The sequence below is a fragment of the Podarcis vaucheri genome (genome assembly GCF_965113315.1).
Source record: "Podarcis vaucheri genome assembly, chromosome: 1".
NCBI classification, from domain to species: Eukaryota; Metazoa; Chordata; class Lepidosauria; order Squamata; family Lacertidae; genus Podarcis; species Podarcis vaucheri.
The window spans coordinates 38,208,188-38,352,366 of record NC_138759.1 but is presented as its reverse complement, the minus strand read 5'-3'; the positions used below and the strand labels follow the sequence as shown (position 1 = coordinate 38,352,366).

Here is a 144,179-nt window from a genome sequence, read left to right as displayed (position 1 = left end):
CCTTGCTCCTGCCAACCTAGCAGTTCGAAAGCACGTCAAAGTGCGAGTAGATAAATAGGTACCGCTCTGGTGGGAAGGTAAATGGCGATTCCGTGCGCTGCTCTTGTTTGCCAGAAGTGGCTTTGTCATGCTGGCCACATGACCTGGAAGCTGTCTGCGGACAAATGCCGGCTCCCTCAGCCTATAGAGTGAGATGAGTGCACAACCCCAGAGTCGTCTGCGACTGGACCTAATGGTCAGGAGTACCTTTACCTTTACCCAGCTATTTAGAAAGTTGGTTTGAGTTTTGATCTGTTTTTAGTCTATTGTTATTTTAACTTTTTGAAAGTTTTAAATTATTGTTAATTTTTCTTCATGATAATTTTATAGCTTTATTGCTTTCTTGCAAACCTCTTTAAGGTTTTTTACATTCAAGCTATGCATAAATGACGTGAAACGAATAATTAATAAATAAATAAACAATTAAAAGTGCAGAAAATCTGAAGAGCACCTCACCTTTACATTAAATTAATACAGGGCATAATCTACTGGGGAGCTTTTGAAATAAATGAGAATTTCTCTTCACAGCTCCCCCTCATTCCAACAGAGTTTGTATTATTTTTTAATAATATGATCTTTCATAGACATCTGAAGGCAGCCCTGTTTCAGGAGGCTTTTAATGTTTAATGTTTTGTTTTGTCCCTTTATGCTTTGTCGGAAGCCACCCAGAGTGGCTGAGGCAACAGTCAGACGCGGAGTACAAGAAATATAGAATTACTGCTACTACTATTATTGCGGGAGAATATTGTGATTCACAGCTCAGTATGAGGGGCCTTGGGGGCCAACACCTCCGGAAAAAGAATCCCAACTCAGAGGACCATCCACTACTGACTTATTCAGCAGCCATGCACACATGCCACGGGTTACCCACACAACACGTTATGCATGCACGCACACCATGGGGCACACTGACATCACGCAGCCCCGAGCCCCCTCAGTCAAGGGGGCAAGGTGGTCTGCATGGCTCAGATCATCGATCAGGCCCTTTGCTGCCCTTAATGGCTCCCTCAGGTTCAGGTAGTGGACGTTGAGTGCCATTTAGAGCAGCAACAGCCACCTTACCGGGCCATACATTAAGGGTGCCTCTGGCCATGCTTCCATCATATATGCTGGGGTGGAGAATCTTTTCTAGCCCAAGAGCTGCATCCCCTTGTGGGCAAACATCTGCATGCCAATGGTGGGGACAACCAGAGGCAAAAGGGTGGAGCAATGGATGTTACTCTTACCTTTCCTAGGTAGGCTACATTCCAGCCATGCAGAAATCAGAGGTTTCTACACACACACACCCTACGCATCTCTCCATCCACATAAGCAAGAGACATTATCAGAAGTCAGGGTCATAACCCAGCCAGGAAACAGCATTTCAGGAGCCACTGAGAAGTGTGGCTTGGACCTTAACAGAGTCCCAAAGGCTGGATATAACAGTGGTGGAGCGTTCTCTGCGGCAAAGCAATCCCTGCCTTATGGGGGCAGCGCTGGGCTCTCAGGGTGCCTGGGCTGCTGTGTCCTTCTCAAGCACCCTCCAGCTGGATGCCTCCCCCCAAAACTGTGCCCAGGGCAATGGTCGCCCTAGCCCATGCTATACCTCTCCTCTGGATGTAGAAACCTCAAAGGCCTTAGTTGGCATCCAGGTTTGTGGTTCCCCACCTCTCAGAGATGGATTTAGGGGAGCACGACCTATTTAGTCGCAGTGAGCACGTGTGATGGCCTGGGACTCGGGCTCGGACTCCGAACCGGAGGAGTCTCAGTCCGCACTGAAGATCCTCTGCCTCAGGCGGCATCTGAAGTGAGTCTGGGGCCTGATTCTGAAGAGTCCCAGTCTGCACAGGTTCCCCTGCAACAAGCACCAGTTGGGCCAAGTCAGGGGCCTGAGTCTGCCCTGGCTCCAGATGCGGGGATTAGCTCGTTGCCCTCTGCTGGGCAATCAAGTACAGCTGCTCCACTACCAGTTGGGTCAAGAGAGGCTGAGGCGGCCTCTGGGTCTAGTAACCCACCAACATCTCCCATACTGCAGAGACCCAGGTCTGAGAAAAGGAGACACCTGAGTACTCTCAGGAGGAGTGCTCGCTTTCAGGCAAGACAAGGCTGTCGACCCTCGCCCCAAGTTGTGGGAGCAACATTGCTGCTTGCTGGAACCTGCCTGAGACCCTGTGCCTGACCTAGCCTGGTTTCCTGCCTTGAGACTTGCCTTGGCCCTGTTGGACTGACCCCTCACAGAATCCTTGGATTCGGGACCGCACCTGGACCATGTTGCTCGGGTTAACCCCCGGACCCAGCACAACATGGATCCTCAGGAGGTGCCACAACTATGAGGTAAAATGGAAGGCGAGAGGTGGGAGCACCTAATTTTGGCATCGCATAGGGTGCCAAGGTCTGTCACCACACCTCTGATAAAGACATTATTCCCTTCTGGAAATGGCTAGGTGTGTTTGCAAGTGCTCTGATCTCAACATGCACATAGACACACACACACACCTGCCCTACTCCTGACATCACATATTACACAAGGCAGTGATGGCCATCAGCTTGGGTGGTTTTAAAAGACGATTAGGCAAAATTGCGGAGGAGAAGACATTCAATGGCTTCTAGCCATGATTGCTATGCTCTGCCTTGGAGAATGCTGTTATGCTCACAATTGTTCACAGGCATCTGGCTTGCCACTGAGAACAGGGTCTGGGACTAGATGGGTCATTCTCCTGATCCCATAGGCTCTCCTTAAGATGTCAGGTGTGGGGCAGGTAACTATGGTTTAGGGATAGCCATAGCCTATGGAAAACCATAGTTTGACTTCACAGGCCAAACTGGGATCTTTGTTGGAGGTTCTGCACCCCTGAACTATGCCACAGTTCTATGTTCACAAGTGGCCAGCGAGATGCTTAGAGAAGAAGGCAAGCAGCACATCTGGGAAACCACAGTTCTGCCCCATTATTTACCTCCAACAGAACTACAGATTCTGAACTATTTAAGACCATGGGGACTTAAGAGATCAGACCAAGGAGCCATCTAGCCAAGAATCCTTTTTTGACTGTGGACCATCAGGTGCTTTTTGAGAAGCTTGTAAGGGGAGATAAACGCAACAGCCCTTCTCTGTTGCTCATTTCCAGCACAGAGGTAGACTGCTTCAGAACATGGAGGGTCCATCTAGTTCTAAATGGCTCCCTGCAGCAGATCCATCATCTGTATAACACCCCCTCTCTCCCCAGACTAAATGTTCCTAAGGAAAAGACAATGAATCTTTTTTTTCTTTGATTTCAGATCAACTCTTCCCCCCCCCCCAATTAAAAAATAAAACAGAAGAGCTGGGCAAAGACAGCTTCCATTTTAAGGATATATTCTTGTGGGAGGGGTTGTTTTCCCTCTTGAGTTAGTTCCCCAGGCTTTCTGTCTCTCTCTTTTTAAGGGAAAAATAGTAGCGAGGATTGAAACGAGGAAGCAATCCAACCCCCCCCTCCCCCAAAATGTGTAAAAATAAAAGAGAGGACCATGCTTTGACTAAGCAAATCACTATTATTAAGGCGCTGGCCTCCAAATATTGTTCCTGATCCACTCATTGATCGGGTTCCTCCTTGTCATTATGGGCAACGCCGGTTTCCCAGTCGATCCAGGCTCTTTTGGAATTGGAACCAAGAGCAGCAGCGACAAAAGTCCTAAAACCGAAGGAATGAAAGCGAGTGGGGTTGGAAGGAGGCACTGGTAAGTGGCAGGGCATAATGGCTCCTTTGTGCTTCTCCCCGAGGGATTTGGGCTGGGGAAATGGGCCGACGTCAAATCTGATTGGAAAATTGATAGTCTCCGGAGAATATATTGCCTAAGTCCAAAGGAACCGCTGAGAATGGCTATTCAAGCCCCCTGCTTTGGGATTCCGGATTTGGGGGGGCGTTAATTGGGGGGGACCTCATTGTTTGCAGGTTTTCCTGGAGGGGGGGAGGCGAGCGCCTCTGGAAACGCAGGACACATTTTTTTTAAAATGAAGATCAAATGAAGAGACGAACTAGGAAGGGAAAATCTGAGTCAGGGCTCACTCGCGTAGTGGGGAGGGTTGAGGGATGAAGGGACGAACGCCTCCCCCGCAAAAAAACATGTTGTCCACAGCCACCAGTTCAGTCGCCCCCATTGGTGGAAGCCTCTTTACTGGATGAAAGAGCATTTCTCACACCTTCGGGCCAACCCCAAAATGCATTGTGCTCTCCCCAATTTATATACAGAGAGAGCGCGTTATATTCTTTGGGGAATCTCTTTTACAGAGGCGAGACTCAGAAGCCCTCATAAATGCGAAGGGGGAGAATCCAAGCAGATACATTACCTTTTCCTCGCCACTGTGTAACCTCCACCAGCCCCGAGGCGTCTGAGATTAGCAGAAAGGTGGGGGGCGGTGAATTCTACTTAGGGGTGAGAGCCCCGAGGACGTCTCTGAGTCAGAAACCAAGCACTGCCAAGTGGCCGATGATGACGATGAATTTTCCTTGGCAGCAGCCAAATGGAGATGGAGATGGAGATGGAGATGGTGGGGAGATGGAGATGGAGATGGTGGGGAGATGGAGATGGAGATGATGGAGATGGAGATGGAGATGGAGATGGAGATGGAGATGGAGGGGAGATGGAGATGGAGATGGTGGGGAGATGGAGATGGAGATGATGGAGATGGAGATGGAGATGGAGATGGAGATGGAGATGGAGATGGAGATGGAAGCTCACCGGGTGAAGATTCAGTTTGCAATCCTATACCCACTTACCTGGGAGTGAGTTGCTACTAGACTTAGAACATAAGAAGAGCTTGTTGGGTCAGGCCCATCTTCTCCAGCGCCCTGTTCCCACAGTGGCCAGCCAGATGCCTGTGGGAAATCCACAAGCAGGACCCGCGCACAAGAACTCGCTCCCCTCCGGTGGGTTCCAGCAACTGGCATTCAGAATCATTGCTGCCTCTGATGCGGGGGCAGAGCAGAACCACCAGGTCTGGTAGCCACCGATAGCCCTCTCATCTGTGAATCTGTCTAATCTTCTTTTCAAGCCATCTTGGTTGGTGGCCATCACTGCCTCCTGTGGACGGGAGTTCCACAGGATAACTATGGGCTGCACGAAAACGTACTTTCCTTTATCCATTGATTTATCGAATTTTAAACAGACATACGTAGCGTTCCTCTAGCAATCTATATCACGGTCTGGGAATTAAATTATTCCCAACCCGGTTTGTCGTGAAGGGAGAAGAAACAGTATTACCGTCCCATGGATGGTCTCGTTGTGACTTAAACCTTCCCCTCTCTCTTAGCGCGGAATGGGCTTTTGCAAAAAAACATGCTTCTGCCTTGCTTAGTGCGTGGCCAAGCAAATCCGACCCCTTGCTCCGTCCATCTCAGTACTGTCTACACGGACTTGCAGCGTCTTCTCTCCAGGGTTTCAGACAGGATGCTGGGGGTCGAACCTGGCACTTGGTGCTCCACCACGGAGCTGTCGGCCTTCCCTAGTAAATCCAGAAATTTAATCGGAAGGTCGGAAAGAATGGAAGATGCGTCTAGAAATTGGCAGAACATCTACAAACAATTCCTGGGGACTAGTCACACAATTGCACCCGCCATTTCTGTGTCCATATATCTTATTATTCCGCCCCTAGTGCGCCTCCCTTACTTCCGCGGCAACGCACACGTGTCGCTTCTAATATCAGAGCTGTTGCCCGTCCTCCCATTCCTATGCACGTCGGAATGTGCGCTTGGGCCGGCAGCTCTCAGTGCGCTACCTAGCCTGGTCTGACCAGCTCCTCTGAAGATCAGGATCTAGTTTCTGAAGGCACACCTATGGATCAGGGCACATAAACTGCTCAGAGCAGTTGGAAAGTGAAATCGGAAAGCTAAGGCTGCGTCCCAGTGCTTGCTTACTTAGGAGTAAACTCCCTTGAACCCTCGTCTTTAACACAGGCGGGCTCCGGCTAGTGAAGGTCCTGCGGGTGTCTGGTTATTTTACACGGCCCTGGTTATTTTAAATGGTGGAACTGGGCGACAGGATTAAGTGTGCTGTATTTGTTTTATGAGTCTATGGGGCAGACTTCCAGTCGGCGAAACCCTTATTCAGCAGACCTCTAAGCAATTGGGCTCTTTGGATTGCTCCAATCAGCCTAATGCTCTTTCTCTTTTAACAGAAAAAACTGTGATCTAATGCCCATTGAACAAGCCTTGCCCTCCCATCTGATTCCTGATTAGAAACTGGACGGTCCTGATACACTCCACCCGGCGCTTCTCGCATCCAAGGGAAATTGCGCGCTGCTGGGACAAAGGCCGGTCTACGGTGAAACCCAGCCCAGGGCGTTGCTTGTTCCGTCGGCATAAACAGAACTGACTGCCGTCCACTTTCACTCCATGAAGGGGAAGGAAAGGCGGAGAAGGGGCAATCCGGACCCCTCTCAAGCCTCCAGGGCTTGGCTTGGGAAATATTATTCTGAAGTTTGCCAAACACACACAAAAGGTGGGCTGCTGAAAGATGCTTGGCATACCAGCTGATGACAGTCTCTGCGTTTGGCAGCCATCCCTCGGGGATAATGTCTAAGAGAGTGGCGAGAGAGAGCTGCCCTACGCGCGCGATTGTGTGCAGTCATCACAGTTAGGTAATCTTAGACTCCAGACTTAATGGGCTTAAAGTGGGGGGGAGGGGGTCGCTCTCTACATGGTAATATGTATTACTTCACTGACTTCCGAGTGTGGTTTGGGGACTCTCCTGCTCATTCTGCCAAGTGAATCGGGCCTGACCGAAAGCCCCCCCCCCCCCGACGGCACCACTTGAGAATCAAGGGCTTCCTGCGTGTGTGTGTCTCGAACTTCTCATAAGAACGTCAAAAGAGGCCGCTGGATCAGGCAAGCGGCCCAGCCAGCACCCTGTGTCCTCACCGTGGCCAATCAGCTGCCTGTAGGAAACCCGCAAGCAGGATTCTGGACCTCTCGCCTTCTCCCGGCTTCAGAAGCGTTGCTGCCACCAGCTGTGGAGGCAGAGCCCGGCCACCGTGCTAGTAGCAGCCACCATAGCCTGGCCTGTGCCACTCCCTGAATTTCCTCTCTGATCCTGAGGAAATTCCCTAGCAAGTCGCTCGTGCGACTGAACCAAGGAACATCCCACCCAGGGGTGCCAACTTGAATAAAATATGGGGAGGCACGGGCCCGGTAAGCCCTGCCCCGCATAATCGACCGCGCACACACCATTTGAATGACAATGCCCATCAACTTGGGAGACACCCCTTCAAATATTTTATTGGGGGGGGCGGAGACTCCTTGGCACCTAGGACTTGGCTCCTATATGTCCTACCACCACCTCTGCTTGCAAAAGATGAAATAGGCGGTGGATCCTGGAAATGAGACCCTCAAGATCAGTGGATCCCCTCCGCCCTTCTAGATGGACCCTTGGATGGCGCTGCCGGGCCACCAGCCAACCCTTCCTTCGCGCTGTCGCGGCGCATCTCTTCTGGGCTTCGGATATGAGGGAATGTTTTTGCTCTGCGTCTCTTGTCCCACCCGTCGCACCCGCGTTTTAGCGAAGCCTCGTTAGGCAAGCGTCCACCAGGAGCCTCCTGCGAGACGGCAGCACGTCTGCCAGCGCTGGCCCAGCTCAAATACAGCTGCACGGGCTTTGTCTGGGGCTCGCTGCCTTCTCTCCACACACACACACCAGCTTTTGTGTGCGCGCGCGTTTCGCTCTCCCTCCCTCCGGCCCTAGACAGGCAACGGGTGAGCGCAGCATGATAATGAGCTCTGTCAATTGCCCAGCCGGGAAGCGGGAGGAGGAGGAGGAGGCGCTGCTCTCGCTCTCGGGCTCCGCGCTCGGCTCTGGTTTGCCGTCGACGCGCCCGTCGCAGCTCGCCAACTTCTCTCTCTCTCTCTCTCTCTCTCTCTCTCTCTGCAGCTCGCTCTCCCGCCGCCCCCGACTACACACACAGACCAGCGACGGGAGGGAAAGGGAAGCGGGAGAAGATACGCCACCCCTTTAATTAAGGGTTCCCTCCAGAGAGGGGGACGGCAGCATTGGGGAGAGGGAAGTGATGGCTGTGTTTGCTGCAAGGCACAAACAAATAGGAGTCGGATTCGGAGTGGGGGATCCTGACCGAGGCGTTTACACTGTCAGAATCAACGGGTTGCCCTTACAGAGGAAGCGTTGACACTGTCGGTGGCGTTGGGACGTCCACAGACCCTACAGTTTTAGAGCACATGTTGGGAACTGGGCTCATGAGAGAGCCTCCGTCCAGCAATTTACTCCCCCTCCCCACAAAGCAAAGTTGGTAGATGGGTCCGTCAGCCTGGGAGAGCTGCGTTTTGCTTTGCATTAAAGCAAGACCAGCGAAGTGGATGGGAGTGTCTTTCTCTACGAAGTGTTTAAGTTGACCGGCCTAACCGTGCAGCTGCTTTGAGCTGGCCAAATGTAAACTCGCCGCCTTAACTAAAAGGAGAATGTGAGCATTGGCTGAGCTCCGAGACTTTCTAAATGCATCTTGGAACGAAAAGAGAACAAGTTGTTCTGTTTCTAGGCTCCACCAGAAGCCAACCCCGCTCTACGGATGAGAACTGGGATGTGCACAGGAATGGGATGGAATTTCTTCACTGGTTTTCCCGGGCGGGGGGGGGACCTGGGCTCTTCTGCAAACTTCTGCCTTCATGATACAATGCAAAGCGCCTTTCTTCCACTGAGCCCTTCCCCAAATGCACTACATTTAGGCGGGCTCGAGCCTCTTCCGTTTCAAAATTAAAATTAAGCCTCGGACTACTGATTCTGCCTTTCCAGCCAATGCATTCTAGCACTAACAAGGCACACACGAGACACATACGAAAGTTGTTGAAAATGGACTAGGCTGATTCACCACAGTAGCAGCTTCATTTCCACCGTGTTCCGATGAAGTGAGTGGGTGATCAGGACTGAAGATAGGAGGTGTTCTCCTTTGGAGGTACATTTCGACTCCGGGGGCTGGAGAGACAAACACATCAGCTTTCATTTTAGAAAAGACAAAAGACCACGTCTTTAGGTCTTTTGATCTCAGGGAAATGACGGTAGCCTTCCTTCTGACAGTCTTTTAGATCTGCAAGGGGTTTCGCGCTCCTCCTCATATCATTCCTTCCCCGCCACAACTCTGTGCACCCACATTTCACAGCCTTGAAACTTTCGCTGAAAACTTTACCAAAAAACAAAACAAAACGGGAGATAGTTGTTGCAGAAGAGTTATTGGCTTTTTTCCTTGTTTTGCCCTATGCGGTTTACTTTGCTGCTTTATTTCTTGTTACTTGGTTTCTACCTGTGATTCTCAATTAGCTTGCTCTTGGTCGCCATTCTTTTTTAAGGAATCAGTTGTAAGCCGCCTTGCGACTGGACTAGAGGAAAGGCGGCATATCAACTATCGAGTTATTTATTTATTTATTAAGATGAAAGAAATAACCCCCTTCAGCCCCGCTCTTACTCTCTTTTGTGTGCCTGGATTTGGAAATGTCTCTTGCCAGGGTGGCCTTTTTCTTCCATTACCTCAATTATTGAACCTGGTTTGTCAGCCACAATTGTAAATAAAGCCTTAGGCTGCCATCCAACCCACATTTAACTGGGATGAAGTTTTACTGAAGCCACTTGTGATTAGGCACGCCTAGGATTGTCCCTTAAGTAGAGTTAACTCGCTCCCTTTGCTCGGGTTCCTCGTTCGTTGGACTGGCGCCCGACCAAGGAAATCTTATTGGAATTATCCTGCGACTTTGAATCGAACGATGAGTTCGTTAATCAATTTAAATCGGATATAAGGGAACGAACAATCGTTCTAAAGACAAACTTGTTATTCGTTTTTAGATGGTGTGGATTTGTGGAGCAGCGGGTATTGGCTTAGGAGAGACATGCCCCCTGTTAAAGATAGAAGGTGCTCTTACCAATTACACATTTTTATAAGTACCCGAGATTTCGATTAATCTGGACTAAACTAAATGGACCAAACGTTGCAGCCGCGTACCTTAACCTTGCCTATCCTTTTCCTCCCTTTGCCCTCTTATTCTAATTTGAATTAGAACAACTGTCTCTTGCTCCTTGCAGATAAGAAGCAATCAGAGTAAACTGGGGGGAAGGCGTCTCGCCAGATATTTGTACTACCACCACCCATGGGCGTAGCCAGGATTTTTTTGGGGGGCAGGCCTTTTGTTAGGGGAGCAGAACCTTAGTTTGCTACATATTTTTTATTGATTTTTATTGATGGGGTGCAGTTGCCCCTCCCCGCCTTGGCTACGCCCATGCCATCACCGCCAATCTGACCTTCCTGCTCCGATCCTCTGTGCTGGCTCTGGTCTCCGGAAGTCCCTGCCGGGCCTTTCATACAGCGCTTTACAAACCAGTGTTTAGCGTGTTAGTCCTGGACCCCAACAGATGTGTATTACATCATCGTCTTTTGCTGCTGTTCAATTATTGCATTTGGTATATTATCAGTTTACGTCGTATTTCGCTACGGGGGAAATCGGGGCAAGTCAAACGCCTAAATATGAAGAAAATAAACTATAGCTAAACTAAAAGTCGCATTCCACCCTATCGGGTTAACCACCCAGGGCCAGAGGAGAATGCCAAGAGCGTGTCTGTTATTCTCACCACGAAGCTCAAGTCCGGGCTTTGTCGACCCTCCGGACAAATGACGTTCCGTTTGGTTAGGCGGCAGTCCTTTGTCCCTGTAACTTTTTAGTGGGGAGGGGGTCGTGGAGCAATGCATCCTTTAGGGGGCGCTGATGCGACAGAGGACAGGAAACCTAGTTCTGTGCGGAAAATTGAACATCTTTAGAAGATAGGCTTGGTTTACATTGCTCTGGGAGGTTAAGCAATATTGCCCTGGATTTTGCCTTAAAGTAACCGCACTCCTTGATTGCTCAGCTTTGGGGCCAGGATTCTCTCTCTCTCTCTCTCTCTCTCTCTCTCTCTCACACACACACACACACACACAGAGAGAGAGAGAGAGAGACGCCCTCTTCAGGTGGTTATGTTAAGGCAGGGGTGCCAATGCGGTGCCCTCAAGTACCACTATCATTGACCATCAGCCATGCTTGTTGGGGCTGATGGGAACTGTGGATAGTCCAACGTCTGGAGAACATCACCTTGCCTACTCCTGAGTTAAGAAGAATATGCGAGCGAGTATGCAGTGTGGTCTAGAGGTCAGAGTGTCGGACACCTGAGGAACTGGACTTCAAATCCCATCTCAGCCATTAAAGTCATTGGGTGACCTTGGGCCCGTCACTTACTCTCAGCCTAACCTATCTCACAGGTCTGGTGTGAGGATATAATAATATAATTTTGCCCCAGCCACTTTGAGGACTTCCGACACATATATAAAAAAAAACTTCAAACATTAAAAAAAAACTTTCCATACAGGACTGCCTTCAGATGTCTTCTAAAAGTTGTGTGGTTGTTTATCTCCTTGACATCTGGTGCGAGGCCGTTTCACGGGGGGAGAGGAGAGCTATTTAACCACCTCGCGCGCTTTGGAGAAAAGGTGGGCGATAAATGGAATAAATAAGTAAATATTTCCCCTTGGCCTCAGCCTTGCAGGCGAGTTCTCATTAATTGTGAGCATAATTCCACATAGACAACCTTGGGGTCAGCAGCATCAAGGGAACTAGTGCCTGCCCATCATCAGCGTTCAGATTTTCATGCCTTCCTTCCGACGCAGGCACGCACGCACAGCCATCACCACAAAGGCAATCCTTTTCAAAGAAAGCCCATTCACACATTCAGCCGCCAGTGTCACGTGCCGAATGTGATCAAAGGACGACGCGGGTTGGCATGAAAATGCGCCGGTTCCTGATGACTTGGGAAAAATCTCGGGTCTCTGAGGTGACAGAAAAGTTCCTTTCTGCGGGAGTTAGATTTGTGGCAGGTTCCTGGGCCACACACGCAGTTCGAGACGGAGTCCTTGCTCCCATGATGAATATGCATGTGTGAATGAGCCCACCTCGGGGTGTTGGAGGGCAGCCTGTGGGAAAACATGCCGGATTTCGCTAATATGTGCACCTAATATCCGAACGGGCGGGGGGCGGGCATTGCCTTCAATGGATATGAACTTTGTCCTCGATGAATGTCAGGTGGTGCGACTGGGATGATCCCACGCGGTTGGTGGGTTGATCTTGACTTGACATCCAATTCAGGTTGCAGTTCACTGTCTCTCCCATTCCTAGTCGAGCCAGTGGCGCTACTCTAGAGCAAGTGACATTGGGACAGCGAGAAGCTTTCCTTTCTGCTCTTGCGAGGGAGAAAACTTGGACGGTCCTCTTTTCTTTCCGGAAAAGGAAGAGGGGGGGGCAGAGCCGGGAGCCGCTAGGTTGCCAGGGCTAGAAGCCCCCTGCCAATTTTCTAACCATCTAGGAACCGACATCGTAGGCGAAACAAGGAGCTCGGCGATGGAAAGGCAGAGGCCCACTCGCCTCTCAGCCCACCCAGTTGATAGTCCGCCACTTCGGACAAGCCAGAAAGAAAAATGTTTGGCAAAGTGAAAGGCCGCCGTTGCAGAGCGGAGGAACCCAAAGACAAAGTTTGCAGATAGCTGCGTCCTCCTACCTCCTCCTGAACATTGCCTTAAAACTTCTGGTTGGTCCTGTATGTTGAGCTTGGGACGGGGGCGGCTGTGCCCCCTTTAGAGAGCTGTGTGAGGGGCAAAAATAACCCTCCCTCTTTTTAAAAATGGTAATAATAATAATAATAATAATAATAATAATAATAATAATAATAATTAGTACCCCGTCCATCTGACTGGGTTGCCCCAGCCACTCTGGGCGGCTTCCAGCAAATATAAAAACATAAAAGAACGTCAAACATTAAAAAAAACCAAAAAAACCTTCTCTATACAGAGCTGCCTTCAGATGTGTGATGTCTTCTCATCAACAGAAACACACACACATCCAAGAAAAGCCTATTAGGCAATAATTTAGAATAGCCTGTGTCTTTTCCCAAACTTTTTGGCCTGTTTTATGAAATCATTTTGAACTGAGAAAGAGAGCGAGAGAGAGAGACGCTGAGGGAGCAACTCTCTAGGCTCTACTCGGAAGAAAGTCACACTAAGTCCCATGGGGCTACTCTCAAGTAAGCGTGCATAGGATCGAAGCCCTTGCTCAGTTTTTCTTGGCTTCGTTATACCGAAGAGCGTCAAGCTGACGGAAAGCTTTTCGGCCACTAGATGTCGCTGGTGCAGTTCAAATGAGCCGTGCTTCACCTGCGCTAGCCGAGCACTTGGGGGGGGGGAGTTTTTTCAAAGCTTTGCAGAACATAAGCATTTGATTTGTAACAGATCGCATTATAATTTCCTGAAAAGAAACTTTTTTTATTTCAGGTGTGTGTGTGTGGAGGGATGCTTGTGGCGTGTTTTGAAAGAATTAGACTAGTTTCCTCTCTGCTTCTATGGAAGCTTTGGTTCTGGTTGGTATCCGGGGTCTGATCTCCAGCTTCTCTCTCTTACGGCGCAAACCAATACACGTCCGGCACAAGCCTCAACGGCGCTTACCGCCAGATAAGTGGGTACAGGATTGCAGCCACAAATGAGTAAATTTAATATAAAATAAAAAAAAACCACCATGCGTGGTCTCTTGAAATATTCGCTCCCCTGGTAGGCAGAAAAGAGCGATCCGTGCATCCAGGTCCTTTCCAAAGAAACGCGCGCTACTGTGAACGTAAGAAGAAGGCGAAGACTCCAAAGCTATTGAAACACAACAGGCAAGACCTTCTGCAATTCTCCCCTATGTGAATAAATAATTGGGACCGTGGGGAGTGAAGCTGGAGACCGAGAGCTCAGCAAGCTCGATTCCTTGCCCAAATTTCCGCTGCTTGTGGGTGGGTGGGGACAGCGGGTAGGGTACTCGGGCTCCCTCTAGTCCTAGGAAATGAGGGTTGTGGGGAGGGGGCGCCTGGGAAATCACGTGGGCAGGATGGGAGTTCGAGAAGCCAGGGCTCCCTCCCCCGCCCTCCCTCCCAAAGTGTCCTCCCACCACCACCGACGCCCGCTCTGGCTCCCCCGCCCCTCCTTACCTCCCCACGTTGTTTAGCGTGCCTTGGGACCAAAGGCAAACAGCCGCGAGCCGGTCCTGGGAAAGGCTCCAGTGACGAGGAACATTTTTTTGTTGTGGTGTTAAGTGCTCGGGCATTAGCAGCCCGAACACGTAGAAAAGGGCTAACATCTGCGGTTTAATAAAATGCCGGCAAGAAATTATAGACTTGTTCGTTAAAAACGAGAGCCAAGGGCTTGGCTGATCAGACCCAGCTAGTACGCACAAGCACACAAAAAGGCAGGTTGTCGTTGTTGGGGGTTTTTTTTTGGGGGGGGAATGCTTGTTAACAAGGATGCAAGGATTCGAAGAGACATAAAAGGAAGATGTGTTAGTTTAATGCAACAACCGCGTGGTCTTTTTCCTGATTTCGGTCGATTTGGAACGCTCGACTCTCGAAGTTTTCAGATAAAGGCAAACTGATGACATGGGAGGCTTTTAAAACAGGTCTTGGACAAAGTGTCTAAAACTTTGGGGATCGCTTTCAGATTTGCACAGAAATGTTCTACCTTCCTCCGCCCCAGTTCCTCTTTGTAGAGGTTAATCCACTTTGTCCCGTCCCCCCCCCTCCCGCAAATAAAAATTCGCCCGCAAGCGAATGAAGCTTAGCACCATCAGAGGACATGCAAACCAATGCGACTTTTGCGCGTGTGACTTCAATAAGCCCAGGATCTCAACCGATATGAAAAGAAGTGAAACCTCTAGGGCTAGGCCAACCTAAGGTGTTTTATTTGGAAACGTCAAAGATCTTTGGGGGTTTTTTCCAGAAGAGAAATAGGAATTTGTGTTTTAAAAACACCAGAAACTTTTGCATCCCAGAATTTCGTTAACTTCGAGGGAATCACGCTGAAAGAGCCCATGAAGGAACTTTATCTATAAAACCGTTTAATAACAATAACAATAATAATAATACTATTTGGAAACCCTTCAGAGTTCCAACCCTCCTCTTCTTTTCGCTGAGAAAACCTCAGTTCAGACCAGCTTCCAAATCTTGCAAAATGTGGCTAAAACACTACCTAGTGCTTTTACTTTCCAGATTGCAAATAGAACTGAAGGAGACTCATAGCTACAACCTGGCCCCAAGCGAAATAAAATAATTTTCAAGCTGCTTTTGTTTTTGTTACATTCTGCTCCTATACTGTTTTAGTTCTGTGTTCTTATGCTTCCGAATCGCGGGAAATTAAACCGAGTTGCCGTTTTACGGTCAAACATCTCACACAATGAACTATGGGATTTGTAGTTTTTACAAAGACTCTGGAAAAGGCAGACCTGCCTAAGAATCTTCCCCAAGTTCACCAACCGAACTATAATTCCCAGAGCTCCTTGAGCGGAATCGTGCCCATCAAAGCGGTAGCGTGGATGCGGCTTACGTGCATGTGCACCTGTATACTAGGGGTAACAGGGCTTTGCTAACTCCTCTATGAAATCTGCACTGTATTCGGTCGCCTTTTTAAAATGGGTAAGAACGTCAAGTGCCTGTGTAAAAGAGTGTGATGGCGTGATTTAAAGCATCGACACTCAGGGTTTAACCTCCCTTCCCAGCCAGCAGTCCTACGAGGCGTTAGAACTCCTGAATAAGACCAGAATATCTTTCTCTCCCCCTTCCACCCAAGCAAGTGTTGTTGCTGTCGCTGTTGTTATTAAACTTCGCAGATCCATGCCACAGAAATGGGAGGGGCTTCCTACAATCAGTTCTGTAGATCACGTCAAGTGTTAACAAACCAAGGCAACTCCAAAGCAAATATTGTGATCATTGTTATTTAGGAGCCCAATTTAAGGAGGAATATTAACATGGATGTGGGGTCCTTCTCGGTGATTGGCTGTAAGGGGGAAAGGATAGGGACCTTTCCCTGTAGGTGGCGTCCTTTAGGTAGTGACTAGCCGAAAGGCGCAGAGGTGTAGTCAAATCATTTCCCTTCCAATACACACCAGAGAGAGAGGGAGACAGAGAGAGGGAGAGACAGAGATTTAGTTGTTACAGAAAGGGCGGAAGGGTGGGTGAAAGTCATCGATCGCTCCCCAGCAAAAGTATGTTTCCCCCTCACGTGGTTACAAATAAAAACTGTTTGAATAAATAAGGTTTTTACCCCCTTCTTCATCCTGAACATTTTGTTGTCAAAGTGTTAAATGTTCCCGTCATTTTTATTCAAACACTAACATGATTACGGCCAATTATATATTCACCAGCGTTCCTTAGTTTAGAGTAATTGTACTTGTCACTAATAAAACAGACATAATGGATCGCTCCTGCTCTGGATTTTCAAGCAATTTTCTGTAATTTGATTTGAATTATACTTTGTAGCTTTTTAAAAAATATATATTTTCTAATCCTATTCGCTGGGAAATTGCCGCTCCGTTCCTTTTGGGGGGTGGAAAGGAACGTACACGTCCCTAACATTTATAAATAGAATTCAGCCCTTGGGGGGAATGGGGGGACTAATGCACCCCCTTTAAAAAAAAACCCTCTCCACCCCACACACTGAGATTTCGAAATCCGAAAGAGAAACGCACGAACAGGTTTGTTTTTGTTGGGTTCAAGAAAGGAGAGCGAGTAAAAGGCGCAAACAGAAAATATTACATGCCTAATCATATGGGGTGACTATTGTAATGGGTTTGTTGTTCCTCATATTCTTCAAAACATAAGAACATGTCGAGACAGGCAGTTGAGGGCTTCTTTTTAAATATATATTTATCAAGGGAGAAGGGGTATACACACACACTGCTACAGGAAAATATAACGCCAATTACGTTCCTCGAAGCAATTAAGCTAATTATCTACATACTGTTCCTATGTTCTTTTTGGAGTCGATTACACAGGTAACGACCAACAGTGACTTAACTCTCTGGAGGCGCACAGCCTCGATCCAGAGATCCCAGCCCTATGGCTTTGTCGTGGGCATCCGACGTGCCAGCAAACCAATCCAATGGGCAACTAGGGCATTGTTCCAAGTGGCCTTCTGTGTACTTCAATGGGACTTGCGCGCCCGCCCCCTTTGGCTTGGTCCACTTACAACTATGGACTCTTTAAGTCATGGATTGAGCTAACTATACACCCCCCCGCAAAAAAGCAGATTTTTTTTATTTGTGCCGGGTCCATCCGCTTTGCCCGGCCCTAGGAAGACGAGACGCACCATTAAGGCTGCGATCCTATGCATACTTACCTGGGAGTAAGCGCCTTTGGATGCTATACGGCTTACTTCTGAAAGGACACATGCATGTTTGGATCTCTTTGTATTACAAACAACACACATACCTGGGTTTTCCCGAAGGCTGGCAAGACCCACCTTCGTAGGACTACCCTGAGAACTCTCTAGGTCCTGGATTCTGAGACTCACAGCTTCCAGCCTTCCTGAAGAAGCCGTCCATAAGTGGGCCAGGGCACCGAGGGCAATTCTTTATTGTTTGTGCCCAGGACCTGGGATTCAGAGGTAGACTTCCTCTGTACCTAGAGGTTCACTTCCGCACCCATAAACAATGGCTAGGCCCTTCTGCCACAGATTTCTCCAACCCTTTGTTCAAGCCATCCACGCTTCTGGCCCCTGTATCTTTGTTATACACGCGGGTGGACAAATTACCCTGATGGTCCCTAACATCCACCGTTTTAAGGCGGGGAGGGGGTGGCAGGGGGAGAGAGGTGTCTTCCTGGCAAAGTTTGTATTTTACTACTAAACCATCAGTTTCAGCAGGTGGGAAAGCCCCTCTTCTTCCTCCTCTTCCACTGCGGAAGGATAGAGGCATAACAGGCAATGTACACTGACGTGGACGTCATTAGACACACTGGGCCTTAATGCTGAGTGAGGTTTCTTCCCTTTCTTTACCCAACAGGGAAGTGATGATCTGGGATGGATGATGGGATGATCTGGGATGGAAACCGATTTTGTACCAACCGAGAGGCGGCCGTCGAATTAGACGGCGCACCGACTCTGCCTGCGTCGATGTTCTGGCTACTCTTTCTGGGAAAGAGACGGAGGTTTCCGCATTGGAAACAGAAACACGCATGTAAACGAAGGGTCCATTTTAACCCCAAGTTAACGTCTGAGCAAGGGTCAGGTGGAGCTAGAACCGTGAGAACGACTCCTTCGCTTCGGGTTTTCACTCATAAATTCCTTCCCTTACCAACCATTAGGTTCTAAGTCCTCAGAAAGTGGCTGGAATAATTTTCCCACTTGCTGCTCTGTCCTAGACGCTCCTATACAGAATTCAGTCCCTCTGAATTACGTAATAAAGACCGACTCCCGACTAAATGCAGACTTAAACGGCGTTCCAACGAATGGGGGGAAAAAACACGGCGCTTTGCAAAGCGGAGCGGCGACGCTTTCAGCCTGCATCACAACTCCATCTCCGACGCTTTTGCTCCTCAGCCAATTTAATTTAGGGTAGCGTGTTAGTTAGGAGTTGAGGATCGGGTGCAAATTCTCGTGATGAGGTTTCAACACTTAGAACTAGTCAGGCTGTCTCAGAGTTTTGACATCTACAGCTAACGCACCATTTCTCAAAACAAAGGGAGTCAACGAGGAGGACTCCCCCCCGCACACACACACATACACACATTATTATATATCTCAGTAGGGAAAGCTTAAGCACATACGAGCAGCCTCACTGGAAACAATAGTTCTTACTTCCGAGTAAACATGCACAGGATTGCAATGCGCAATCCTTTTTAAAGTCTTCAGTCATACACCGCCCAACCTTTCTTAGTCCAAAGTTGTGCTAGAACCAGGGAGGCTTATTTTTTTTAAAAAAAAAGTTTTAAGGGTGAGAAATGAGCGAAATGTAAATGATGTTTTAAATGATTTATAGACACAACGCAGAAAGAGAAAAGGGGAGGGAGAGGGAGAAGAAATATCAATACCCCCCAAGGATCGTTTTGTTTTACTTGGGTTTCCCGGGTTACAGGATAATGTGGTCCTGGAGTTGCACTTTGTAGGACGATCTCGAAAATAATAATCAATAATGTCCCTCCCTCAGTGTTTGTGTTGATGTGCGTGAGAGAAACTGTTGTTGTAATTGGCACGCTAAATAAATCCAAATACACAAAGGATTCTGGAGGACTCTGGATCTCTCTTCTCAGGCGTCAGTGCCCGGAAGGAAGGGCAGACTACAGGGACTTTATCCACCACTAGACGTAATGTGTGGCAAAAGAGGGAGGAAAGAAAGTGGAGCGTGGGTGGCGGAGGCGGCGGGGGAGTCTGCAAACTTTCCGTTCTCATCCGTAGGAGGGCAGAAGAACTTCTAGGGCAGACCTTTCCTTTCCTCCCTCCCTCCCGTTCTTGTTTTTTAAGATTTTTTCCCCCTTGCAAATTCCAAAGCAAAACAAATCGCATTTCTCCCACTGAGAGGGCGCGAGAGTGGGATTTTTTAAAATTCCATTTTTAAAGTCACATTCAGAAAAGATCAAGCTTTGTGTGTGGAAGTCTTGCTGGAACCGTCCAAGGAAGGAAAAAAGAAAGACAAAAAATAAAAAAACTACCTGAACGCCCTCTTTGTTCTAAAGTGCCCTGAACAAGTTCGTTTAACTCTTTGGCATCCTCACCACCCCGAGGGTGTTCCCACCCGAAGGCAGCCCAGGCCACCCCGAGGCAGGCCCCCAAGCAGAAGCCCCTGGACGGCTTCAGCCTCCCTCCGTCCATCGCCCGAGGCGCGCAAATCGCCTCCTTCCTCTCTTGGCGTCGCCAACCTAGGGCGCCCAAAAAGGGCTTCAGTGAAAGAAATGAAAGCTGGACGAGTGTTCTGTTGTCTTGTTTATCTGCAAGCATCACGACACTCCGTTGCTTCGGGGCCAGAGCAGCCACAAGCTGAAGGAAAATGGGATCTCCTCTCCCAGTTTTCAAAGCAAGATCAAAACAGGTTAATTCGGAGTTGCTGCACTCCGGAGAGGTGGGGAAAGAACGCATCGCTCTCGAGGTTCTGCTACTTGGCATGGAGAGGCTTAACCCGCTACAGGAGAGGTCCCTAATGGAGCTGTGCGTCCGCCCCGCCATTTTCGCAACAACTTTTCCTGTACTAGTGCGTCGTCACCATCCTCAGCTCCTGACAACGGAAATTCTGCGGAGCAAGAGAACCGACACCAGAGACAAATGTTTAGAACTGGGCCCCAGTGATTTCCATAAAATTAAATCGGTTTTGGTTATGGATGGGGAAGAAAATAGCCACACCTTATGAGTTGTTGTTGTTGCTGTTGTTTAAAGTGAGGCGTCAGTGTTTGCCAACGATGGAAAATTAAAACTTCGTATTTCTCATGCTCCAGAAAAGACGGTTTTAAAAAAAGATTGGGCGAATGCAACTCAGTTAGAGATGCCTCCAGATTTGATGCCTTAAAATTATTGTTATCGTTTTCATTGTTATTATCATGAGACACGGTCATCTAATATTTTGGTCATTTTGGATACCAGAGATTTAAAAGGAAACGTTAAAAACTTTTCCCTGAGTGGGTGTGCATTTGCTGACTAGCCACGGTTTGAAGTACAAACTGAACTTCTTCTTCTTCTTCTTCTTCTTCTTCTTCTTCTTCTTCTTCTTTGGAATAGTTCTCCTTTGTTATGTATATTGCCTCCGGAATCAGTTGGAGGGGGGGCGTTGTGGTTTTTGGGCTTTTTTAGGGTTTTCATAGTGATATCTACCGACCAAAAGTTTGACTGAAATATACTCCATAGAATTCATTTATGGAAAACATTTCACACGATCTATATGACTCTTAGGAGGTGGAGGGCCCAATCCCATAGCAATAACTCGCACACATGGGTTTGCCATCTACTTTTACTGTTCACAGAACAAAAAATAACAATCTTAAAATGAAAGGGATACAGTTGATCGCCTAATCCTGCCATCTGCTCCGAAACAGGATTTGCCGCGCATTCCCTAGAAATCCTCAAGAAGACGCAGAACTGTAAACCAGAGATCCGTGATTCCCATGCCCACAAAACATTTGCCAAAAGAACACTCACCCTGGAGGGCAGATTTGGCTAGATCTCTTGGCATTAAGTGAAATACACACACAGGAATACACACACCCGTACATTTGTGTGTGTGTAGGTGTGTGTGTAAATATTTCCTGTTTCTCCTACAACTCTAGAAGGGTCTTTCCCGACCAGGCACGACAGTTACTTGTTTTTTAGGTTTCTAAAAAAATAATAATAAGCAAATAGGAAGCTTCGACCGAAAAACGAATGCTTTAATATTCACACCCTTCGACGTAAATGTTGCGACACCGTGGCGCCCCTCCAGGCAGAGAATTAGTGCGTTGACGCCGTTCTTCGTGGGTAGTAGCTACTGCCTTACATTCCCTCGCTGCCTCGTTAGAATTGCAAGTGAGTTTGCGGAATGCCTTCGTAGGTTCTGGAGCGCGCCCGCCGTGGGAAAGTTTGATCACCCGGTCTCTGTCGCCGCCTCCTCTCCCCACCGCACCCTTCATCTCCCCCACCCCTTCCCTTAACCCTCACAACATCAAGAAACGCGTGTTGAACGTACACACACGCACTTTGACCGCCCCAGTTTTGGGGTGTTCTCTTTTACTAGCGATCCAGACACTTCGAACTCTGCGCCTGGGAGGTTGGAATGGAAGCAACCGGATGGACGGTCGACCCCGGCGCGCGTCTCTCTTCGGAAGAAAGAGCGAGAGAGAGAGCTCTGCGTGACTCGGCAGCTTGCGACGTTCCAATGGATCCGAGAGACCCAAGCGATGACGCCAGCCAAAGGCATCCTACCCGCCCGCCCCCGCCCTTCCGGAGTCCACGGCTGCAATATTTGCGCGCTTCCTTGGGAGTAAGCCAAGGAGTAGCGTCGCGGGGGACTTACTTCCAAGGCAGCGTGCAGAGGACCGGACTCGCAGGAGGACCCAGACCCTATTCCCCTGGTTCGGGATTGCTTCTCCAGAACTGACTCTAGAAACCTCAGCATTTGCGCCCGGCCAGGACTCAGTGTTTAACAGCCAAAAGCAGGCGCGCGGGGGGGGGGGGGGCAGAGATGGGTACTTAGTAGCCAGTGAAGTCAAGTGGTCGGGAAAGGACAAGGAAAGCTGCGGAGCTGAATCCGTCTCCCTAGTTTAGCTCCCAAGAGGGCCGCTCGCCCGGTCTTGGGCGCCGCGTGCGCCGCCGCCACCTCCTCCTCCATGCCAATGAGCATTAGTCATCCGGTGGGAACTTGGTGTTCCATACAGCGCTAGCATTAGGGGGAGTTTCCCGAAGCCTGCTGGAAAGAAAGTCTGTCTGGTGGGCTACCCCCCCCCCCCCAAAAAAAAAAAAACACCACACACCCTAGAAATGATTTAGAATCTATTCATTCTCAACCCACCCCACCCGCCACCGGTTCCCATTGCCCACGTACCTGCTTGGAGAGAGATGTACAAAGAGTTTCCACCGTCTCTGGAGGCCCTTGGGATCTCGCCAGCGTCTCCTCTCCCTCCTCTGTAGAAGACAATCCGGAGCAAACAGTTCTCAAGCTCCAAGCACACTCTTTCTTTCTTTCTTTCTTTCTTTCTTTCTTTCTTTCTTTCCATCTCAGCCTAGGCTCTCTCTTCCACCGATTTTTTTAAATATTATATATATATATAGATATACATTTAAAAAAAAATTTTTGCTAAGGGTTTCAAGCAAATTTCCTCTTGCCACAATGTTATGATGGAAGGGATGCTGAAATGACAGGCCCCGTAGACGCTTGTCTTCTTAATCATGTGCTTCTCTTAATTTAGTTTCAGCGCCGGGGCTTTGGGGTGTGTGTGTGTGTGTGTGTGTGTGTGTGTGTGTGAACGCGCGCACCCGTGTGCGCGCCACGAAAGGAGAAGCCGCTGACAACCTGCGGCTTCCTAATGAGTGACGAGGCAGGGCTGCGGCGGCAAAGTAACACTTCCCTGGTGTGAAGACCTCTTACTGGGAAGTTTAGTTCACTACTGTTCTCGCCAACCTAATCGTAGAACCTGTAACCAAAACCCGCAGAAGAAGCCTACAACACGCTAAAGAGGGAAACTTCTAATCACTAGATGTTCGCGCCGTTCCCAGCTGCTAAGGGTGACACCAGAGTTGGCGAGGGAGGCAGGAGACCTCTCTGACAGCAGAGATGGGGGAGACTTTTTTTGGAGGGTGGCGGCACAGTCCTAGCTCTTTCTCTACGTGTGCATCTTGCCGTCGAGAAATCATTCTTTCTTCTCTGTCTAGGTTAATATCTAGCTAACGTCCCCCACCACACTCGTGGCTCCAATCATCCAACTATCTCCTTTGAATTTCCTTTTTCTTTCTACCTCGCTGGCATCTGCTTCTCTCATCTCCGTGCGCTCAACCACCATTCCTTATCCACCTCACCCCCCTCTAGTCCCTAAGTTTCTCGGTGTAGTCAAGAGCAAGTTGGGAGACGAGCTAGCCGGGGCAGAGCGAGGGGTCTCTCCACCTAGGACCACGTCTAAGCACTAGAAAGCATCTGTTTTGCGTCCAGAAGGTCTTAGGTTCAATCCCCGACATCTCCAGGTAGGACTGGGAGAGGTTCTTTGTCTGAACTGGAGATACTGAGCTGGGTTTGACTTTGTAAAGGGACGTTTGCTATGTTTACACTCGACTCTTCGGATCACCCCAGTGACACCGCAGCTTAGGCTACTCAATGCCTTTAGCAGTGAATTTAAGAAGCCTTCATTGCCTTCCCAAGTTAAGGGCAATGGAATCCCATCGTCTAACGCCTATCTTGACCCATGGCAGGCTCCGCCACCCTTTGGGAGCCCCCCCCCCACACACACACTAACAGTTTGCAAAGCTGACTGCTTACACATTGTACATTTTAAAAACACTGTTGTCCCCAAATATTTTTGGGAACTGTAGTTTGTTAAGGGGTTGGGGCAGGGCTTTTTTCCAGCGGGAACTTGCCATAACTCCGTTTTGGCATCTCTCAGTTGGGCGCCATTGCCATTATAAGAGAACAAGGGAGGCATTCATGGTGAGTTCCGGCACCTCTTTATTTCTAGAAAAATAGCACTGGTTTAGGGAATTGTTAGTCTGTTATGGGTAAGCTACAGTTCCCAGGATTCTTGAGGGGAAACAAGGAACTTTAGGTGCATGGCGTACAAGGCCCACTGAATTCCATGGGACTTGCTTCTGAGTTCTGTATAGGATTGCGCTGTCAAGCAGAGCAATGACGCTGTCTCATCATACTTTCGAATCAATTTAGTGTAGATAAGGTGATTGGTTTTCTGAAGACCTGGCCCTCCAGATTCATTTTTATTTCACCAGGATCGTGTGTGAAGAACCCTGGAAGTCAGTAGAGTTCCACTGTGTGGGGATTTCAATCCATGACCTGTTGTTGTTGTTGTTTAGTCGTTTAGTCGTGTCCGACTCTTCGTGACCCCTTGGACCAGAGCACGCCAGGCACTTCTGTCCTCCACTGCCTCCCGCAGTTTGATCAAACTCATGCTGGTAGCTTCAAGAACACCATCCAACCACCTCATCCTCTGCCATCCCCTTCTCCTTGTGCCCTCCATCTTTCCCAACATCAAGGTCTTTTCCAGGGAGTCTTTTCTTCTCATGAGGTGGCCAAAGTATTGGAGCCTCAGCTTCACCATCTGTCCTTCCAGTGAGCACTCAGGGCTGATTTCCTTAAGAATGGATACGTTTGATCTTCTTGCAGTCCATGGGATTCTCAAGAGTCTCCTCCAGCACCATAATTCAAAAACATCAATTCTTTGGCGATCAGCCTTCTTTATGGTCCAGCTCTCACTTGCATGCATCACTACTGGGAAAACCATAGCTTTTACTATACGGACCTTTGTTGGCAAGGTGATGTCTCTACTTTTTAAGATGCTGTCTAGGTTCCTCCTAATTGCAAAGTGGGTTTTGCTTCCTTTTGGACCATAATAAGCAGGCGCACGGAGTTGTCTCCCGTTCCAGAAAATCAATATGGGCAGCTGAAGGGGCAAATCCGTGTCTCCAAGAGTTAAGGGCGGGGACAGTTGTAGCCTTTTCTATTCCTTTCTTCTACCCGCCATGTTCGTTTGCTTCGGATCAAGCATCTGCTATGTCGTTCTTCTTCACAGGCACATTCTCAAGCTTGACGGGAAGGTCTCTTTTCTAGACTACCCCAAAGAGGCTGCAGATTCTAGAGCTGCGCTCTGCATCTCTCATCTAGCTCTGCATCTCTCAACCTCCAGACGTCTTAAACCTGGAAGGGTGAATCTGTGGCCTTCCAGTTGCTGTTGGACTACAACTCCCACTATCCCTGAGCATTGGCCTTTCAGGCCAGGACTTGATGGGAGATGGAGTCCAGCAACATCAGGAGGCCCCATTGGTTCCCCAATACCCGATACCAAAACCTCCACAGCCTTCCATCGGCTGTGGGACACAGATGCACTTCTGGTTGGATTAGGAGGACACACACTAATGCCGTATTTGGTGGGAATTTTGTTGTTGTTCCTCTTAGTTCTTTGCAATGAAAGAGGGCGCGCAAAATAGCAGGCAAGGAGCATAGCAACCAATCTTAGGGCTCCATTGCTTTTAGATGAGAAAGACTTAAAGGGCCGGTTCGAGTCGCTCATTGAAATCGATGTGACTTAGACAGCTCAGTCATGTAAGAAGTGAGCCCCTTTGAGTTCAATGCTTAAGTAGTTATAGGATTGCAGCGCCAGGGTGCTTGACTTTAGCTCCCATCGCCTCCCAAGATAATGCGAATTAATAATTCCTGCTGCATGTTAAACTCTCTGAGCGATGAAAGGACGAGGGGCGTCTTTGTACCTTTTCGACTCATGTATAATAAAGACCAAAATTGGGGCGGGGGAAGGAGTCCTCATCCTTCCTGGTGTTTGCGACTGGGCAGCAGCCAGAGGAGTGATCCTTGGTTTAGCCCAGATTTATCAACCCCTGCACCTGTGACGCGAGGCTTTCCCATTTAGTTGGTGGGTGAGTCTTGGCGTCACAGCCATTCGCCTGTGACTGGCGTGCGTGATCAGTGGGAAATAAAACAGGCATTGTAGCATCGCAACCTCAGAGTCGTGGCTGGGGAAGGGGACCTTTGGGAAAGGGCTCCTGCTCTCTTTCCGGGAAGAGAAATCCACTAGGCTGGCCACTAGGCTAAGCTGACGAGATTCCTGCTTGTATAGACTTTCGCTCCATTCGGCGCCCGATCCAGAGGGCAGTTAAGGATGGCGCACAAATAGAGTAAAAAAATTGGGGGGGGGGCGTTGAACCTCAATTGAAATCCGACCTCTTGACTTTCATTTTTTTCGTTCTGGAGAGGTGGGGGGCAGTTGATAGGTCATCTATTTAATGTCCATAATTTTGGAACAAAAGGGATTTAACTTGTCAAACTTTGACCAAGGAATAACTACTGTGGGCCGGCGGGGGCGTTCTGCTACTGTCTTTGTTTGCTTGCTTTTCTTTTGTGTGTTTTCCCTGCTTCATTTTCACGCCGGATCCCAAGGCAGTGTAAACGCAGCTCTGACCTAAGGAACACCTCGGAGCATTAAATTTTCATCAGGCGATGTAGTGTTACAATAAACAAACTTTCTCCTTCCGTTCTGTTGCAGAGCAGGGGCTTTGTTGGAGGAGGGGGGGACCATTCCATGTTAACAAACAATGCCCACGTCGGGCACTTTGTGTATTAAATGGATCAAAGAGCTTTGATAAGGCACAATGGTCCCGATTGTCAAGACCTGATTGAGTTAATATCATATCAGCAAATTCGACAGCCAAAGGAATCGGTTGCTCCTCTTTGTGTTCCACAACCAGCGCAGATTACAAATTTTAATGATCCGAAAATGTTTGGTATACAAAATCATGCTTATTTCAGTATTAGCAAAAACACAAGAATTTTTGCAACACAAACACCCAGCTGTGTCTATTTTAAAAGCAGTTCAATGACAGCTTGCACTTATGAGCATGCAATCAGCTAATTTCGCTTTTTTCCCCCTTCTGTGTTAATCAACACTTTCCTTCCTGCATATCATATAGTATCGTTGCTCCACATCAGTAAATGTTTACCTAAGCTGTCCTTTCTCCAGAATTCGATTTCAGAAGGGAAAAGGCGATTCAGGGGGAAACCGTGGTTTAAAAAAGCACAAAAAATGGTGCACCAACTACCATAGAGTAGTTGGTAGGAGTAATAATAATAATAATAATAATAATAATAATAATAATAATATTCATTATAAGACAGTCCTGCAACAAATAGTTGGTTCCATCGTAGTGCTGTATGTTACTGAGCAAATAATATATTATATTTTGGAAAATGCAATCCCTTACTCCTTTTGGGGGGTTGTTTTGGTTGCTTATAATCCCTTTCTTCTTTCCCACACCTCCCCCAGCCCACTAAAAACTGCCTTTTGCGAGGTAGTGTATATAAATGCCAGTGAGGCAAGGTCATTCGAGGTTACCCCAACCCACAAAGGTCACGGCATCTCCCAATTGATAGGGTTGTTTCTACTCCCCCTCCCTCTTAATGTTAGGATCGACCACCACCCCTTTTAAGATATTCCGTGGTATGTATATCTTTTTAAAAATCGCAACCACTCTGCATTTGCAACAATGTACGTGGAAAGTACTGGTGGTGTGATGTGGATTAAACAGAAACTAATCGGACAACTTTGCTTTAAATTTGATCCGGATATTCCCCGCAACGCCCACCCCTGGTGACATTTTGCTCTCTGATTTTTGGTCGTCCCCCCCGCACGACTCATGCAGCAAAAGGCTGCATGTCTCGCGCCTGCAGAATGGAGAGGATTTAATATGGATGAGTAACAATGAATTATCGTCCGCAGGAAATCCTCGCCGAAAGCTCTCCTCTTTCCGTTTCTATTAACTAAAAAAAAAGTGGGGGAGGGGATGGGACCAAATCGCGGGACAAAAGTAGCCCCTTTATCTCCCACCCCCCATCACCTAGCTGGTCTTTTTTTCCTCCCCTCCCCCTCCAGAAACCCATTCCCACCAAGAATAAAAACAGCAAACCCCATATATAAAATGCAAAATAAAAGAGAGAGCAGGAAGATCCCAGAAAAATAAAATCAAAAACCGATGCACGGCATTTGGCATATATCCGTTTCCGTTTCCACTGCGGAAGACAGATCATACACAGTTGGAATTATTTTTCTGGCTTAAATTAAAACGCATTTTGTGCTGATGAGAGGTTCCCAAACTGGCTCCTAGCTCGTATTTTAAAAGGAACACCTGAGGTTCTGCTCGCTTCTCGTAAAGCAAGCCCCCGTTGCACAAAGCGGATCTCAGTCCCGGGTAAACCTGCCCAGGACCCGTCCGCGATGGCGGGAGCTGAGGTTCAGTCGGTCCAATTCCCCCGGTGGGCAGAAAGCGACCGGGAGTCCCTGGAAAGCGGCCCGAGAGCCGAGGCCGCAAAGCCTTATCAGCCGGCCGGTCGCCCGCCCCACCTGGCGCCTTCCCTGCGAGGAAACATGCACAGGACCCGGGGGGCGAGAGGGAGCGCGCGCGAGGACCCGCGGGTGAGAAATCGCAGCGCAGCAGAGGCAAGATTCGCGGGTGGGGAGGAGGGCGGAGAGGGTTGTAGGAGGAATGGGGGGGGGGGAGAGAGAGAAACAAAGATAGATTACCTTGAGTGCATTTGCTATTATTATTTTTATTTATGGCCTTTTGACCCCCGTGACTGCGGGAATGACACACAAAAACCCAAGGAAATCCCGGAGCGCCCGCCGTTCTCTCTGGACGTCGTTCATCCTCTCTTTCCCTGGCTGTCCGGTCCGTCCTCAGTTCCGCTTCCGAGACAGGCCGACGCCAGGAGGAGCGCAGGGCCTCCCCCCCCCCCGCGCCCTCACAAGTCCACTCTCCCTCCGGAACCGCCTCCAGGACAGCCGCCTTTGCCCTCGCCCGCCCTGGCCGGGCCCTCCCTCTTCCGGTATTTCAGGCGCAAAACAAGCCAAGGAGACCCAACTCGGAACGAATCCCTCTTGGAAGCAGGAGGCCTTTCCCGCTTCTTCTGCCGCCGCCGCCCTCCCCTCCCTCCACAATCCCAACATCCCATAAAGCGGCTCCCCCGTGAGGAAGAAGACACCACGGCGAGCCACTGAAGAAGCCAGAGACGGAGGGAGAGAGAGAGAGAGAGGCCTACAAAATCCTGCCTCAGCCAAGGCACCACGGCGGTGGGCTTGCGCAAAGTAGTGCCTCTTTCCCCTCAGCCACCATTTCCTCTTCCCTCCTCTCTCTCTCTGCTCCCCTGACAGGAAATAAAAATAAATAAATATTTTTTAAAAAGAAAGCGTGTCAAAATAGATACCTATCACACCCAGTCATACATAGACACCTATAGACACAGACATATACATATATATATATATATATATATATATATATATATATATATACACACACACACACATAGATACACAGAGAGACATATACACATACATATATGGAGAGAGTGGTTTTTGTGAGGAAACGTGTGTGTGGATTTGGGGGTGGGGTGTTGCCAAGGAGGGGGAGGGGGATTCAGAGGAGGGGAAAGGTAACCTGCCGCGGTGATGCGCCTGCCCCCTTTGGTATCCCTGCGCTGCCGTCAGGGCTGCGAAAGGGTGAAAGGGAGGCGGCGAAGGAGAGAAAGCGCGAGGGGAAGAGGAGGAGAAAGCGCGCCGCCGATTGGCCGGCCGCAGGGGAGACGTTCCTGTACGCCGCGCGCTCTGATTGGGCGGCCGGTGGGAAAGGTTAAACCAAAAATTTTTTTACAGCCCTAGTGTGTGTCTGTAGCTCTGAAATTAATTGTAGCTAAAGCTGTCTCGGCTGCTCTGATCCACGGCCCCGGCTGCCGGTTTCCCCCCCGCCCTCCCTTGCTCGGGTGGACTAGGGGGGCTCCAGGCACCATGAAGTAGTTTTGGACAGAGGGGACTCGGGGTTCCGTTTTTTTCAAGGGGGGCGACCATCTTTTCCTCCCCTTTGGAAAGCCCCCCTTTTACCCTTTCTTTTTCCTCGAGGGAGGGAAACCTTTCCGCGCCCCCCTTTCCTCCCCCACCCGCCCGTTGCCTTGGCTTTCCTTGCCTGGCTGCTGGGTCCCTCATCTCTTTTTTTCCTTCCTTTTCCCCGACTGCTCCTGCGTCCTTGCTACATGCCTTGCCAAGCACGGGAGCTGGTGGTGCAAGTGCCTGGCTGCTGCTGCTGCTACTGCTGCTCCCGCTGCCTCGCTCCTGCTGCTGCTGCTGCTGCCCATCGCTGCTCCTCAGCAGCCTCCAGCCTTCCTGGACGGACCGAGCAGCGCCCCCCATCATCATCACCAGCTCCTGCGGCCACCACCACCTCTTCCTGCCGGCTGTGCAACTTTCCCCCTCCGCCTAGAGTGTGATGTTGGACATGGGCGATAGGAAGGAAGTGAAAATGCTGCCCAAGTCGTCCTTCAGCATCAACAGCCTGGTCCCCGAAGCCGTCCAGAGCGACAACAATCACAGCCACCACCACCACAACAACCACCACCCGCACCACCACCACCATCACCACCACCACCACCACCATCACGGCCAGCAGCAGCAGCAGCAGCAGCCGCCCCAGAGGGCGACCCCGGATGAGGACGACGACGAGGAAGAGAAGAACCAGCTCCTGCTGCAGCCCCCCGGGGTGGGGGTCGGCGTGGCGGCCGCCGCCGCCGCCTCTGGCGCCGCCGCCACCTCTGGCCCCATGGAGGTGTCCAAGGGGGACCTTTTGGGCGGCAAAGGGGAGCCCGGCTCTGCAGGCGAGCTGGACGACAGCAAGGAGAAAGGAGCGGCGTCCGAGGAGAAAAAGGGCCCGTCGGAAGGGGCCAAGGACGGCGGCAGCGACGGCGGGGGCAAGGAAGGCGAGAAGAAGAACGGCAAGTACGAGAAGCCGCCGTTCAGCTATAACGCACTCATCATGATGGCCATCCGGCAGAGCCCCGAGAAGCGCCTGACCCTCAACGGCATCTATGAGTTCATCATGAAGAACTTCCCTTACTACCGGGAGAACAAGCAGGGCTGGCAGAACTCCATCCGCCACAACCTCTCCCTCAATAAGTGCTTCGTCAAGGTGCCCCGGCACTACGACGACCCTGGCAAAGGCAACTACTGGATGTTAGACCCCTCCAGCGACGACGTCTTCATCGGAGGCACCACGGGCAAGCTCCGGCGGCGCTCCACCACCTCGCGGGCCAAGCTGGCCTTCAAGCGGGGCGCCCGCCTCACCTCCACCGGCCTGACCTTCATGGACAGGGCGGGCTCCTTGTACTGGCCCATGTCGCCTTTCCTGTCCCTCCACCACCCGCGGGCCAGCAGCACTTTGAGCTACAACGGGACCACGTCGGCTTACCCCAGCCACCCCATGCCCTACAGCTCCGTCTTGACTCAGAACTCCTTGGGAAACAACCACTCCTTTTCCACGTCCAACGGCCTGAGCGTGGATAGACTCGTCAACGGCGAGATCCCCTACGCCACCCACCACCTCACGGCCGCTGCGCTGGCCGCCTCTGTGCCCTGCGGCTTGTCGGTGCCCTGCTCCGGCACCTATTCCCTCAACCCCTGCTCCGTCAACCTTCTGGCGGCAGGACAGACCAGTTACTTTTTCCCCCACGTCCCGCACCCGTCCATGACTTCGCAGAGCAGCACCTCGATGACGGGGCGGGCCGCCTCGTCGTCCACTTCGCCGCAGGCGCCCTCCACTCTCCCCTGCGAGTCCCTCAGACCGTCCTTGCCCAGTTTTACCACGGGACTGTCGGGTGGACTTTCTGATTATTTCACACATCAAAATCAGGGTTCTTCCTCCAACCCGTTAATACATTAACCTCCAAGGGGAAGTCAAGAGACTGTAAGTGAACATTTTACACACCTTTACCTTGTAAATGCTAATGGAGCGAGAGAGAGAGAGCGAGAGCGAGAGAACGAGCGAGCGAGCGAGAGACTTAAAAAATGAGCAAAACAGAAAGGAGGAAAAAAAAATACTCACCCAGGAAAAAAAAAAGTCCAGGTATTTTTTATTAAGTTTCTTCCCCCATACCCTCTAACCCCCATTTTCTGTACGTTTGTTCAAGTCTTTAGGGTCGTTTCTTATTCCAACCAAGCGAGGCGAGTCAGCAAATGTGCAAAAATAAGAATAATGATAATAAAATCAGAAGGATACATTGTAGACGATGCAGTTTTGGGAAGGGTTTAAATAAATAAATAATATTAATAATAAGATAGTAGAAGGTATATCTAAACTAGTGACTGCTTTTTTGGCCGTTTGGACTCCGCTTTGACACCGGTGTGTTGGGGTTGTTGTTTTTTCCCTCCTCACGCCGACCCACCAGATTTTCCATGTTTGCAGTATTATAAGTTATCATGGATGTGATGGTGGGTGCAGACCATGAGAGTAAAATTAAAATTTAATCATGATGATAATAAATTGATGAACGCCACGATGCAAAGTGTCATTTGCGTGGTGGAAGCAGAACAATTAGGCAGAGAAACTCAATAATTGCATTTTGGCCCTGGATTCTTTTGTTCTCTACTCCCTCCCCTTTTAAAAAAGAGCCAATTTTCTCCCCCTCCCTTTTTTGTTTTCCTTTTGTTTACTTTTAGACCAAAGATTGGGTTTTTAGAAAATGCACTCAGTGTACGAAATGTTTTTTTAAAAAATAAAATAAAATACAGCAAATCAGAACAAGAAGGATATCATTTCAGTTTTGCAGCACTGCCCGTTCAAATGAATCCGAGGGGACAAAAATTCATGAATTGCCTTCAGTTTGTGTTGTGTATATTTTGATGTATGTGGTCACTAACAGGTCACCTTTATTTTTTTTTAAATGTAGTGAAATGTTAATACCTATTGTACTTATAGGTAAACCTTGCAAATATGTAACCTGTGTTGCGCAAATGCCGCATAAATTTGAGTGATTGTTAATGTCGTCTTAAAAAAAAAATCTTGATTGTGATACTGTGGTCATATGCCCGTGTTTGTCACTTACAAAAAAAATGTTTACTATGAACACACAGAAATAAAAAATAGGCTAAATTCATATATACTCGATAGTTTTTTTGTCTTTTTTAAATCAAGAAGTTTTAGCATCCAAAGGACTTTTAAAACAATAGGAAACTGAACCTGACCCATAATGTTAGGCCCACCTCTCAATTGCTCCATCTGCCACAATACCCGAGAGCAAATCTGGAGTTTAATGTTTAAGAGAACTGAAGAACTTCCCCTTTAGTTCCGCTTTCAGAATCTGACCCAATAAGAATAAAATACTCGTAGGTGTGTGAGAGTGGTGTTTTTTAAAAAATGGAAAATTTGGCACATGTTGCCTTGAAAACATACTTGATTACTGTTCTATGAGGGAGGGTTTTCGATAGTTTGTGTTGTGCTCTTTTGCGTTTGACTTATTCTTGGAAGGGCTAGTGGTGTAGCAATGCTGGGTTATTATTTAACAACAACCTTTGCAGGGTCATTTGAATGCGTGCAATCTTTAATTCCACTCCTGGCCGTTTGCATTTCTATTTCAAAGAGTCCAACAAACCGCTCCAAAGCACATTGCCTTGGAAGCCCTTGACTTTTAAGAGCCTCATTCCTCAACGTATTTGCCCGAAAGTAAGTGCAACGGCCAGGCCTACATCCGAGTAAACGTGTTTTGGATGGGGCTGTGAGTTTCAGGAGTGGGGTGGCGGGTAGGAAGACGGCCTTCCCTCCCCCTTTCTTTTCTATGTGCTTGTGAATGTGTGCCTAAGTTACGGGTGCTCTGCGTGTGCGTAGCTCCACAAACAGCTCTCGCTGCTTCATTTTCTTGTGTTTTCAAAAGCGGGGGGCTGCTTGCCTGATATATATATATATATATCTAAGTCCTGGAAAAAAAGTATATTTGTCGTCCCCCCTTCCATTTAAAAATGAACTGCACTCGCGTGCGCCCAAGTTTTGATGGAAGGAATCGCTGGAGGAAATGAAGGGTAGGGAAGGAATACAGCAATGATGTCATGGGTTCTGAGGTGATGTGCAGAATTTGCCCTTTGACGAAGTGCGCTGCACTGGAATATATATATATATATATGATAGAAGGATAGATAGAGATAGAGTTCTACTGAAGCCCAAGTGTCTGTTCGACGTAAGGAGCTTAAGTTTTCTTACTGCCTGGCCGTTCCGTTTGCTTTTCGCTTGGGGCTGAAGGGGTGGCGTGACAGCGAAGGTTGGGAGGTTTTTTTGTGTGTGTGTTTTTTTAAGGCATCCGGTTTGGGGAAGAATTTCGGGAGAAGGAGGGCAGCGATTCTTGCCAATCGCTTCAGAAAACCCGGTGCAGAGGGTTTCTCGGCTAATTGGATCCCGCAGCGAGTCCTTAGAGGACAAGTTGTTCATTTGTTACAATTGTGTAGTCGGCAAGGGGTTCGGCAGTAATGCAATAAGCCGGCTCCCTGCTCACAATGGGGGGATGAAAAATAATCTCTTTGCTGGAGATGCTATCGCCAAACGCTTTAAAGAGGATCTCTCTCTCTGTTTCTCAAAAAGGAGTTCTCCTCCCCCCAGAAGGAAAAAGGAGAGAGAGAGAGGAATCGGGGAATACTTTAGGCGAAGGATAGGAGAAAATGTTGACATTGCTGGGAAACAAGGGGGAGGTAGGGGGTTGCTGAAGAGTTGATGTTCTTCACGAAGGAAAGAGGGATGGAGTGATTAAGGAGTAGAATTAGGGGTGTATGTGAGTGTAGGGGAAACCTGAGGAAACCTAGCCACCCCCAAGTTCTCCTAACTCTGTAAAGAAAGTGACTTGGCTTGGGTGGAAATCGCAAAGGACGCTCTCTTGACGTGCCTGACTCCAGCCTCGGGTTATGGGGAATCGTTTGCAAAGCCGGAAATCACAGAAATGTTGGGCGACAATTAAAAAAACAAATATCCTGAGGTTAAAAAAAAAGAGAGGGGTTTTTTTTGGGGGGGGGAGTTGCAGGAACAGGTTATTCTGAAGACTTCCGATAATAATAATAATAATAATAATAATAATAATAATAATAATAATAATAATCTGTGCCGATTCCAACATGGAGTCTGTATCCTTTGCCAAAGCCGAGCAAACGAGGAGAGGCGTCTGGTGGTGCAGCTGACAAAGGGGCCGATGTATTATTTAACACTTGCCATGGGTTGCATATTGTGGGGAATCCAGCAGCAGGAATTAAACCTGCTATTTGCAGTGGCACTGGCAAAACAAAAAACAAAAAAGACGGGCGGGGGAGGAATCCAAACTCTGACCCGATCCTGCATTGGAAGTGTGTAGACGTGGGGACAGCAGGGGGCTTGGTGATGGCATATGGTAGGTTCCAGATTTGCAAGCCTAATAGAAGGTATAGGGGTTCCCCACACCCCCTCAATAAGCCTTAACTAGCTAAACTTGATGCATGGTCATTCCTGAAGAAAAAGAGGTTGTGTGTCTCTCTCTGTGTGTGTGAAAGTGTGTGTCTGCGTAAGTTCCCCCTCGGAGGTGTAAACAGGCACTTGGCGTTTGCAACTCCGGGTTTCTGTCACGGGCTGGCTGCACCTTGAGGCGCTCAGGTGATTCCTCCTCACTTTTTTTTTTTTACTCCAGGTGGAGGTAGGGAGGGTCACGGCAGAAGAGAAGAGGCGTCTCCTCTGATCTGCCAACTCCCGAGATTGCCTTTTGTTTTGATTACGGGGTTGTACACCGCTTCGGGTGCCATCGCGAGACCTGGGGTGTGTGTATGTGTGCGTGCTGTACATAAATCGGAAAGAGAGCAAGGCAGAGAAATAGCTCTCCTGTAGTTATATCACCCAGGCGTTCATTTATTTACTTTTACCTGGAAAGGCGGCGCTTCTTTTTGTTCTGTTTTTTCGGATCAATCGCTACAATGACCATTCAAGTCCTCCTGTACATATGTTAGTGTGTATCCCAAAGCCCTCAATACTCTGGCCCTCATTTCATTTACTTCTGTCTCTCAGCAGATGGGCCACACCATTTTGCTTTCTCATGCACTTCTCCTGGTTTGCCAAGGAACTGAATGCTTGATGGTCACCACTTCAAGGTCTGGACATTACTTCCTTAAAGTTTTCACTTGTGAAATCCTGACGGATTGATTACTATCACTCCACCATCATGTCCAAATAATAATAATAATAATAATAATAATAATAATAATAATAATAATAATAATAGATATCCAACAAAGTCATACTTAGAGTAGACCCACTGAAATCAACCGACTTAAGTTACATTGAGTATAGCTAACGTTGGATATCACCCCGTGATAATATCCTGGCGCTCTAGGCAACTTTTAAATTTAGCGTTTCTATATCCTTCAAGGCATGTTGGTAGAAAATACACTTTTTTCACTCCACGTGTATGTTTGGGTTTTTGTTTTTTTAATTTTAAAAATACATTTATTCGTCGGTGGTTCTTTGGTTTAAATTTTGGGACTGTTTAAACTCTGAAAGGGAACGAGGGGTGGCAACAAATGCGCCAGCCTATAAAGGAAATATTGGATCGTAAAAGAACTCAGTAACAATACATTCCACGGACATACTTAATTTTTTGGAAGCCGCCCAGAGTGGCTGGGGTAACCCAGTCAGATGGGCGGCATAACAACAACAACAACAACAACAATAATTAATAATAATAATAAGAATAAGAATAAGAATAATAGATAGGTAGCCGTGTTGGTCTGCCATAGTATCTGAAGAAGTGTGCATGCACACGAAAGCTCATACCAAGAACTAACTTAGTTGGTCTTTAAGGTGCTACTGGAAGGAATTTTTTTTTTATTTTGAATAATAATAATAATATGTCAAACGCCGTTCATACCTAAAATTCTCCCTAGAAAGTTCTTTTAGGGACATTTTTACTTGCGGAGAAGTTGGCACCGAAAACAGAGAGGCTCTCTTCTCACTATCAAAATAATCATAATAAAACATTAGGCTTGGCCTGTCAGAAAGAGACCTCATTTGGCCCTAGAGAAAGAAGGGTGCCGGAGAGCGCCGTTCTGAGGCCTTGGGACTCAGGCAAGCACGCTTTTCCTGGGACTGATCGCATCGCACCGTCTGCATCAAACCCGGTGGAGCTCAAAGCTGTCCATGAGAGATTGATATAGATTTTCGAGGAACCCTCCCATTTTGTTTTAGTCTGAGAATCTGTGCTCTTGTTCAACCTTTATGGGATTGTAATTGCCGAAATTGACCTTCAGATGCCCCCTTTCCTCCTCCCTCTTTTTTTTTTTTTTGTCAATAGTGAGCTTCGGTAACTTTAATCCACTCCTTTGTCAAACAGAACTCACCTGGCGTTTACACGGGAGCTATCTGAGTAGGGAGGAAGTTTAGGGCAGGAAATTCCACGCTATGTCACACCAGCCCTGTAGTTTGTGCCAGGACGGGAATATAACTAGGATCCCCCTTTCTTTCCCTTCATTTTTTCTAAAATGATGAACTTCTCATATTCATATTTGCATGTGAATGAAGGCATTCCCCCCGCTGTATATTTTTGCAGTGGCTCCCGGGGCAGGTTCCCGTGCCTTAAGCTCAGCTCCTCTAGATTGGAGGCTGTGATGTCCTCGTATGGTGAAGGCGACTTGGTGCGGAAGCCATGGAAGATCCAGCGAGATGTTCTCCAGCCAGAGGCCCGTTGGGTTCAGGTGGTGGTGGTTATGGGGGTGGGGAAGAGGGTCTAGTGCAGGAGGCCTCTGCGGTGGGATCCCTGCGTCAAAAAAAGTGGCGGAGCTCTTGGGTTAGCCAGAGGTGAAAGTGAAGATCATTAGAGGGTGTTTTTTAAGGGTTGGCTGGCTGTGGCTCTTTTGGCTGGCTTTGGGTGATCGTGCCCAGAGGGCGGAGTTGCTGCGATTTCCTACCTCTCAGCGGAGAACCTGCCCTCTCGACTCCACGGCAGAAGGACGGGACCTTATGGGAAGGAAAATAGCTGGACGAAGGATCTCAGCGAGCCATCCTGGCAGCAGTAGCAGCAGCAGCAGCAGCAGGGTAGGTGAAGTTCAAGCCAGCCAGCCCCCATTCCGCCTTCTCCCTAAGGGGGGTGAGGGGTTCAGGAGAAGAGAGATGGGAAAGCTTCTGTCTATATCCATTCTTCGGCCTTCAGCCGGGAAAAATAAATAAATCAAATATTATGAATTCTCTCTCCCTATCTACCTCCATTTCGATCTGTAAATTTGGACGGGCCAAGAATTGGATCGTCTTTTCTACACCGCACAATCCCTCACAATAGCAACCCCCCCTTCTCTATTCGTTCTTCTTCAGTTTTATTTATTTGTTATTTTAAGAGTCATGACCTGGGTAAAATGTATCCTGCTTTCTTCCATTGAAACACTGTAGACCTTTGACAACTGGCGAAGAGAAGGAAGACTTTGCCTGCTTTTCAAAGGGGGAGACTCGAGCGACAAAGAGCCAAGGTGACGAAAAGCCAAGGCGATTGCGCCGCTGAGAGAGCCTTTGTTTGCCTTTTGAAGCGGGTGGGAAGAATTACCTGCGGCGGAAAGGAAGAAGGAGCCCAAGGAATCCGACCTGTTTGGTCGCCGCCGCCGCCGCCTTCTTCCTTCGCCCCTTTTCGAACTGGTGAGTGCACCTTTGCTCTCTCCTAAACTTCACAGAGCGCTGTTTATATTTCTTTTGGGGTTGCTGCTTGTTTTAATTGCCAATTTCTCTTTCTTTCATTCATTTGTCTAAACACAGATTCACGATTTAGAAAGAGAAGGGTTTTTTTAAAAGGAGTTTTTTGCAATTTCTATCTCTCTCCCCGCCACCACCTTTTTGCTCTAATTTTAATGCGATACCGTGTGCAGGTGTCACATGTGCCTAAATAATTGTGGGTTTCCTAAATATATATTGATAGGACTAAGCCAAACTTAAGAACCCTTTAAGGCCCATTGATCGCTCCAGCATGAATGCTGTCGCCTCCCATTGAAAACAATGAGATATTAAGTTCCTACGTTTGGTTTGAAAGCGCCTGTGGTCTCTCTCTCTCTCTCTCTCTCTCTCTCTCTCTCTGTATATATACATCTGTGTGTATCTATCTATGCAAATATTTTTTTTTTAATTATTTTAATGAGGTTTTCTCAAGACAGCTTCCTTGTCTGCACCGCTTTCATTATGCAAAACGCTTTACTATCAGTGCAATCCTATGCAGATTAACTCATAAATAAATTGAACTACATCAGTCGCTCTCTTTAGGAAGCGTGCTCAGTATTGTCCAGTGGCTCCCTATTTCATATTTAAGATAAAGAAAAAGTGTCGCCAGCAACATTTAAGAAAGGAAAATCGATTTATGTAAAGATTGCAAAAAATAATAATAAAGAAAGGGATTATTATTCCTGGATATTGTACTGAGATGAGAAATTAACTGGAGTACTACAAGATAAACTTTTGAAACGGCTCTGGTGTCAAATTTCGGCGTGCTCCTCTTTAAGTGCTTCCATGCAGTTTCAGGACTTATTTGTGCTCGAAACTTTTCAGTCTTCCACACGAGCCCAATCCAGCCAAAGTGAAGCATCCCGAAATCGTTTGGCTGTGGGTTCGGGAGACTCGTTCGCGTGCTTTCAATTCTTTCCCAAGCGAAATCACTGAGCTTTAAGCTTAATTTTAGCTGGATCGCGCGGCCCATATTTCTTTGAAGGAGACCCTCATAAGTCGATGGAGTGAACGTCTAGTAAAGGCTGCCACTCCAAGTCTTGTGTATTTAACTCCTAGGGACAGATATGAGACTTCTGTGTCGCTCCTACTGGAAGGAACGAAGGGACGCTTGAGACGCAGTTTTCCTACGCATGCTTATTTGAGAACAGGATCCATTTAGGAATGGGCCTAAGTCTGAAATCTTACGCACACTTTCCTGGGCGTAAGTCCCGCTAGACATGATGGAGATTTCAAGCTTCCATGTTAAAGAATTGCAGTGGGCGAGATATCTGTATCTGCCTACATTTCGTTCAGTGAGGCTGACTCCCACATAAATTGGTACAACATTGCAGCAGCCTTAACTGGGTGTGGATCGTGAAATCCACTTAACTTTTGATCCCCTCCCAGGTTTTATCTTTTTTAAAATAGTGATGTGATGCGTCTATGCTGGACTGTTATGTTCAGTGCTGGCTTTTTTTTGGGGGGGGGGGTTTCTTTTCTTTTTAAATCTTCTTAATGGTTAAAGTTGACCCGCTGGGAAGGGGGAACAGAAGAACAATGCAGCGTGCGCCACACTGTAAATTATCTTTCCCCCCTAATTCCCCTGTTCCTGTAATTTGTAATCTCAAGAAAATAATTAATTGTTAATACACCAATTTGAGTTACCCAAACGCAGGGAAGATAAAAACACCTGCTGAACGCAATCAGAGCCAACGGTAATGAAGTACTGAGAGGTTTATCTCCCCTTGCAGGAAATGGAAAGAGGGTGAAGTTCATTCTCCCTCCCTCCAAAGGCCATTTATATACAATGAAATTAGTAGTCAGGAGAGAGAATGGATCTACCGGTGACAGTTTTTAAGAAACCTGCCTATGGGATAAATGGGATAAATGGGTCAATTTAGATTTTGAAGCGACTAAGAAAGAAAGAAAGAAAGAAAGGGAGTCTGAAATGCTGTTTTGGTTACTTAATTTTTCTCCATGGATACGGCACTGTTTCACCTTCCGCCTCTGTCGTGCAATGCTTGCTTACAGCTGATTGACAGAAATAGTCCCTAAGTTTAGGGAGATGAACTGGAGGTTGCTCTGGTTTGAGGAACGCGTGGAATGTGGGCATATGGGCAACGTTAAGGTTTATTAAGTGTGTTTATGCAATAGGATTCATGCCTCTGCTGTTCTTTAAACTGCAGGGCGAGGGCGCTCTTGCCAAGCGCAAGAAACCAAGAGCTCAGTGTTCCCTCCTCTGGCACACATGTTCGAATTTCAGGTGCCTAGAAAATTTGACTGCCATATAGATACATAAGCTTCACCTTCTGTGTGTGTGAGTGCATGGGTGGGTGGGTGGGTGGCTGGATAGATAGATAGAAAGATAGACACTGATTCGGATCTCTCAGTGCTACTCTTCTAGTGAGAAATTTAAAAATTCTTTCCTCCCTTGTCATTACTGCAAAGGGGAATCTAATTCAGGCCATCTGCCCGGCCCCAGGCTCCATAGCTTATGGTGTGGAAGGAAAGAACATTAAAGCCCATGGAAATCTCTTGCCCCATCCGAATGTACTGAAGCCAAGAGTTTCACCTCTCACCTTCAATTGACAGTCTTGCCTACACGCTATACTTTTAAAGCACATTCGAAGCACCTTTCCCCCTCAAAGAATTCTGGGCACTGTAGTTTCTTGAAGGTTGTCGGGAACTGTAAGTCTGTGAGAGGCGAGCTACAGTTCCCAGGATTCTCCGAGGGCGAGGACGTGCTTCAGATGTGCCTTAAAGGTACAGTGTCGGTGTCGCTGAGCTCAGGCGCGACACTTCGTGGCAAACCACCATTGGGCACGTCGACAGCAGCGGACAGAGACTCTTACACTGAGAAGCACCGGCATCTAAGCAAGCCCGGTCCCCTGTTACTGCCGCCGCCGCCGCCGCCGCTTGTTGATGCTGTTTTTGTTTATCCCCAACCACTTCGGCTTCACCGCGGATCACCCTGTAAGACAGTTTGGGCCTCTGTGCCCTCCCACAGCAAAGGCGATCTAAAGCTTTGTGGGAGGTTTGTGTGGCGTTTCCATGACAACAACGTGAGAACAGGTTACACAAACTCAGCCGCCGCCGCCACCACCTTCCGGTGGGGAGCAAAGAGCAACCAACCAGAGGCGGGGAGGGAAAGCAATAATGAGAATTAAAAAAAAAAAAAAAGTTACTGTAATTTATCGCACGGTGCAAATCAATTCACATCCCCTAATTTTAGTTTAAGCTGCTTTCCAAAGCACCGATCACCACTAGTAACCTATTTGCAAATATTATGGGAGAAGATTGCCTCCCTATATATATATATCGAGAGAGAGAGCGCGGTAGTTTTCTGGACGTGTTCGAATAAGGCACATTTCTACCACAGCTCTTAGATGCGTTTCTCGATTGTCTCGAATCTGGTTTTTAATTGGCATTCCACCCCAGTTTGGAACAGATTTCCTTGGAAGGAAGTCTCAATAAACGAGTTTCTTTCAGTTGCAAGCCATGGGCACCACCAGGCCAAAGTTTTTTTTTTTTAAAGTCCATTTTATTTCAGAGGGAGTTGGGATCGCTTCCTTAACTTGCTTAACTTTCTGCGGATCCTTCCGATGACTTGGGCATGAGTCAAACTGACCTTAGTTGGCTTCCATTCAGACGTTTAAAGATGGCGGTGTGTGAGGATTTAAAAGTTTTATGCTCTTTGCTTTATCTTCATATATATTATGTAGGCTACAGAAAGCCACGAGTTAAAGGCCAAAAAGCATTTTCTATATTCTTCTGTTATGCCAGATCTGAGAACCATCTCAGGTTGACCCATATGATTCTAGCCAACCTAAGCTGACTCCTTGAAGCCAAGGGGGATTTTGGTCGGCGGGAAGAAGGAAGCAGGCGGGCCTATGGGGCGCGCACACGTGTGGGAGAAGGGCCCGTCTTCTCCCAACCTCGTGGGAAGCGCTTGAATGTTTCGGATCTGTTCTTGGTAGAAATCTCGATCTCTCTCAGTTTTTTGCGAATTAGGATTTCAGTGTTGTTGTTGTTTTTAAAATAGATTAGTTCAGATACTTTCCAGGTTCTCGAGCTTCCCTTATAATCTCAAGAGGTAGGCAGAGGGAAAGGAGGGTTATACTTCTGACTTTCTTTGAGGAGTCACTTTCCCTTCTCAGGGTTGATCGAGCAGAAATAATTTCAGATTGTTGGATTGATCATATGGGATGGGAGAGTGGCGTGCAGGGCTAGGGGAGAGGAGGAGGGTCACAGTCCGAGAGAACCCTTCAGAAATCACGAAGGTTTTCAGACAGGCAGTATAAGAAGCAACGAGGGGGGAATGTACTTATTTATATGGGTGTTGTTTCTTTTGAAAAATCGCAGCTCTATATAATGAAAGAGTTTTGCATTCCACAAGAGGCTGCGATAATCTTGTTTAAAGTGGGTGAGGGTGGGAACCACGATAAAGGCCCCTAAACGTTCTTTTGGGAGAGAGGAAAAATGTATATATGTATACTAGAAGATAATTTCTTCTCCTTTTGGCATCCTTAGGCTCAATATATTTAAAAACGTGGGGGCAGCGAGGATTTGTATGAGAATTATAAGGAAGCGAGTTTACTGCAAGGTTGGTGTCCATTTCAAGAAGCTATCACCCGATTCCAATGTTTACATTTTAAAGAGAGAGCGAGAGAGTGACAGACAGAAAGGAAGAAACCGTGTTATTAAGGCTGATGTTTCTTCCAAGATGCATTTTTTTCGCCGTCGTGTTTGAAAAAAAAATACTCTCCATAAAAAGTTTTGCAATTGAGAGTGGTGAGTGGTGGTAATAAAACTAAACCCACACTCCCACGGCGGGCGTTTTCCCTCTTCTAATAGAAGAAAATTCCATCCAGGTTAAAATGGAAGCATTTAAATTATTTTATTTTTTGCTGATTAAAATCCGTGGCTTTCAAATCCTAATAATTACCTACAGAGTAGTTCGGAGTCTTGGTTGGCAGGAAGAGGGGGGTGGGATCGATTGTGTCCCCATCAATAGAACAAGCGCTGGCTACTTTGCTATCGATTGGTGTGTTTATTTGCGCCCGGTTTTTAAGTATTTATGTACAGATTTTCGGTCTTCTTTTCTTTTTTCTTTTGGCTTGATCTTATCTTAGCGGCTTGGTGCTGAGCAAAAGGCGGAGGGGCTGCAGGCTTGGAAGAGTCCTTCTTAACAGCGCACCTGATTGTGGATTATTATATATCTAACAATCAACTCATACATGCTCTCTTCACGTTGCGAGAAATTAAGAAATCATTTAGATTTCGCGTTTTTGCTCTCCGTTTTCTTTATATTATAATAATATACTTTATGTTGCGAAAAGTTTGAAAACCTTGAGAAATAATGCATATATGTATTATATACACATTTTCTTTCTCTCTCTCTCTCTCACACACACACACACACGAGAAAAAGAGTGAGAGCGGGAGATATTACATAGGAGAATCGAGTAAACATACTTAGTAAACACACTTAATATCAGAGGTTGGGTGGAAGGGATTTGAGCCCAGCGCTTCCTGAAGAGCAGTGGCGCAATTTGCGTCCTGCAACCCGAATCTTAACTGGGCTCGGAATCTGACTGCGCGTTTGTTCCTTATAAAATCCCCCTCAGCGCTCCCTCCCGAAGGTTTCCAAAAGCTTTTGCCAGCAAGAACCTTTCGGAAATGCATGCTTCTCTATACTAGCGAATTCGTTTCATTTCCGCTGGTCTGAGTAAATGGGCGTCAGGATAGCGGCCTTACGGCGATCTGCCTTTCTTAATTGAAACCACAATATTCTATCTCACTGTGACGGGCGATATGTGACCTGTCCCTGTTAAACCACGAAGGTGAAAGGACACATTGGGCCAGAATTATAAACTCCTCCGGAGAATCGTTGGAAGCGCTTTTGTATGAAGTTCGTCCGTTAAAACCCCCGAACCCTTCATTAGCAGGCCGGCCATCCCAATCCTACTCTCATCTATCTAGAAGTGTGATGAGTCTTGCAGGCACCTTAAAATTTATTATGCCACAATAAATTGGTGAGGTTTTGAAGGCTGCCGGCAAAATTCTTTGCAGTTTTGGCTGCAACAGATTAGTGGGGCAACTTTTCTGGTTGTTGAGTTTTCTGTCCATGTGCCACAATTGAGAGGAAATTCTGACGTTTTAAAATCAAGATTGCTTTCTTCATAAATTCTCATTCGTCCATTTTTTTTTGGGGGGGGGAGAAGCGGAGTCTAGCCCCCGCTTCAGATAAAATTCCTGTAGAATAGAAATGCCGGTTGACTGGTGCATTTATTTATTTACCCTAGGAACCCCCTCCTCATTTTTCTGCTTCAACCTCTCCAACCCAACTGTTGAAAAATAGAGTCATTCCGGGCCGTTTGTTTATGATCCTGCCGAGCTGTCAAAAGCTATCTTTAAAAGGTACTGTTTGTCCCTAGGTCAGTTCTGTTGGAGCCACTGGGGCAGATTTCCAAGAAATCCCAAACAACGGCATTTTGAGGTTAAACATTCATGTGCCTTACTTCCGAGTAAACCGCGTCAGCATTGGCCTGCGGATTTATTTGGCATCAGAGAGCTAGACACCCGATCCTAAAACATTTACCTGGGAAGTTATTCCCTTGTTTTTGAATGCAACTTTAAGAGTCTAATGAGTTAAGGATCATTTCCCCCTGGTCTCACGTTAAGCCTGTGAACTCTGCACTGCAGTTTCTGGGAAGGAACCTGTGGATCTTACTTCCAGATAAACTGCGTTTAGGACTGAGGTGTCAGAAATATTATTATAGTTATTGTTGTTATTAGAACATCCGTTCTTTTACAAGTTGTAGAAGCTAGATACCAGCGCACCAGACGCAGATTTGAGGACGGTCTATGCTTGGATCCTATGGCGCTAAGTCTTTCCTGTGAATGAACTAGAAAACACTCGACAGGTCGTGAATAATCGTTTTAATGAGTGTGTAAAGCGTGCGACGGGGTGCACGGAGCTGTCGGGTTAAACAAACAACTTGTACCCTGACGAAATCCGATTGTTAAAGTGCAAAGTGGTGTCAGTCCAATTTTCATCCTAGCCCTAAAAACCACAGATCTAACTCGCGGGAGTCCAAATTTTCCCCATTAAAGAAAAATAACAATATTTTCCGAGCGTAAGTGTGATCTTCTTGAACGTTACTGAAGACCAAAAAAAGCATCAATTGCAAGCCAAACAGGTATCTTACGTATTTTTTAATGGGTTTCCTCCTCTTAGGGTGTGGACCCTGAACACATTTTGTTGCAAGAAAGTGCTATTAATTTTATGGACACTAACTCCCCACCAAATGTAAATGTGCTTGAAATCGAGGTGGAAGGTTTATTTTTTAATACCCGAAGCCTTATCTTAAACAGATTTACGTGGAATAAAAACATCATTGAAAGTAAGTTTCACTGAAATAATTAGAGCTTGGATGCGTAGCTATGTTGACTTGTTTTTTTAATACGTTCATGCTGTATTCTAAAGCACAGACTCAGTGTTCCCCTAAGCACTTGTTTGCAATCCGTTAGCCACTTTCCTGGGAGTAAGGCCCATTGGACTCAACGGGACTTACTTCTGAGTATACTCTTCCAGTATTCCTCTGTCAGGCTGCTTCGTTACATAGGAATCAACTGTAGCTGAACAGGGGGGCGCCCTTTTGAATATACAGGAATGGTGTTGACCTGTGTAAGTACAGTAAAGTCATTTTGGAAATAGTTGTCTGTATTTTCACACAAAACAGTATGGCGTAATCCGCCTCCCATCTTTTTTTTTTTTTAATGTTAATAAGGGACAGCGTAAAGCTCGAGTTCCTATGGATCTCTGTAGCGCTTGCGTGCTTCGTTTTCGTCCCGATCCGAAGTTGCATCGCGTCCCATTTCTCGTGCGCTGCGCATGGAAGGCGCCATTCAGAAAGACCATTTTCTTCCCAACGAAGAAAATGTGTGCCCACAACATAACTGAAAGAAAATAGAACTTGAAAGGTGTTTAAGGAGATGGCTTGGGAATCAGGCGTTGTCCTTCGATTTCTTCTGATTCCAGAGCTATTTCCTGTTGGCATCGAGCATCTGACGGATGCGACACTTCTTACTCGCTGGGAAGATGCCTGTAATGCATCACGTGAGGCTTTGTAGTAGGTAAAGAAAATAGATGGAGGCCCTCCCCCTCCCCGCCACGTATCAAAACAGCCGGATGCAAGTCTAGAAATGGGCTGAAACACGATGGGGGAGGGGAGTAACAATGCGTTCCTAGCATGCAGTTCCAAGCAGGTCTTCTCAGAAGTAAGTACCATTGATTTCAATGGCACTTACTTCCAAGAATACAACCTAAAGGGTGGGAAAGAAACGGCCTCTGATTCCAAAGTTGCCGTTATTCCATTTCTTCCGCGTACGGGGTGTGCGAGGCGAGGTAGTGAGCCCACATCCGCCCCAAGCCTTCTGCAAAACGCCAAGATACCAATGAAATCGGCAGCAGCCGCATCCACAATAAGGTTAAGAATCCGGCTCAGGAGCGCGCACTGAAGTCTCATAGAAACAAAGTGGGGCATAACTCCAGCGTGGTAGTTTCTAGAGTGTTGTTAGCAGGGGTGCCAACTTGAATGAAATATTGGGGTGGGGGGAGGGCAGGTAAGCCCCGCCCAGCATAATCGATCACATGACATGGTGCACACACACCATTTGAATGGCAATGCCCATAGGTTTTTGTTGGGGGGGGCAGATTGGTCAGTTAGTTAAATATTTCTATTGTTTTACTTGATGGGGGGCAGTTGCCCCATGGCAATGCTCCTCAACTTTGCGGGGGCCCAGCCCCCTCAAATATTTTATTGCAGAGCGGAAGCCCCCACGGCCTCTAGGGGTTGGCTGCTACGGTTGCAGACGTGAGTTGGAATTGGACCTAAGCCCTGAATCTTTCCATGATCTAAGACCAATTGCAATCTTTCGATTTAAACGGTAACAAAATGGGGAAGACTATGCACGCTCCCCCCGAGTTTCCTTGAAAAGAGCGAGTTAAAATTAAATATATATATATATAAATCCGTTTTAAGTGAATTTTTTTCTTTTGGGGGGACAGAGGGGGGTGTTTACTGGCTATAGAGAAAATAATTTTAAAGACCCATGCGTGGAGGGGGTGGCGGGATGGATGCACCAATGGGACCAATTTAAGAAGTCTCATGAGTTTCAGATTTGAATCTGACGCGCAAGACTATCTGGAACAAGGCCCATATACTTAGACCTGGGTGGGCAATACGTGAGCTGCTTACGGAACAGTGCAGGAGGGAACGAATCCTGCACAACTGGATCCCTCCAATTTTCAATCCACCAAGAACTTCCAGAACTCCCAAGTGTCAGCCTAAGGAGATTATCATGGAAGGAAAGAAGCAACGCTCAAAGGAGCGACTGTTTCTTAGGTAGCCGCCTAAGTCGCAAGCAGCTACCCACTTCCCTGTGAATAAGCCCCATTGACCTCAATGGGACTTACTTCTAAATAAACGTGCTCTGTAAAGCTGAAAGGTATGCACGGAGGGCCGTAGAGGAGAGCAAGCCACTGTTGGATTCAGCGTAGATCCCTAAATCCACACTAGGATGAGCAGCCCTTGGAGCCTAGTCTCTCCCTGGATAATGATGATGATGATTCAATGGGGCTTACTTCCAAGTAACAGGGTATAGGATTTCAACCTCAGTATTCACCAGGTTCGTAATTCTCAAAGGGGCATTAATTTTATTTCACTGCCAGCATTTTGCCTTAGGGTCTACGATTGGGAAAGCAGGTCGTTTGGTGCGCCGGAAAACCAAAGTTGATTCCTGTCTGCTGCTCTCATGAAACGCCTAAACAAACAAACAACAGCCCCCTCGAGGTTTCTGTTTTGTTTTGCCTTCCTCCCTCTCGCAACAATAGCGCGCCTTTCCACTGAGCTCCTATGGATTTCAAGAGAACTTCCCCCCACAGGGGTGCTGGCTGGGCCCCGGCTTCCTAATAGAACAGTGTAAATACTCCAAGATTGCATCTGGATCCCCCTCCCCTCTTCCCTGTTTCCATTTAAGGAAAGGAAGGCAACGCGGGTAACCATCTTCCCTGTTTCCATACGCGATTATGACTCTACCTCATCACAAAGGAGTCTGTCTGCGATCCGTTGGTCTTTTTTTAATGTTTCAGGAAGCTGGGATCTTGTCCCAGCTTAAGTCCATGTTAAAAAATGTTTAAAAACCGAACACCTCTAACGCCCGGAGGAGTTCCTCCAAGAATTGCCCCAGAAGTCAATGCTTCACATCTTTAAACGAAAGTACGCCTGGGCTGAACTCGGCGGTCCTCTGATTCGCACGTGAGAGTTGCAGTCCCAGCATAGGAGTCAACTCCTAGAGGCCGAGGTCCCTTCGCCCTTCCCCCAATAAAATGTTTGAGGGGGCTACGACTCCCCCAAAGTTTATGGTCATTGCCATTCAAATGGTGTGCTTGCGCCGATCGATTATGCGGGGTGGGGCTTACTTGCCCCCCCAATATTTTATTCAGGTTGGCACCCCTGTATCCCGTTATCGCAACCGTTTCAGTTCACCTCGTCTAAATGCGTGTTCTGTAACGGTCCAGCACACCCGCATCTCAGTCCGCAACATCCGCCGGATGTACCGGCTCGGTGCTTTCTTCTGAGGCAAGAGGTTGTGAGGGTGAGGGTCTCTTGGACCCGTGTCTCGGCAAGGATACTGGATACAGCCTCCTCTTTCCGCAAAGGTTTTTGTTTTAAAGAAAAAAGAGCAGAAGTTGTGTCCCCGCTATTTTTGGGTCTTCAATGGATAGTCCCCCGCGAAACCCCTGTCTAAAAAAAAGCAAAAAGCGAAGAGGGTGAAAATTGTAGGTGTAACTTCAACGTGGTCCGCTGAAAACGCCGAGAAACGGAGCTGCGTTGGAGGTGGGAGATTAGCCCGTGGGGCCTTTGAGACACATCTGAGGCACGGCGGTGCTTAAAGGAATGTCCAAATCGGCAGAAGAGTGTAAAACCTCAGAGGTTAAGAACATAAGCTCTTTGCCCCTTGACAACAAAAGCATCAACGTCTCCCTCACCCCACTCCCTCCCTCCCCTCTTTCCTGCAAACACCAAAAAAGACCCCAGAGGCTCGGATCCTTCTTAGCTCTTCGGTATTTAGCCTCTTGACGTAAGTGGGACGGGCAGCAGGATTCAAAACTTGGCTAAAGGAGACCTTTAGAGCGATTCGAGTTGCACTGAAGTCAACTGCGCCTTCGCCGAGCTTGAAATCAGTTCATTTGGTCTAAAGTGGTTGATGGGTAATAGATTCACATAATCATTAGCTTAAAATGTTCCATGGCACGGGACGGCTCTCTCTCTCTCTCTCTCTCTCTCTCTCTCTCTCTCTCTCTGTGTGTGTGTGTGTGTGTGAGAGAGAGAGAGAGTCGTTCAACACGTGAGAATAAGAGCGCCTCTTTCGAAAGCGTCATTCCCATTTTCCCAAATAATGCTTAAGGTTGCCATCCTCCTCGAATTTACCTGGGAACAAGCCCCATTGAACTCCGGTGGGACTTTCTTTTGAGTAGATTGCTCTTTTTTCCTTTTGTTCTTTTTTTTAGCCTTTGCTTTGAATGGGATGAAAAGCGTCCAATGGGTTAGGTGAGGGCGCTTTTAGAAGGGATGCTTCAGAAAGCTTTTAATATGCACCGGGAAATATTCTTCAAGTAGGACTGGAAAAGAATAGGAGGACCATTTGGAAAATGAGTTCCGGTATCAGCCAATGTTCGCTAGTCTGATTCTGTTTCCGAAAAGTGCTGCTTGCGGAACAATCCTATGTATGCCCGCTCAGAAATAAATTCTGTGGAATTCAACGGAGAGGCCTGAATTCCACAGGTAAATGTGTTTAGTGCTGCCGCATCATCTTATAAACTTCCACTCGGAGGCTCGCCAAAGTCCTAACCTGAGCATCTTTGGGGAACGTTGAGAGACATATTTGTACTAGTATTCGTTGGTCAGGGCTGCCAGGTAAAGGTGGGTCCATCTCAGTGAACCTGGTGAAATTTTATACTGTTTTCATAAGCGGAAGAAGTAGCAGGAATCATGGCCGAGCCTTCTGAAAATATTTTAAATAATCATAATAATATTCACCAATCCCAGTTTTCAGTATAAACTCTGAAATGGCCAGCATATATTTTCAATTTTTAAAAAAGCAGTGCTTTTTGTTTTTTTACAACTTTATTTCCCATTAAAACATTCAGAACACTATCTCGGATTGTAGTTTACCGGTACACTCAGTGCATTGTATGTACACAAGTTGTTTTTGTAAAGTGTCCTCGCAACGTGTTTATCTTTGTTCCCGATACTAGACTTGAATGTGATGTTTTAGTGCGAGATCTTTTGTAAGCCGATTTGAGGTATTTGTAATAAATAATCACAACAGTTACATCATTGGCTAATGTGCATGTCAATTCCAGGGGAGCCTGCCAGGATTGGCCAGTGTTCCCCACCTCTTGTGTACCTGGTGACAAATATCTGCTTCCGACTTTATCAGTCGCACGTGTGACACAAGGGACACGTCCCTGTCTGAGTCTTAAATCCGTTTTACCTTAAATTGGTCTGTAAACCAAACGTAAGCCCCCACCATAGCCACTCAGAGCGGTTTTTAAAATGGCTCTATGCTTCCTTAGTCTACGTTAACACAATTCACACTAGTGAGGCAAAAATAGATTTGAGTGGAAGAACAACCAAATGCACTTTTGTGTCAGGTGTGAAAGCTCCCTTAAAAAGCCCGGGGCTTTCTAAAACTTAGCGAGGACGTTCGCACATGCGCCTGGAAAGGTGCTTGCAGGGTCACGTGGAAGCGCTCTTCCAGGAGTTTGCATCCCCTCCCCACCACACTTTAGGATGACGATTTAAACTTAGAGCTCTCTTTTCGCTGTGAGTGCTTAAACATCCGCGAGCGATTAAAATCTGCTCTGAGCGCCGCTTACTGAACACCAGTTTACTTGTTAGATGTGCCCCCCCCCCCCAGTATTGGGCTCTAGGGTGCATTTCTGCCGCCTTCCCTTTGGATCTCCATATATTCTGTTTCTCAGTCTCTACTTGAAAATTTATTGGCTGATTTCCGGGAAGCGGCTCGTACCTTTCCTTTGTGGTCCATTCCTCGATCTGCATCCACATTTCTTTAGAGGAAACGCTGAGAAAGCGTGACCGAGTCGACGCCCCGCTCCCTCACTCCCCCCCCCGAAAGAGCGTGCTCAGTCTAGGGCAGGCGTGCGCGCCAGTTTTGGCCCCTCCAGGAGTTGCGGAACTACAACTCCCATAATCCATGGGCATTAGCCAGTTTTGCAGGGGCTGATGGGAGCTGTAGTTCAGTAACATCTGGCAGACCAAATGTTCCACCCGCCTGCTCTAGGGAATATTGCGAGGTGCCTGTTATTGGGATATGTCCTCTCTCCTCTTTTCAGGTAACGCGGAGGAAGGAGCGACGATGTTGATGAGCAAAAAGCCTGATGATGACGCCCAAAGCGGAGGGACGTCAGGAAAAACGGAACGAAAGAAATGTCTTTAGCAGGAGAAAGCAGGAAAAAAAAAATTATTCCGAAGAGCGGGAAAGGCACCCAACGGCAGAAAGCAACAAACACAACGGACACAGATTTCTCCTGTTAGGAGTAGCGTGGAAGAATCTTGAGAGCGAATATAAAAGAAAACATACAAACTGACAAGTGTTTTCCCTCTTCTTTCGGGCGGAGTTTTTGTTTCTTTCTCTCTTAGCTTCCTTAAGTGTTCAGATGAAAGTCTTAAAGGGGAATGATTCCTAGTTTGTTTCTCTATTGTATTTTTATCCCACCTTTTCTCCCGGGAGCTCAAGGTGGCCTGCGCGGTTCTCCACCTCTTCATTTAATCCTCACAACCCCCCTGTGGTGTAGGTCGGGCTAAGAGCACGTGAATGGCCCAAGGCATGGGCGTAGCCAGAGAGGTGCGGGAGGCAGCTGCCCCACTAAACCAAATACGGTAAATTTTCATTTAATACTTAACCAACTGAGCAACTGTGTCGCAGGTAACTCGGTTCTGCTCCCCACAACATAAAGCCTGCTCCCCCATAAATCCTGGCTTTGCCCATGGCCCATAGTCTCTCAGTGAGCTTCATGGCTAAGTGAGGGATTGGAACCCTGGTCTCCCAGGTCCTAACCCAATACAGTACAGTACTCTCCAGTATTTCCCAAACTGGGGTCTCCAGCTGTGCTCGGACTACAATTTCCACCATCCCTGACACTGGTCTTGGTGACTAGGAATGATGGGAGTTGTAGTTCAAAAACAGCTGGAGACCCAAGTTTGGGAAACACAGACTCTTTGTCCTCTCCCGCCATTGCCAAATGAGTAAAAGGCAAAAAAAGGACGGCTGGAAAGCGAGCTAGAGTCATAAAACAAAGCGAAGGACCCAGAGGCAGGCCTATTATTTTATCCTGACCTGCGTTTGTCTTTCAGCCCAGGTCTCCCCACCTCTCCCGTTTTAATCTCGGAACCGCTTTGTAAGGTTAGGCAACGAGGGATGCAATTGAGCGGCTTTGAGACTCTGTACTTGGGGAGGCCCCCACTTGAGATGGTTAAGGTGTATTACTTCGAAGCAGGCACGAGTCCCTCCAGGAATTTGAAACCTGGTCTTCTCCCGCAAGGTCTGGCTGTCTATACCGATCAGGGGCCCACGATCAGGCCACACTAGGTAGACACACGCTCCAGGAGAGTCCGTAGGTCTCATTGATTTCAGACCCAGTGGCTGAGTGCTGCACTCACGCTCCAGAGCTGCCCCTCTGCCATCAGTTCGGACTTGCTTCAGGAAGATATTTTAGGGGGGCTCAGCTCTGGTGCGGAGGCTCTCAAATGGCGATGTGAGTGGTGTTTCCTCAGGACTCTCCATACTGGTCTTATAAATGCAGGAGGACGCGGTGGGGAAGTCGGAGGTGGAGCCTTCCTGAGATAGTAGAGCCGAGGGCGTTTAACTTCAGGTTGCAGGTGGGATACCAAGTGTTAGTGCTCTTCCACGTGATACTCTCCCTGCAAGTGAATCTTGAGAATAAGGATTGGCTAAAACCTTTCTCCACCCTGTGTAAGTAAGGTTTGGATACTCGCTCGCTTATATATATGTGTGTGTGTGTGTGTGGCATTGTCCACCTACACATCTCTGTATGTGTAGGTGACCTACACATCTCTCAGACACCTCGAGACTTTACCCCTTCATTCTGCCGCGGGGGAAATCTCAAGTCAACTGAGTCCCCAGCAACCTCTTTCCTTATCTCCAGAACGGGGTAGGATTGACCATGACCATGCTTCGCCCAAAGAAAGAGTAAAGACGCTTGCTATTAACTTTCAGTGTCAGATAACGAGAGAGAAAAGAATCAAAGCCCTGTTGCATCACTTTGTCCAGCATCCCGTTCTCACAGTTGCCAGCCTATGGGAAAGCAGCTAGCCGACCTGAGCAGCAGCCCTCTGACCACTTGTGAATCCCAGCAACTACATCCAGAGGCATACGGTCTCTGACAGCAGAGGTAAAAGATAGCCCCTGTGGCTACGAGCTATTGACAGCCAGAAAAAGAGAGGCGTGGGGTGGGTTTTGCATTTGCTTCTCAAGGATGCTATTAAGAGATGCGGGCATCATCTCCGCACGTTTCAGGAGTATTCGGAGCACCCAAAAAATGTCTGGCCATTTATAAGTTGATAAATAGTATAAAAAGAAGTCTTTAAAACTGCATTTTAACTTCAGCAGATTTCCCATTTAGAAAACTCTGTCATCCTGTACCCACTAGTGAAATGTGCTCCAGACTCCAATGGCATCGGGACTCTTAGGTTACAGTGGAGTGGTTTAGGGAGAGGTTGTACGGCCATCTGCCATGCATGATTTAGTTGAGATTCCTGTATTGCAGGGAGTTGGACTAGATGACCCTCGGATTCCCTTCCAACTCTACAATTCTATGATTCCATGATCCCCATTTCAATGCAATTAATGATTTGGGAACCTGGTGGTGGATTCTCCGAACTGGACACACTTACGAGATGAGGAAAGCAAATCCGCCTGCTCCTGCAGATCTTCGCAGGCAGCCGTTTTGTCCTCTTCTGTTTTCTCTGTTGACCTCACTTTTAAAAAAAACCCTTTACCTCCCGCTAGGTGTGTGATGTTAAAGCGAAACTGTATTCCCGCAATTCCCCCCACCCTTTCTCTGGCATCTTAATGCCAAGTGAGGGTCTCATTTAGGCAACGCGTGTCCGTTTCAAATTCTAAGGCTGCAATGCAGCATACTGTACATGCTTTACTCTTGGGGGGGGGGATGGGACTGACTCCTAAGACTTACGTGGACTCTAACATGTCTAGGATTATATTCTGAGGTTGCAATCCTGTGCACGCTGTCCTAGGAGTAGGCCCCACTGAATCAAGGGGGACTTCTTTTTAGCCAAACTCGCTAAGCATTTGGTTAGGGACTATTTACGGTACATTTTGCACAGGGCACACCACCTAATTAGTTAAAGGCAAGGAAACAGACAGTCAGGTCGTGTATCCATAGCAATGACCAGAGGATAAATGTCTGCTGGGAGAAGCGCAGAGATAAGTAAAGCTATATTGCATCCACAGCAGCACAACAGGACGCCTTCATCTGCCCCAGCTGCAACAAAACATGTCTCTCCCTTATCAAACTCTACAGCCACAGCAGGCGCTGCAACCTCCAACAGTTTGACTTCACCCCCAAAGGCGCACTCCTCCATTGTTTCCCCAGACAGACGGATACCAACAAAAAGGAAACCCAATTTCCTAAGCAGATCGTTCCAAAGCTGGACCCAGGGATTAGACTGTGAGATGAAGTGTAATTTTTGCTCACATGGAAAGAACTGTAGATTAGCAGGTTCTAGATATGGCACTGGGAGTACTGGTAGCCGAAGATGGCTGTTTTTGTCTGGTATCTCAAGCATGTTAAAAAAAACAACACCACCACCAATGTTTGAATGGAACACATGCTTTATAGGCAAGGTGCTATGTTATATCTAACTGAGGCAGAGAGACAAAGAGCCATGCATGCCCTTTGTTCTCAGCAGGAGACATACACAAAGCTGTCTCCTCTCCCAAGGTGGGGATGAAGAGAAGAAGAAAAAGTAGTACATGAGGCCAGCAACCACAAGAGCATCGGGAAGGAAGATCAATAGGGTCGTCACAAGGAGGAGAGTCTCTAAAGACTGGAGGTTTCTCTCTACCTATCCTTCGCATGCAGCCAGGTCAGCCTACAGTGAAACCTGAGTTACATCCTAACACCCAACTGGGAGAGTATGAGGAACAGTGGTGGAGGAACCTCAGGGTCAGGACTTCCCTATTTGGCCTCCGAGTTTTCCTAGGACACACCTCTTTCCGATCCACAATCCCTTCTGGTGCTTTTGCCTGACTGGAATGTGACCCTGAGGGGTGATGAAGCCAAGCTGCTTGCCTGGATGAGATATGTGTGTCTGTATGTGGAAAACAAAGGTGAGAGTCACACCTGTGGCTCCTCTGTACTTCTGACAATGCCCACAAGGGCCACGTTGCCCGGGACAGTTTGCTCATGAGGAAACGCTGCCCTTGGGGCTGAAAAAATTCCCTCCCCAACCCTGGTGTTGAAGATCTCCCGAACGTATCCTCCTTACACTTCTGAAGTAAACTGAGCGTATTTTCAATGGATATGAGATTGCAGGTCCCCAATAGAGCTTCCGAAAGAACAAATCCCGTTCAAGTCGGAGGAAGCGCTTCCGAGTTATTATGCTTAGTGTGGCATGATTTCAATGGAATGGCCAAAGTCGAACAAAGAATTTGGAAATTTGATACACACTTACTGTGGGATGTAAACACAGCATTCCCACACTTACTTGGTACCAAGTCCCATTGAACTCAACGGGATTTACTTCTCAGTAGACACGAATAGGCTTGTGCTATATGGAACATGAACGATGCACTGGATGGTGGCCATTACAGTTTCTAGTTGGAGAATTAATTGTAGGTAGAGTTGCTCTGCTCACTTCCTTTACACTTGTGATGTTTTGTTGACTTTTTTTTCATTTATGGGGCTATTTCTCTTTTAAGGTATTTATCTACTGGGCTCCAAAAGCCAAAGGAGCCGAGGAAATAAAGAAGCGTCAAAAAATCCCGCGTTGTAAACACAAGGAAAGGGGAGTGGATCAGACATCACGACGACTGGAGGCATCTTCTCTGACGCTTCTGTACATATAGGTGTTCTTTCATGAGAGTAGCAGATTTCTGCCCACATTATGTAATCCTGAAAGCGCAAAAGTAGAATAATACTTGTCATAGCTGGCAAAATAAATAGGTTTATTTAAAGCGTCTGAAATAATTCACCGACGCGATCTCATTCCTTCTCCACAGCAACCTGCTAAGCACATCAGGATTGCAGGTGAGGTGCTGACTGAGACAGAGATTCTGGCACCAGCATGGCAGCCCCTTGTGCATGTTACTTCTGAGTAAACTAAGAAGTAAGTCCCATGGTGGTTGGGGCTTCCTCTCAGACAAGTGCGCGCACAGGATTGCAGCTCGCAGCGCATGCAAAGGAAACCTGAACACTTACATCCTCAGTCTATGCAGGTAGCAGCGGAACTTCCTTCTCAGTAAAAATGGGCATTTCTTCCTGTATCCCCAGTGGAGCGAGGGAACCTCTCCCTTGCTGGAAGGCTTCAAAGCAGAAGTTGGACTGTTTGTGGATATTGTAGCTCTGAATGTCCTGCATGGAGCAGGGCGGTTGAGCCCCACTCTAATGCTAAAACCCTTTCATCCTATGATATGGGACCAGTGAACACTTGAATCTCCACCCTCAGTAGACCTGAATGGGAGTAGCTCCCTCCTGGATTTCAAAAGGATTCATTTTGAGGGTGCCGCCTCTGCACCCATGTGGAAATATACTATTAGAGTACCAGGTGCTAAGTAGGAGAACTCTCGGCAAAGAATTCTGCTCCAAACCGAAATTAAAAAATAAATCCGATTAATGAGCTATAATTGGTCATTTATTCCGGTCCCTGGCAACAAAGGGAAAACTATGAGAAAGGAATGGATTTCGGGGCCCTCGTTTTGGCATGGAAAGGAAAAGCTTTCCCTCGGCCTTTTCTTCCCCGCTGGCAGTGGGTGCAAACTGACCGCGCCGAGCTATTTTGCCCGCGGTTCGCACATTTTGCAGGCTGACGTCTAAACAAACAAGGATCAACCTGCTAATAGGAGCGAGAGTCGGGATGTGAGTCCAGAAGAGGCTACTCTGTTTGCCGGCAATCCGGAATTAGTGGAAGCAGCCGGTGTAAACGAAAAGATAAATGAACCTCAACAGAAGAGGCGCACACCTTCCCGTTGGCCATCAATAGAGAGGCCGGCTTCACAAACAGATACGGGCTGCAAACAGCAACATGAAATCGATTTCCTAGTTTGAGGGTGGTGGCGGCGCGGCGGGGTTGCGCGCGGAGGAGGGTCAGCCGGCTCTTTGTGGTTCTCCGCTGTGCTTTGTTGATTTCATCCGCGCTGGGGTCTCGGTCACCTTCCTTTGCACGACTCCGGCGGCTCCTCTAGCAGTATCGAGGGTTTCATTCTGGGGGCAAAATGAAAGGAAAGGTCGTTTACACGAGCCGCAGTTATTTATTTATTTATTTATCTGTCTATTGGATTTATACCTTGCCCTTCCTCCATAAGAAAGTCCAGGGCGGCCAATGTAAAAAAAAATATGAAAACAAAACAAAACATTCTAAAACGGATTAAAGCGTTCCAGAAACAATTACGATTCGAAACACCCAAAAGCAGTTACAGTTAAAAGCGTTCCAACAGCAATTGCAATGACAAACGTCCTTCCACCCAGTGATCTCGAGGTTGCCAATAACAGTATGTGTGCGTGCATGTATGTATTTATGGCATCTATATCTCATCTTTTTCTCCAAGGGGCTCAAGATAGTGTACCTGGTTCGCCCCCTCCTCATTTAATCCCCACATGTGAGGTAAGCTAGGCTGAAAGGCAGTGATTCGCTCAACGTCACCCAGTGAGCTTCATGGCCCAGTGGGGATTGGACTTCCCGGTCCTATTCCGTCACTCTAACCACTACATTACACCATACTGGCTCTGAGTGTATTTTTCAGCCACCAAATGTCTGGGTAGATGCGTCGGAATGGCGTGGTTGGACCTTCTTGACTTGCCCTCAGCTATTAGGAGAAGAGTGTGGATTTCGATGGGATTTCTTGCCAAATAGTGGTGTTCACGACCCCTTAAAACGAACGGGAGTATGGTACAGTGGTACCTCGGGTTACAGACGCTCCAGGTTACAGACGCTTCAGATTAGAGACTCCGCTAACCCAGAAATAGTACCTCAGGTTAAGAACTTTGCTTCAGGATGAGAACAGAAATCACGCAGTGGCAGCGCGGCGGCAGCGGGAGGCCCCATTAGCTAAAGTGGTACCTCAGGTTAAGAATGGACCTCCAGAACGAATTAAGTTCTTAACCCGAGGTACCACTGTACTGTCTTTCTCTAGTAAGTTTGTTCAGGATTGGAGACGGAACCATCTGAGCTGTTGCCCTGGAAAGCGAAGGCTAGATACACCATCCTGATCCTATCTACGCTGTGTTTTAATTGTTGTAACCCGCCCTGGGACCTTCGGGTGAAAGGCGGGTGTTTACTCGGAAGCATGTTGAGTTAAGAAATATATCTTCAGAAAGAAAATGCTTGCAATAAGAGGACTGGATCTGTGTGTCCAGTTTGATTCGTCCTAGAAAGGAGGGATAGCAGATCAAAAGCAAAACAAAGGAAAACAGGAAGGGTTGAATCAATATTGTTTTGATCAAGTCCCCCACTGGAGTTCATCAGGGTCCTGGTATTTCCAGGTATTGCCCACAGTCACTTTGGCCAAAGGAGCAATTCGCTCTAAAACTTTTTGAAAGGTAATATAAGGCTTTGAGCTGATTTCAAAGCCCCGAAGAACAATTGGGAAGGAACAGAAACCACAAACCAGTAAGCCTAGATCTGTCTAGTTTTCCTGAGGAACGTGTCATAGGCAGATAAATGCAATCACCGACCAAGATTTCTTTGAACAGAGTTGCACCAGCACTTTCAGCGGAACACAGTATGTTCCTTTAGAATCAGTGGAATTAATTCCGCCTGCAGGAGCCCTAACAATACTTACAGTCCTATCCTACGAAGCCAATAGAAAGCAATTGGTTTAGGGCCGGACCGCCTAACTATAAGGAGGATCGAGCTGTGACTTGACAGGGATGATCCCCTGAAATTAATGGGGCTTACTACCAGCGAGGTTTAAGGGCAGGAGCTCTGATTTAAACCGATGGGGCGCCAGACTGTTTCCTGAACCTTCCTAACTTCCTCCAATTGCGAGTGTAGAAGCGCAGGGCTGATTCGATTTAGTTTAGACCAGCGCGCTTGCTTGCTTGCTTAGTTTAGTAGTTGTCCTCTAAAAAGGCTTTCAGAGGGGCCTGTTACCCCCAACTCTCTCCTCACTCCAGCAGCAAGTCATGCTTCATCTTGACTGGCTTGAAGGTCACAGCTGCCAAAGTCACCCGGACGGATCGCTTCATTCCGACCAGGGCTCTGTTTTTCCACAGCTTTTCCCACCGCCTCACCTTCCATTTATCTACCCACCACGTCACTGCCAACCGAAAGAACAGGGAAGGCCACGCCAAAGAAATCAAAAATAAATCGGGAAAGGGGGTTGCTTTGATTAAAAGTTGGTTTTCTGAAAGAAGAATGAGGTGTGAAGTTGCTGACACTTTCCCAAATATTTCTGAACAGTGTATTATTTTTATTTTTGAGGGGTGGTGCTGAAGCTGCCCTTAAAAACAGGCAGTGAAGATTTAGTAACTATGTATTCTGAGCCAGAACTTTGATTCTCCCACGCCATTTTCATTTGTCCTGAGAGGAGAAGGTTTCTTAAGCCAAGTGCTGGAGAGAAAGGGGCCGCGGAACGGCGCATTTGTAGCCTGGGCACCAGAAACCATGAGGGCCTCTGCGTGGAACTGCAAAATTTATCCAGGCTACGGCTGGTCATTGCTGGGAAAGAGCTCAATTGAGGTCCCTGCTTTCAGTTCAGCTGTGTTGTTCTAAAAAAAGAAAGAAAAGAAAAGCAACATCAACCAAACGCTTGTCCTTCCTCACTTGACCTGTCAATAGATTTCCCCAGACCAGAAACAGAGTATAATTGATTAATCATCTGCTATTTAATCAATTTGGGCACATTATCCAAGCCTCAATAGAGATGCCTTTTCTGAGATAAGGTTGGAAAGAAAGAAAGATGTATTCTTTCTCTTCTTTCCCAAGAAGAGCTTGGTTCCCCTGCTTCCAGAATAGTCTCCATCCTCAGCTGTTCTACCTGGCTGTTTCCAGAAGGAGAGGTGAGACGGTTTCTCTCATGGTCCTAGGCTTAGTTCCTGACAGTACAAAACACCTGCCCCAAACCCTGCAGAGCCATTGCCAGACACTGTGGAGTCTACATTGGAGGCAATACTGAGTTAAACATACCAAAGACCTGACTCAAGTTCTTATCTTCTTCTCCCAGAACTCCTGCATGGTTGTCTTTCCCCTCCCCCATCTTTCTCCTTTCAATACATTTTTATATTATAAGCAATGATTTTAAACTAGGAATTGATCTGTGTGCAAGGTGATACATAAAAGTAAAAAATAAAACAGCTTTGTCTCAAATGGTAGGATTTGATAGGCTGTCTTTCCCATATAAATCTGCCCATTCTCAATGTCTGCTCCAGCTATCCCCACCCTTAAGATTATGGATGACTGCCTTTCCCAGAGAGGTCCAATTGGCATCACTACTTTTTATTCTTCCTGGCCTTTCTAGGAATGCTGCTGAATCCTTCACTTTACTGCTGGCTGTTTATATTTGTTGTTTGCTGGATTTTAATTGTTCTGGGTTGGATTCAGAATACATGACTGCACATGATACTGAAATCAATGGGACTTACTTCTTAGAACACATGCATAGGCTTCAACTGTTAGTCTGGAGCCAGCCCATCTTATTCAGCTTTTTAAAGCATAACCCTGTGTATATTTACTCAGAAGAAAAGCTCCTTTAGTTTCCTGGGGCTTATTCCCAGGAGACTGGACATACGTTCATGGAGTTAATGGTTCTTATGAATGAAAATACCTTCCTTGGAAACGCAGGCAGGAATATTTTAGATGAATGGAGAGCTATGGTAGAGCCATTTCTTAGGCCCATTACCAATTTAATCTTTGCCCACTTTGTTCAAGTTCATGTACTTGTGATTATTCAAACAGGTACGGATTTTTAAACGCTAAAATCTTGATACAGGCAGATGCAAAGCATAAGAACAGAAGAAATATAAGAACATAGGAGGTGCCTATTTGATCAGGCCAATGACCCATCTAGTTCAGCATCCTGTTATCACAGTGGCCAACCAGATCCTGGTAGGAAACCAAAAGGCATGGTCTGAGCACAAGAGAACTCTTCCCTGGTCCCAGTGGTCTCCAACTGATACCTAAGAAGCACTGCTGCTTCTGATTGTATAGGTAAAGCCTAGCCATCACGGCCAATAGCCATTGAAGGCCTTCTCTTCCATGAAAGGAAGCATAGGTGTCAGTTATGTCAAATGAAACCCAGATTTTTTCTGGGATGTGAGGGGAAGGGAAAGCTTGCTATTGAAACTACTTTAAATGAATTTCAATATCAGGAAGTTAAAATTTATGCTGAAACTCAGAATTCTAAGTCTGAAAACTTGAAGCCTCAAAATAACACACACACCCCCCTCCATTGTTTTGTGGAGTTTTGCGCAGCAGTGATTTGAATTTCAAATATATTGTAAAAGATTTGTGTCAAGTCTAATTCTTGGAAACTCTGTATTGAGCTTTTCTGAGCTCTGGAGTTTGAAACTAACATTCCTCCGCTCCCAAATGTTGGTTGGCTAATTTGTATTTTGAAATCATTACCTCCAAAAAGCAGGGCCCCTCCGCCTAATAAAGAATTGTGTTAAAAGTTGCTAAGCAACTTAAAAGGACGTTTGCTTTCAAGAAGCTCACTTGTTTGTTTAAATCCCGAGTATGTTGCATATTATTAGCTGCATTACATAAATCAACAAAGGAATCTATATTGGCAAGGGGAGAGGACATTCCTACCCTTGGCCTTTTTGCATTATGCAATTAAAATCACTTGAATTGCATGTTGAAGTTTCAACAAATATTCAACAAACATTATTTATCTCGAAAAATTCTCCAGATTATTAAGTACATAAAAGCACCAGAGGGGAGAAATAATTAAGCAGGTTTGTCATATCGTATGTGTTTATTTTAACCTTTCTTTTTAAAAAATCTTATCTACTAAGTACTTTTACAAGACACTAATTATATTCTTTCTGAAAAGAATTCTCCAACACCCTTCAGTGCTTACACCCTTTAATCATATCTCATTACATCTACCTAATCCATCTTTTTTCACATTGCCAGTGCTCATTAACAGTTTTAAAAGCCAGTCCTGGACGTTATCATCCTTGATTTCAGAATCACAACTGGTACCAATAATATTTTATGCTTAAAAAAGGAAATAAGAGATGATTCTGGTTTGGAGATCACTTTCCCCTTTCCCTCCTTCTTTTCTGCTTTCCCTTTTTTTGTATCTATTAAACAAGATGCTGTGAGTGATAATACAAGAGAACTGTGTAGCGTTCTTTCCCCCAAGAAGAAGTTAATTTTATAAGCTGCTTCGATGGTGGATCAACAATTCCTTTGAAGGTAAATGATCCTTGACTAACATTTAGCAGATATTGTGCTTCACAGATGTTTGATTGGCAATTCATGTGACATCTAGTAAACAGCATGGGTAATTCATTGGCTCTCTGCATGTGTGCAAGAGGGGTGGGTTGGGGTGACACAGAGCACTGGCTAGCAAATGGCCCTCTTTCATTCCCATGCTAAGTGTATGCTTCTCAGGGCTGAGAAATTCACGGAAAATACTGTAGCGCTAACATTTGTTAACCAGAACTGATTGAATAATTGATCACCTTTCTTTTTGTGTTCTTTCTCTTTTTGAAATGATAGGAGCAGCTTGTAAGCCTGTGTATACATTCTCAAAGACTGCAGAATCGCTTTTGCACCAGGAGATATACATATCGTGCATGTGTGTGCATGTATAGTAAGGTTGCTGTCACGCCGCAGTTTGCGTGGCTACCTATAGGTGGCCACGTGAACTGCAGTATGATGGCAGAACTGCAGGTGGGTGGCCCAGGCAGAGCAGGTGGAGTGACAGGCAAACATGGGAGGCTTTATATTGGGTGGGTGGGGAGAACCTCAGTTAGTTAAGGATTTTGTATTGATTTACTTGATTTAGGGGGATAGCTGCTCCTCCCTGCTCCCTAGCTATGCCCATGTGGGCAGAGCAAGCAAACTGCAGAGGAAAGTGCAGGACAGGCCCCACCTTGACCTCTTTGACCTCTGATGCCTCCACTGGTGCGAAGGAGGTGAACAGAAAGGAGAAAGTCTCCCCTTCACCATGCCCAGTGCTGATGTGGTCACATTCTGCCTGCAACCACTGCCACTGGTGGAGTATCCCCATTCCTCCCTCAAATGCTGCTGCCAGGACTCCTTATTTTAAAATGCAGGTGTTTCTTTCCCTGCAGCAGCAACTGCACTCTCCCTGTAGTTACCACCTCTGCTGTGTGTGTCAGTGTGAAGTTTCTCCCCCACACCACTGCTGGAAATGAGAGATGAAAGCCCAGGTGACGTCTGAGAGGGTGTTGAAGAGATGGGTGGGTGGGTCTGGCTAGGCGCAAAGAGTTTGGTGAAGTGTGGAGGGGGGTGCTGGTGAGGTGTAAAGGTTTGCAAGATAAAAGAGGGTTGGCAAGGGGGTAGCAGGTAGGTAGGTGGAGTTTGTGAGCCATGTGAGCAGGGGTACAGCCCCTAGTGTGTGTGTGTGTGTGTGTGTGTGTGTGTGTGTGTGTGTGAAGTTCTTCTGCAGTGCTTTCAGTTATACACAGTGCTGGCTAATTACACCATGAAGTAATGTTTCTGCTTGCTTCTTGCAAAATTATCTTGCATGAAGCTACAGCAGTGCAGAAGGCAGCTGATTTGGGTTAATGTATAATGCTATGCAAGTATTTCCACACCACCTAGAAAGCTAAGTTTGGCCCTGTTGTGCTGCTGTTTTCCCATTGCAGTTCCAATGTAACAGCTTACCACAATATATCAAACATGGACGGTTGTGTAGATGATGCTCAGCCTTCCCCAACTGGGTGGCTTCCACATGTGTTGGACTGCAGCTCTCCACATCCCTAACCATTGTTCATTCTGGCTGGGGCTGATGGGAGTTGCAGTTCAAAAATCCAGAGGACACCATAGCCCAAAGATCTTTGGGATGATCCATAAGTATGTCATTATCAGTTCTGCCACATGATGATAGTAGATGTATTCTATTCTTTAATCCCTTGGTACACCGGGACATGGGTGGCGCTGTGGGTTAAACCACAGAGCATAGGACTTGCTGATCAGAAGGTCAGTGGTTTGAATCCCCGTGATGGGGTGAGCTCCCTTTGCTCGGTCCCTGCTCCTGCCAACCTAGCAGTTCGAAAGCATATCAAAGTGCAAGTAGATAAATAGGTAGTGCTCCGTCGGGAAGGTAAACGGAGTTTCCGTGCGCTGCCCTGGTTCACCAGAAGCGGTTTAGTCATGCTGGCCACATGACCCGGAAGCTGTATGCCGGCTCCTTCGGCCAATAAAGCGAGATGAGCGCCACAACCCCAGAGTCGGCCACGACTGGACCTAATGGTCAGGGGTCCCTTTACCTTACATTGGGACATACTTCACTGTACTTAGTCTCTTGGCCTTATTTGAAACATTGTACATTTTATTGTAGTGGCTTTTGAAAAGAAGATAGATTAGATACATTTAAAAATATAGTACTTCTGAGAGTAGTTTACTCCTTTTTGTTTAAATCAGCAAGTGGTCAAGCCCCTGTAGATGGCAAAGCAACAGAACACAACAGCCCAATCCTCATCCCTTTTAAGATGAAGTATTTGGATTGAAGCCATCATTGGCTTGTATCCAGGTACATCGGGTGAACTAGGCAGCAGCGTTGACTGCCTATAAAGAGCCAAATGAACCTCAGATGCCATCCAGCTAGTTAGGCAAATGGTCAGCTAATAGTGGCTTGTATCTGCCCCCTGAAGGATCCTGTGGGAATCAATGCTAAGAAAGGAAAGCAAGAGGAAGGGAGAGGGAGAGGGAGAGGGAGAGGGAGAAAGAGAGAGACCAAGCAACCAATTCTGGAACGTGAAAGGGTGCGTTCAGTTATTTTAGCTTATTTTTGTTAATAATATGTTGAGTTCTGAATAGAGAGATCATGGGAAACTTTATTTATTCAGTTGAATATTTATAAACCATGCTTGCATAAAAATACAACAAGGTGGTGTGCATTAGACACCATTACAATAAGTGCAATTAAAAATATCAATGAAGACATTAATAAATACTGGTTGAATAAAAAGAGATTCAGATTTCAAAGGCCTGCCTGAATAACACTGTTTTTAAGAGATGTCTAAAAAAAAAAAAAAACCATAATATTCCTGCTGAAACTCTACTAGCAGAGGGTCCCACCCCCCGGGAAACATGTGTAGGAGAGTTGATGCAAGTTTATTTGGCAAAGAGCAACAGCCGTTAGGGAAGCGACCAAGGTGACACAGGCTTATATAGAGATATTTCCTTTCCTTAGTTTTACACATGCATAGAAACTGAGTCAGGTATGCAGCGAGAGATGAAGAATGAGATGTCTGTCTTATCAGGGCTGAATGCCAAGTTCATCATGACTATACCCAAGGATGAGCCCTATCTCTCCCCTGCATTCCACATCCTTAAGCCCATCTAGTCCAGCATCCTGTTCTCAAAGTGGCTGCACAGATGCCTCTTGGGAAACCCACAAGCAGGACTCAAGCACAAGAGCACTCTTTCCGTTGGTGGTTTTCAGCAACTGGTATTCACAAGCATTGCTTGTGGAGGCAGAGCATAGCCATCATGGCTAGACGCCTTCAACAGTTCTTTCCTCCATGAATTTGTCTAATCCTCTTTTATAGCCATCCAAGTTGGTGGCCATCTATATGCTGTGGGGAGAAGTATCAGGCTTAGACCTCCCCCTGCCTACAAGGCCTGCCACACTAAAGGCTCAGTCTCTAGTAAAGACCGACTGAACCTCAGAGGTGTGGGGAACCACAAGAAGCGCCCCATCAGAGGATCTCTGTGATCATGGTGGAGTATAAAGTACAATGGTACCTTGGGTCAGTGGCGTAGCGTGGGGGGTGCCAGGGGGGCCGGCCGCACCGGGCGCAACATCGGGGGGGGGCGCACTCGCTGCCTCCGGAGTCGCCGAAGAGCCTCCGGCGCAGGCTGTAGCAGAGCCCCATGTCTCGTGGAACCGACGAGCTGTGCGCGCGCCTGGGCTGAAGGCGTCCAGCAGGCAGCGGCTCTCAGCCCCACGCGTCGAGGACGCGCCAGGCAGCCCCTCCTCACAGCCCCACCTCTGCTGCTGCTGCTGCAGCTGCAGCTGCTGGGCCATGTTGCATTTTCCTCGCCTCTCTGCCCCCTCCTCCTCCGGGCAAGCAGCGTGGTTTGGGCGGCAGCGCCAGCGGCAACTCGCCTCAGATCGGCAGGTTAGCGGTTAGGGGGGGGGGCGCAAATTACTTGCCTTGCCCTGGGTTAGGGGGCGCAAATTACTTGCCTTGCCCCGGGTGCTGACAACTCACGCTACGCCGCTGCCTTGGGTTAAGAACTTAATTCATTCTGGAGGTCCGTTCTTAACCTGAAACTGTTCTTAACCTGAAGCACTACTTTAGCTAATGGGGCCTCCCGCTGCCGTCGCATGATTTCTGTTCTTATCCTGAAGCAAAGTTCTTAACCCGAGGTACTATTTCTGGGTTAGTGGAGTCTGTAATCTGAAGTGTCTGTAACCTGAAGCATCTGTAACCCGAGGTACTACTGTATCAGTTTGAGGTTTGGCACTATCACGAAGCATGCAAAAAATGCATTACTTTACACGTATGATGGCAACACAGAGTTAAGCACACATACCCTCATGGATGCCACTGAGCTGTAACTCTATAATTAATCAACAAACTCCTTCAGAAACATTTGGCTACCTTGAAACAGATGTCTGAGCCGTGAAGATACAAAGTCTTGTCTAAGCATTTGGAAAGGATACATTTCATTAAACAAAGCATCCATTTCTGATGTTCAGGCTTGTGTTCCATTGCTTATGTAGTCAAAGTAGCACTACCATAGCACAGGAGGGAACTATCTTTGTGGAGTCTGAATGAAAACAATGCTAAGGCAGAGGGAGACTAAAACTTACTTGTGGGGGGACGGCATGTGCTCAGTGGTTACAGAATGCCAACTCCTTATTTGGGGCAGGAGAGAATGGTATGCCAGATGACAGGATGGAGAAATGTGGGAGAAAGTATGGCTGGCTGGAACATGACAGGACTATTATGCTCTCCAACATTTGGGTTCATATCCCACTTGTTGGGCTTATTGATTGTCATTCTGGAACAATGCAATTTATTTGAGCATTTGTGATATAGCTCACTTCCTGCTAACAGAGACCTGTTCCAGGCTGGCACTGGAGCCCTCCAGTTCCCAACCCAATGACTATTAAAACCTGTGAAAGGATAGAATGCTGCAATGCCAATATAGTGTGTCTGCTTTTTCAGATATCCATATCTGGGCACTGTTGAGCCATGTGTGTCTCACACTTATCCAATCCATCACATAACGTCATTTGCATCACTCTCTGCTTTTGTATAGCCTGCAGCTGTGAAATGTTTTGATCATGGGTTTTGAGCTAGAAATCTAAATATGCCTCATTTATATAGAGATTTTATTCATTATTCATTATTAGATTTATATCCCACCTTTTCTCCAAAGGGCTCAAAGTGACATATATTCTTCGCCACCTCTCCATTTCCCCTCAGAATAGGTATTCAGCTTTCTATGTGGTGGGAACCATCTTCACAAATTTGATCTTCTGGGCAGTATCACATCCTCTGTATGCCTCATTTATGCCTGGTCTCAACAAATCACTCCCCTTAAGCATTTTTCCCTGTAATATTTGAGATTAACAATATAGACCATTCAATGATAAATCTGTCTGATACATCTTAAAAACAATTGTGCTTGATGGCTTGACATGCAGTTGGAAAAGCAGTGGTGTACAGTAGTTAGAGGGGGGGGGACCTAGGAAACAGATGGAAGCTGACCTCCACTCAGCCCACTTTCAGCCTATCTCAGCACGTTGCTATGAGGATAACATTTGTGAGGAGGAGACCAATATATAAAGAAATACTACCTAGATCTCTGTTCAGAATGCTGAGGAAAAAGAAATGGGAAACTAGCAATAGCCCTTTCATGCCTGCTAACTGTTACTTTCAAAGGACCCCATTCCTACAGAGAGATAGGAATACAGGAACATAGGACCCCACTGCCTTATGCCATCAGACCATCTAACTCAGTATTGTCTACACTGACTGGCAGCAGCTCTCTAGGATTTTAGATTGGGTTATCTTCCAGTCCTACCTGGAGATGCCAGGATCGAAACTGGGACCTTTTGCATGTCAAGCAAACATTAAGGTTGGCTTAATAGAGATCAGTAGGACTTATTTAGGGTCAGAGCATAAAAGCCATAAAATCTCTCTCTCTCTCTCTCTCTCTCTCTCTCTCTCTCTCTCTCTCACACACACACACACACACACACACACACACAGAGAGAGAGAGAGAGAGAGAGATCTAGAAATTGTTTTGCTTCTGTCATCTGTTCTGCTGCTAAATTGTGGTAGTTCTTTTCACTTGCATTGGTCATGATGTCATCTTTTGTTAGCGAATCATTTCAGATTTCCAGGAGCTTGGTTTAAAGACCATTCCCTTAAAAAAGAAAGAATCATTCTAATTTTCCTCCATGCTGCTATATGGTGGGTTTAGTGCTTAGCATCTGACATGTTTTCTCAACTACTGGTTTATAATGAAACTGCAAACATGAACATACTCAGGGGAATGTGATAAAAGCAACAACAACAGCATCCCATGATCTCTGCAAAGTAAATGGCAGCTCTAAAATTGTCACATCTGGATCAAAAATATTTCATCTGCTCACCTAAATAAACAAAAATAAACAGAGATAATTAGGATCAAAACTCAATGAATGTTTATTTTAACAGCTTCTTGTTTCTCATTAATTATTGGAATGGGACATGAAGACCTAAATTCTTAATGTTTGCTTTGCATAGTGTAAAAACAAGAGCAACATAAAACAGATTAGACAGATTGGTAGCTTTCTTACCAGGTAATTTATGATTAAGTTCTCTTTGTGAAACACGAGCGTCTTCCACACTTCTACAATGATGAGTGCAACTCCATAAATCCAACAGATTGTACATGGGGCTGCTGGGAGTCAGGTTCTCTGCATGGAGTTCAATGTGACTGGTTGCATTCATGTTAAAATAAAGAAAACCCATTGCCATTTTTAAAATATAACTCATGATAATCATAGCAGTGTGTTCAATACAGTGCACATAGATAGGATTTATCCATCTGCCTGACCATCTAAGATAGCTATCATACATCTGAAGGAAACAAATATCAAAGTTAACAGTGAGCACATGAAATGTATTTACCCAAATGTGTTTCTCTAAAAGAGGAATGGGGTAGAAGAAGAATTTAGGAAGAGATGAGTCATGATTAAAGCTGGTCATGCAGGAGGTGGGACTAGTGACAACTCTCATCACCTCTGACCATTGACTATGCTGGCTGTAGCTGATGGGTTTTGGAGACCAGCAACACCTGCAGGGCCACAAATTCACCATCTCTGATATAAAGGGACTCAGATTTAGCATTCTAGAGGCATGATCAAGCCAGTCTCCCTCCCTTTCCCTCCCAAACACTCTCTCTGGCAAAGGAGTTATGCCTTTGGAAGGTGACCACTGATAAAGGTGGTCCACAGAAGCTAATCATGTGCAATCTGCTGCCGCTTTGCCGGTGAGTCTTGGGGAGGACCGCTCCCCCTGCAAGCCCATTCTCCACCTTGGGCCTGGGGGCGGGCCCCATACTCCACCTCAGCATATAAGGCTCCAAGGAGGCCTCGGGACATCGCTGCTGCCGCTTTGCCGGTGAGTCTTGGGGAGGACCGCTCCCCCTGCAAGCCCATTCTCCACCTTGGGCCTGGGGGCGGGCCCCAGACTCCACCTCAGCATATAAGGCCCCAAGGAGGCCTCGGGACATCGCTGCTGCCGCTTTGCCGGTGAGTCTTGGGGAGGACCGCTCCCCCTGCAAGCCCATTCTCCACCTTGGGCCTGGGGGCGGGCCCCATACTCTACCTCAGCATATAAGGCTCCAAGGAGGCCTCGGGACATCGCTGCTGTTGTTCTGCCAGTGAGTCTTGGGGAGGACCGCTCCCCCTGCAAGCCCATTCTCCACCTTGGGCCTGGGGGCGGCCCCCATACTCACCACCGCCACAACTCTAAGGACACTGCTGCTGTGGCAGCAAATGTTTAAGCGTGTTATATATTTTAAAATGTTTTAAAGGTGTTTTTACTTTTTATTTTGTTGTACCACCAGAAACGGTGGTTTTTTATCCATGTATTTTTATTTTGTTTTGTTTTATTTTGGGCTGGGGTGGGATGGTTTGTTGAGTGGGGTGGGGATTGGGTTTGTTTCGGTGTATTTTTTGTTTGCTTTTATATTCTGTAAATGGAGGCGAGTATGAGGCTTGGGATTCCTACTGTGGAGGGGCGAGGGAGGTATGGCGGTGGGGGCAGATGGCATAGGCGAAGGGGATCGAGATACGGATATGCTCGTACCCCTTCCAATCTGCGCCCCATCCCGAGAGACGAGGGTAGGGTGAGAAAGGATTACTCACCTCCGTCACTGGTGTTGTGCAATGCCAGGTCTATAGGCAACAAAACCGCCACCCTGCGAGATTTCATCATCTCGCAGGGGGTTGACCTGGCTTGTGTGACGGAGACCTGGGTGCGCGAAGGGGTAACTGTTACCTTACGAGAGATGGCGCCCCCGGGTTTCTCCGTCCTCCACCAGTCACGGACTGTGGGCCGGGGGGGGAGGGGTGGCATTATTAATCCGGGAAGATTGTTCTTTCAGGGCTCTACCACCGCCATCGATCCCCGGCATTGAATGTGTTGGCCTAGTGTGGGGCTCCGAGGTGAGCTTGGCTGTCTGGCTGGTGTACCGGCCACCTAGCGCACCAGCAGCCACCCTGTCAGGCCTGCTGGAGGCGGTGGCCGGCTGGGCCTTGGAGTTCCCTAACCTATTGGTATTGGGGGACTTCAACATCCATGCTGATGCCACTCCCTCCTCACAGGCTCTGGACCTGGTGTCTTCCATGGCGACACTAGGGCTCTCCCAGTTTGTTTCGGGCCCCACACATCAAGCAGGCCACACGCTGGATCTGATCTTTGGCGTTGGTATAGATGTGATCATGTTTCCTTCGATGAAGGTGCCATGGTCTGATCACTATGCTATGAAAGCCAGGATTGATGTTCCACCCCCACCCTGCTTAGGTGGTGAGCCGATTTGGGCTCGCCCGCGGAGGCTGATGGACCCTGATAGATTCCGCCAAGCCTTGCGGGACCTTTCTCCCCCTGGCGACTCATTGACTGAGCTTGTTGAGGGCTGGAATACCCAGCTCCTGGCAGCCATCAATGAGATCGCACCTAAGCGCCCTCTGCGACCCCGCAGAAACCGGGCTCCCTGGTTTACTGAGGAGCTCCGGAAAATGAAGCGGGACCTCAGACGGCTAGAGCGAGTATGGCGGGGTGCCCGTGACGGAGCCTCAAGAACATCTTATAGGGTTTTTATGAAAACCTACGAGATGGCAGTGAAGGCTGCTAAGAAGTCCTACTTCTCGGCCTCCATTGCATCCGCTAGCTCTCGCCCGGCACAATTATTTAGTATAATTCGGTCTTTAACGTCCCTCGAAGGACAGCCAAATTTAAATAACAATTCGACACACAGCTGTGAGGCATTTGCGAGCTTTTTTGTGGAGAAGGTCCTGTCGCTCCGCCATGACCTCCCTGCCAATTTGGATACAATAAAGGAACTGGAGGCCCCTCGACTGTCCTCGGGTCCAGTACTGGACCACTTTGACCGGATATCCCCAGCCGATGTGGACAGACTCCTCCGAGCTGGAAAGCCCACCACTTGTCCTCTCGACCCGTGCCCGTCTTGGCTGATTAGAGCATGTCCAGACGAGGTGCGGGCCCCCCTGGGGGATATCATCAATTTGTCCCTTGGCACCGGGACATTCCCAGGGGAACTGAAGGAGGCAGTGGTGCGTCCGCTCTTAAAGAAAACATCATTAGATCCCTTAGATCTATCCAATTACCACCCAGTTTCGAATCTTCCATTCCTGGGTAAGGTGATTGAGAGAGCGGTTGCTGAACAGCTTGGTAGGTTTCTGGATGAAACATCGGCTCTGGATCCATTCCAGTCCGGCTTCCACGCTGGTCATGGGACCGAGACGGCTCTGGTCGCCCTAACAGATGATCTTCGTAGACAGCTGGATCGAGGCGGGTCGGGGCTGCTGATTCTTCTAGATCTGTCAGCAGCTTTCGACATGGTCGATCACGAACTTCTGGACCACCGCCTCGCCGACGTGGGGATCCAGGGCACAGTCCTTCAATGGCTGCACCCGTTTCTCTCTGGTCGGGGACAGAGGGTGGCGCTTGGGGGGGAACTGTCATCCCGCCACTCCTTGGTGTGTGGAGTGCCTCAGGGTGCGATTCTCTCCCCGATGCTTCTTAACATCTTTATGCGCCCCCTCGCCCAGCTTGTCCGGAGTTTTGGGCTGGGCTGCCATCAGTATGCCGATGACACCCAACTCTATCTGTTGATGGATGGCCATCCTGACTCGGCCCCAGACACACTGATCAGATGCTTGGAAGCTGTGGCTGGATGGTTACGTGGGAGCCGGTTGAAGTTAAATCCTTCGAAGACAGAGGTCCTCTGGCTGGGACGGGACGATATGGAATTGAGGGGGCAACTCCCATCTCTTGCGGGGGTGCAATTAGTGCCAGCACCGTCCGTCAAGAGTTTGGGTGTAATCTTCGATACCTCCCTCTCTATGGAGGCGCAAATTACAGCTATAACAAAGGCGGCATTTTTTCATCTCCGCCAAGCTAAGCAGTTGGCCCCTTACCTCTCTCGCCCTGACCTAGCCACTGTGATCCATGCGACGGTCACCTCCAGACTGGATTATTGTAACTCGCTCTACGCGGGGCTGCCCTTGAGACTGACCCAGAAACTCCAGCGGGTGCAGAATGCCGCAGCGAGACTCCTTACGGGGTCCTCACTGCGAGATCACATTCATCCGGTGCTATACCAGCTGCACTGGCTCCCGGTGGAGTACAGGATCAGGTTTAAGGTGCTGGTTTTAACCTTCAAAGCCCTATACGGCCTAGGACCCTCGTATCTACGGGACCGCCTCTCCTGGTATGCCCCACAGAGGAACTTACGGTCCTCAAATAAAAACATCTTGAAGGTCCCAGGCCTCAGAGAGGTTAGGCTGGCCTCAACTAGAGCCAGGGCTTTTTCGGCTGCGGCTCCAACCTGGTGGAACGCTCTGTCACAAGAGACAAGGGCCCTGCAGGACTTGACATCTTTCCGCAGGGCCTGCAAGACAGAGCTGTTCCACCAGGCCTTTGGTTAGGGCACAGCCTGACTCCCTCCTTTGGCAATCTTTACAATACTTTAGTTTATGGTTGCCATCAATTCTGATTTTAATTAATTCTTATGATGTTTTTATAATGTTGCACTATTTTAGTGTTGTTAGCCGCCCTGAGCCCGGCTTCGGCTGGGGAGGGCGGGATATAAATAAAATTTATTATTATTATTATTATTATTAATGTTGAGTGGGAGGTGCAACAATACTCACACTGGGAGGTCAAGTCTGTGGTGCATCCCTGTTCCACTGGCTACTGCTGATACTGGTTTTCAATTTTGTTAGCTTTAAAAAACAAAACAAGCAAACAAAAAATCACACACCATATCCTATGTAAACTAGTCTCACTGGGACTCTAGAAGAAGCATGTAATATAAATCAGTAATTCAATAAAACCATTTACAAGTTCAACTAATACAGAAACCTGAAACCAAACCCTCATGCAAGCAACATTGTGTCATAAACCATCAAGGTACTCCTATTTATTTTGTTGTTGTGTATTTTGAAGCATCCCCTAATTTACATGGGGATTACGTTCCTGGCCCCTGCACACATAAGTGATATTGTGTGAAGTGGGGAATACCCTCTAAACAACCTTTAAACACCCTCTCTGCCAACCTCTCTCTAATACCTACAAAAAAAATACTGTATACAAAAATATCCACAACTAGAACTGAAGCTCTCAGGCTGGTTGGAGGCTGGAGGATGAACTGGAAAGTGGCTGTTGTTAGGCGGGGAAGCTAAGCAGCATAAACAAAGCCTTGCTGTGCCTCTGGTCTCTTCGAGGCTTCTTCCACCCTCACTGACATCCACTTCAGCCTCCAGGGAGTGTCTCCTCGCAAGCCGCAAGGACTCTCTCCAGCTCTTTCCCACCATTTTGGGATTTGAATTGAATTATTTATGTGTTTCCCAGCACTGTGTGGGGTCACATGTAGGTGGGATGGGTGACACCTGTATCTCTCAGGGCACCATGTTAAAAAGAGTAGAATTAGTCACCCATCTTTTCCAAAAGGCAATCAGTTCATACAGAGCAGAAATGTCAGTCATCAATTGGATGGCTGGATGTGTACACAGCAGTGAAAGAGCAGTGCACAGATTAATGGACATTTTTCTAAAATTGTGGTCTATGTGCTTTTGCATATGGCAGCATGTTGAGTAGCCTCTGATGCTCCTCAGGGTTCCCTGGCTCTATCTAGGACTGTGATACCAATTAAAGAAGCCACCGTCTCCTTGTGGAACTTCCTGCACAAAGAGATTCATTGGCCAACCTCTCATCACTTTTAGATGGTGGGCTATCGCGATGGTTGTGTGCACTGAGATTGGTCTGTGAAAGTTACAAAAACAACAACAACAACCACTAGATGTTTGAAAATCTCTACTTTTAAAATAATGTCTGTTGGACCTGTTTTTACTATTGATTGAAATGGTTTTACGCTGATTTTATGGCTATTTATGCAACATGTCAGCCACCATTAGTCTTATCAAGCATCTACCGTGAGCACATGAAGAGGGCTGTGGGGCCACATCCCCAAGCCCAGCCTTCAATATATCTGCCTCCAGGTGTGCCAACTTGAATAAAATATTCGGGGGGTGGAGCAAGCCCCACCCCACATAATCGATCACATGACATGGCACACACACACACACACACACCATTGGAATGGCAATGCCCATCAACTCCCCCCCCCCCACTGAGCAGAAAGGTCTGAAGGGGGATTGTAAATACATTTGATTAAGTGCATGTACGGGCCTCTCCATAGCTCGAAAACCCCAATCATTCAGGGTTCTTAATTGCTGGGAAGTTGAAGGCACTTAAACTCCATCTTCAAACCTTCCTGCTCAATACAGTAAGATCCAGGGTAGAGTAGGCAGGATGACTGGAGAGAGGCTTGTGTATGTCATCCCATGCTTTCTGCAAAATAAGGTAGTGGTGCACTTGGTCTAGCCAAAGTTAAGCCCTCTGAAGCCCCCATTGATTCCAAAGGCAACAATTTAAGAAAAGGCAGAACTTTCTCACAAAATTCAATGTGATTCCAAGTGCTAAATTCTGACTAGATTGTGCATATGGGTTACAATAATTTATTAAAGTTGCACCAATTTACTTAAGATACATTCTCCCTGTCACAATAAGCCTTTGTTTTAATTGACAACCAATTAAATATTAGAAGTGATAATTAAAAGAGAAAGTTATGTTTGAGCTATCTTAAGACTGCCCTGCACCCTGAATTGTATTTTTAAAATAATAATAAAAATAAGGAACAGGTTCGCAATATTTGGTTAAAATTCCTGTCACATGTCTTGTTTCAGAATTAAGCTAATCATACCTTGTGGAGCTGAGCGTGTTTTCTTTCAGATTTGGTCACAGGTCCTAGTACTAAATTAATATAATCATAGCCTTTTGTTCTGCTGGGAATAAAATAGTTGTTTAATTAAACATGCCAGTTGTTTATAATATAATGTTTCAGAAAAACTTGTTTGAAAGGAAAGATAAAGATTTATATCAAACATTTCAATCTGACAAGTAAATTACATTTCCTCTGCCATAACGAGAGGTAAAGCAGAAAATAATGATTACAACATCTGTAACTTGCGTTGTTCCTCAGAGGAACTGAGCACTTGTTCTCATTATTCAGAGATGTGATATGCATTTGCCTACAAAGGTGACCTTTACACTCTAGAGATTAAAGCAGCATGTTTTTCCACCTTTAAAATAGAGCTCCACGGTTGATCTTCAAATTCTTTGCATCAACTTATAACCATCTCTTTCCAATGAAATATTTCCGGGGGAGGGGGTGGGAATACACACAAAGAGATGAGTAAATGACTGTATTAAAAATGCCAAAAGATTTATTTTTTGTCTATGGATTTTCATTTATTAAAACAGAAATCACCAGTATAGCACCGACAGTGTGGTGCAATGGTTTGAGTATTGGACTAGGGTTACACTCACACCATACATTTAAAGCATGTTTAAAGCATTTGGCTTCTCCCACAGAATCCTGGGAACAGTAGTTCACACCTAACAGAGCCACAATTCCCAGCAGTCTTAACAAACTCTAGTTCCTAGGATTCCTTGGGGAAATATGGCCTAAGACTGAGGAGACCCTGGTTCAAATACCCATTTAGAAAAAAACCCCAAAAACCTCACACAAAGCACACTAAATGTGAAATTGTGGTTGAAATATACAGTACAGTGGTACCTCGGGTTACATACGCTTCAGGTTACATACGCTTCAGGTTACAGACTCCACTAACCCAGAAATATTACCTCAGGTTAAGAACTTTGCTTCAGGATGAGAACAGAAATTGTGTAGCGGTGGCACAGCGGCAGCAGGAGGCCCCATTAGCTAAAGTGGTGCTTCAGGTTAAGAACAGTTTCAGGTTAAGAACAGACCTCCAGAACGAATTAAGTTCTTAACCCGAGGTACCACTGTACTAGGACTAGAGCTGCTTAGAATGTCTGTATCTTTTCTCCAACTCAAATAAAATGGGTATTCAATGCACCTGTTGTGAATTACTGAGAACGGTGGGAGACATTTTACTGGTTTACTGCAGTGAGCTTTGCCTTTTGACAAGCATTTATTTGACATATTGTATTTGTTCATAACAGAACTAAATTAGAATACTTTCGATCACAATCCTAAACCATTGATCTAGCTCCTATTTTTCCATTGCCATCATAATAATATGTTTTGTGACACTGTGCTAGCAAATATTTTAAGCTATCATTGTGTAAAGGAGACAGGAGACGAAGTTTCACAGATGTTTTGTTGAATCCAATGGAGCTACAGCACTGAATACCACCCCTGGAGTTAAGAGTGACCAAGTAAGGTGCCCAAGTTTGCTGATGACATTAAATTATCCAGGGTGGTAAAAGATAGGGGGGTTGTTGCTGTGAGGGGCTCAGAAAGAATCTCTCCAAACTGAGTGAATGGGCATGAAAATGGTAAATATGGTTCACTATAAATAAGTGTAAAGTAATGCACATTGGGGGAAAAGCATCCTAACTGCACACATACAGGCACATAAATACTGATGGAGAAATGCAACCTCCAAGTTAGGAATTAATAGGTAAAGAGTCAAAAATAAAACTACCAATGTAAGGTTACCAGATTTTTTTCCAATGAATTCAGGGACACTTTAATTAATTAATTAAATACTACATGTTCGGGACGTTGATGCTGCAGCGATGGCGGTGGCAGAGGAGCAGCCCCACCTTGACCTCAACCTCCACATTTCCCCTTCCTCCAAGGCTTCTATCTCCTTTCTCCATGAGCCTGGGCAGTCCCTGAGTTGTTGGTTCTTTGGTGGTAGTGGTGGTGGGGAAGCGATGTGCGGTGGGTCAGGCATGGAAGGCAGAGAAGGCAGGCCAAGAGCGGCGGCGGTGAGGCTCGGGCAGTGCGATGCCTCCCTTCCCTTTGGAGCAGCCCCAATCCCATTCCTACTTGTGTGCAAGCAGGAGGGGGCGGGGATCCCTCAGCTGGGAAGGGAGGCTTCCCATTGCCTAACTGAGAGATCCCTGCCCCCTGCTGCTTGCACGCAAGCTCTGATAGGCAGTGTGAAGCCTCCCTTCACAGCTGAGAGATCCCCGCCCCGAACCTGCTTTTATGCAAGTAGGAGTTGGGAGGCTGCTCTGATAGGCAGCATGAAGCCTCCCTTCATAGCTTAGTTGCTGGGGTCAGGGAAGGTGGAGACAGCCCAAAAGCTGCATCTTAGAGCCTCTGCACCACCACCATATGGGGACTTCCGAGCAGCTCCTGAAGCCAGCCAGAGCCAACTGCTCCAGGCTGCTGAGACTACCGCTGCTGTGTTTCCCGGGGACATTAGATGAACTCCGGGGACATTCCGGGGATGGAATTTGACCGGTGACTTATTCACAAATCTGGGGACTGTCCCTGGGAAACTGGGACGTCTGGTAACCCTACCAATGCAATAATGGCTTTAAACAAATCTGTGATGCAACCACACTTGGAATGCATGTACAACTGGGTTGTACTCCAACTTCTTCCTCTTCCATTCCTCATGTGAGAGATATAAAAATATCCCATAGTACTTAACTCAAGTACTATGGTCATTGTTTTAAACCACCACTTCCCCTCTTTCACTGTTTCTCTCTTCTTGCTCCCATGCCATGTCCACTGCCGTTGTGCAAGCTGACTTCATGTAAATTTATGGTTGGGATGGGGCACCACACATCCGCCAATAGGGGCTGCATGCTGACATTCTCACATTTTTATTGTAAATAGAGAAAAAAAGGTAGATTTACTAGTTGAAATTCTACCATGATCTGAAAGTGAAAGAAGAGCCAAGTGGACCAAGAACCTTTAAAAAGTGTGTGTGTGTGTGTGTGTGTGTGTGTGTGTTTGTAATGAATTTCAGTGATATATTTTGTCTGACGAATGAGGTCGTACTACTTCAACACAATCTTATCACAATAAGTTCATTTGTCAACATTCAAGTGAATTGTGTGTAGAGGGGAGAGCACGTGGCTTAGAAATAATTTCTAGCCCTGACAATGTGTGTCTGTCACTAAAGCAGTCTATTCCAAAATAGATACATCACAGCAGTAACGAGAAAAGAAAGCCTGGTTTAATTTGAACATGCATTTATCTTCATAAAACCCAAGTGGTTCTCCAAGGATGTCATTTTAGAGATTTGCCTTGGACCGATTTAAAATCGGCACATATGCTTTATTTTCTTGTGCACAACAGGAGTGAAGATGGGTATGATTTTCCCCCTTTTGCAGGGGTGAAATAGGTTGCCTGTCAGTTGGATTTAGGCGACAGTCTGTCTGCAGGCCGTAAGATGATCTGCATAGTGCCAGAGGAAAGCGGGCAAAATTCCTGGCTTGCAAGTACAGATACTGATCTACCTTAGCCACCTAAACAATGCTTCACCTGTTTGCCTTGTCCATACCTTATTTTACGCAGTCTAATGCTTGTTTTGTTTGACTTTTCTTTTATTTCTGTGGATCTGAGCTTTGATACACTTTGGGGACTACATAAACACAGTGTTGTACTTGAACATCACCATACTTCAGAGTACTCTGGTGGCTTAAGACCACCACCCCCTCAGCAAGAACAGCACTGTTATTGAAAATTATGAGCCCAGGACCAAATAAGTAGGCCACATACGCCAGTGTTTGATCTACCAGACGAGTGTCCAATGACATTGAATGTGAGATTCTACTAATTACTGCACTGTGTACCCTCAGTTAAAATTTCTTCCACTGGAACTAGTAAAAGGTTTTCTATTTTTATTAATTATTTTCCAGTGGCTGATAGCTAGGAGATAAGTTACTATAGCGTTTAGAATTCTATCCACTCGTTTTCCAGACAGAAGCATGTCGCTGTGTACAGCCTCTTTCACATAGGAATGAAATAGAAAACTCAGTCCACTTTCTCAGTAAAGTATAATATAAATATTTTACCACCATTCATTATTGGCTTGCTGATAGCTAGTCCAGCTTTGCCAACAGGAATCGGAGGGGGTTGTGTGCGCCTTGTAACTATATTTGTGCTGGGAAGCGTGGAGACAAATATCCGTGCAAAACAAATGAAGAAAATGGAGGCAAACACACACACACACACACACACACACACACGCACACACACACACACACACACACCCTCAATGGAAACTAAACAAGCATTTCTCTAAAGTGCTGACACTTGGTATTATTTAATTTGCATACAGCACATTTCACTTGGGCTGGAGAACAATTAAGTTAACAAATAACGAAATCATCTGTACTCTTAGGGGTAATTTAACATGACTTGATTTTAAACTGTTTTACTTTGGCGTTACAAGGAACAGTCTCTATTTCATGCCAAAGCTCATCAATTTAAATCAATGGAAAACACTGAGACTGTAATGAATTGTGAGATGAATGAAGCAGGACTGAAAGTAAATATTCTGGCGACTCAAAGGATTGGCCTGAATCGGGCTGTTATTTGAAATACAGTTAAATATAAGAGGCTGGTTCTTCATTTATGTTGTCATATGAATAAGAAGTATTCACATTCATAATCAGTGGTGCAGTGGTAAAATCTGGAGTTCAGGCACTCATGGAGTAGTCCCCAGGGCCACAACTGACCCCCAAGGAGAGTCTAGAAATCAAGGAAGCTATATTGATTTATTTTATATGTGGGGTGGGTGTAAAACACACACACACACACACACACACACACACACACACACACGAGTGCTACCACGTCAAAGAGCATAATACCTAGTTTATAATGCCTATGGCATAATGCTACACTCCTGTGTATAAATTGCCTCTGAGGAAGCTCCACTGGTTTCACTGGTGCTTACTTCTGACTACATAGGCTCAGATTTAAAAAGCTTGAACAAAAGATCTTCAGCCAGCTGCAGTACATTTGACTTTTAACTGGAAATGTAAACAGTCTGAAAAGAATTGCTACTATTTAGACTGCTAGTGTGAAGAAGGAACACCATCAAAGAAATGGAAAGATGTATCCAGCCTCTGCTTGATTATTTTCTTCATTCTCTGACTTCCTCTGTTCTAATCTGTCACAAATAATAGTAAAACTTGAAAGTGTCATGATCAGATCATTCACTTGACACAGCAAGAAGGATTTATTCATTACCCTGAAACTCCGGCAGATGACATCATTGTTCCTGCTCAAAAAAAGGTGCACCCCTCCCCCCAATGTCCTCTTCACTACACCACTCTTCATAATGTTACAGAGGTGACATTCATCGCAAGAAAAATGTAACTGCAGAGTCTGGAAGCACAAGCGTACAGAATTCTCTAAATTATCCCGTGAGTCTTCATTTAAGCTAGTTAATTTGGAACACAGTGCAACTAATTTACCTTAAAGTCATGGAGGACATTTAAAACAGCCATCTAATCAGATGTTCTGATAAAATGGGGATGCATTTTCTATTGTTTGCATAATTAAATAACCACATTGGACATGAAGAGTGAATCTGAACCATCAAGACCTTAAGAAATGTCCATATACTTCTTTAGGATTGTGGTGTATGGATCCAGTGCATGACTGATAGAAGGTTAATGGAGAGTGTAATTAGAAAGCACTAATATTGATCACTGTTTCAAAAATTTATTCACTTGGGAGCTGCATACAGACAAAGATCTGAAGCAGCTTTGGAAGACTGCAGCTCACAAACCACTTATTCCAGTGAATAGAATCCCTAACAGTCTGAGCGAGTGGACTGCAAATGGTCCCTATGAATTTTAATCCTGAGCATTGACATGAGAAAATCTCATTCACTAGTTGACACTTGTTCAAGCCCAGACTATAGATTGTTCATGGTAGAGGTGCATGGATGGATGAATCAGGTTCCAACCTGTGTCACTTTCAACTATATTTTCCCCTCAGTCTACGCTGTTCCATTTTTTGCCTGTCTTTGCCACTTACGTTTTTAGACCTTCCTCTTTTTTTACACAGACACCCACCCACCATTATTTTATAAGGGGGTGCTAGGGATTCCTTTGAAATTTGCTCTTCCTTTACACAGATAGCAGCTATCTTTCAGTCATCTTTTTATATCCAAGTCTCTGGGAGACACTATGTAATCCAGTGGTGTCCAAACTTTTTTCAAAGAGGGCCAGAGTTGAAGAAGTGAAGGGCCGTGAGGGCCGACCAAAGGGCCAAGTTGTTGAGCTTTTTTAAATGATTTTACCCCAAAGTTGTTGAGCTGTTTTTAGGATTGAAGTTGTTGAGGTTTTTTGTAGGGTTCTACCCCAGAAAATGAACTGCCACAGAGGCCAGATTAAACCAACAACTGACTGGTGGGCCGGATTAGGCCCCCAAAACGGACTTTGGAGATGCCTGATGTAATCCTATCCCAATCCCTTGCAGCCACATTTTTAATGCCAGTGTGCTGGCTGCTGCAGCAGCTGGGCTTTCTAGCGCTTTGCAGCAACTTTTACCAGTGGAAAGAAAGCCTTCAGACTTCAAAGGCAGCCCTTGGACCACCTTGTAAAACCCAAGGACTGCAATACGAAAATTCAGAGAACTGCAGACTAAGCTGGGAAACTATGTTCTCATCTGCAAAGTGGTGCAGGAGGAGCAGATCAGGTCAACTAACTCCTAAATATGGTGAAAACAAATTTCTGTCACATACCTGGTCCATGGTGAACAACTTGGTCATGTGAGAACATTGTTTGAGTCCAGATCACCACTATTCCAAAAGTAACACCTAATCTCATCCTAGGCATGCCATTTCCATTACCTGGAAACTGAAATACAGGATTTAGGAGGCATCTGAGAAGCCTACCACCCAGAAAGCAGGTGAAGACTGAAGGGCTCCATAGCAATTTTTTTGACATTGGTTTGGACTGAGGCATGATCCTGCACAGACAGCAATTCTGCATGTGCAACTGTCCCACACTTTCCTCCTCTAGCTTCAGATCCTCACATCCAAACCTATGCTGTTATGAAGGGTTCCCCAAACTGCAACATTACATTTTCAGGGAGCGCAGAGGAGGGTGTAGGAAAGCTCTAATCACACAATTTAAGATACTAGTCTTTGTCCTCTGAGCTAGGTTTTTTTGGGTGAACGCATGTTGATTTTCTGCCATATTACCATGCCACAGGCTGAGAAAGTTGCTTCACTGCCAACCAGATGTGCTGAACTCTGTATGAATAGACTTTGGCAACCACAATTTCTTGAGCAGCTGGAGCCTGCAATCAGATTTAGAATAAACCAATCTGAGTCGAATGCAGCACACATAGCTGCCAGTCAGATGACTAGTTCATCCTGTGGACACATGTTCATCACAGGATGATCAAACACAGTGGCTGCTTAGTGTTCAGGATCTCACGGGCATAGATCCCACTTTTCTGTAGCATAGGAGATTGGCTTTGTGTCATCCATCTCTGGCTTCAGAGAACTGGTCAACATAAAGATCCAGACGTATTTATTTCTGAATCAATTGTATTGTTTTGAAAGCCATTAAAGAGGCATGTTTAAGAAAGGAGTCTTTCAAAGGCAACACTTTCCTGTTGTCAGTAAATAATGTTGTCAATTGTCTCTTTTGCAGAACACACAGGCTGAATCTCATCTGCAAGCAATGAAGCAATGATCTGTGAGCCCTGGAAGCACTAGCAAAAACTAAATCTGCAGAGGGACAGAAGATTTCAGCTCAGCTTTTTTTTATTGTGAACTGTGAGAGCATGTCTATTTGTGGATCTTTGTCTTCCATAACTGACAATGGGAGTTGTATGATGATCCCTTGAACGAGGTCTCTGAATACTATTCTGTTCCAGTCTTTACTTCAGATCAGTTTTTTCTCTCCAAGATTATGGACTATTAATAGTTTGCACATATGGGAAGCATCATTTGGTGAATGGAGTCTTATGAGGTGGGGTTCTGCCTCACACTTCCTACACTCCTGACAGGCATGCAAGCAAATCTTTACATCCTGGATATGTTGCTATCAAAATCAAGAGAACCATCTAGAGAAACATAAAATCGCCTTTAATGAGGCTAATGGGATGACTTGGAAAATGAAAACTATTCTCAGCTCTTCTGTGCTCTTCATTTGTTTCATTTCAGATTGCTGCAAATCATTAAGGGGTGTTTGTAAAAAGTAACCAGGCTAAGTGATTTAGTTATGATACTTAGTGGAGCTTCATGAAATCAGATGAGTTTCTTTCCAATTTCCCAGAGTGTTTGCTATTGCCTTGTGGAAACAGATGGAGTTAGTGGGCCTTCACAACCGATTTGTCTGAATTCTGAACTGAATCAGGCTGTATTGTACCCATTTTTCTTCATTTTGTACTGAATCTGGATCAGGTTGAGGTAGTTACAAATCACCATAGAGTCGAAACTATTTGTAGTGATTTGAGCTGATCTGGAGCTCAGCCACGATGCACAGCCTAACAATCACCAGGGGGTATTTGTCAAGATAAAATGGGAGGGGATACAAAGACCCTCCTGAACTACATGAAGGAATGGTAGGCTGAAAGAAGACTTAGAAATAAATAAAAATTATAGAAAGATAACTCTCCCTAGTTATGCAGGTGCATGGTTTGGGGGAGTACCTGGATTGGGAAGTGACATAGCTCAGTGGTAGAGCAGTTGCATTGCATACAGAAGGTCCCAGGTTCAGTCATCAGCATTTCCAGGTAGGAATGGGAGAGACCTGTGTCAGAAATTCTGGAGAGCTCCAGCCAGTCAATGTAGACAATACTGAGCTAAATGGACCATTAGTCTGACTTGGTGTAAGGCAGCTTCCTCTGTTCCTATCCAGTTCTACCACTATTGTGAAGATAGTTATGGTGTTCCTAGACTGGGTTAGCTTGACGTCAGTTGTCCATGCATTGGTAACCTCTAAGATGGATTACTGCTATGCACTCTATGTGGGGCTACCCTTGTGTTAGTGTATTGAAGTAATCCACAGGGTGGCCCACAGGGTGTATGTATATGTGTGTGTGGGGGGGGGAATAAAGATTTAGTCCACTGGATCAAAAAGATTCCCCACCCTTGCCTTATATACTTTGCAGATCACCGCAGTTTGCAGCAGAGCTTCTCCTTCAAGTTCCAAAGATATCAGAAACTCACTCTATGGTAACTCAGAGCAGCGCGTTCTTTTAGTGTGGCTGCTCCCGTTCTGTGGAATGGTATTTCTGTTGAGATACAACAGGCTACGACTATTTCTCATTTCTAGAAACGATTGAAGATATTTTTGTTCAGTCAAGCTTCTTCCGTTGGATTAATAGGTTTCTGTCATGGGTGTGTATTGTTTACAAATTCATTTTCTGTTTTTTGTGCGCTGTTTATAACTGTTTTATGAGCAGTTTTTGTTACATTTTGTACATCACATGGGGATATATCTGGAAGGCGATGAATAAATAACAGTAACAATCATTTATTTGGAAGATATCGAGAAAGCCCATTGCAAGGTCTTTAAACCAGCTGCCCAAAGATTGCTAGTGAATTAAGTCTCCATCCATGAAATACTGACATTCAACAAGAGCTTAGAGATGTAGTTTGACCTCTCTTAGATCTGAGAGTATTACATTGTTATGTTCCTTTTTTTAAATGGTGCATGCACCCACCATTTTCTAGGTGTAGAAAAATATACTTTTTAGAGTATAATGAGGCCATATCAAGGTTTTCCATTCTAAAGGTAATGTGTTTTTTCCCCTTTAAGACAACATACTTTACCATTTTTAACTTTTCTCATCATATTTTTGACAGCAGGTTTTCCAATTTTGACAGGTTTTTAAAAGTAATTTTAACAGATGAGTGATTTCTCCTCCAGCAAAGTCAGATTATGTGAAATGTCAATGTAAAAACCATATACTGTGACACATAATCATTTTTAGCTGAATTTACTTATTAATTTTACTTGCTGTAGCTAATAAACCCTAAGTGCTTGGCTAATTGTATTGCTTATTTAAATATTTTAAAGGGTGTATTTTAAAATTGCATTTCTTTTTCTGACTCCAAATTTTTTTCAAGGCCGCCATGATCTGTCACACATTCATTATGAGTCTAGGAATCAGCATCACAACTGGGAAATCTCAGTTCAAAGAACTGAGTCAATGAAGAATCACAATGCACATTCTCTTTCCTTTAAAGGCCAAACATATTTTCAGAGCACTTCCAGTGAACCTCGTCCACATACCACATCAGGTTGGTTTGTACCATCAGCAGAATAAATTAGTATATCACTTCCTGGTCTTTAGGCAGTAGGTGGGGATTCGATGTTCGACAGCTTTCTGCACATAGAACACTAACATGCCAAGAAGAAAGAATTGACATAGTCTCCTTGAGTGCAAGGAGAATTTCCTTTTTGCAGGAACTTTTCCAAACATGCAAACTCCACCTGCATTTTGGTGTAGCATACAGCAGGAAAATATTTACCACTTGATTCTGCATACACACACACACACAGAGAGAGAGAGAGAGAGAGAGAGAGAGAGGGACTATATAAATAAGGATTTAGAATTCTAGATCTGGAAAGAGGTGGCTTGAGGACTGATAGGTAGATGTTGGTCTGCCGTAGTCGAAACAGAATAAACAAAAAAATAAAAAAATTCCTTCCAGTAGCACCTTAGAGACCAACTAAGTTTGTTATTGGTATGAGCTTTCGTGTGCAATGCACACATCTTCAGATACACTGAAACAGGTCTGGCCTGTTAGACTGCAGAATCCTTCTTTAACATTTGATGTTGGTGCTATTCATATCGCTGGTTTCGAATACACCAATACAGAGATGTGGAAGCTCAGCCTGGAGGCCAAATGCAGACCTCCAGGCATCTTTATCCTGCCCCTACAACCTTCCCTGTCCATATCTGCACCCTCCTTGGCTGTCATGTGCGCTTGACTTGTGATCATGCCTTTCGCTTGCCTGGAAAGGAAGAATTGAGGGCACGCTCAGAAGCACTGCTGGTTCTTCCTTTCTTCTTTTGTGGGTGTGGCCTGAATGTGTCAAAGTTTCCCATGGGATGGGGGAATTTCTGGATGTGGCCTGCCATCCAAATCCAGTTCCCTACCCTGGACTCTGTGCCTGGAATGTTTGTGAGCTGCTGCCAGGACTGTTCTGTGCTGAATGCTTGGCATGCAGAATGAAGCTCTTTCTTATGTTCAAATATGGAAAGGCAAGCAGTAATACACTGGGGCTCTCTATCCCTGCTCCCAGAACTGTGTAGACAATATGGGATGTACGTTATACGAAGCTCAGCGAAGGGAGGGTAGTGTGTGATTTGCAAAAGCAAAGAGAGAGACAGACAGACAGACAGAGAGAGAGTGAGAGAGAGAGAGGGAAGCAAGAGCTACATCCATGTTTAGCTCCATCAACTTGAAGTTAAGCCAATAATAATAATAATAATAATAATAATAATAATAATTTATTATTTATACCCCACCCATCTGGCTGAGTTTCCCCAGCCACTCTGGGTGGCTTCCAATCAAGTGTTAAAAACAAAACAACATTACCGGTAAATATTAAAAACTTCCCTAAATGTAGAGATTTGGGCAGACTTTACCTTTGCAGAATTTACTTCCTTTTCTTGCTAGAATGTTGAGTGAGGTGTAGCAGCCAGAGCCAACTGCAAAATAAGGGGGGGGGGACATATGTTAACAAGTAAAGAACAGGGTGCTTCTGAGCATATTCACAGCTCACAAATTTGTATTCAGTACCAAAGTGAAGCTTGCAAGTTCTTTCACACAAGGATCCTCTTCTTGCTAACCCCGCTGAGCATTCTTTCTGAGCAACCTAACTGAGACGGGAAAAGCTTTTCAATTGTTGCCATTGCCATTAACTAAATATATATTGTTAAACAACTGAGAATCAGAAACCCTCACTGACAGGCTGCAAATCATCTAGAGCTCTACCTATATCTCAGCCTACCTTCTGCCCATCCCCTCATTTAGACCTCCTATGCCCTTTTTAAATGTGTTTTTTTGGGGGGGCATATTGGGTTGTTGTTTTATTTTTTTGGGGGGTGTTTTTTCGTTTTATGCCTTGATTTTATTCTGTGAACCGCCCTGAGACCCCCAGGTATAGGGTGATATGTTAATACTACTACTACTACTACTACTACTACTAATAATAATAATGATACAGTGGTACCTCGGGTTAAGTACTTAATTCGTTCTGGAGGTCTGTTCTTAACTTCTTAACCTGAAACTGTTCTTAACCTGAAGCACCACTTTAGCTAATGGGGCCTCCTGCTGCCACCGCGCCGCCAGAGCACGATTTCTGTTCTCATCCTGAAGCAAAGTTCTTAACCCAAGGTACTATTTCTGGGTTAGAGGAGTGTGTAACCTGAAGCGTATGTAACCCGAGGAACCACTGTAATAATAATAATAGACCAGTTTATTATAATGTCTCAAAACTTCAGTATTTTGTGGATGAGGTTGGGAGGTATCATCATTTCATTTCATACATTCAACTAGAAATGCCATGTTCAGTTTCCATGGAATCATCATTGATTCTGTCTGGGACTGGGTCATCATAATAAGGGTTTTTTTAAAAAATAAATCTTATGAATGAACTGGTGGCCTAAAGAAAGCATACAGCCTGTTTCACCACAGGATGCACATTTGGATGCCAGTTTCATCAAAACTGAAAGGACAAAGGTCGCCTAGAAGGCGAAAGGGCACAGCACCGTTAGCAAGCATCTTGGCCAAAGTGCAGAATTGATACTGACACTCTTTGAAGGCAGCCTCATTCAGCCTGTATCTTATGTGATGCGGAATATTTGAAGACTTGAGAAGTAAGAAATTTCAGGATGTCGCATGATAGGAGTCTAATAAATATGTCCCATTTTTGCCTCCTAAAATTAATATGCTGCATTGTTAATACAGAAACAGCCTAGTTTCCCACCTAGTATAACAATAAAACAATGAACAGGGTGGTGAAACTATGGCTACTGCAATCGACACAAGATACTGTAATATTACCAAGGCAACTATCTGTAAAAAAATAAAATAAACGTCCATAAAAATGGCAAAAGTAATTTCTTTCCCAAATAGGTTTTATCCTAAACAATAGTAAACACAGTAAATAAAGAGATCACTTGTAATATATCAGTGGTTCGGTGCTCATTTCTTCTCTTTTCAAAACCAATTATATCTTGAACAATTGCAAACGCAGTAATAAAGAGTCCACTTGTGATATACCAGTGGTTCAGTGCTTGGACGTTGTTCCAGTAATCCAACGTTTCGTCGCTAAAGAACTTAGTCATCGAGCTTTGTAGCAAATAATATACAAGAGTAGACAGTATGTAAACAACTTAAAGCAGGGGTATATCTGTCCCCATCTGCATGTTTCCATCGGCAGGAGCATAGAAAGAGGACGATGTCCTTCTGATGTCCACCAGACAGCAGATTTGCGGAGGAGCATAGGAAGTTGCAGAGAAATCAGCAAAATCAATTCTTTCCCAATTCTATAGATAGCAGTCTCAGTGGAAGAAGCCATTTTTTGTCTGTATTTGGATACAATTGGACACCATTTTGAATCAAGATGGCAGACTGAACCTTTCAGAACTGCAATGATTTTAACCACAGCTTTCAAAACTACAATGATTTTTTTGGTTTCTTAGAGTTCCTATGTCAGGTACCAGGCTGCTAGCTGAATTAAATCTATTATCAGTAGCACATATACATTTGGTTTGGTTTGGTTTGAAACATAGATTGTAATCTTATTAATATATTGGTGGTCTCATTTTTTCCTTTGCAACTCTGAGTTTGAAAACATGTCATATGTAAATTGCAAGGAAGTGAGGATTATGCAAAGAACAAACATTTCCTAAACACAATGTAGAGTTTTATCTCTATATAGTCGTACCTTGGTAGTCAAACTTAATCCATTCCGGGAGTCCATTTGACTCCCAGAACCGTTCGAAAACCAAGGTGCGGCTTCCGATTGGCTGCAGGAGCTTCCTGTACTGAATTGGAAGCCGCAGAAGCCGCATCGGATGTTTGGCTTCCAAAAAATGTTTGCAAACCAGAACATTCACTTCTGGGTTTGTAGTGTTCGGGAGCCAAAATGTCTAAGTACCAAGGTGTTCAGGAACCAAGGTATGACAGTATTTTTAAAAATGAAAGAATTTTTTAAAAATCATTTATAAAATTGATATTCTACCCTTCATCACAAGCAATCTCAGGGCAGGTCAAATTCAGATAAAAATCTAAAAACACAGAATAAAACCTGTCATTAAAACTATAAAAACCATCTCATAATGATAACAGAAATGCATGGTACTTTTTCTTACTTTTTGGACTTGGCTAAAAATTCAATGTATTTAATGTGGGAAGGCGAGATTCACCCATATGAATGCAGACAGGATGTTTTATAACTTCAACCCAATTGCGACGACAGAATTTATTGAAACATTAACAGAAAATGACATGTAAATAGAACAACACTTCCTTGTAGCCAGATCTTATTTCAGAGTCTGTTTTGTCTCGTTTCCATTTAATTATGATTTTGTATTGTACATCTGTAATTCTGAGCATAGCTATCACAATGAAATATATGCTTTTTATGGCACTAATTGCAATCCTTGTAAGTAGTCTCAACAAAGAGGCCAAAGACTGAATATGTATGGAGATTGAATTACTGTCTTTTGCTGAGATGCATTCCTTCAGGTTAGGACTGAAACACATTATTGATATAGTTTGCAGATCTTGGTCCAGGCTAAACTTGTTTTTTGGAAGGCTCAGTAACATAGAGATAGTTCTGTAAGGGTGGCAGCACATCCCATGTCGTCTGATACTGCTCCTCATAAGGGCCTTCTCTCCACTGACTGGATTCCCTTAGCATCACAGTGATTACTATCAGTTGGTGCTAGAGCCATTTGCTTTTCCCCTTGGCATTTTGATAAAGAATAGCAGAGATTCCATGTATCACGTGGCTGACTGTCAATGAAGAGTTATATCCAATACTAGTCCCAGCGGTGTAGCGTGAGTTGTCAGCACCCAGGGCAACGCAAGTAATTTGCGCCCCCTAACCCGGGGCAAGGCAAGTAATTTGCGCCCCCCTAACCCCTAACCTGCGAGTTGCCGCTGGCGCTGCCGCCCAAACGACGCCGCTTGCCCGGAGGAGGAGGAGGGGGGCAGAGAGGCGAGGAAAATGCAACGGCCCAGCAGCTGCAGCAGCACTGGCGGAGGCGGGGCTGTGAGGAGGGGCTGCCTGGCGCGTCCTCCGCGGCGAGCGCTGAGAACCGCTGCCTGCCGGGCGCCTTCAGCCCGGACGCACGCACAGCTCGTCGGTTCCGCGAGACATGTGGCTCCGCTACAGCCTGCGCCCGAGGCTCTTCGGTGACTCCGGAGGCAGCGAGCGCGCCCCCCCAGATGTTGCGCCTGGTGCGGCCGGCACCCCTGGCACCCCCCACGCTACGCCACTGACACTGACTAGTCCTACTCAAAGTAGGCTCCTTGAAAGTAATTGACTCAAGTTACTCATATTCATTAGTCTTGATGGGTAGTACTTGCATTGAAAACAAGATGGTCTGCAAGAGCCAATGCCATTCTGGCTTTGAGAGAAGTTTATAATGGAAGGAATGTCTGAATTGGAATACGTAATCAACCCGAATGAAAATTGGGATGAGAAATGTTTAAGGAAAAGGAAGTTGTTTTTTAAATGAAGTTGAAGACAACAAAACTGTTCCAGAAGGGAAACAAAAATTAGTTGTGGAAACTGCTAACACAATTTGTGATGAATAACTTTTACAACTGGAAAAAAGAAAATATTCTACAAACTCAAATTTGGACTTATTCCATGTACTTTTTTAAAAAATAATTGAACACTGATGAGGCAAAGACAGACAGCATAAAAAAAATGACTCAGAGGATATTGATTTTGTTGTTTTCGAAGATGAATTGTGACACTTTGTCAACTTTGCATTTTGTCAACAGTAAGAACTTTAAATCATGGAAGTCTTCCACTGTACTTTACAAGTTCATGATTGGTGGCTCAAGTGCCACATTGATGGTTTGAGTGCCACATTTCCACATCATAGAATCATAAGGCTTAGTTTCAAGACCCTTGATAATCTTGGTCGCCCTCCTCTGTACATGTTCCAACTTGCCAATATTCTTCTTAAATTGTGGCACCCAGTACTGGTCATAATATTCCAGCTGTGGTCTGACCAAGGCAGAATAGAGCAGTACTATTACTTCCCTTGACCTGGACACTATATTTCTGTTGGTAGAGCCTAGGATAGCATTAGCTTTTTTGCTGCTGCTGCATCACACTGTTGACTCATGTTATGGTCTACTAAGATCCCTAGATGCTTTTCACATGTATTACTAGCAAGCCAGGTGTCTTTCCATCTTCTATTTGTGCAGATGGTTATTCCTGCGTAAGTATAGAACCTTACATTTCTCCCTATTGAAATTCATTTTGTTAGCTTTGGCCCAGTTCTCCAATCTGTTAACGTCATCTTGAAGCCCATTTTGTCTTCTGCAGCATTAGCTACCCCTCCCAGTTTTCTTTCATCTGCAAATTTGATGAGCATCCTGTCAATTCCTTCATCCAAGTCATTTATAAAGACATTGAACAGCAACAGGCCCAGGACAGAACACTGTGGCACCTACTTGTTTGTTTTTTCTAGGAAGATTAGCAACCATTCATGAGTACTCTTTGGGTTTGGTAAGTCAACCAGCTACAAATCCACCTAACAGTTACCTCATCCAGCCCACATTTTGCCAGCCTCTCCATAAGAATATCATTTTTTGAAAGAATTTCTTTGTTGAAAGAATTATTGAAATAAAGATACACTATGCCCACAGCATGGGCTTTGTTTTTTCACTCTTTTGAAGATGAAGGCAACATTTTCCTGCCTCCAGTCCACAGGGACCTCACTTGTTCTCCAATAATTCTCAAAGATTATAGACAGAGGCTCTGAGACTACATCCACAAAACCCTTATGTGCAGTTCATTGGGCCCTGGAGATTTGAATTCGTTTAAAGTAGCTAGGCCTTCCCTTACCACCTATTTTCCTATCTTGGGCAGCAGCTTCTTCCTTGCATCATTTATTTTGTTATCTATGCATCATTTGTACATGGTGCAATCATAACATTTACTAGGTGAGAATTTGTACATTTCATGATGTAACATGGCTTGTGCCTGGGTGAGTGCAGAGGTTCTGCTGCTTTCGGTTCTATGGGTATCTCCTATCAAAGATATCTAACGGCCTGCATACAGGTGATTACCCACAATCTCAGGTGGCCTCTATTTATCAGTTGCTAGCGATTCCAATGATTGATACAGTTTATCATAGTCAAACAGAGAAACAGTGTATTTACAAAAACTTAAATTAGTAACTGATGGATACCCAGTGCAATTTCATTTACAAGCATAAGCACCACACAACTTAGTTTATGTTCCTCTGCTCCAAACTTGATATCAGAAGCTTTTGTCTAGGAACAAATAGTGGTACTAATGACTTACTGGAGGAGGCAAGAGATGTGAGAAGAATATGCTAACCCTCTTTAACACCCCTTTTAAAGAGAAATTAAGAACTGGAGAGACTTTTGCCATTCAAGGAAGTCACATGCTTAACGTATTTCAGAAGCATGTCCCCACTGCTAAAGGGTTTAAAAAAACGAAACAAGAAATTATAATTCCCTCTATCAAAAAATCTGAACAGGGAGGGGATATTTTTTGCTGTATGTGAGCTGAATCAAGTTAATGAGGCATCTAACACTGCAAAAAAGAGCGTTGCCTATAAATAAATCCCATCTGATTGGGATATATTAGTCTTCTGATAGAGTTATATAGCCTACAGCTGCTTTGAATAGAATGTATATGGGTACAGATACAGGCCCCGACTTTCCAAAGTACTTGTCCATCCTAAAATCTATACAAGGAAATGCAGCTCTTTTTTTGGAGAAAAAAAACATCTCACCAGCATCTACAGATTACCTTAATTCACTATATGTAGAGCAACTGTGAAACCATTTAACAGAAGCTTTATTGCCCAGTTCCTGAGTGGTATTTGTAAGAAAAAATCAACAAAGCAGGAGCTTAAGCACAAACAGAGATCTCAGAATGAAATACAATGGGATGGTGATCTTCCACAGACAACCTGTGAGTTTCTTAGAAAAGTATGGAGACATATTCCTCAGGAAAATGAACCTTCTTATTGCAGACAACCACTAATAATGTGGTTTTGAAGGCCATGCTGTTGCACCAATGCAGAACAAGGGACCCCCCTAGCATTTGCCAAAGCAGAGAAATCTTGCCACATGTATACTTTTTGCAATCTGTTTTCAAATTTCAACTTTACAAGAACATTCTGGGTCTGGAAAAATAATCCACAAACACAAATATAGAGAAAAATGTTTGCACAAATCTCTGAAACCAGTTAATTTGATCCAGTTTCATTAAGTTTTCCTCTGAAGTACATCATAATTTAGCTTGATAATTGGAGAGGAACAAAGGGACTCAAATTTAACCACTTATATTGCTATTTCATATCTTAAAAATAAAGCAGATGTAGCCCTGGAATGCCTAATATAGTCTCCAATATTATATTCTGAAAGAATAAAAATCAAAGTGAGAAGATCCATTGTAGCCCCCCATCTCTGTCCACAGAGAATTTGACAATACAATTTGAATGCAAGGATTTATAGAACTGTCGGTGGGGGGCGACAACATCTGTTTACCCATCAGGTCCAGTAAAACCTAAGATCTGATTGCTTGATCCCTGGTTTTGCATCATTAAGAAGTCCCCACACACTCACCAGTTATTAGCATTCCTTGAAAAATGGTTTGGTTTGTTTAATTTTGTGTCACAAGAAGCTGCCAAGCAGGTACCACTAATTTGTGTCCAATGACAACCACCTCCGTTTTATCATAATATTCAATTAGTTCTTGTCACAGTAGGTTACTGGGGTTGCTAACAGTCCACAAAGGCACACCTGAATATGAGAGAGAAGCAACCTTAAAAAATGTACGGTAAATAATTTATTTCCTGGTAAGAGGGTCCATTTCTACCTTTCGGGGGGGGGGAATCCTTTATAAAGGCTATCAGAGGGGGGGAAAGCACTTGTAGCAATGGAGTTTGGGAAGGAATTCAGATCTTCTCAGCCATGCAGTGTTGTATAAAAGTAGACACATACATGACTGGGAAAAAGTGAGCAAGCTCTGCCCCTTCCGATTCCTGACTACTGTGAGAGCAGTCATGGTATGCTTCACCCCTGAAAAAAGTCAATTTAAGATATGGGCACTTGAAACAATTGGCTCTGCCCACCTTATCAATTGTTGAACAGGAGGGGTTGCTTCTTACAACTGGAATCCTCTATAAGCTGGTGGATTGAAGGCCACCATAGTTTAGTAGGCAAGTATAAAAATAACAATGGACAGGCTTTAGGGAATCGGCTTCCTCCCCCTGTGGCAGTAGATAAGCAGAACAAAGGAAAAAGAGTCTTCTTACCAGTTAGAAGCTTTAATAACCACACCGAGAGAACAAAGAACCCATCTCCTAGAAATGGCGGTGTTCCTAATTAAAAATCCCACCCCCTTATGATCCTATTAATCGGCGTCACTGCTCCATCTTGTAATAGGAGCTTGTCCCATTTGTGCTTTGTGTGCTTTCTGTTATGCCACTTTCTCAGCTCTTCTTGACCTTGCAGAGAGCGGATGAATGCTTTCCAGAGACAGTGAATCTGTTAACCCTCCCAGTGTTTTCTCCCAGTGTTTCTTCTCCTAGCTGTTTCCCATCCAGTATTTCCCAGCTTCTGCCTTCTGAACTATGTCCCTCTGCAAACCACTGTTCCAAATTTATACTGTCCTCCTACTCCTGGGAAGATTCAGGATCTGGATCTGGAGCAGGGGGATGGGGAGGCTCCCACCATTCCTCCTCAGTGCAGCAGATTAGGAGCATTCTCTAAAGATTATTTAGAGTATTATCTCCACCCATGTGGAGTTGGAAGAGCCATAGGTCAGTGGTAGAGCATCTGCTTTGCATTCAGAAGCTCCCATGTTCAATCCCTGGCTTCTCCAGGTAGGCCTGAGAGAGACTTCCTGCCTAAAACCAGGGGTGGGCTTTGGTTATCTTTCATAATATGGTGCCCTGGGCATGGCCAAAATTTGTCTCCCACAAATGGATCTTTTCAATTATGGATCTCAATTTTGCTCCCCCTTGGCTCAGCACCCTGTGCAGGGACACTGCCTACACCACCCTAGACTTGGCACTGCTGAAATCCTGGAGAGCGCATGGCCAGTTATTGCAGGCAATACTGAGCTGGGTGGATTGACTGTCTGACTGACTCAGTACAAGGCAGCTTCCTATGTTCAATTCTAGTATATAGAATGGATGACCTTAAAATGGTCTTCCATTTGTTTATCCTATAATGGTTTATTATGGATAAGCAACCAATTAATACCAGGTGCAGCTCCATACACCTTGCCACAGAAGAAACGTTTCTGCCAGATTACTTTATACTCCAGAAAACCATTATGATTATAAACTTTCAGAACCAGGAAAAAATATACTGGGGAAAGGGAAAATAAATGCAACAGAAGAAGATAAATATACATAGTATATTTTGAATATTTAATATCTGAATGCTTATTTTAAAAAAGACATCGTGGAAGCCTTATTTGGAATACGTCTTTAAAAAAAAACATTTTGCTGTTGTTCACGTGAAATTCATTGCTATGATTACAACATATGCATTGCAAAGCACACATGCTGCCTGTGACATCAAATTCTTAACTCTCATGCTTTCTAACATTTTTTTGGGGTCTCCTACAGACATACCGTGATTAACCGCAACAGATCTTTCCTATAATATCTGCCATTTTTGGCAACTCAATTTTTGTCCCCTTTAACCTTTCTCATTCAAAAGTGAAATTTGTTGTTAGAGGGAAAATGGAGCGTGGAGATAGAAAGCAACAGTGTGAATAAAGGAGCAAGTCTGTTTTGACTGGCAGCTTTCTGTTTGGCTGCGTTTGGGGGGGGGGAGGTGAGGTGCAAGAGGAAGACAACATATTCCCAGCTGCAAACAATGTTCTGCTAAGCTATATGCTGTAGATCAGCCTTGCACAACTCATTCAGCACCAAGCAAGGGCTGCAATGAAAATATATTATGCCAGAATGCCACAGCTAATGTGTGCATTTTAGTTGCCTTTAATTAACATAATTTGCATATCATTTCCATGAACATGGCAGATGCGCAACTAAGTGTCAGGCACGGTGCAATTATTCTGCAATATTTTGGAGCTGCTGTCCTTGAAAACCATAAAAGATGAATACTCTGGGGGTCTTCCCCCCTCCCCCCCTTATCACCTTCTTTTCAAAATTATTGTGCTCAGCAAAAGTTTTCTTTTGACATGCAAGAAAACATACCCTAAAGTTAGGGTAGTTAAAAATGTAATGGCCCGCACTGTTTTAACAGTCAGAAGTCCAGATTCAGAGAACGGCAAGCTATGCAGCAAAGGGTTTCATACGTGCTGCTGTGATCACAGAAACCTTCCTTCCTTCAAAATTTTTACTAGAACAGCTAAAGCTAATATAGTATTGATTGCCTGATGGTAGATGTGAGTAGGAGAAATAAGTCCTTGAGTCCAGTAGGGTGCTCATCCTCCATTTAACAAGTCTTTTTACAGCAGTGTTTCCCAAGCTCGAGTCTCCAGCTGTTTATGAACTACAGTTCCTATCATCCCTGACTATTGGTCCTGACAACAACAACAACAACACTTTTATTATTTATTCCCCACCCATCTGGCTGCATTTTCCCAGCCACTCCATGTGGTTTACAGCATATATAAAACATAGTAAAATATCAAACACTATAAACTTCCCGATATAGGGCTGCCTTCAGATGTCTTCTAAAAGTTATGTAGTTCTTTATCTCCTTGACATCTGAAGGGAGGGCATTCCATAGGGAGGGTGCCACTATTAAGAAGGCTTTACCATGGAGCGGCAGCCCTCCCCTAGCTATAACTGTAAAACAGAGTTTCCCAAACTTGGGTCACCCCTAGCTAAGTCCAACAGCTTCCATCAGCTCCAATCAGCATGGCCGATAGTCAATAATGATGGGAGCCAGGGCCGTCTTACCCATAGGCGCTAGGGGTGTGGGAGACCGGGCGCCAGGCTCTCAGGGATGCCAGGCTGAGAGTCCGGGGCCTGAGAGTTGAGTCCGGGGAAGAGCCCGCCCATCAGTTGGAGCACCGTGACAGGCTCTTCTGCTGCGGGCAGCTCTGCGCTGCAGGTTTGGGGGTCACTGAACCAGTGGGATGCTGAGGCAGCCAGCTGGCTCCGCCCTCCTGCGCACCTGGGACTGGGCAACCTGGGGTGGTGGGGTGGTGCCGGGCGGATCTTTGCACCTAGGTGCTGCATATGCTTAAGACAGCTCTGGTGGCAGCTGTAGTTCAACAGCATTTGCATGGCAACCAGCCAGGAGAAGATGCTTTACTCAACTGCTGTTGGGCTAGTTCCCTATTCCAAGCTTTGACAGAATCACCAGACCCAGTGGCAGGAAATTTCCCAAGACCAGTCAGGAAACCATCCAGACTGATCAGACTCCAGGTTTCTGATCTAATAGGTCCCCATGGCTGCAGAGGTTTGATGTCCATGTTGTAGGCAACTCTAAATCCTTTGAAGTAGTAACTTGACAAATGGATCGCATGCTGCCCCTCCATACTCAGATCACCATCATACTATCTAGACCACCACCACCACAGGTTCAAAGTATGTCCTCCTATATAACTGGGGTCTATTCTCATCTGGGAAAGCTCCACAGTTGCCATGAAGTTCTAAGTCATTCTGGGCAGGGTGGTCTCTACAACAATGTTGAAGCACCACCAACTTAGGAGACACCATCCCAGCTTGTTCAGTTATAGAAATTAATAGGAAGTAGGGTGACAAGTATACCAGCAGAATCCCTATTCTGCCCTGGCCACCAATGCTCAAGAACAAAGACTCCAGCCGGAAGATTGGTGATTGGTCAAGGAGATGGAATATTGATTGATCATAATAACTTCACCTTCCCACTCTCAAACTAGGCTGAATCCTGATGAGCAAACCTGGGGACAAATTCACGCCAGCCCCTTCCTCTTTCTTGAAAAGTCACCTTCCTCAAGTCCTAGCTGGGCATGACATGGGCATAGCCAGGATTTATATGGGGGGTAGGCGGGCGGGCTTCATGTTGGGAGGGGGCAGAACCTCAGATAGTTAAGTATTTTTATTGATTTACTTGATTTAGAGGGGGGCAGGGGGCAGCTACGCCCATGGGGCATGATTTCCCCATAAAATAACCTAACATCATGCATCACAACCTTTAGGACAGGGAGTTGTAACTGCAATTTCTAGGACCAAATGATCCAGAAGGAGTAGTGTATACCACTTACCACCCTTTCCTCCTGCAATGACCAGGCTTATCCTTGCCATCCATCTCCTTGCCCACTACCATTTCTCTTGTTTGTCCTGGATCTTCTATCATTCAGCTTCATTTGCTGATCCCAGGTTGTGATATTTTGATAGAAAGAGAAAAAAACTTTGTTCTCCCCACTTGCATAATTTAATACCCCTTTATCAATGGTCTCCCTTACTCACTTTTTCCCTAACCTAAAAAGCCCCCGGTGGTGTAACTTTCCCTCATAGGGAAATTACTCCAGCAACAGCCTGCCATTTCCCACCCTGCAGCTGCTGATGTTTACTTTGAACTGTTCCTCATATCTCAAGGTACAATCATGTTTTTCTAGTTTACCTGTAGCCCAAACACTGTCTTGCCTTTTACAGTCAATGAATATATTATGTGGAAAACTTGAATATAGCCTAAAGCAACGTGCAAAGCATCCCTGACCATTGGCTAAATTGTCTGGGGCTGATGGGAGTCATTGCTCACAACATATGGGAACCTAAGGTTGAAGAACACTGCTTTAGTGCCCCTGGGCATCTGTTTATCAGAGATTGTGGACTGGGGACAAGTTGAATCCCCATACAGAGAGACAAATCTGTTTTCTGATCTGTATCTCTGTTTATTTTGGCTCTTTGGGATGCCTTCTGAAAATGCTGTCAGCATGAGGTGCCATAGCTGTTGTTCTTCAGCACCCTCCTTTAGCCTCTTGCCTTCAAGGATGGGGGAAGTTGCTGAAGAAAACCACAACTACAGTAATGTAGGAAGCTGTATAATTCCCAGGTAGACTATTAATTCACCTATGTATTCCAGTACTGTGTACTTTGATTGCAGGGTGCTTTCCATAGCCTTTTAGGGGCTCTCTTCCACCACCTGTTCATTGATGCTTCTAACTTGAGATGCCAGGGCAGGGATAGTCAATGTGGTGCTCTCTAGATATTGCTGGGTTACAACTTCTATTTACCATGCTGGCTGAGACTAATGAGAGTTGTGGTCCACAACATTTGGAGGGCATCACGTTCGCTACCTCTGGGCCAGGGAATGAACCTTAGACCTCCTGCATGGAAAGCATGGGCTCTGCTATGAAGCTATAATGCCTCTGTCTTCAGAAATGCACACTAGTAACATTCTAAGAGACATCCCTCTTAACCCAAAATATAGTTTAATTTGGAATAGCAATTTACCAGGGACAGTGACCAGAAAAGGAGGACAGCTGGAGCATAGGCTCCCTGCTGGAGGAAAAGAATTCACCCTTCCTGTAGATGACAGGTCACCAACATGATACCATCCACATGTTGCTGGACTCCAACTCCCATAAGCTCCAGCCTGGATGGTCAATGGTAAGGGATGGTTGGCTGTAGGCACTTTTCACACTTCAGGTTGTGTGTTACAGTAGCCAGCCAGAGTGACTGACAGCTGCTATTTAGTTCAGCAATGATAACCACTTCTATGGCTGCCAGTATATTAAAGGTGTAGGACTACAGAAGGCCTACTTGGGTTTGCTTTTAATATAAACACATTGCTTGCTTTTCATCAAAATACAGATGCTTTCCCCATTGTCTCATTCCTTACCCTAAGCAGGAATGCAATATATTTCCATGAAGCATCAGCTTGGGAAGGCTTTAAAATAGGATTTGAAAGTGCCATACATTTCAATTAAAAATACATTTGTGAAGACCATTCATTTCAAGTTTGTTTCAGCACTTTCCTAAATAGTCTGCTTTCCTGAACTGAGGCCAAGAAAGCAATTACTTTGTCAGCCTCTATATTCATGGATATGACTTTTTAGGCAATCTGTAGATGCAGGTTTACTGACAGAATTATGAAAAGCCTTGGAAGGAATTCCGCAAACATTTCAAAATAGCTTTTCAAGAGCCACAACAAGATGAAAGTAACAGCAAGACAGATTCAAAGTACTCTTGTTGCATATTCATATTAGACATTACTAGCTGTCTAGCCATCTTCTATAGAAAAGGCCTTACAATCCTGACCAATGCCTGTGCTGCAGCTTTCTTTGGATCCTTCTAAGAAAACTCCTTCCTAGGTTATTTATTCTGTTGATTCTCTAATGATTAAGATTCCCCACCACTGATAATGAAGTTCAGTTTGGACTGATTCCCTGGTCATACCTAGTTCTTTTATTTACCCTTAACAACATTTCTTTCATATACTCTTTAGCAACCACATCGCTCTCCCTAGTACCCATTGTAACTTACCCATATCCTGAAGTGCAAAATCTCCAAAATGGAACACTTCTCAGCAGTGGTGCTCAGTACTATTAATTCGTATGTATTGGTAACAACAGTCCCATTACTAATACCTAAAATTTAAACGACCCTCTAGGTTGTAAAAAGGATGAAGAATATGTAGAGTTTCAGATGTTGTTGAACTATAACTACTGCCAGCCCTACCAGTATGACCAATGATCAGAGATGATAAGATCTGTAGTAAAAAAATATCTGGCGGGCCATAGGTTCCCCATCACTGGGATATAGTGCCCTATTATTGATTAATGTTCAGTTATTATCCAGGATATGTCTCAAATTGTTCTCTAAAACGCTGTTGTCTAATTAGTAGATGTCTTCCTTAACATTCCACCTATCCCCCATCTGCTCATCCCTCCATTTCCACAAACATGCTCTCAAGTACATAACCATAAATATGGCTGTGATCCAAATGATCTGCCTGCATATGCATTAGCAGGAAAGACTACATGCTCTCAGGGGTTTCCTCTGTATTTTTGTTTATCTTGGTCTAGCTCCCCCAGCTTACCGAGCAAGCTGCTGGTCCGGTTTAAAAAGTAGCTCTCGTTTACTGTGGGGACCTGCAATGGCAAAAATCATAGTAGGGGTGGGTGGGGAGGAAATCAAACAAACTAGCACACTGTTCTCTTGTGCTTATATAAACAGCTCCTTTGGAGCATGGCCTCTGGGACTGCATCTGTTTTGAGCAGCACATAAATGGATCTGGCAATGCTTTAAATACACACACACACACACACACACACACACACACACACCCAAGGCTGCGATCCTAAGACTGCTTACCTGGGAGTAAGCCCCATTGCAATCAATAGGACTGACTTCTGAGTAGACATGGCTGGGCTTGCGCTTTGCAAAACAAGTTGCAAAGAATCAAAGGCACTGTTTAATATAACAAATTGCTTGCACCAGCTCCTCTAGGTGCTTTCCAAATCCTTATCAGTTTACAGCTGTAACCTGAGGATATAATAAGAGACTGACTCTTGCACAGGCAAGGAAACAGATGATCAAATTCACAAGGGACCCACTGTCAGGCTTTTTCCAGCACCAATGAAACATATTAATCCTTGTCACTGTTTTCAGAAACGCTGTGACAGAAATAAACCTGTACGGTAACGTGGCCTGTTTAATGAGCTTCTGGAGTGGGGAGAGGGCTTTCCATTCAGCACCTGAAAAACACAACAAAACACCTTTTACATTAAAGATGTGAGGTTTGCTGCTGGCTAAATATGTACACAGAAGACCATAAATCACCAGCGCACAGACAGCTGGGAAGGCAGAAAGCAAATTTGGATTCTGAGATGAACTTCACAGACCAATTATCTACTTGGAATCATGGGAGTTTAACAAACAAATACCAGCCCCTGCTGAGCCCTTTCAGCCAGCCGCTTATGGGTGATTCAGTTGCATCCGAGGCTTTTAGACTGATCAATTCTTAATCACAAAGCACAAAAAAATTATTCCTAGGCGCTTGTCAGTTTCTTTGGACACCTTTGTTAAGAGTCTCCTTCAAAATCATTTCTCTCCCACCCACCCCCCATCCAAGAAGTGCAGACACTGTTTTTATTGACTGTCTACTTGTAAAATGTTTATAGCTTGTTAATTTATATTTACCCCTTTGCTTATGCCTGCAAATCAACATCACTTAGCACAGTTTGGTTACACTTTGTCCAAAGGAAATTACAGGAGCCTGCTATGGGGCTAAAATGGAGGAAAGCTGAGGAAAATCGATACACTGATGATTAAATAGATCGTAGCAAATTCACGTCTGTAAGCTGCAGCCTGGAGACATCACTGTGGCACCTATCTGGCAGCTAATGCGCTTTCAGGCAGTTGAAGAACATTTGAGAAGAAGGCAAAATACAACAGAAGAGAACAAGCTATTCTAAAGCAATTTACACACACACCCAGAGAACACATACAACATGCAACCTTCATTTCACTATTTGACATCATGTTTGCCATTTATTGCTGTGGTAAGAAAGCTTTTATTTTTTAGCAAAGTAGGCATTATTGTTATGTGATGCTTTCTTTATGAAGTGCTGAATACTGTTCACCTTGATGCATAATTCCACCTCTCCCACTACTGCCTCCTATTTACAAATATTTTAACACATACTGTTTTCTCTGGGTAAATCTCAGGTGTATGGTAGTTCACTGAATACCACCAGCATTAATTAGAAGACAAGCAGCTATTGACACATGTTTCTTAGACATCACAATTTTAGAAATGAAAATATTTAGTAGAAACCACACAGTATTTAAAAATGTGAGAATAGTCTGTCCTTATTAATTTTTACAGAGCCAGGATAAACTTAATACATTAAAAAAGAGCCCCTTTAAGTGGCTCAGATATTGTAACTGTTCAACATTATGGAATAAATATTCAAAAAATGGATTTGTAAGTGTGAATCTGTGGGATTCTAGTTGTGAATCCACAATCCAGTTAATTTATAAGGAGTTGGACTCCGACCCACCTTCCAGAAGCAAGTTGCCAGGACTAAAATGGGGGGATTGTTTTCCCTTCTTTGAATTCAGTGGCAGGGGGCCACCACAAACTACTTCTGTGCCACATTCATGGAGGCCTCTCCTCTGACTCCCCCAAAGTCCCCTCAAAACAATAGAATTGTGCAGAAGAAGATTAAACTACATTGGCTTTAGATGTAACTAAGATACAAATCAGTTGAAAAAGAAGTTTAAAAGACCAGGCCGTGCAGGGCAGCTCCAGTGTGAAGTACCAGTGCATAACTACATGTGATATCATAAACTAGGGTTGGATGAATCTGCCAGCTTTGGTTTCCCCCAGCTTTCCAATCTTAAGTTCTGTTTACCATATTTCCACATCGGTTTGTGATTCTTTATAAAAAGTCCTCAATAAAATATGGCAACATTTTCGTGCACATTTCTCTTAACATGCACATTTTTTAATGCAAGTGTGTCTGATATATTTTTGCAAGTGATTCCTCGTAATATAATGTATTTATTTTATACCATGCCATTCTCCCAGTGCAGGACCCAAAGTGGCTCATAGCATGAAGTAAAACAAATACAGCTGAAAACATGCACTGTGTGTGTGTGTGTGTGTGTATACACACACACACACACGTACAACACTCGCACTTAGAATACCCTGCCACAACAACCAGGCAGTGGCCTAAGGCCTGTCTGAACAACAACAAAAATTGCTTGCTGGCAAGGGAGAGGGCAGACCTAGCCTCCCATAGAAGGGAGTTCCACAATCTGGGAGTAGGCACCAAGAAGCCCTTCTCTATTGTCTTCAACAAGTGTGTCAGTGAAAGTGATGGGACCAATAGAAAGGCCTCCTCAGTAAATCACAAACCTGGGAAGGTTCATATAAGCAGATATAGTCCTTCAGATAGCCTGGATATATAGGGCTCTGGAAACCACAACCATCACTTTGAATTGTGCCCAGAAAGCAGGGGTGCCAACTTGAATAAAATATCGTGGGGGCCCACATAATTGATCACATGATGCAGTGCACACACACCATTTAAATAGGAATGCCCATCAACTTTGTGCGGGCCTGGGCCCCTCAAATATTTTGTTGTGGGCTCAAAGCTCCCAAGGTCCCTAGGAGTTGACTCCTATGTCAGAAATGGACCTCTAGCCAGTGGAGCTGTTGTAACAAGGTGTCTCTGTTCTCCCTGGCTCTGGTCAGCAATCTGGCTGCAGCATCTTGGACCCAAGTTGCCAAACACTTTCCTCTAATATATGCATTCATGTACACCTTTTTTTTTGGTTGAAAAACTGCATTGCAAAATTCAGAGAGGTGTGAATTTTGAGGAATAACTGCATTTCAGTTCACAAATTGTTTCAGGAAATGTGAATCTGGTCGATTCATATTAGAAGAAAAAATGAACTGATTTTCTTCCCTCCAGCCTTAATCTAAAGCCAGGATTCCAGTGCTGAGTTCTCCCCTTCCAGTAGTAAAACTTACCGTCATAAAACGTTGCATTTCCTTGCCCCTGCCAGCAGCGGCCAGAGAAGTGAAACGGCAACAGGAAAACACATAACATCAGTATATCAGGATGATGTGGGTTTTCACAATTTTCAGTAGTAGCGCTCTGCTTTATAACATGCCACTCTCAATTGCAAGAGAAAGAAAATGTATGTTGTGTGAACCTAAGCATAATACATGTTTTGAAGATTGCTTTGGCAGAGCCAAATACTGCACTGGATTAAATATATGACTCAATGAGCCCTAGTCATAATTACACACACAGACACACCAGGTTCACATGCAAAGAGGTCTGATCAGGAATCCTCATAAACGTTTCCCACACTGAATATTTTGAATCCTTTCACAGATGTATTCAGACAATCAGTTCCCCAACTGGGTGCTGACTTTGCAGTCAACAAGTTGAGGGAATGAGATGAAATAAGATTGTCTGAAAGGATGCAGTATTGAATGTAGTAACCACATAAACCACATACAACTGAAAGTGTGTTAAGCCATGCCGTGGCGGAATCCACTGCTAGTTGGATTTAAATCTATGAAGAAATAGTACATAAACTGTATAAATGTTGACATTTGGCCATCTACAAGTCTTTTACAAATTGAAATAAATAAAACTGGACATACCGATTTCAGAGGTGAATAGCTTTTTCCAGCCTGAGCGTATATATGACACGTTTCAGCTTCAGGTTAATATTTATCACTGCTGTAAGTTATAAACTCCTGGAGAACAGGGCTGGGGGAAGTATAATGGAAATGTTAACAGACCCTTAATTATAGAGGCTTGAAACATGGAACATAACAAAAACCCTTTTAAAGTAAATATACACTGTTAACCTCCAGAAGAATGAACTTTTTGTATTCCATGTAGCAAATCGGAGGAATGAACTCGAGTAAAAATAAAAGTTGCTCTAGAGCATTTTCCATTTGTAGAAACCATCAAAAGTGAGACAAAATGATATTTGAAAGATTCCATTAAAAAAACAACCCCGAGCTGAACGCAATTCTAATGCAACACAAAGTGAGCCTTGCTGCTCCTCTTGTATGTTACCTCTAATTACAGTATGTATTGAGGTCCTTAATGGATTTGGTAAAACAAACATTAGCAAGTAGTGTAGCTAAAAAAAAAGAAGCAGTCTACACGTAACAAATAGAATAAGAAGTGAAGTAATGTTGGGAAAATGTGTGCACAGTGGATGGCGTAGAGGAAGGATCTATGCCTGTTGACTCCTCTTGGATTTAATTGTTTTCCTGAGTATGCCGTTTTCAAGATTTTCTTGAGTTGTGGCATTGAAGGAAAAGTAACAGGAAGTGACAGAGCAGATTAGAAGGCGATAATGAAAGGGAAAGTCTGAATAAACCAAGTGTAAATGTTTGATAAGACTCCACCCCCCACCCCTGGTCTTACTTCTTGTGTGGATTTTTCATTTCTCATAGACTTGACCAACAAGATGCTGATGGTGAACTGTAAATATTATACTAGGTTCATGCTGAAGATTATGAAAGGCCATAACCCAAGGTGAAGACATTAATTTTATGGGGAAGGATTGGCCATTGTCAGAAATGCCCTGCCGTGTCTAAAGATTCAAAGTGTGCAATAGGATTTTCATGAAAAATATTTTGCTGCCCATTCTGTTTCCCACACACACTTGTCAAATGTTAGGACTGAATTATCACTAGGCAAACTGGTAATTGGTGTAGCTCAGTAATTGGTTTCATTATATTATGCAATGAAAAAAAAGATGGTATACTCTACCTATGTGTTTTAGATAATACGGCATTCGCAATGCAAAGCAGCCCTTTGTTGTGTTTAAGGGGAACGGCTAACTAGGCTGAACTTGCTTGAAAGGCTATTGAAAAGTCCAATTTCTGTCCAATTTAGTAAACCTGATTATCTCAGTAATGTGCAGATCAGGAGAATTGTCAATGGGCATACCGTATTTACATGGGTTTCTTCTGATAAATACAAAATTTCATTTATGAATTAATTGCTAGCTCCTCATTTGTTAAAAAAAATGTCACACCAAGTGAAAAGCAATCTCACTAGATGTGGATTTTACACGGCACTAGATCAATCCCAATACCAGTAAATGGATATTATTAAACAGCATGGGGTAGTGCAAACTGGGAAAGAAAACTTGTAGTGTACTGCCTTTGAGCAGACCTGGCTTGCATGCTGTGACAGGGCAATTGTCGACATGCTTTTTCATGCCAATCTGCAGCTTTTTCAACTCTAGATGCTATGGCAACCAGGGTTTAACAGACTAAGCAGCTAACAAGCTTCCCTGATGGAATTGTCTGCTAGTATGATTGCCTTGTCTTACTGAAAATATAAAATAGAACGAAGACGCTTGTGGACATTTGTCAAGCTGATTATAATTTGGACACTTGAATCATAATTGCCTGTTGTGTATTGTACAGCACTGTCCAGTGCTATTTTCCACACTGTCTGCAGAGGACACGAGTGTGTTTTCACAGCCTGTTTCTTGTGGAAATGAGAGCTTCTGGTGATTCTGAGTTGGTACATCATGGTTAGCACAGTTAAAAGAAAAAAATAATGACTAAACAATGGCAATCCCTTAACCCATGTGGATCTACAGGACTAGTTTTGATTTCTTCTCTTTTATTTAGATAGATTGTATTATGATTGAGAAACAACAAGCTTCTATACAAGATTCGATTTTCAAGATGCAAAAATTGAATTTGCATTACCATCTTTTGTAAACCATGTCAATTTTTATTTTTCTATTGAGATGTTTATTTTGATTTTTTCAGAGCCTAAATTTCACTCCCCCTGCTTCCTATAGGTTTTAGTGCTAAATGATAGCCCTAATGCGGAAGAGGCACAAACTGTAGCAGCAAGAATGCAGTTAGCCTTTATTTCTCTTCAGACTGAAGATTGCAGCTTAAGGGTAAGAAAAGGTACCATTGATGCACATATGCTTCTCTTACTCAAGTATGGTATTTGAGTTTGGTGTGAGCTGCCATCTCTAGCTCCAGAGAGGGGAAAGCCCAAATGTAGGCCTTCTGAATAGTTGGATTAGATCTATTAATACTGCCCTCTGGTGACACTATGATGTGTGTTGGTGGTAAGCATCACTGGGCCTTGGATAGCGCATGAACAAAACGAATGTGAGCAGCAATCTCATTTGCGATGAGACTACAGCTGGAGCAAACATTTACCCCCCCCCCCAAATTCTTCACAGTTCTTCTGTGCACATTTAGATGTTCCGTGCTCTATAGATTCTCTGAACATTCAAATATTTGCTGAATGTCTATCACATATTTGATAATGGCATTTCACAACCAAAGATATCTCTAATTTGACTTTGATATTTAACTGTTCATGAACATTCATGTTAGTGAACCATGCTTCACTGTATCTGATAGCTGACGCGTAACAGTGTTTAACATTTATTGCATGTCAGCTATGATTAGTTCATGTCAGCCTACAGAGACAGTGAAATACTAAGCATGATTCATGAATGTTCACTTGACTTACTTTTAATTTTAATGAAATGTTTAATAACAGTTACATTTCAAAGTTGCATTTGAGACATTTGAGCAAATGTCTTTGTATGTGAAATACAGATATCAAATATCTAGTGACTACTCATGGTCTGTTTTATACTTTATGCCTGTTGAAATGAAAACAAGACGCAATTCTTGGTGTCTGACTTACTTTCAGTCTCATCTTGAGCTGAACATTTGTTCACAAATATGAGGAATGTGGTGAATTTTCTTTTTTTGTCATTCAAATTCTGAATGTGAAATTTTACCTCAAAATTTTAAATTTGACTGCTCTAAAAAAAATTGTGAATTTCACATTGAAACATTTATTGGCAAAAATTTGAAAATTCTCTACATTGCCAATACTTATGAACATTTGCGTCAGCTCAAATGAGACTTGGGACATATTTTCATTATAATCAGTATGCCAGCCACTAGAATACTGCACACCAATGTGATCGATATCAGGAAATGGTTGATGCATCTCAGCACAAGCAATATTGTATTTTAGAACTCTAAAATGCTCTACCATTTCCTTCTCTATGGTCTGTCTCTTCCCTGTAGGAATCAACTGCCACTTTAACCCTTCTCTTTCCATATAGCATTGTTTCTCTTTCAGTCTTCCTCTTCCCATTTTGGCGGGTGGTGGGGGCAGGGGCAACCAATATTATAAGCAGAGTGAAAGAGAAGGGTTATTTATCTGTTTTCCCATGCCCAATGCTCCCAGTGAAATTTACCTCTCTTCAAACCTGAAACCTGGAGAAATGTTTCTTTAATGCGATGGCACTGCTGGCAGGACAAGAAGGTGGGACAATGAGCAGTAGCACCTGAGGAGAAGGGAGTCCCATCTTGTTACCTAAGTGGATGTAAGATGGTAAGAAGAAGAAGAAGAAGAAGAAGAAGAAGAAGAAGAAGAAGAAGAGAAAAAACAAGAATCTGTGTACTTATGTGAAGCTGCCTCAAAAAGAGTCATAACATTGGTCCATCTAGCTGAATATTGTCTATGTCACTGGCGGCAATACTCCAGGGTCTCAGGCAGAGTTCTTTCCCATCAGTTGCTCTCTCATTCTCTTAAATGGAGATGCCAAGCTGTTAACCAGGGACATGCTGCCTGCAAAGCATTTACTCTACCCCTGAGCTCTGGTCCATCCCCAGATATTTAGCATCCTTTACTGAGTAAGACATATCTTCTGAAATTTCACTGCTTGCATTATATGTGTGTGAAAGGATGCATTACAACTGGTGCTGTGTCATGTGTTTTCTGGGGTTTTCCATGTATATATGAAGCTGCTAATACCTGTCCTTTTGCAATGCATCTTCAGAAGAATGCCAGTGAAATGCCTAATTTTGTTTTGACATCGCCCAGGAAGTAACAAGATACATTTGTCTCCTAGTCTTATCCTGTTTACTGATAAACATTACAAATAAAGCTTTGCATAAAACAGTTCTCACTAGGAAGAAATGCACAGCTAAGTAAAACCTAGCCGATTCTCTTCCGATTATTAAAAATGGGAAACTTTGAAATGAAATGTAATCCCCCCCACATTTTTCTATCTTGAAAGCTACCTTGAAAGACCCAAGGTGTGTTTGAACCACAAGCCTAATTTGCCTCTTCATCTGATAGTGTCAGCCTTCAAGACTGAAAACTAGGGGTGGAGAAATGTGCTCCTCTCAATACAAACAAGGAAATGCGCATCGGGGTCTGCATATCCAAATGGCACTTAGAGTGAAACTTTAAATATGGCCCCAAATGTTAACACAGTGTCTAATTTGTCCCTCCTCATCCCTGCTGCTTTCCCACATCCTCACCTTGTCTTGCTGCATTTCCTTACTGTAACCAACATGTTGTTGGCATCCATCTGTTTCAAGGGACAATGGAGCACACCTCCAGGGGTGAAGTCAAACTGCTGCGTTAGTGCCACCAAAGTGCACAAACCTGGGCAGTGTGTATAGAGGTCCTGGGCTGCCCAGAAGACAAGACCTCACTCTCGGCCTCACTGATGTGGTCCAAAGGAAAGCAGAGCAATACATTTGGCACCAGCTTGGCTGCAGGAATTGTCAGATGTGAACAAAGTGCCAGTCAACTGTCTTAGGGACTTCATTCTAGATTTATCACCAACAGCAACTCCAGTGACATGAAGTCTGGGAAATGCATTGGATCACTATGCCAGGACATGGGTAGTTTCACTGTACTTTGTAAAGATGATCAGAGTCCTCTTCAAGCATTGCCCATCATGTGAGTACCAGAGTTCTAACTTACATGGGGAGGCTGTTTGAATAATTTCAGCTATCAGCACGTGGAGGGATGTAGGAGCTTAAGGGCTGCTAGACTCCTTATAGCCCTGCCCGATCATTGAGGTCTTCTGTGGAGTGTTTGTGGTCCCTATGGCTCGTATCTACCAGAAGCCGCGTGTTCAGTATTGTGGACCAAGTTTTGGGGAACTCCCTTCCAGCTAATATCAGCTGAACCCCTCCCTGTCAAACTTCTGGAGTTTAGTGAGGACATTTTTATATTATTATTTCAGCAGGCATTTTTTTCATCATTCTGATTTTATAGTTAGTTTTCAATTTCTTTCAGCTCTATTGTATTTGTTCAGCTTATTGTACACCGCTTAAAGACTACTGCAATTAAGCAGTATATAAACTGTCAAAACAATGAATGAATGAATGATTGATTGAATGATTGTCATGTCTAGTGCCAACCTGGCAGCAGACTTTGGAGGACAAATCAGATGCTGCACAGGTCTCTGGTGCCTGGTTTTCTGATTCCTTAGTCCTTGGTCCTGATTGTCACGGTCTGCTTTACGGGCGGTTGAAGTCCCGGCTGAGGACGTCGGAACCGGGGGCAGGACGGCGTGGTTGGAGAAGGAACAGGAGTCCAGAAGCCAAGGGTACGAGGCTCAGAGATTCAGGAGTCAAGAAGCCAAGGGTCCGAGGGTCAGGAAACCAGGAGTCAAGGGTCCAAGGATCAGGAAGCAAGGAGTCAAGAAGCCAAGGGTCTGAGAATTTGGAAGCAGGGAGTCAAGAAGCCAAACGCAGCAAGGCAGGAAGCGTGTTGCTGTGGCAAAGAGCCAAAGGGAAATACTGACCTTATATCCCTTTTGCCACCAGGTGCTGTGAGTTACCAATTGGCCTCACCTGTGTGGCCGCATCTTGCCTCTTCAGAACAAACTTAGGAAAGCCCCAGTCCTACCGGTCACAGGGCCTGGCTCCTGCACGCACTCCTGACACTGATTCTGGTTCCCCTTCCTTGCTGTGTTGTGCCTTGTCTGAACACCCTGAGGTACTGACATTGGACTGTTGCCTGGCCTGGCCTCTGAATCCTCATTCTGAACGAAAGACTGATTCCCTATGCATGACCTTGGCTTTCCTTGAAACTACACTGCACCTTGAACCTCACTCTCTTGGATAAGTGTTTTGCTAAATGCCTTTAGCGTCCTATGACTTATCCCTGAGGGCATGATAAGTCCTTGCTGTTCTCCTCATGTGAGGGGAAGGCTGCCTGAATGGGACCAGGATGTAGCATTCTCTGGAACATTTCGAGATTGCACTCAATCCTTACACCACCAAGGGAATGTATTGTGGATCTTCACAGAGAAGGAATTTGAACAATGCAACCTATTCAAGGAAATCTTCCCCATGATAGTATTGCTAAGATGATTTCACCAAAAATGTAGAAGACCCACAATATACGAACCACAATATACAAAGTTGAGGAAATGTTTTACCCAAGACTCAGTTTGTTAATTACTGTATTAACTTATTCCTACACTAGTAACACCTGACTCATGCATTTTCAGGTGGCATTAAATGTTGAATTACACACACGCAGGTAGCGAGGCAATTTACAAATTTCTTTAAAGGGTATTTAAATTTGTCTGCTATAGTATAACATTTAGGTTTGGCAATAAATATTGCCAATTAATTAGACCACACTATCTCACACAAAAAGGGGACATTTTACAGATCATACATTGTAGGGGGAAAGGTGTTGCTAAAACAGTCTATAAATAGAAAATGAAATTGGGCATGCCTTCTTGACAACCACTGCTGAACAAAGATTCAGTTGAATTTTGTAATTTTATATTTTGTAATGTATTTTGAGTTGTATCTTGTAATTATTGCAATGGGTCAGCTAGTTGGGAATCTACATATATTAAAAACAGCTGCCTAGGATCTCCCACTTTAACAAAGGGACAAGGAACCTCAAGCCCAAAGGTCAAGTGTGGTACTTCAAACCTCTCTATCTGGCCCTTGAGACTCTCCCCAGCTACACTCCCTTTCCTGACTAACCTTACTAACATCCCTTACTAACCCTTACTAACCCTGCCTTAGTGTTTTTGACTGGCTAGAATGTGTCCTTGAACTCCAGTCATGCCTCTTGCTTGTCCTGACAGAGGACGGAGATGGGTGTACATAGAAAGCAGTGTAATGCACAAAGCTATGGGGTGGAATCAGAACTGAGCAAAGCAGAATGGATGTTCCTGTAGGTGGAAGTGGGAGAGGTTATTTTTGCCTATTTCCCCTCCCACTATAACTCCCTGTACTCCTGAAAATCTGTTTCAGGTGTTTGGAGTACGGCACAGTTCTGGCCAATCCCCAACATGCCTCTTGAAAAGCATCCATTCATTCAGCTTCCGTTCCCCAAAGCCTACATAGCTTTGTTATGTTCAGAACACATGCTGAGAAAAACTGCTGTGTAGCAGGGAGTTGGGAGTAGGTTGTTACTCTGTCAGGCCCATCTCCCCCCTTCTCAAAAGCTGGTAACAGCACATTCACTGGCCACATGCCACACAGCCTAGTGGCTTGTAAGAGTCATGCCTCAATGAGAAGCCCCTTTGATCAAGAGCCCTTAAAACAGAATGTGATCCACATTCCATTGTCCTTCATCATCCATCTCACCACCCTGAATGCTGTGTTACTTGTGACTGTCCATGAGTAGCATGGCGTTGTGGTCTAAATCATTGAGCCTCTTGGGCTTGCCGATCAGAAGGTTGGCAGTCTGAATCCATGCGATGGGGTGAGGTCCCGTTGCTCTGTCCCAGCTCTTGCCAACCCAGCAGTTCGAAATCATGCCAGTGCAAGTAAATAAATAAATAGGTACTGCTGCAGCGGGAAGGTAAACAGTGTTTCTGTGCACTCTGGTTTCTGTCATGGTGTTCCATTGCACCAGAAGCGGTTTAGACATCCTGGCCACGTGACCCAGAAAGCTGTCTGTGGACAAATGCTGGCTCCCTCAGCCTGAAAAGCGAGATGAGAGCTTAACTGTCCAGGGGTCCTTTACCTTTTACCTTTACCATGAGTAGCTGCATAGGGTAGATAGAAGATAATAAGATCTTTGCTGGATCAGGCCTAACGGTCATCTAGTCCAGCATCTTTCTTTTACAATGGGCAATCAGATGCCCATGGAAAGCTTGCAAGCATCACCTGAGCACAACAGAACTCTCCCCTCCTGTGGTTCCCAGCAACTGGTATTCAAATCTGCCTCTGATGGTGGAGGTAGAACATAGCCATTGCTTCTAAAAGCCATTGATAGTCTTCTCCTCAATGAATTTGTCTAATTCTCTTTTAATGTTATCCACGCGGGTGATCACCTTTACATCACATAGGAGCAAATTCCAAAGTTTATCTGTGTACTGTGTGAAGAAAGGTAGCTGTGATCCCAGAAGGACTGGCTGTTAGCTTTCCAACTAGTTATTTCACCCCCTCTATTCACAATGGCTGGAAACTCTGGAAAACTGCGACTTATCAATATTGAGCTTGCTAGATCAATGGTCTGACCTAGAAAGCAGTTTCACATGTTTATATTTATTATATTATTATTATTATGTTTATATTTATCCCTAAGTAACGCCCAAGATGGCAAACCTACAGTGGTACCTCAGGTTACAGATGCTTCAGGTTACAGATGCTTCAGGTTACAGACTCTGCTAACCCAGAAATAGTACCTTGGGTTAAGAACTTTGCTTCAGGATGAGAACAGAAAGCACGCGGTGGCGGCAGCGGGAGGCCCCATTAGCTAAAGTGGTACCTCAGGTTACGAACAGTTTCAGGTTAAGAACGGACCTCCGGAATGAATTAAGTTCTTAACCCGAGATACCACTGTACTTGGACCCTGTTTCCAGAAATCAGAGCTTCACATTTATTGTCATGGTGGAGCAAAGGAGGTCCTTCACTTTGGTAAGAAGCACAGGGAAAACCTTCGCAGTGGTAGGATGAACCATTTCCATTTCTTCCCTCAGTTTTGAAAAAGAAACTCACAGTGGACTGAATGACATTTACATGGAGTGCGTCTCTCCATTCCTATGTCTTGCAGTGGGATGGTTTAAAATTGTGCTTTGAATTGATAATCTAAAGCTGTAGTTCCTTGCCTGCTATTGAGATTTCTAAGATATGGGAACAAGAGATGTTGGCAATTTATCTGATAGTAGCCTCAAACCACTAGAGGGTTAAATGAAAATCAGGTTTATTTATTTATTTTTAAAAGCATTTTGATTGCATCATTTTTGGAGAAATAAATTGACAGAACGTTTGCAATCGCTGTACAGTAATCAGGACTCTTTTCCTGCCGCACAAGAACCTTGCAATGCTCATAGCTAATGATGTATATAGCACAATACATTAACGTTACATTAATGTGTTCAGTGGTACAGAAGAATGCAGTAATTAGGCACTGAGGGATTCTTTTTGGAACAGTTTGATGAGGTGGTCAATTACCTGTGCAACATGACAGCAAGTGGTATGACTGGTTTAACTTAATAAGTACATTCATGAAAGAGGCCACTGTGGTGTGCATTAGTTGCACTGGAAAGGTTCTCTTTCGTTAATACAAAAGTAAAGCCTTAAATATCAATTAATTTAATATGTTTGGAATACTTTATGCTTTACACACCAGCAGATTATTTTGCCCAATATCACCCACTGTAAATTGAGTGTACATTGTAGGAACTGTAGGAACATGGTAAATGTTTCACCAAAAATTCAAGCAGGGGAAGGACATTTCCGGCTGCTTAACAGGAAGCCAGATAAGATACCATTTGGATTAACTGGAGCTTGCCATGGGATCAAGTTTTTCAATAAAGATGGATAAAAAACAGTTTCTGAATAAATAATGCACACTGAATTATAAAAAGCTGTTGCTCGGTATATTTTTCTTTTCTATATTAGATTTAATGAATAGATAGAATATATATATATATATTCTATGTACCCTACCATTAAATGATACCATCATTCTCCCCTACCTAAATAAATTCACATTCTTGTCACCTACAAAGCATACAGAAAGATTTGAAACATTATTCATAATTGAGATTTTTTTTTACTAAATATCTTTTAAAGATAAATTTGTTTTATTCTTTCATCCCACTATTTAAAAGGATTTTCACATTTTTATCTTCTAAGGAATTGTCAATGAGAAACTAAACTGCATAGACTATACATTAAAATCACTTTAGTTTTTAAGCTGTCACGAACTGTTTCAAAAAATGCTAAGTTGCTATTGTTTAATGTCTGTCATTTTATAATGCTTTAGAAGTTATCTATCCTGTAAAATTATTAACTGATGCTAAAATTGCCTTGTAAGTATTAGGACAATAGCAATTTTGTAGCAGCTGGGACACTGCCAATGTAAGATAAGTACATTTTGCTCTGTAGATTCATAAAGTGCTTTGAAATGGTTTGTAACTGATGGATGGATGCATTTTCTAAGTGTAGAAAGCAATATTTTGTAGAAGGAAATGGCTTGAAAGCTGACACACATGCATGCAAATGCCATTCTCTTCAGTAAGTAATTTGCTTTTTCTTTCAAAAGCATAAATGGCATAGTTAGACACATTATTTTGTATATTGCACATAACAATACAAGATGCACAAAAACAGCAAGTACAAAACATTTCATATTGATAGAGGAACCCGTGGCTGTAGTATATGATTAGCATAAATGTATACACACTGAAGTAATGCCTTCAGGATTAAAAAGTGAAGCTGAAAAAGAAAAGTTCTCCTAACTTCAAGAAATGAAAATATTGATTTTCATTTTTTTGGGGTGGTGGGGTGATTTAATGCTAACTGATTTTAAGGAAGCCATCAGCCCCAAACCCACTAAAGTTGATGCGCTGATTCCAATCAGATTAAAAGTGTTTTTGGAGGGGGATGTAGATTAGCTGACAGAATCTCTCTGATCATGCGATGAACCATTATAGATTCTTTTCTCGTACCATCTTCAAGCTTGACTTCCTGTCTGGGCTGCTGATTTGTCAGGGTAGCAGGTAATATTATTTATTTATTATAACATCTATATATTGCCCTTCATCCAAAGACCACAAGGCAATGATGATTTGTGGTATCTTACTAGGTGTTGAGTTAGAATCAACGCAACCGCTCAGAGCAGCATACTTCGTGGTCTTCAGAGGACGGTGTTACCGACAGAATTGCATGTGAAGGATGTGAGGGATGCTATGCAAAGCTAGCACATCAGGAAGGGGCATTGAACCTAGACGTCACCATGATGTGTGAGATTTCTATGTACAGATCAATTTTGATGTGTGGATAAATAAAATATTTATCCCCTTGTCTATTTTGTGGGGCACTGTTATATGTTTCTCACATTTACAGTACATACTTTGGACTGTACTTCAAAGGGGAATGTAATGAAGAAAAGAAAAGAAAAAAAGAAAAGAAAAGAAAAAAGAAAAGCTGAAGAACATATTGTGAAAAGAAAGAGCGGTGGGCAGGTAGGGACTACCTTGACATGCTTCTTGAATAATGGAATTTTGAAAGAGAGATCTATGCATCTCATGATCTCCATCTCAACTTTTATTTTTAACAATATACACAAATACAGTGGTACCTCAGGTTAAGTATTTAATTCGTTCCGGAGGTCCGTTCTTAACCTGAAACTGCTCTTAACCTGAAGCACGACTTTACCTAATGGGGCCTCCCACTGCTGCTGCGCCACCGGAGCATGATTTCTGTTCTCATCCTGAAGCAAAGTTCTTAATCCGTGGTAATATTTCTGGGTTAGCGGAGTCTGTAACCTGAAGCGTATGTAACCTGAAGCGTATATAACCTGAAGCGTATGTAACCCGAGGTACCACTGTACTCTGCTCTGTTAAATCATGTGTCAGGGCTGCCACCCAGTCCCAGCTCACATAGGACCACGCTAGCCAGCGTTCACGTTATAAGAGTCTTTATTGGGTTACAGGTTCCATTTCCGAACTGCAATGTGCAGCCCTACGTCTTCTATGTCAGACCGGCGAAGACCCGTCTGAGTCTCCGCCTCTTGCACACCAGCTTAATACCCTAGCCTTGCTCCACCTCCTGCGCCTTTCCTTCCGTCTCTGGGTCCTTCTGCCCCCCGGGGTCTCCTCCCTCCTACTCTCTTCTGACGCTGACCCCCCGGACCCTTCCGCCTCTTTGCGGCGGGCTTTGGGACCTGGCTCACTCTCCGGGCTGCTTACTGCGCCAGCTTCCGCTGCATTTGAACTTGGCGCACGCGCCCAACTCTCTACCTTCCTCTTGACCGTTTCCTCGCTTCCTGATGAGGGCGTGACTACTCCTGACTCGTGCCCTCCCTCCTGCTGAAAGCCTCCGGACCCCGATGTCTGGTCCCCTTTCTCCCCGCTGCTCCCAGCTGGGCACGTTGGTCCCGATTTCCAGCTGCTGCTCTCTGATCCCTCTCTGGCCCCTTCTTCCCGGGGTGTCCCCCTGCTTTCCCCCCTTGCTCTGACCGCTGGCGCTCCCTTCTGGGAATCCTCGGACTCACTGGACAGGCTCGGTGATCTCGGGTCGTCATCCCCACTCATCTTTCCTTCGTATTCCTCCCCCTCGCTCTCTGTCTCCTCCCTTCTCTGCGTCTCTGCTCCTGAACCCCTGACATCATGTTTCAATAAAATATCTCAATGGACTTAGCATCAACTTAGGCTGTGTACTCTGGCTCCAGTACACTCCCATTGCTGGCTTTTGAATTTGTGTATGCACAATGTTACTCACAATGCAGATAATACTACTGTTTGATGCCACTTAAGGCATATTCACTTAGCATTTAGGCTGAGGTGCATATTTTTGGGACACATTTTATGACAGTGAATGCACAGGTGATAGCTTCATCAATAGAAGTTTAAGGAGGCTGCAGGGACAGAGAAACAAAGCAGGCAATGCACACCAGGTGAGGACATCTCTGCCCCCTTCCTGATTTGTACAGCAACATAGATAAGCACAACTTGGAAATGAAACAGTGTTACCACCCCAAAATGTTTCCAGGTGCAAAGAGTATTGAAAACGGGATTGCATGTGACTGTTCCAGTAGTACCATGAACACAAATCATCATGAATGCACAATATAAAGGACATCGGGGGGGGGGGTCCCTTAGTCTATTTCCTCTGTTTACAGTAAAAATGGCTGTTGCTGTGTGTCCACTCTCTTTTTCCTGTGTCTGATAGCTTCTGAGATACAGGGAAAAAGGCGTGCATTCAGCTTGAAGGTTGAGATAACAAATGTATTAACCAATACGCACATTTGTACAACCCTTTCTGTGAGAAGTTTTTTTTTTTAACCCACCTGAAATCCTGAGACTTTGCAGTGATCTTTTAATATATATATATTAATGTCATGTCAGAAACAGCTCTGAGCAGAGAAGCTACAGTCTAATAGGTTAAGGTTTAAATTGCATTGACTTTAATGACTGTGTACTGAATAACTCAGAAGTCACGTCGCTTCAAACAAAATAGATGGTAAATGATCAGCACAAACACTACATCTGGTTCAACTGGTAGAAATAGCAGCAAACCTTCTGTTAGTGAGATTTAGCCTGTGCTGAAAGATCTACATTTGTCCCCACTAGGTCTGGGCATGGTTTGAGGCGCTGCCTTTGTTCTTTTAGGTTGTTCTGTCTCTCAAATCAGATTGAAGGTGGCTTGGGAGGAAACACATCAAAATGCAGTATAGATACAGGCTAGATATGGATTGTGGCTAACATCACTTCCGAAACCAGGAATGGGAATGCACTGGATAAAGAGTCAATAGGAGTGTGCACACAGCTTAAGACTTAAATGATTTAGGGTGTAGATGATTGCAGAGAATATCTTGTCCCCCTATCCATGAAGTGAAGACTCATGAGATATGTTTCACATGTGTTTATTGGGAACCAGGCACTCTGCTTTAACGGGTCTGAATACTGTGTATATGACCCAAGATTGCAGAGCTGGACATTGCTAGAAAAGAGAAAAAGAGAGCACCCATTGCTATAAGAAAAAAATAGGTGCTAGAAACTACCTCTTCTAGGCACAAGGATACGAGCACTGGAATTCAGGAGTATCTCTGAAGGAGCTAGGACCAGAAAGTAGGAATGAATTTTCCATGCCTCCAGGTTTGTATTGTTGACTTTTGGTTTCACTGTAGACATTTTTCAAAGGAGATAACCATGTTAGTCCCTAGCAGAAAAACAAGAGAATTGTGTGGGTTGATGTTGCACAGACTTAATTTTCCAGCAGTGGTTGTCTGCGGAGACAAAACCAAGATTTGTGGCACTTAAAGACTAACTAATTTGTTATGTGCCTGGCGTGCTCTGGTCCATGGGGTCACGAAGAGTCGGACACGACTAAACCACTAAACAACAATTTGTTATGGTGTCATGTACTACAGTCTACTTCAACAGCTGTCATAATACATTTGTTAGTCTTTAAGGTCCCATTTGCTGTATTTGTCGACAGTAATTTCATTTCATCTTTGTGGCCTCTTGTTATGTTGGAACAAGATTGCAGTCTAATCTTAGGTTCTCCAGAGTGTGGCACCTACAGGTACTCGCCAAGGTTCCCTGCCCCTCCCAATTCTTAATTTAAAAAAAAATTGATTTCATTCCTTCCTTCCTTCCTTAACCATGGGTGGAGCTGGGCTTCCTGGAAAGTAAAGTACAAACATCCAGCCCTACCACCTCACCCTTTTCTCTCCCTTCCACCAGAATGCTTCTAATTTGTAGCCTCCCAGGGTGTGTGCTTTCTAGGATGTGGGACAGGTTTCATACCTGTATTTTATTTGCATTGATTTTTAAAAAAGATTTTCATTGGTTTTTTTGTTGTAATTGGCTTTAATGTTCACACTGTGTTGTAAGTTGTTTAGAGTCACTCTTCTGAGAATAGCAACTAATTAATAATAATAGTAATAATACGTTTTGGGCCTTTTTAGCATATGTGTGTGTGCCTACTTTCAGTGTTTGTTTGGATAGCACATTTCTTGCTTTGTTTGCTTATTGGGGCTGGGAGAGCTTTGCCTGCTCTGCTTGTTTGTTGTGTGTTTTGCCTGCTTTTTTTTGAGGGGGTTGCCAGCTTTTTTCATTTGGCTGTTTGTTTTTCCTGCTTTTTCTTTTGTTTTGCCAGGAGTGCTTTGCCTGGGTTTGTTGTTTGATGACGGGGGTTGCTGTTGTCTGCTTTTTTGATGAGGGGAGGGCTGCTTTTGTTTGCTTGTCTGTGAGGGTAGCCATTTTCTCCTTTTGGGAGGGGGTTCTGATCACCACCTGTGATTTCGCACTAAAGACCATATTGTCTTTTGTTCTGTTTCACACAGTGGTTAGGCATACCATGTAATGTAGTGGCTTGGCTCAGATGGCAACCCAATATGCTAAATGCTGGGACCCACCACCCCATTACTCTCCTAACGTATCAGCTTCACTCAGTGTTGGATTTACGTATAAGCTAAACAAGCTATAGCTTAGGGCTCCACTCTCTTGCCTCCCCCAAATTTCACTATTAATATAATTCTTCTTAATTGTATTTCAGTTCAACAATTACTTTGATAAAATACATATTTAGTTATGTGCAAATGGCTTTGGATACCTATTAGGTCCATAAATTACCATATAGCATATATTCAACACAAAAAACAGCGACAATTTCTTGTTGACAAAGGACAACTGGGCATATGAAGGGCCCAGTACCTTCAGTAGCTTAGGGCCTCATCAAACCTAAATCCGGCCCTGCCTTCACTATATGTGCTTAATAGTAAGGGCTTCAGTTCACTAGGCCAAGTATGACATGGAGCTGTTTCAGTGGTTCATCTTGTCCAGTCAGCTCCATCTGGCAGCTGTTTTCCAAGGCCACTGAGGTGGTTGTGAGGGACTTTTTTTCACTTCAACGGCCACATTTCCTTCTGGGTTTCTAAGGGCCAGTGGTGGGCAGGGCCAAAGGAAAAGGTAGACAAGAGCAACGAAGATACATGTTTCCATTTGTACAGCAGCCTAGCATAAACTCACACCTCTATTCCCCCATCCAGACAAGCAAGAGACGCAATGACACATCCCAGCCAGGCAAAAACACTCAGGGCGTGAAGCAGGGCAATAAAAGGTACGGCCAGAGGGAGAGATCCAAGGGCCAGTCAAAGAGCCCTGGGGGCCACACTCGGTCCCCTGTCCTAAGGTTCTCAACCCCTTGAAAGAGATGTCCTTTCAAGATCCACAATGATCCTTTTAACTGGAGTTGCAGGAACTGAACTTGGGGTCATGTCCATGCAAAGGATGTGCTTTGCCACTGAAGCTGAAATCTGATGCACACTTACCCATGAAAAAGCTCCAGCTGAACACATGGGACTTATGCCTGAGTAAACATACACGGGATCCATCTTCACATTATAAACCCTTCTCACAAGATAAGTATATGCATTATGTACACGGTCTCTGCACATTAGGTATGCTACTGCTGATTCCCCCTCCCCACCACCTGCCTTATTTTTAATAGTGCTGCTGTTGTTAAATATGCATTACATTTTATAGCTACACCCAAGATGAGTAGATAATAACTTACATTATTAGACAGTTGTATTTTGCAGGGGTTGAGTTGCCAAGTTTATTGCTGGGTTGACACTGTGAATAATTTGACACTGCTGCTTTGCTCATTATGTATAATGTATTATTTACTATTCTGTATGATTGTACATTGCTTATTATTATGGATTGTGTTTATATACCTTTTTAATTTTTTGTATTGTATAGATATTACGTTATGTATTTATATCATGTTGTTTATTGTGTTACTGTGTTGTAAACCTCCCTGAGGCCTTTTGACTAAGGCTGCTATATACATTTCTTTAATAAACACATACATAAATAAAAACTCTAGGTAACTTTGGGCATAATGAAGAAAATATTTTTTGCTTCTCTCTTCTTACATATAGTCTTGTCCATTTAGTCTTTTTCTTCTGTCCTCTGCTGTTCATTTCTCACTGTTTCTTTTTTCTTTCCGGTTTCCCCTCCTAGGCTCCTTTCTCATTCAGTTGCTTTTCTCCTAAATTTTAAAAAGAACCCTATAATTGTCAGTCCAAGGGAGCAAACTACAGTAGGTAGGCTCTCAAAGAATCAATATTTACCGCATGAATAACACAGTAAAGCTTTAATTTAAGATTTCTGTGGTTCCCTTGAAACTTACAGGTATTATTCCGTTAAGCCTTGTGGAAGAGGAAAAAAGGGAGCTGAGCAGCTGTTTCGGATGGATAATGCGTCTCGGGCTAAGTTGGAGTAGCAAATCCTAGCAAGGTACAAAGTAGCAGACATAGTGCAGCAGCAGGTGAAAGACTATTATAAAGCAATTTTCAGGAGGTTTATTATAGGCCTCCAAACTAGAAAAAGGGCAAAGGATGGAAAAGGGCATTACAACAGGTTGTATATTGTAGGTTATTGTGTTTTCAGCTGCAATGAACCTGATAATGAAATCAGCTGAACGAGAGCATAAAGGTCCCACACTGATAGGAAAAAAGACATCCCTGAGGCAAACCAACATCGATGTTGTAACAATAACGACAAGTACAGTAATGTAGTCTAGATTGTTACTACTGACACTGGAGAAAACAGGGGAAGCAAAAAGGAAGTTTACACTACCCAAATATAGGTTCCCAGTGTCAATGAAAGGGAAAATAAGTAGGGCATTTAAGTTTAGGATTCGGGGAGAAATAACGGGGATTTACAAGAAAGTACATGCTTTACCAAATTACAGCATGCTGGCACAAACTACAACACAGAAATAAAAAAGTATTTTATCCAATGCAAAATTGCATAGGCATTAGCAACCAAGGTTAAAAAGAAAAGAAAAGAAAAAAGACCAATAGGTAGCACAGGAATAGCAAACACAGATTGGCTTCCAGAGGGCTGGACTTTTTCTGCCTGAAACTGGATGGGAAATATTTTGCTAATGGAACTTCCTCTCTATGCAATCGCTGATTAAAATAAGAAGGAAATGAACTGAATGGTCAGTTTTTCAGCCTTCTTACCTTGTCCCCCTTCCACAAACGATTCATGAGGTAAAGTCTCATATATTGAAGAGCCTGTGAGAAATCCCCAAACATTAGCACAAAATCTTTTTACATCAGTTCACATGCAATGGGGCTTCTTCTGCTTCAACAATTTCTGGATTCTGAATTATTTTTTCTAGTGCTAATGATTGCTGTGTCTCCAGCACTTGTTGATTAAACTATTTCCCCAATGGAAAAAACCCCCTCTTTCCTTGAGGAAAATATTGTGACTGGAAACTGTTTTCCCCAGCTGAAATATTCACAAATGATATAAGAACTTATACCACAGTTTAGCTCTTCTAATGCTTATGAGTGTGTGTTTTGATTCAGGGAAGGATGCTCATGAATGAAACTATTTCCCAGTGGTCCATCCAGCTCAGTGCTATGTACAGCCTTGGGTCTTCAGCTTTGAACATTGACCACCCCTGAACATTGACTACATTTGCTGGAGATGATGGCAGTAGGGAGTCCAACAACATCTGTGGACCCAAGGCAGAAGAACACTGATATATGTTGCCTGGTAGTGGTTCTTCAGGGTTTCAGGCAGAAATTTTTCATATCCCTGCTTGTATTCAGTCGAGACCGTCTGCATGCAAGGCAGATGCTGTCTACTGACCTATGACCCTTGAGGGGCAAAGCTACATTGCCCTGGCACTAGGAGGAAAATAGAAAGTATCCTGGCACAGCATGAACAAGCAGGTTCTTCCCTAGTGTGAGTACTAGGACTTTGATCCATTGAGACCCTGTCTTCAGTACAGAAGCTTAAGGGACCTGGCTGTTTGCCTACTGTTTAAACCAGCCTCTCTCAACCCTGGATCCCTGGATGTTGTTAGATTCCAACTCCCTTCAGCTCTAGTTAGCAGTGGTCAGGGATGTTGGGAGTTGTAGTCCAACAACATCCAGGGACACAAAGTTGAGAAAGGCTGGTTTAGACTGTTCACCTCTCCTGTCCATCAGAATGGAATCAACATGGCTGATTATGAAAGGTTGTAAAGGGCCTGAAACTTCAGCAATATATCACAAAAGCAGCTTCCATCTGTCTGGTTTTTCTTGTTAACATCTCATGTTAGAGATCCCTGGCACATTTAAGAGGGAAAACATTTTTATTTTGTTAATATTAGAAGTTTTATAGATATTTTTGAGTTATAAAAGCGTCTCTTGGGGTTTTCTTCAGTACTGGGAAAATGCTGCAAACTACTTTATAATTGGATCTTTCTGAGTGGGTGGCTTGAACAGTAATTCCCCCCTGCCTTTAACTTATAAAGGGTTTACTTTTAAAAGCAAAATGAAAATCCAACATACTTAGACTGAAACCCTGTACACACTTTCCTGCAAGTAACTCTCATTGGACTCAATGGCGCTTACTTCAAAGTAGATATGTATAGTATTGCACCGGGGTGGTATTCTACTAATGAAGCCCATCAGTGCAAGGATTTTGGCTTGTACAATGGAATTCCCCCCTCTTTCTTCCTCTCCCCAAGCACTCTACCCCTTCCCCAAACCTGTTCTGGAGGGTTGAGGGAAGAGATGGGGAGAACATTCTACTGCAGATGCAGAAATCCTGACAGGGTAATTGCCTTGGCACAATGTTGGATTTCACTCTGACTGTCCATATAGTATTTATCTAATTCACTAAATAAGGGAGCAAGCTTGAATTCATGTTGGAAGGGGTCCAGATAATCCACTTCTTCCAAGAGTGTCTGAAACTGGACCACACATTACTTGTACTTCTGCAAACCTTGGGTTCCCACATGCATGTTGATACCTCGTTCTTGCTTGTCAGTGGCCTTCTTTTGACACCATTTTTGTTGGCACCACATGAGTTAGCTATTAGAGCAGGGATGGGGGAAATCAGGCCTGTGGGCTTAATTAGGCCCATCAGGCCTCCCCATTTGCCTCCCCAGGTCCTTTTGCCCAAGCCACACACACCCAACAGATATGATGTCAACTGTGTGGCAGGTAAAGTAACAGGCCCTTTGGAAGCCACTCTGAAGCCTCAACAAGCTGGTTGCTGGGCTTAAAACGTGCATCTCGAGGCTCTTTAAAAGTAAAGGCAATCAGCTGATTGTTGGTGCTTGAAGAGAGCCTTGCTGGTTTTCAAGCATAGCACACACATCAACATTCCTCAGATGAAAATGAGGACATTTCTCACTCCCTGCAACAGACCCTCCTCGAAAAACACATACCAATAAATAAATTTTAGAGAGGGGCAAGATTAGATGCAGACACACAAAGCATTTTTAAAATACAAAATCAAGACCCCTTGCTCTCCGCTCCTGTTTTCTTCCCATCCAGGGTGGCCCTGCAATCTGCCTCCATGTCATGCAAGGCTGGGCCTTGGTGGTGGCAGCCTCTCCTCCCCTTCACCAGCTCTCCAGCAGCCACTATGAGCTGCCCAAGAGAGAAGGCCAGCAGCAGTGCTATGGAGAGGCAACAGGGTGTTTCCTTGCAGCCTCCACTGCCACTGGTACTGCCCAGGAAAAGCACTGGCTCAGCCTCTTCCCCAAGCCTGACAATGGCGGCACTGGTGGGGAAAATAGGGGCATTCTGGGATCAAATCAGAAGCCGGGATGACTTTTGTAATTCTGGGACTGTCCCTGGAAAATAGGAAAGTATGGCATAGCTGCCATAACCTGCTTGGATTGGCTGCACTAGGGGACTCCTCGCTGACAACTCCCTGGTGCAGCTGGTTGCAGGAAGTGGTTTGGATTCAAAGCACTTTCTCCTATACTTTGAATCCAAGCCACTTTCCCTGGAGAGAGCAATAATGCTCCACTTAAAAAGTCATTATGACATCAGGTGATTGACATATGTGTAGTTTCCCCCGTCACACTGTTGAAGCTGGCCTGCGGATGGTGGGCACATAAAGATGTGAGCCACTGTATGGATCTAATTCTCCATTCATGTATTGGACGGAATGAGGACCATATACACCTTTACATAGTCAAAGGTTAATGGATTGCTTTAAATTCATTTGCAGAACATAATACTTAGATACAAGTGACTCTTACAGTCTCTAGTTATTTCAATTATATCCCACCTTTTTCACCAAGGAGCTTAAGTTGGTTTACATCTCACTGAATTCCCACAACTGGCTCAGGGTCATCCACTGAACATCCAGTGACTGAGTGGGGATTCGAACCCTGGTCTCCCAGGTCCTAGTCTGACATTCTAACCACTACTCCACACTGGCTTTCACCTACTGTATGTATGGAGACATGGAAGGACATAGATGTGAATCCATTATATAGCTGGATAATGCTATGAAAAGTGCCTTTCCTTAACTGATGACCATGGTGCCCCTTTAGGTGAGCCCAAGTGCTTGCATGTAAAGCTTCCATCTTCTCCTAACAGCACTTCCTTATGTTTCATTGAATGCGCTTTTGAAAGCTCAGCCTTTTAAACAGCTGCCTTCTGCATAAACTCAGCAAGGCCCTTACTGGAACCAATGCCATGCCTATCAGTCTCATCCTCCACTCACACCTCTTCACTAAACTGTCTTTTGTGAAATACAGCTTGATTGTCAAGAAAGCTCCATGTATTAATAATCTGGCTATCATAAAAGTGCTGTTTGTTTTCTGCTATTGGATCTTGGCTGCTCCATGATATTTTCACAGTCCCCATAGCAGTCTTACATGTTGTGGGGAGGATTGCATTTTCTTTATTCTCCATGTTATTCATAGTAGAGGATGCACCTTTGCTATTACCTTTCCTAAATTTCAAGAGGGAGAAGGCAGGGCAATTAACTTCCCTTCAAAATCAACCCCCTTTCAATATATCTACTTCCACCCAGAATATCCCAAATAAATTCTTCAATTAATTTACACTTCACCCCAAATTAATATCCCACCTAGACAGGGATGGAGAAGAAATTCAATTTTGCTCACATTCAAGGGCGAGTCTATTAAATCCATACTTTCCGAAATAATATGAGAACCTAAAGTCAGCCATCTTTTAAAAATTTACACTTAACTGAATTTTGTGATTCAGTTCTCCTACCAAACAAAAATGCAAACAATATTAAGAGAAAGGGTGCATAAAAACCAACCTATTAGTGAAAATAACCTGTAAAAACGCATCATACTGGGGGAAAGTGCTTGTAAAAATGTGTATGTTAGTCAAAACGGTAGACAAAGATGTGTTTATCAGGGGAAGTTCACACTAAAATGTTGGTGAATTTTCATGAGGATTATTTTTGCTGCAGAAATATGGGGAACTGAATTTAAGTCTGGAAAAATGAGAAATTGAAGCAAAATTCACAGTCTTCCATCCCTTACACCTTGATCACATACCCCAACTCAGTTGCTATTTGGTTGCTATTTATCCCCAGTTAATTTCCCACTCAGATATTCTTCAAATCAATTCCCCTTAAATTAATAAACTCCATTCAGGGTTGCCAACTAAAGCTGAGCAAATGTCTCCCCCCACTTCCATTATACCCCCTTGCTTGTTAGACCAATGTAGGTGTGATGGGGACTTCAGGGACATTCTTTGTTAGTGAAAATCATTTGACCTATGAATGGCAGTAATTAGTAAGCTTATACTTGCAAGGTAGTCCAGTGGCTTCTTTCTTTCCTTTTAATTTTTTTATTAAAGGTAAAAGCTTAGCTTTCATAGCTACTTGCAGATGGTTTCAAAATATTACTACAGTATGAGAACTTTCTTCATAGAATCATAGAATCATAGAATCATAGAATCATAGAGTTGGAAGAGACCACAAGGGCCATCGAGTCCAACCCCCTGCCAAGCAGGAAACACCATCAGAGCACTCCTGACATATGGTTGTCAAGCCTCTGCTTAAAGACCTCCAAAGTAGGAGACTCCACCACACTCCTTGGCAGCAAATTCCACTGTCGAACAGCTCTTACTGTCAGGAAGTTCTTCCTAATGTTTAGGTGGAATCTTCTTTCTTGTAGTTTGGATCCATTGCTCCATGTCCGCTTCTCTGGAGCAGCAGAAAACAACCTTTCTCCCTCCTCTATGTGACATCCTTTTATATATTTGAACATGGCTATCATATCACCCCTTAACCTCCTCTTCTCCAGGCTAAACATGCCCAGCTCCCTTAGCCGTTCCTCATAAGGCATCGTTTCCAGGCCTTTGACCATTTTGGTTGCCCTCCTCTGGACACGTTCCAGTTTGTCAGTGTCCTTCTTGAATTGTGGTGCCCAGAACTGGACACAGTACTCCAGGTGTGGTCTGACCAGAGCAGAATACAGTGGCACTATTACTTCCCTTGATCTAGATGCTATACTCCTATTGATGCAGCCCAGAATTGCATTGGCTTTTTTAGCTGCCGCGTCACACTGTTGGCTCATGTCAAGTTTGTGGTCAACCAAGACTCCTAGATCCTTTTCACATGTACTGCTCTCAAGCCAGGTGTCACCCATCTTGTATTTGTGCCTCTCATTTTTTTTGCCCAAGTGCAATACTTTACATTTCTCCCTGTTAAAATTCATCTTGTTTGTTTTTGCCCAGTTCTCTAATCTGTCAAGGTCGTTTTGAAGTGTGATCCTGTCCTCTGGGGTGTTAGCCACCCCTCCCAGTTTGGTGTCATCTGCAAATTTGATCAGGATGCCCTTGAGTCCATCATCCAAGTCGTTGATAAAGATGTTGAATAAGACCGGGCCCAAGACAGAACCCTGTGGCACCCCACTAGTCACTCTTCTCCAGGATGAAGAGGAACCATTGATGAGCACCCTTTGGGTTCGGTCAGTCAGCCAGTTACAAATCCACTGAGTGGTAGCATAGTCAAGACCGCATTTTACCAGCTTCTTTACAAGAATATCATGGGGCACCTTGTCAAATGCCTTGCTGAAATCAAGGTAGGCTACATCCACTGCGTTCCCTTCATCTACCAGGCTTGTAATTCTGTCAAAAAACGAGATCAGGTTAGTCTGACATGACTTAAAGCGACTGAAAAACAGATAAAGATACATCCAAATAGTAGCATAATGACATATGCTTGTCTAAGCACAGGTTTAGCTTCCTACAAATATGAAATACTATTTATAATCAGAACTGACAAACAGATCCCTGTCTCTCTTACAGACTCCATTAGCCTGCATTCCAGCCCAAGGCTGCTCCTCCAAAAGAGGCATCATTAGCACACCTTTGTCTTGGGTGGCTTGAGAGAACAAAAGACTTTCACACTCAAAAGGGTAATTTGCAACTGAAATACCTCTCACATGAGCTAAAGTTAAACACCATGTGAGACCTAGCAGAAATATTTCAACAGTTAATTATCAGTCTGTTTAGGTACCTATAGAGCCAGTGTGGTATAGTGGCTAAGAGTGGTATACTCATAATCTGGGGAACCGGGTTCGCGTCTCTGTTCCTCCACATGCAGCTGGTGGGTGACCTTGGGCCAGTCACACTTCTCTGAAGTCTCTCAGCCTCACTCACCTCACAGAGTGTTTGTTGCAAGGGAGAAACGGAAAGGAGAATGTTAGCTGCTTTGAGACTCCTTAAGGGGAGTGAAAGGTGGGATATCAAGTCCAAACTCCTCCTCCTCCTCCTCCTCTTCTTCACTTCAATAGATTTTCCATTCCCTTTTAGCAATACACATTGAGTCATTTTCCATTTCAATGTACAGTTAAACAATTACACTTAACATTCATTCCCTTAGAACCAAGGAGTCTTCTTTCTTAGAGGTTGGGAGCCTGAGGGAATAGAGCCAAGGTTTATCCATGGTGGCACTAGGGAATGATTTCTCCTGGTGGGATTCATGCAGCCCTTATCTTGATGACTTTTAAGCACCAAATAAGGTCCTGATTTGTTTTTTTCAGGAGGCATTTCCTACCAAATTACTGCATATCTTTTAACAACTTTAACTCTTATTTTCTTGCTTTGTTAATGACAGTTGATATTTCATTGACATTTTAATTATCATGGGTTGTTGTTGTTAGCGTTTAGTTGTTTAGTCGTGTCTGACTCTTCGTGACCCTATGGACCAGAGCACGCCAGGCACTCCTGTCTTCCACTGCCTCCCACAATTATCATGAGTATCACTTGCTTAATGGTGAAATCCTATGCATGTCCAGTTGGAAATAAATCCCATTCAGTTCCAGATTTGTTGCAGGGGGAAGACTTCAGAATTTGTATTTTATCCACAAAAGCTCATTTTTGGCTGCAACATGCCCTCCAAGTACTCTTAATACGATTGGGAAGAGCCTGCACAGATTTCAACAGAACCTGTGGAACTGGAGAAGTAGGCCAATAGTTCTTCAAACTGGGTGCCTGCAGTCTTCTTTGGTATTTTAATTAAAAACAGAAAAGCAAGAATTGAAAGCATTAATGAGTGATGGCAGAAAATGTAGAATTTTTATTTTGTTTTAAAGTGATACTGTCTTTTATACAAGGAGGCATCAATAACAGGGGGAAAGTGTCAGTTACGATGCTTGAAAGGTAACCTTCAGTCATGAAGGAATAAAGCTAACCACCTGTGATCCCTTAGGAAGATATGTCTGTCCAAAGCTTTCCAAAGTACCTCTCCAGCAAGCAGACAGCTAAAAGGTTCATTGTACTTGACAGATATTATCAAGTACCAAATTGGACTCTTTGTATGAAAGGGAGTGACAATTCACTGCCAGTTAGTGTCATAGATGTGAAATATGGCATATGCATCCCTGGAGCAAAACCGAATAAACAAAAATTTCTTTGTAGGGAAAAGTTGTGCAGTTTTTCTACAATACCAATGAAGTAGCCTATGGAAAAACCTGTCATCAAATCCCTCTACATAAAGTGGTGAGTCATCTGTTTGGTAGGGAGATGGACTTTTTGGTGGTGGCATCCTGATTATGGAGTTATTCCAAGGGAAGTTCATCTGACTTCATCCTGTTGGTGCCAGGTAAAGATGTTTGGATTATGTCAAAAACCCGCAATTTTTTGAATGACTTGTCTAAGACCCAGGACAAAGCACAGTCTTTCAAAAATCTCCCCAGATCTCAATTCTGCCTTTGAAATCCCGGTAATGTCTGGGAAAATCTGGATGTATGGCAACCTTAGGGAAACCATTACGGCTACTGCCCTAAACTCCGTGAAAGAAGAGTTAAAATGTTGTTAAGCGCAAAAACTATCCAAATATATGGACATTTAACAAAGATATGAGCATCACGTGTATGGTCAGTAGGCAACAGCCCCCTACAGATGGGCAGCCTCATAGTAAAAAAAATAAAAAATATGAGTCTGCATTTTTAATGCAGGGACCTGAGTTGTTTTGAAACCGTAGTAAGAGATACACAGGAAATAAATATTATAGTTCCATTTCTCATTCAGTATCATTAAAAAATTACAAAATGCCTTGGCACTTTCACACATATATCAATTAACAACCTCGGAAGAGTGAGCCCATCCCCTTGAATATTTGCAATTGTAAATTGCTAATCCAGGTAGCAGGGTATAATTGGAACCCTTCCTAGTGTGAAATGGTGATGTCTTCTTTTTTAGTCCCTTGTACCTGTAAATCATAGCAGATAACACATCTTAAAACTGAAGTGACAGGACTGACGAATGAATTCACACAGGCTTAGTGTAACTCTTCACACTATGCTCCATCGAGTGTTGCAATATATGTCAATTAATATTTGCTTCTTTACCTTAAAATGGTTTGAACACATTCTGTTCCTTTGAAATCATTTCGAAGATGCTGTCATAGAACAGGAATAAGAGAAAACCAGAGAGGTATCAATTCTTTTACATTTTTAGCAGCGGCTAACAACATACGCAGGTGTCGCTTCTTAGCTCAATCAAAATGGATTTCCTATAATGGGCTTGCTGAAAAGACTCCTATTTAGTTTTGAGAAGCCTCATCCTCAAACACATTAAAACAACCGGTGTTTTTCTACCCAATGTTTGGATAATTTAATATAATCCTTCAAATGGATTTTCTTCTCTTCTCTACACTGATATTCACCATATGATTAAAGATGAATTATTCGTTCATTCCTGATGCACACATTTCATAATTGCCACATGGGTTTTTGCAAGGGCTTAAATAGTGGAGATGACTTCCTCTTCCTTACCATGTCCTACCGTTTTATTGGACAGGACATATTGCAGGATAGGGCATGGTGTAAAACATGTTATCTGCTCAGCACATGAGATCTACCCAGCTGAAGTCCAACATCCTTGTTCCACTGACAGCCAGCTTTATATTCTATTGGTTGTTAAGGTACTGAAGTTCATAGCTGTCAACTTACAGATTTGAAAATAAGGGACCAGCAACCTCGAAAATATGGGATCAGCAGCCAAAATAAGGGATCAACAATTTCTTTGATAAAATACATACTTTGTTGCGTGCAAATGGCTTTAGATACCTATTAGGTCCATAAATTACCATATAGCATATATTCAACACAAAAAACCAGCAACAATTTGTTGTTGACAAAGCACAGCTGGAGATAGAAAGGGCCCTATTACCTTCAGTAGCTTATTTAAGGGATATCATCAATAAGGGACAGCAGCAGGACATGGCGCTGGGATAAGGGACTGTCCTGCCAAATAAGGGACGCTTGACAGCTATGCTGAAGTTCCCAATTTCATTTGTTTATTTAAAGGAGAAAAGATCCCATTCATCCAACGTGGTGTCGCAATTAGAGTGCTGGATGAGAATGTTGGAGGCCAAAGTTCAGTTTCCTGCTTAGCCATAAAGTTCTTCGGGTGAGCTTGGACCAGTCACTCTCTCAGCCTAACATACAGGGCAAAATGAGGAGAAGAACCATGCATGACACCTTGAACTCCTCGGAGGAGTGGGGGCAGGGTATTAATGTAATAATAAATGAAATGAAATGAAGTAAATGTCAATGAGAGTGACAAATCCACACTCTATGATATAGAGTAGCGCTGCCCACCTAATTCATTAATTATTATTTATTGTTATTTACTAAACAAATATCACCATCTGAGTTCAAGAAGGCTTATGTCAAAGTAAGGAGGTCTAGGATTGCACCTTAGTCAACAGATTAAATTTCCATTATTTAAAATATAGCAAAGCCCATAGCATGGGTCCCCTTTTGAGGAATTAACTTGTTTCAAATTTCATTATCAGTAGGAAAGGCAGTGCATTATCATTGCTGATTACAGTGATGCTCTACAACCAACAAGCTTGGTCTTCAGTCTTACCTGCAATTTTTTTAAAGTTGCACATTCTTATTAATCAGTTTGAAATTTAAGAGGAATGTTATATACACCTGCGTGCAAGTTTCATTTGAGCAGTGCATAGGTTGGCACTGTCAGCTGATGCAATCCTATATATGCCTGTTCAGAAGTAACCTTCAGTGAGCTAAAGGCGACTTACTCCTGTGAAAGTCAGTCTGCGTAGGACAGCAGCCGGAATGAATAAAAGCAGCACACATAGGGAACCTTCCACAGAGACCAGGCTTGCAGGAAGCACTGATGATTACAGATAGTGTCTCCAAGTACTTCAGGTGTCCTCTGTGCCATCTTAAATTCTGCATGCCCAGACCTGTAATCCTGATGGGACACACCTCTATATTAGTGTTTAGAATATCCACACGCCTCATTTAACCCCTGCAGACTGCAAGCTGCCAGTGCTAAAGTATAATAGCATTTTATGAATATGTCGGGTAGGAAAAATAGTAATAAATAGTAATATCCCAGGCAAGAATCCATATCTTTCATTCTGTGAGTACAATGCAGCAAGCAGGGCACTGATAAAGTTTTTATAGTGGCTCATTTTTTAAAGGATCATTTTAATTTAAAATGTATAATCATGTTTCCCCATTTCTTATACAGCTGAGAGCTAGTTAGGTTTCTGAAATGAATGTAAGGCTGGGTCGCTTTTGCAGTCTGACCAAAGCCTCAGTGGCTTTCCGGTGGGGAAGAAATACAGTTAACAGAGCTATAATGGTCTTTAAAAGGTTTCTCACAGTGAAATGGTAGTCACATAATTTACCAGCAAACTACTCAGCATATATCTAATGGAAACCCCTCGAAGTAATTAAGCGATACAGCATGCAACTTTTACAACATTTTTCCGTATGTGGTTGGGTCCCCCCCCGTCTTGTTTGAGGGTATATTTTATTATTTTGTTTTTCATATTGTTATGACTTTCCATGCACAGAAATAATTAAATTTTGATTTGTTCAATAATAAATATTGTTGGAAATAGCAATGGGACTCGAAAGGCAGTTCGATGTGATGCCTTTTTGGGTTCCTGCTCCACACAATCAACTGCTCTACGTACACTCAAAAATGTTTGCTCTCTATCCATACAACAAGAACATCATAACAAAATTCAAATACAAGGGAGCGCTTCCATGTACGACGAGAGTGCAACCCACATGTGTGCCCATTGTGTGTGGCAATCACACAAGTGTATAAATCACTGTGTATTGTACAGTATACAGTACTTTAAATTGTATAAGTCATTAATATACACAGTGTGCAATAAATGATATATCCTTGCTACACATGAAAATCAGTAATTGGATCGCAAGCTATTTTGCGTAGCAATTCTGTTATGCTTGAAGTACCCACTAGATCAGGAATCCCCAACCTGCAGCCCTCCAGATGTTTTGGCCTACAACTCCCATGATCCCTAGCTAACAGGACCAGTGGTCAGGGATGATGGGAATTGTAGTCCAAAACATCTGGAGGGCCGAAGGTTGGGGATGCCTACACTAGATACTTCAGAATATACCTGTACTGAAGAAAATACCTATAACCTTGCTACTTAAAACTGCATTGAAAACATCTTTTTTAAGCTATTATCCAAAGACATTAAATGGAAGTTCTATAAGATTCACTGTTCAAGCTAAAATAAAGTAGGATAACGTGAACAAAAGTGAATTTTGTATATCTTCCATATGTTTTCTGTGTATCTCATCCATTTATAGATAAAACTAGATTTAAATCATCAAAGCCAGCACAGTACCTAACATTTTCAGCCAAACATTCAGAACTACGAAAGGCTTTTTAAAATACACACCATGTTTTAAGCTGGCAGCTCAATGACAGCAAAGTAAGAATTAGCCAAATTTCAGAATGGAGAGAGTTCCATTAACTGGGGCCTAACCCAGACTGAGATGGGTCTAAATTATGGATCTACCCCTAGAGTGTCTGGAGTTGGCTGGCCACACTGTCGATATCATTGTGAGCTTCTCGGCAGAAGACTGAGATAGAAATCTGATTGGATAACTGAATAAATGTCTGTCCGCAATGCCTGTCATTGTGTGGTACCTGACATGAGATAAAATGTATAGTAGTAAGAGATAGGTAGAAAAACAGATGGATTAGTACAGTTTTAGAAGATGGTTTCAGTTAACAGTGTTTTAAGAGGCTTAGACTTCCTGGGTAACATGCACAGATACTCACGGGACTCTTACATTTCACTGTTAAAAAAAGTTAAGATTCCTGCCTCTTTCTACCAGTGAATGCCAGAAGTGTTGTCCATCTTAGCGGTGGCAAATCTTATCCTTTACTGGTATGGTAAATGATGAAATTTGGTCATTAATGCAGGGCACTTGCCTTGAGACTTCCTAGTAAATGGCAGAATTTTCTGAAATTTTTCAGTGGCCACCTAACATTTTTTAAAATGACAAACCAAAGTCATCTTGCACCCATTTCACACATCCCATAACATAGACTTCTCTTTGCCCATCCTGCCAGTGTCTTCTGAATAAGGATGCTCAGAGTTCTGATTCAGCATTCGCATTCTGGTGCTAATCCAAGAGTTGGCTTGGAACCTGACCTTGGAAAAACACCCACCACTTCCCACATCATTTCAAAATGGTGGCAAGGTCATGAGACTCATGATGGCTCCTGTTGTGCTCTGCTAAAACAAGGATCTATTTTCAAAATATGTTTTCTACTCTCTCTGTTTATGCAATTTGCTTGAGTTGCTGAGGTGTTTACAAAACAATAACAGTTTCTGTTCTGCAAGAGAAAAAACCACCCTCACATTATTTTTGCAGCTGTCAGTGAGTGTTGGCTTGTGCTCTGATTTGGTTTTCCCATCTTCTCACAGATCTAATGATAACCAGAGGGATTCATTTGAGTAACGCTTCAAAACCTGATGAAACATGGCTAATAAGCAATTAATAGAAATCGCTTTGTGCATTTGATTGTTGCTGAAGGTATAATAGCCCTTATCAAATGATGCAGTTATCCAAACCCAGCATCATTCATACTGATGAACATGTGTGTGTGTGTGTATCCCTCAGATAATACATTAAGGAATTTGTGCAAAATATACCTTTCAACTTGCAAACTGATTGCAACCCTGACAGAATAAGAAAAACAATTTGAGACATATTGGTCCAAACCAGGACCACATTCATCTACACAAATACACCCTACATGGGACAGCCCCAGAAATGTGCCACATTATTTTTCCTAAGGCATAACAAACAGACATGGAAAAGCATTGCTCATCCAAAAGTTGTATAGATATCCAGACAAAAAGTGATGTGTTCAACCCAACCACCACAGATGGCTTTAGAAGATGATTAGACAAGTTCATGGAGGAGAGGGCCATCAATGGCTACTAGGCACGATGGCTACACTCTGCCTCCACAGTTGGGAGGAAGTACTGTAATGCTTCTGAATGCCAGTTGCTGGAAACTACAGCAGGGAAGAGGGCTGTTGTGCTCAAATCTTGCTTGCAGGTTTCCAGCAGGCAATTGGCTGGTCACTGTGAGAATAGGTTGCTGGACTAGCTGGGCCATTAGTCTGATGCAGCAGGCTCTTCATATGTTCTTAATACCTTTTCACACAATCTATTCATACATTCAGCTACTAGCTCTCTGATTATTCAAGCAGTAAGAAATCAAGGTGTACACATGTATGTGTGAATCAGACAGGTGTCTTCTAAAAGCAAGTGGGGAGTAGCCCTTAATTTAATACCTTTATTTCCTCCTTTTAGTAGGAGCGGTTGTATGCTGAGTCAGCATTAATTTAATTAAAATGTAGTTTTGATTGATAAATTACACATTTGCGTTTACTCCTCCTCCTCCTCACTACCAATTTTCCACTCTCAAATTTTGCCCACTTTTTCGGGCTTAAAATTGGAACTAATTCCTTGTGTACTTATTAAGCTCTGTATTTAACAAGTGAAGTGTTTTCCCTGATATCCTGTTTTCTGTTTCAAATCGAGAATTATAGAATGAGGTTATAAATATACATATAATCACTTCTTTAATTATGCCCATGATTGCTGCTTAGGTTTGTAATACATTGCTCTTTTAGGTGCGAAACAGAAAGGTCTTAATTTTCAATGAATTTTTCCACAATATTAATTTGTTTTCTGTTTTTTGGCACTTTCAATAACACATTTAAAGGAGAAAAAAAAATACAGTGGTGTTTGGGATTTACTTATCAGAGATTTCAGAGAGCTGTGTCAAGGCCACCATTGACTCGCAATTCTAAATAGGTTTAGGCTGAAGTAAGTTCCTCTGATTGGAATGGTGTTTACTCCCTTCCCATGAAAGTGTGCATAGAACTGCAGCCTTAAAGCACAATACTTAGTCTACCCAAAAGTCAGCTCCATTAAGTCTAACCGGACTTATTCCTAGGTAATTGTATATATAATTATACTGTGTTTCTTTTAAATGTTTCAACCACCATGGTCATGTCAATCACTGAGGTATATATAGACACATACATACATACATACATACATACATACACACATACACACCCTAGTGCACTAGTATAGAATTCTATTGAAATCCTATACCCAGTTACCTGGGAGTCAGCAGCAATAGGACAAACTTAAGAGTGAGCACATTCAGAAGTGACACAGCGCACAAATAGGACTTGCCGATAAGAAGGTCGGCAGTTCGAATCCCCGCGACGGGGTGAGCTGCCGTTGCTTGGTCCCAGCTCCTGCATGTCAAAGTGCAAGTAGATAAATAGGTACCGCTCCGGCGGGAAGGTAAATGGCGTTTCCGCGCGCTGCTCTGGTTCGCCAGAAGCGGCTTAGTCATGCTGGCCACATGACCCAGAAGCTGTATGCCGGCTCCCTCAGCCAATAAAGCGAGATGAGCGCCGCAACCCCAGAGTCGGTCACGACTAGACCTAATGGTCAGGGGTCCCTTTACCCTTTACCTTTAAACATCTCTTAGTTCTTTGAAACTGTGGTTAACTCAACACAGAGCTACAGTTCCCAGCACCCAAACAAATTACAGTTCTCAGGATTCTTTGTGTGTGTGTGTGTGTGTGTGCTTTAAATATACACACAGAGACTGAATATGTGTTACACATAAACATACATGTCTACCTACCCCTGCCTGCCTCTGCCTCCCCCTCTCACCCCATTTCTTTTGTATATGTGTTGAACTTTAGATGCTAAGGTTCATGAAAAAGGATCTATCGTCTTATATATGGTTTCTCCTCCTCTTCCTCCTCCTCTGCTCTTCAGTGTTGCAAAAGAAACCAGGCTTATAGCACAATCCTATGCTATGTCTACTCAGAAGTAAATTCCACGAACTCTGGGTAAGTGTGTATAGGATTACAGCTCAAATATAATTGCATCCTGTGATATTTAACCTATTTTAAAATATTGGTTCCATAAACTTATTTATTTCATTAAGTAATATATGTACATAACAACAGGAAAAACAGAAAAAGAGCAGTCTGGATGTGCGCCCCCCCAAAAGGTTGCTTATCACTACTAAAATGGGATCTAACTTATACTCGCAAAAAGCGCCTTTTTAGAATGCCATTAAAAGTATCTCCTCCTTCTAAAGCAGGTATTGTATTTTGTCACATGCATTTCAGCCCCCATTGGTTTACCTTTCAGATGCCTCCCATGAGAATCTTGCCACATAATAAAACTGATTTGTTTTTTAAGAAAAAGTTGCATTGCTATTTTCATGGCAGGAAAGTGTTTGCACATATTATCTCCAATTCACCAGGGAAATCCTAGACCAAATAATTCGCATACTAGAATTTGGAAATGAATAAGGTTGTCAGGGAAATGAAAGCAGAAAAGAAAGATGGATGCTGGAGAAGCACAGTACATAATAAATCTATTAAGGCAGGAAGAGAAAGACACATTGACGGGTGCACATTTATTTGCACTGGTGCCTTCTTGTAAAGATTCCAAATATTTCCACTCAGTGGTATAGACTCAGAACATGCAATGGAGCCCCTGAGAATATTGGGGCTCTGTTTAATAAAGCCAAACTTTATCTTGCAATTTGCTTTTAAGAACCAACTTTTGGTATCTCCTTTGTCAAATAGCACTACTGTGGCTAAGAGATGTATAATGTTATATGACGATGACTCTTCTGTGGTGTTTTGCTGGAATGAAAACCTCTCCAGAATTGGGTCCTCCAAATGGTGTACTTGGGTTCACATGTTTTATGAAAACATAAATGAAATAATCAAAAGTTATTATTCCGCCCCTGGCCAGAATGTGTGTAAATGATCCTATCCTGTGAAGAACCCTTCTGTCAGATATCAAGGAAATAAGCAACTGACTTTTAGAAGACATCTGAAGACAGCCCTGTATAGGGAAATATTTAATGTTTGATTTTTTTACTGTGGTTTTACTTATGGTTTCATAATATGTTGGAAGCTACCCAGAGTGGCTGGGGCAACCCAATCATATGGGCACATTATTATTATTATTATTATTATTATTATTATTATTATTATTTAGACAAAGACAGGTTGCTATAGTTTCCATCTTAAAATTAGTTTTATTTTTCAATGGTTAAATTATTCAAGTTATGTCTGTTTTAATTTTAAAACATTTTAAACTTTAAAAGTGTCTAGCATGACACCCCCTCCCAGTGCTACCCACCTGTAGTTTAGCTCTCCCTCTAGAAGGGATACCAGCAGTGCTTATTTTTGGGGGGGGGCACGACGCAAGGGTACACACATTTGTGAATCTAAGTTTGGCCTCATGGAGGGGCAGTATTTCAATATGAGTAGGAAAATGAGAGTACCCCTAAACATTTTTTAAAGAAAAAAAAAAGCACTGGATACCAGAGTCCATGGCCCTATGTCCCCAGAGTTCATGTCCCTATGTCATTTCCCAACACAAGTCAATGGTATTTTCAGAGAATTGCAAGTCAGACTGGGTCCAGACTGAATTGGCCCTGATTCAGATTTACAAATCGAAGGCACTAGTTGGATCAGGGGGCATGCATAGCACAGTAGTCAGCTGTTTGGGAGTCCACAATAACTTCAAAACAGCCTCCCCATACTTTGGTCTTTGTCCCTGTAATTTTTTTTAGTTCCTTGAGCTGCTGAACTTTCCAAGCCATCATGCCAGTTTAGCCAGTCAATAGCTTCACTACTATAGATGCAATTGCATGGAGATGTTTGAAGCCTTGAGAGTTTTGTAATTTCTGAATACTGCATTATGAACCAGATCTAGCATGTGCTTAACTCACAGCTGACCATTCCAACTTCACAAATATCCATATAATTTCTCTTACATGAATCTTAAAGTCGTGAATAATATGGAAATGTAAAACTACAAGTCCTCTAAGGAAGCATTGGCAAATAATTTTAAAGGTGCAAAGTAATGCAAGCCATACTAAAATGCAACGCACAGTGGCCTGCTCCATACATCAAGATCATTCAACTCCTTTTACTGCTCAGATTGCCCTTAAGTGACCACTTCAGTGTCCTAGGCAACTAAAGCACTAACATTCAGTACACATAGGCTAGAATGTTGCACTGTTTATTTTGCTTCCTAGGTACAAAACAATTAAGGCTGCATACACAAGTAGCTACTTGAGACAAATTTGTTCAAGAGATCCTGGTGATAAACATTTTGTGTGCCTGCAGTTCATCCTATCACACAAAGAATTGGCATTTGCTGAGCACATATAAATTCCATGTATAAAATAGACTGCTAGATACACTTTTATGTGTGCTATTTGAAATATATATATGCTAAAATCTGTGTTAACTGTATCATTTGGGACTTATTTGAATCTCAGAATCTCAGCACTTTACTGTTACAGTGGTACCTCGGGTTAAGAACTTAATTCGTTCTGGAGGTTGGTTCTTAACCTGAAACTGTTCTTAACCTGAGGTACCACTTTAGCTAATGGGGCCGCCCGCTGCCGCCGCACGATTTCTGTTCTCATCCTGAAGCAAAGTTCTTAACCCGAGGTACTATTTCTGGGTTAGTAACATGAAGCGTCTGGAACCTGAAGCGTCTGGAACCCGAGGTACCACTGTATTTTATAGCAGAATAGCTAAAGGTTACATGCACAAGTACTGCCAGATTTAGACATTCGCCAATCATAAATTTGTTATTTTAAAATTGAAAGACAATGGGCTAGATGCAAACTGATGGCACAATATTATGCCTATTATTACAATTATTAATAAACATTTATTGAAAAAACAAATAAAACATAAATTACTTGAAGATACTTCTAAAAACTTGAGAAAATACTAATATCTTTTCCAGGAGCCAAAAAGGTAACAATGTTGGCATGGATTCCATCTATGAGGCACCTCTGCTCAGAAGGTTATCTCTCTGGCATTATCTCAGATGGTGTGTGTGTGTGTGTGTGTGTGTGTGTGTGTGTGTGTGTGGAGAAAAGCTTCTGAACAGACTAGAACCTCAGGTTGCAGGCATTCCTTCAGCTACTTTGGCCCTAAGCTATATGGGGCTTTAGAAGTACGTAACCTTCACTTTGAATTGTGCTCAGAAATGTCTGTAAATCTCAGCTTAGAAAGATGTAGAACACAAATATGTCTTTGTGAGAAGGAAATATGGAATGAACAAGGCCTGTCAGGCAGAACATCCAAATGACACTCCTCCCATCCTTTCACTGCAGCGACAATACCGTAAGAAATTTAGTCATGGACAGTTTGTCACTGTTTAATGTGCACCCCCAAATTTGATGCCGGATGCATCAGCCTTTCTCTGCTTAATGGTAGGGAATGAAGGGCTCCCAGGCAATCTTGCCGTCAAATCGAAAACAATTACCAACCCACACAAAATATGAACAGTCTACAGTCCACATGTACTTATTTGATGGCTCGAGTGATAAGCCTGTCAGTCTCTTCATGAGAACCTGATGTACCCAAATAGCAGGGAAATGAGAAATTGCACAGTTATATTCAAGTCCGCAAAAATGTGACCACTTGAGACTACAAAGAGCTGGATGTTGAGCACCAAAT

General features: G+C 44.4%; 1 protein-coding gene and 1 long non-coding RNA gene across 9 annotated transcripts; one reads left to right on the top strand and one right to left on the bottom strand.

Moving 5' to 3' along the window:
- Nucleotides 1-29,490: 29,490 nt before the first annotated feature.
- Nucleotides 29,491-84,743, top strand: FOXG1 (forkhead box G1). 8 transcript variants are annotated; one of them, XR_014224042.1, is made up of 3 exons: nt 29,491-31,771; nt 38,240-38,479; nt 84,255-84,743. XR_014224042.1 is itself a non-coding variant. In XM_082240539.1 (2 exons), exon 1 carries the CDS (start codon nt 30,302-30,304, stop codon nt 31,745-31,747), a length of 1,446 nt encoding a protein of 481 aa, XP_082096665.1. In that variant the 5' UTR covers nt 29,491-30,301; the 3' UTR covers nt 31,748-31,771; nt 84,255-84,743. The 8 variants fall into 8 exon arrangements, 2 of the variants coding, with proteins under 2 accessions (XP_082096665.1, XP_082096666.1); XR_014224046.1 differs by lacking the exon at nt 84,255-84,743 and adding an exon at nt 51,960-52,217; XR_014224047.1 differs by lacking the exons at nt 29,491-31,771; nt 84,255-84,743 and adding exons at nt 37,558-37,891; nt 51,960-52,217.
- LOC309542789 lies at nt 56,374-58,361 on the bottom strand. Its single transcript, XR_014224435.1, has 2 exons — nt 57,847-58,361; nt 56,374-56,780 (listed from the first exon to the last, which is right to left on the bottom strand). It is a non-coding gene; the product is annotated as an uncharacterized lncRNA (long non-coding RNA).
- Nucleotides 84,744-144,179: the final 59,436 nt, after the last annotated feature.

Coding starts and splice junctions, on each gene's coding strand:
- FOXG1 (XM_082240539.1), top strand. CDS start 30,302: ATGTTGGACATGGGCGATAGGAAGGAAGTGAAAATGCTGCCCAAGTCG.